This window comes from Manis pentadactyla, chromosome 5 (assembly GCF_030020395.1).
Source record: "Manis pentadactyla isolate mManPen7 chromosome 5, mManPen7.hap1, whole genome shotgun sequence".
NCBI lineage: Eukaryota > Metazoa > Chordata > Mammalia > Pholidota > Manidae > Manis > Manis pentadactyla.
The window spans coordinates 61,295,212-61,439,390 of record NC_080023.1 but is presented as its reverse complement, the minus strand read 5'-3'; the positions used below and the strand labels follow the sequence as shown (position 1 = coordinate 61,439,390).

The 144,179-nt window shown below is 42.7% G+C and overlaps 1 protein-coding gene across 2 annotated transcripts; it reads right to left on the bottom strand.

Moving 5' to 3' along the window:
- Nucleotides 1–38,453: 38,453 nt before the first annotated feature.
- PARM1 (prostate androgen-regulated mucin-like protein 1) lies at nt 38,454–135,375 on the bottom strand. Of its 2 annotated transcripts, XM_036927505.2 has the most exons (4): nt 135,076–135,375; nt 72,336–73,226; nt 52,950–53,028; nt 38,454–42,268 (listed from the first exon to the last, which is right to left on the bottom strand). In XM_036927505.2, exons 1-4 carry the CDS (start codon nt 135,116–135,118, stop codon nt 42,184–42,186), a joined length of 1,098 nt encoding a protein of 365 aa, XP_036783400.2. In that variant the 5' UTR covers nt 135,119–135,375; the 3' UTR covers nt 38,454–42,183. The 2 variants fall into 2 exon arrangements, with proteins under 2 accessions (XP_036783400.2, XP_036783399.2); XM_036927504.2 differs by lacking the exon at nt 52,950–53,028.
- Between the last annotated feature and the right edge of the window lie 8,804 nt (nt 135,376–144,179).

Sequence of the window (144,179 nt, the reverse complement as noted above, 5' to 3'; positions counted from 1 at the left end):
GCGCACAAGAAACAGTTGGCGGTGTTGAGGGTGTGGTTGAGAAAGATGGTAGTGTCTTGAATGAGCTGTAACCAAGAGTAGGAGAAATTAGAAGAGGGGCCGGGATAGGAAGATGAAGAGGCGCCGTCAAATGTTTGAATGTCCGATATCTGATGCAACTTGAGAGATCTGGGAATGAGAAGGAACATACTCTCAAGAGATATGAAGGGTACCATGGGGGGTCGAGGACCCCCCATAGTAAACTGAGGCTGTGACTCTGGCGGCCCATCGAGGGTCCCAGGGATCAGGGATTGATAAGGAGAATGAGCTGTTGGGATATTTTATGAAACGGTTGGAGGAGTAATACGTGGGTACCAAGAGTCACCCATGTAGTGAATGGCGCAAGACCAGTAGGGACATCCCCCATAGGTGTCTGGCCACTGCCTGCATGAGGCTTGTTTTTGGTCGGAGAGGAAGCAGAGGTAGGGAGTGAAAAGGGGGCTGCTAGTGAACACTTCGGTGGAGGGAGGAAAGTGAAGGTACAAAGGCTCGGAGCAGCCTTTTAGAGGGCAGTGGTTTTTGTTTGATGCTGTGTGTAAGTCTGTCTGACCTTGAATTGCCATACAAAGGAGGCTGAGGTGACAGGTAAGACGATAGAAATGAGGAACGAGAGCGAGAGAGCAGTAAAGGAAGAAAAGGTCATGATTTGGGTATGGATGGCAAAGGGGGTGAACGAGAGATGCGGAGTTTCAAGGGATCAGAGGGATGAAGTGTGGAAGAGTAGACAGCGTCTTGGGCTGTATCCGAAGGACTCTGGGTTGGGTCTTGGGTGTCCAGAGGAGGTGGGTCCTGGGTGTTTGGTTTCAACCTGGAGATATGAATCCAAGGGGTGACAGAGTTATCAGGCAGTGAGAGCTTAGTGGCCGAGGGGGTGCAGAGAATGACTGGGTGTGGGCCTTCCCATTTTGGGGTGAGAGGGGGCTTATTTTCTGGAGGCTTATAAAACACTAGTTGACTGGGTCATAAGACAGGAGGGTTTTGGGAAGCGGATGGATCTGGGAGGAGCCAATCCTCATATTTCCATAATTCGGTGCAGAGGAGAAAGAGTAGCAGAAGGGCCATGTTGGGAGGAATTGGTCCTTTGTGGGGAGGGAGCCCTGGGGGTAAAATTGGGTGGCTGTACGTGATCTCAAAGGGTGACAAGAAGGAAGGTTCTTTTGGGAGGGCCCGAATGCGGAGTAGAGCTAAGGGAAGTAAGTGAACCCAGTCAAGGAGTAATTCTAGAGATAGTTTGGTCAGGATGTCTTTTAGAGTCCTATTGGCTCTTTCTACTTTTCCCGAAGCCTGTGGTCGATAAGGACAGTGTAGATGCCAGGGGAGTGAGAGCGACTTGGAGAGGTTCTGAATGATTTGGGCAGTGAACTCAGGGCCATTATCTGATTGGAGGGAAGTGGGCATCCCGAACCTAGGAAAGATCTGGGTGAGAAGGATAGAGGCAACCGCGGAAGCTTGTTTGTTAGTGGTGGGGAAAGCTTCGACCCATCCTGAAAATGTATCTACCAACACGAGTAGGTATCTGGTACGCCATATGGGGGGCATGTTAGTGAAGTCTATTTACCAATCTGTGGCGGGGACATTACCCCTTGCTTGATGAGCCAGGAAGGGTCGGGCCTTGAGGGGGGTATTAGGGTTAGTGCGTTGGCAGATGGTGCACCTGCGGGTGATTTGGTTAAGTAGGGTTTTGTCTTCAGGAGAGAGAGAGAAAAAGGATTGTAAAAAATGGATCAAGGATTGGGGGCTAGGATGGAACAGATCGTGTAAGAAGCAGAAGAGGGACTCTTTGTCCTGGGAACAGAGGGTGTCTTGTGATAAGGCTAAAACCGCAAGGGCAGACAGATCATTGTCTGGTGCGTCTTCTGATAAGGCAACCGACCGGGCTACTCTGTCAGCTTTGTTATTACCCCTTGTAATGGGGGAGTCATCCTTTTGATGTGATTTGCAGTGGACTATGCCCAGTCGGTGTGGGAGTTGTAAAGCCTCTATAAGTTTGGTAATTAAGGCTGAATTAGTGATGGAATTTCCTTTTGTGGTAAGGAGGCCTCGTTCTTTCCATACTGCCGCATGGGACAAGAGAATGTGGAATACGTGTTTGGAATCAGTGTACAGTATGAGAGACGTGTCCCAGGCTAGAGTGCAAGCTCTGGTGGCTGCAATGAGTTTGGCCTGTTGATTGGTTGTACTGTGGGTAGGGCTTGTGCTTCGATGACATCTTTGAGGGAGACTACTGCATATCCTGCATAGTGGGTGCCCTCATGTTTCAAGGAGGACCCATCAGTAAACCAGATGAGGTCGGAGTGTGAGAGGGCTCCTTTGGAGATCGTGGAGTGGCACGGAAGGAAGTTGTGAAGGGCTTCCAGGCAATCATGCGAGGGAGTATGAGGAGAGTAGGGTAGAGGAAGAAGAGTGGCCAGATTCAGGGGTGGGCAGGGGAGGAAAGAAATGTCTGGATTTTGGAGGAAAGAGGACAGTAAGGTCAGGAGTCTGGAGGGAGAGAGAGTCTGTAAAATTTTGTAGGTTAAGAGGTCTTTTAGGTGATGTGGGGACAGAATGGTAAGGGGTGCCCCGAATGTCAGTTTATGAGCTTCCTTCTGCAAGAGCTGTCCAGCGGCTAATGCCCATAGGCAGGGGGCCCATCCCCGAACTTTGGGGTCTAATTGCTTGGAAAGATAAGCTGCTGGGGCAAAGGATGGGCCATAATATTGGCCTAGGACTCCTAGAGCTTGACTGGACCTCTCGTGAATGTATAATGAGAAGGGCTTCAACAAGTCAGGAAGATGGAGAGCTGGGGCTTCCACAAGGGCTTGACGGAGCTTAATGAAGGAGTGTCGGGGTGAGGAGGATAATGGTTCTTCAGGGGGGCCCTTACTGAGGTCGTATAGGGGTCTTGCCAACAGGGAGAAGTTAGGGATCCACGCTCTAAAATACCCAGCCAGTCCTAGAAAGGAAAGGATTTCTGTCTTGGTTTTGGGAACGGGCAGGTCAGAGAGGAGTCATTTTCTGTCCAAGGTAATGGACTTTCTTTGTTGAGATAGAAGGAATCCGAGGTAAGTGACAGAAGGGGAAGAGATTTGAGCCTTGACAGGGGATACCTGGTAATGTCTGGAAGCTAGAAGGTTAAGTAGGGAGGCAGTGTCAAGTTGAGACTGTTCCCACAAGGGACTGTGGAGTAGAAGATCGTCCACGTATTGTAATAAGGTGGACTTGGAGTGATCATCATGAAACTTTTTGAGGTCCTGAGCTAGGACCTGTCCAAAAATATGGGGACTATCTCAGAAACCTTGTGGCGAAACTGTCCAAGTGAGTTTTTCAGAATGTCTTGTGAATGGTACGTCCAGGTGAAGGTGAAAAAATCTTGGGAGGAGGGGTCCAGAGGGATAGAAAAAAATGCGTCCTTGAGATCTAGGACTGAGAAATGGGAGGCCGAGGCAGGGATCCGTGATAAAAGGGTGTATGGATTTGGAACTAAGGGATAGATAGGGACGATGGCCATGTTAATGAGGCGGAGATCTTGGACGAGGTGGAAAGATCCGTTGGTTTTTTTAACAGCTAATATGGGGGTATTAAATGGGGAATGAGTGGGTCTGAGGTAATTTTTGTTTAAAAGGTCCTGAATGATGGGTTGGAGGCCTATGAGGACCGAAGTGGTTAGGGGTTATTGGGCCTGACAGATATACTGAGAGGGATCACGTAATTTAATAGAGGCAGGAGGACATAGAGCCATGGAGGGACTTGTAATGTCCCAGACCTTGGGATCTACAGGGTGTATGAGGGTGAAACTAGAGCTTTCATCGGATAGAGGGGGGTCATTGGCTATGAGGGCCATCAGAAAGGGGGTACTGGGGGCTGTGAGAGTGGATATAGTTATGGAAACATGGAGGAGAGAAAGGATGTCCTGTCCTAGTAAAGGGATGGGACACTGGGGCATAACCAGGAAGTAGTGGGAAAAAGGTATGGGATTGTCCTGGACTGTGCATAAAATGGGAGGGGTTTTCAATGGGAAGATCTGTTTACCTCCTACCCTGACTATAGGAGTAACGGCTGGCGTGGTAGGGCCCCGGTATTCTTGCAAGACCGAGAAGGTGGCTCCTGTATCTAGGAGGAAGGAGATGGGGCGACTGTCTACTATTAAAGTAACCCTGGGCTCCTGTTTGGTGATGGAAATGGTCGGGTGAGAAGACCCCAGGCCCCGTCAATCCTCCTCCACCAGTCCCACTACGACAGGCTTAGGATGGGGGTTGTTCATCCAGTCTCCCCTTCAGGTGGTTGGGCAATCAGACCCCCAGTGGCCCTTTTTGTGGCATCTGGGTCATGGGGTGGTAGGAGGTCTGGGGGAGGGGCACGCCCTTGACCAATGTCCTTCTTTTCCACACTTGAAGCAAGCTCCTGGGGGGGGCTTGTTTGTGGAGGGGCGCCCAGGTTGTGGTTTTATCAGCTGCGCCAACATCTGAAAGTTGGCCTGATCAGCCTTTTGTTTACTGCGTTCTTTCTCCTCCTTCCAGTTATGGAAGACTTTAAAGGCCACTGTTAGGATCTCAGTCTGCGGGGTAGTGGGGCCCTGATCTAACTTTTTGAGTTTAGCTTTAATGTCGGGGTAGCTTTGAGCCAGGAAGTATGTCATAAGGACATGTCTCCCGTCAGGCGTTTCTGGGTCCAGGCTGGCATACTGTAATAGGGCTTGGGTGAGTTTATCTAGGAATTTGGAGGGAGTTTCTTCCTTTTTTTGAATTATGTCCTGGAGCTTTTGAAAATTGACTATTTTACAAGCTGCCTTTTTCAGACCTGCTGTTAAGCAGGAGGCGAAAATATCCCGAGAGCGGAGACCTACAGCGGTGTTATAATCCCAGTGCGGGTCTTGTTCAGGGACAGCGGTGGGGCCAGGGGGATAGGTGGGGTCAATCCTGTGGGTTTCGGTAGCGTGTGTTTGGGCGAAGTCCCAAACTCGTCTACGCTCTTCAGGAAGGAGGGTATTGGCCAGGAGCATGAAAATGTCATGATGTGTGAGGCTGTAAGACTGGAGGGTCCATTGAAACTCCCTGATATATGTCGTGGGATCAGTGGAAAAGGAACCAAGGCATTTTTCAAGTTGGGCTAAATCCCCTAAGGAGAAAGGGACGTGAACTCGCATGATGCCTTCGGGTCCTACCACCTCTTGGAGGGGGGCGATAATTTGGGGAGGCCCCTGGGATCGAGTCTGAGGGGTACTGAAGGGTTCTGGCTCAGTCTGTGGGGGAGAAACAGGTGATGAGGGCAAAGACGAAGGAGGCCCTGCAGGACCTAGTTAAAGGGGGGCTGAAAGGCTCAGGCTCAATCCGTGGGGGAGGGGCAGGTGAGGGGGGGCGAAGGTGGAGGAGGTGAGATGGGGGAGGAGATGGTGGGGGAGGAAGGGGAAAGGGCTGTTGTAGGATAAGAAGGGGAAGGGAGTGGGCGGAAGGCCTCTGCGGGGGAGGAGGTGGAGGCGGCGATGATGGCGGAAGAGGGTGGAGGGGTTGTAGGAGGGGGAGGGGCTGAAGGAGGAAGCCTGTATGGCGGAGGTTCGTCGGCTGGGTCAAAGGTAATCGAAGAGGGACTGGGAGTGTGTGGAGGGGAGGGAGGCAGCCTGCAGGCTAGGAGAACTCGGGGTGGGGAACAGGTGGTGCAGAGGCCGGGGTTTTGGGCTAGGGGGCAAAAAGCCTCAATATAGGGAATCTCCTTCCATTTTTTCAGTCACTGGCAGTAGTTAAAGAGTTTGCAAGTGATGTTAGGATCAAGAGTTCCCCCTGCAGGCCATTGGCTGTTATTGTCTAGGGGGTATGTCGGCCAATCTTGGGAGCAGTATTTACGGAGAAGTTTTGGTTTTATATCAGGCATCAGGGAGGGTGGCTAGATGCTTGAGCAGGCATTCAAGAGGTGAACTTTCAGGGAGGGATGAGGAGGCTCCCATGGCTAAAGGACAGAGAAGGAGACAAACAGGGGAAGACGAACGGGGATCCTCGGACTGGGAGCAGACCGCAAGGAGACAAAGGGCGTCCCCGATGATCCTTGGGGGTCTGCGGAAACTCGTATACGAGTCGGTTTCTTAGGAAGTGTGGGTCGTCACCCAGACTTCTCTAAGAAGGCAGAGTGCCGGAGTCCGAGGTACCTAGTACTAGGAGTTTTCGGCGGAAGGAATGGAAGGGGGGGGGAAGGAAGCGTTCTTATCCACAAAGGAGTCACCTCATTTATGGCTGTTGGAGGAGGGGCCTGAGGGTCTGCCGCAGCCGTGAAGGCCTAAGGCGGGGAGAGTTCCCTCCTCGTCCCCAAGCGTCAGGGCCTTGCCGGACGATCACGGTCAACGGCGCTGCGATAGCTCAGGGAAGAGCGGCCAGCTCCGGGGGAAAACTTACCCAAAGGCCAAAGAGGAGTGGTGAGTGTGAGGAGCCAGCGCCGGAAAAAGAGGACGAGGGCAAGCTGCTGCTGGTGTCGGGGGAAGACAGGGCCCAGTTGGGGTGTCCCGTCTCCCGGGTTTCAGCACCAAAATGAAAGGAAGGAGTGACACCCAGCAGCAATTCACCAGAGAATTCCGCTTTATTGGGGAAAAGTACTAGGTTATATAGGGAGGGACATAAGCTGATTGAGGTGTCACTTCAATGGGACTGGTGGCTATTGGCCAGGTGCTGGGATTGGGGGGTGGCGAGAGGTAATTGGGCCTCGGGTGGCGCCGGCAGGAACCGAAGACCTGGAAGAGAAGCAGGAAGTTCGCCATCTTACGGGTGGGGGCCCTTCAATTTGTATGTTCCAGTTCTCCTTTTATAGCAGGGAAAATCCTGAACTAATACTTTCCCTTTTTCTTTGTAAATTTCCCTGTAGTAATTGAAGGCCTTCTAAATTATTTGATTGACTAGATTGTATGCGAAATTGAGACCATTCTTTTCGAAAAATCGCCATTGCTTCATCGAAGTATTTGACAGCCTGGCTAAAGATTTTAATGATGAAGTCTGCTAGAAGGGGCATCCCCTCTAAAGTAATTTTCTCTCTCTCTCTTTTGTCTTGTATTCTTTGCTTTCCACCGTCCCACTTTGAGTCACTCTTTTGCACCAACTCCTCGATCAAGGAAGTTACAAAGTTAAATTTTGGGTGCATAGGTTATTTGAAGGCAGATTTTATGGCTATGAGGTTTCTCTTAGATCAGCTGGCCGCCCTTAGGGTCTTACCTTCCTTCGTTTTCCTGAGCAAATACCTAACATAATTTGAATTGCTTGCAACACAATGGGGAATAAACAGGCAAAGTTAACAAAACATGAAAATTTATAGGATAGCAGAGAGTGGAGAAACCCAAAATATGCTAAACTTAGCTACTAGAATTGAGAACCAGGCAAATTTCCTTAAATAGACAGCAGATTATTTTCTTCTTGGATTTCATGTCAGTGTGGTGTGGCTTCATCTCCCTTTCAGATCACCACTCATGTCTTTTGCTTTCTCTCAACTCTGCTTCTAATGTTGGTGTACTTATGATTCAGTCCTAGACCTTTTCAGTTTATTTTACACTTATTTTATTAGGAAATCTTATCCTCTAAAAATGTTTTACACATAATTTATATTCCAACACTTTTAACTTGTGTTCTCTCTCTAGCTTGGATCTTTCTCCTAAACTTAGATCCTTGTATACAACTGCCAACTTGATGGACCCACCCAGGCATCTCTCAAACTGAACACATTTGGAACTTGTTTAGCCCTCTTCACTGGCCCCTTTTGTCTGTGCTGTCTTGGTAAATGCTAACTCCATCCCCCTGGTGGTTCATGCTGGTAACCCAGGAGTCATTCTTTCTCTTTTAAAATAGTAATTTAAAGTTTATTCCAGCTATAATACAGGTTTCTCTTGGCATGCTTCAGAGCACATTACCAAGACATTCTGTTGAAGTTGTCCTTCTGATTTATGAATCTGTGCAATTTCTGGCACTAGGGCATCATCTGAGTTTGGACCAGAGAGAAATGATAAAATGGGTGGAATAACTTTAAAAATGGTTACAGTGCAAGACCACTGTATTTCTAAGAAATGCTCTCATTATTATTTAATGTTTGGGTAATAAATTAGAATCATTAGTACTTAAATTTTTCAATATTATTTAAAGTTTAATATTATGTTAATATTTGGATGATGAATTCTCATTGTAAAGGCAACTGTCAAAAGAATATACATTGAGGAGGGCTGTCACCAGGGTGTGTAGTTGTGGCTTGCCATCCGGTCAGAGGCTGAGTGGTTAAGTCCCTGGTTAGTGGTTTGGGTACCATGATCTATGCTTCTTCTGTTTTCCACTCTCTCAGTGTGGATGTCGGGGCGAACTCCAGGGTGGTAGGGAGAGGCTGTCCTTTCACCTCACACTATCTTTGCTGAACACAAGTGCTAAATGGATGGCAGGCTGGAGGGGAGGATGGGTGGAGGGGTGGATCTGGGGTGAGGGCAGAGGAGGAGGAGTGAAAATCTTCATGTACTGGGAGTCATCCAACATCTGCTACCCCCTCAGCCCACTCTCCACATCCGGCCACTGTGTAGCCTGGCAAACTAAAACTCAAGCCCATCAATCTTCTCCTCTCCACCAGCCACGCTTACTCCCCCAACCATGTGGTAGCCATCTATTACGGCAGATGCAATAGAACTTCCCTCTTTCAAAATTCTCACCCACCTGGAATCCATTCCCTAAACTGCAGCCAAAGTCAGCATTTAAAAAACATAAAATAAACTGTGTCTTTTCCCTTCTTAAAACATTTTGATGGTTTTTCACTGAACGTATGATACAGTCCAAAATTCTTAATGTGTCCTGCAAAGCACTGTCTGACCTGACAGCTTCCTTGACGCCTTTACCACGACTCTTTCTCCCACCCTTTTCTCTCCAGCCACGTTTTCACCAACACGCGCAGGGCCTGCGCACCGCTGCGAGAGGCCACGCTGCTCTCCGCCAGGATGCTCCTCCCCTATTTTCTGCGGGGCTTATCAACTCCTCCTGCTCCTCCTCCTGCAGGTCTAGGCTGAAATGTCACCTCCTCAGAGGGACAGTTCCTAAATTTATTGATCTCATTTGGCATCTCTGTTATATTCTCACATAATACTTTTCCTTATAATGCTTACCAAAATTTGCAATTCATATTTATTTATGTAATAACTGTCTCGCTTCCAGCCAGTGGCACCAGAGGCAGGAGCAGTATCTACTTTTTTTTCATTAGCACACATCTAGCATGCGGTAGGTTGGCAATAAATATTTGTTGTAATAAAGGTAATATAAATTTAATTGTAAATTTAAAAATATGTATTTTTCTGGAAAATCTAACTTTTGGGGGGGCCTAATTTTCTTTGAAGAATTTATCACATAAATCCTCATAAAAAAGACATTATTAGGTAGTACAACACTGCATTCAATTAGGATTTTTAAAAGATATGAAAATATTCATTAAATCGATATTAAGCATTTAATATTGGCTTTTTTAAAGAAAAAATACTTGTGTAACTGGTAACTTGAAAAGGCAGGACTCTTGGGATATGTTCAAAAACTGTATTTCCCATTGTCTGTTTAAAATATATTCAGTGGAGGAAGTGTTTTGTGCCCTAGTTTACTTTTATGTAATAATAATAAAAATAATAAAAAATAATTGCACAACCACAACCTCAGTTTGAATTCAGGAATAAAGATATACTGTTCCAATGATACAAACTCAGAACTTGATTTAAAGTTAAAGTGCGTGACTCCCTTTGCTGATAGTTCCTTCTTCAGGCAGGATTTATCCCAGATATTTATCCCTCTTTTTTCTTTTTTTGGTTAGACCACTTAAGTTCCACTTTCTCAGCAAACTTCAATTATGCAATACAGTGTTATCAACTACCATCACCATGTTTTACCTTATCCTCAGAATTTGTTCATTTTATCGTTTAGAATTTATACCCTTTTACCAAACTCTCCCTGTTTTGCCTACCCCTCAGCCCTTGGCAACCTCTTGTCTACTCTCTGTTTTAATGAGTTTTACTGTTTTTTTTTTTTTTTTTTAAAGATTCTACATGTAAGTGATGCTATGCAGTATTTGTCTTTCTCAGCCTGGCTTATTTAACTTAGCATGATGCCCTCAAGGCCCATCCATAATGTTGCAAATGTAACAATTTCCTTCTTTCTTATGGCTGAGTAATATTCAATTTCATATATATGTATACACACACATACACATACACATATATATGCACACACATATACATCTTTATTTTTCCATCATGAGTGAGCAGTAGGTTGTTTCTGTATTTGGCTTCTGTGAATAATGCTGCAGTGAATATGGGAGTGCAGATTATGTCTTCCATACCCTGTTTTCATTTCCTTTGGATTTATACCCAGAAATGGGATTGCTGGATCATATGATAGTTCTATTTTTAATTTTTTGAGCAATCTCTATACATAGTGGCCGCACCAATTTATATTTACATCAAAAGTACAAAAGGATTTTATTTTCTCCATATCCTCACCAACATTTATTGCTTGTCATTTTGATGATTATCATTCTAATAAGTATGATGTGATATCTCATTGTGATTTTGATTCACATTTCCCTGATAATTAATGATGTTAAATACCTTTTCATGTACCTGTTGACTATCCATATGTCTTCTTTGGAAAAATGTCCAGTTCAATTCCTCTGCCCATTTTTTAATCAGATTGTTTTTGTTCTTTTAAGTTGTATGAGTTCTTTATGTATTTTGCATTTTAACCCCTTTTCAAACATGATTTGCAAATATTTTCTCCCATTCTAAGTTGCTTTTTCATTTTATTGGTGGTGTCCTTTGCTGTGCAGAAGCTTTTCAGTTTGATGGAGCCCCACTTGTTTATTTTTGCTTTTGTTTTTGGTGTTAAATAAAAAAAAAAATCATTGAAAAGGCCAGTGTCAAGGAGCTGACTATGTTTTCTTTTAGGAGTTATATCATTTCAAGTCTTAAATTTAAGTCTTTAATCCATTTTGAGCTGTTTTTTGGTGTATGGGGTAAGATGTCAGTGCAGAATCATTCTTTTGCTTGTGACTGTCCAGTTTTATTTTTTTGGTTTATTGTTTACTGAAGAGATTATCCTTTCCTCATTGTATATTTTAGGCTCCTATATAAAAAATTATTTGACCATATGTACATGGGTTTCTTTCTGGCTTCTCTACTCTGTTCCATTGATTTATGTGGCTGTTCTTATGCCAATACCATACTGTTTTGCTTGTTACAGGTTTTTAATATAGAGTGAAATCCGGAAATATGATGACTCCAGCTCTGTTCTTCTTTCTCAAGATTAATTTGGCTGTTGGGGTTCTTTTGTGGTTCCATGCAAACTTTAGCCTTGTTTATTCTAATCCTATGAAAAATGCCATTGGAATATTTTGATTGAATACATTGAATTTGAAGATTGCTTCAGATAGCATGGACATTTTAATAGTAATTCTTTTAATCCATCAGCACAGAATATCTTTCCATTTATTTATGTCATCTTTAATTTCTTTCTCAATGTCTTATAGTTTTCAGAATGCAAGTCTTTCACCTCCTTGGTGAAAAATACCTAGATTTATTCCTAGGTATTTTATTACTTTTGAGGAGTTATAAATGGGATTGTTCTCTTAATTTTTCTTTCTAATAGTTTATTTACATATCTCAAAATCCTATCAAATTCTGAAGTCATCTGGATGGGGATTATAGACTCTAAGCTAACTTGAAGATTAATAATAATATGACCTAAATCTAGGAAATGTAGGTTATGTGGTTCTCCTTTAAATTTTTGGTACTCTTGATATCATGAGAATAAATAGGACCCTTCCTATCAGTATAAAAAACAAGGATCTAGTCCTGTCCAAGGTTGATGTCCTTTGCTCCTTAGGAAACTTCAGCAAATTAAGAAGACAATGCCTTTTCTCCCCTATTATTTGGAATGACACCCTTGCTTCCTTACTGGGTATGCTGGATATTCTCTTAGTCGTCTCTGTTTACTCCTTTCTCCACCCTCCCCTGTGCTCTAGGAGGTTGGTATGTATCAACTGGATCAACCAGACCCCCTTTCTTCCAAAAGTTCAGGGGGTGCCAGAGGACATAGAGGCAAATATTAAATTCCATGTCCCCCCCACCTTTCCAGGCTTCAGGCTGGTAGTGTCTGAGTTTCCCTACCAAGGCCATAGTTCCTGTCGGGTGACTGTCCAGTAACTACAGGTGATACTGCATAACCAGTTAGGTATGTCATTCAACCTCTTGCTAACCCTGTGGTTTCCAGCATACTTTTGTCAATAATTCCTTAACTAAACTCTTTTTCTATACCCTGTTTGAATGTGCCATCCATATCCTGTCAGCACACTAATGGATTATATTAATGAGCCAGGAGGGGTCCCAGAAATGAATTTTGAAAATAGGCTCCTGGGATTGAGAGTCTGACTTATTTGATGAATATCTGAATAATTATTTTTTCCTGTGAGAAATAGGACATTGGTAATCCACAGTTTGTGGTACCTTTATGATTCCTCAAAGTATCACTAGTAACAGCATATGATGTAGTACAGATGGAGACCAAGTTATCCTCTTTTCCCACCACTATTTATTGAATAACTCAATCTTTCTTTACTGATTGAAATTGTCTCCTTTACTGTAGACTAATTTTTTTCATATACCGAGGTCTGTTGCTGGGCTACTTATTTTGTACCATTCATTTGGTTAAGTCTCACATGATCACTTTATTTTATTGATCCTCTGTGTGAGTCAAGGATAAAACATTGATTAGTAATAATAATAACTTCCATTTTGATAGTGTTTATTCTGTACCAGGCACTATTCTAAATACTTTATATATATTAACTCATTTTGCCTTCACAACAACTCTGTGAGTGGAAGCTGTTACTATCTATGTTGTGCAGATGGAAAATGAGTCACAGAGAAGTTAACTGACTAGATCATTTCCCACAATCAGAAAGCAGAAGATCTGATACTTGAACCTAGAAAGTCTGAATTTAGAGTCTGTATTCCTAACCACCTTGATAACACTATCTCTAACCATGAGACTGAGGGCATTTCTTTTGGGGACTAAAAGGATATAGTCTGGGTACACTGCTCCTGATGATCTAAATTAATCAGATAGAATTTAAATAACCTAGAAAAATTGATAGTTACTACATCTCCAAGACTGTCTCTTTTAATTATGTGTTTCTCAAGTAACCTAGTTACTGTCAGACTTCATCTGCATCAGACTAGCAAATCAAGTCTAAAACATTTTATACCTTCCCATCTTCCCTGCTGTTCATATTACTGAGTTAGCCAAATAAATTCAATTTTTTTTCTACTGCTGGTTTCTCACAAATTGTGACTGGCATCTGTGTATTTATAAAGGTTCTAGTGGATTTCTAGACTCTCATTGTGTCATTTAAACAGATCACAGATTGCACTGATAAATGCCATAATGAGACATGATAAACACAGTCCATTTTGACTAGGTAAAATTCCCTTCAATTTACCAGTCTACAGAACAAGGATTAGAAAAACTGACTCATAGTGTTGGGGTGAATATTATAAGATAATGTGTGAGCAATTAATAGTGCCTGGCATGTGGTGGGCAATCAAGTAATCTTTGTAGGATTTGAATCATTATGGGCCATGGTTATTCTAGGGCTCAGACTAAAGGCAGAGAGATGCAGAGAGATATTTATTCATTGAGCATTTTCCATAGTCCAGGCACTATGCTTGCTGGTTTACGTGCATATAGCATGATGTTGTAGAAGTAATTTGTAAGATGATTTCCCAGTGTAATACAGACATGACATTAAGGTCCAATATTATGTGGTACCTTGACATTTGGTGAAATCAATAAGGCAAGGGGAGACCCTCAAATATCCTAATCATAAGTTTCCCTCCCACTCTACTCCAGCAGGTAAGGTACTCAAGCCAAACAAACCTCCTTCTCATCAAACAGGCCAGGTATAGTTCCCACTTGTCCCTGAGTGGCAGGTTTTGGTTCCCTGCCAGTTCACAGGATTATTCAAACAAGCCAACAGCATACTCCTGTGGGAAATGGGGGTGCCTCACCCTCCTGATACTTCAAAGCTTACCCCACACAGCCCCTGGTTGTTCACTCTGTTCCTGAGTACAACCCCCATGTGGCCTGTGAGGCATGTGGTGTCCTCTCTGCCTCCAGAATGTGAGTATATGTAACTAATACACTCCTGTGATCTCATCTGTCCAGTGTGGGTTTGTGAGTTGGCCATCCCCATAGACCCAGAGTGAGAATTCCCTTGTTTACTAACATGGTGAACTGGAGGTGGTCAAATAATCTTGAAGAAACTGAACTGAATGGGTCTCACTGAATATCCTCAATCATTCCTTCTGAAAATTTAACATGGAGACCAATTGCTTGGAGATCTTTTTAAAATGTACATTCTGACTTAGTAGGTCTGGAGTGGTCTTGAGTGGGGCCTGAGATTTTGCATTCCTAACAAGCCTCTAGGATATGCAACTGTCCCCCAGACCACTCATGGAATAGCAAGGCCCTAAGGGACACAGAATCCAGGTCAGAGAGACCTGGACTGCTTTCTGTGCCATTCATCAGGATCTTCCATTCATCTAAGAACTGGCACATTAAGGAATGACTGATAGTACCTTCCAGGATCTGGGGCACTCAGCCTGAGGGATTGTAAAATGACCAGGAGCTCTGTAAGATGCTAAGATGGGACAACCCACAGGTACCAGAAGAAGGTGCTAAGAGGTCAAATAACCAGTGATGCCAGGGTTCTTGTTTGCAGAGTCGAAGAATGAACTTAGCAAACACCCAAAGTAGGAGAGCCAGGGAGACTTTTATTGAGAGATACAGTGAGAGGACAGACAGAACCCCTGGCATAAGCCAGGAGGGGACAAGAGAGCCCATGGTGGTGCGTTGTCTAGGAGTTTTTAGGCAGTTGAGGATATTTGAGAATGTGAAAAAAGTGTGGACTTGCTAAGTGGTCCCTGAATATTAAAAATTAACTTAACATAAGGAATTTCCTGCCTTGATTTCTCTCTGGGATACCAGCGCCTTGGTCTGGGAGCATATCAAAATGCCGCCTGCCCAGCTCCCAAGGTGGGTTGAGGTATTGTCTGTTTGCTAAAGAGTAAGTTAAGAATCTTACTTGTTAAACTTCCTGGGTGTTAAAATGCAATCTTATCTTTAAGGTGGCATCCTTCCTGCCTTTTACTATGTTGTTTACAACTGGGTGTGCATGCTAAATTAGTTGCCCAATTTGCAAATCACTTCATCAGATCTGAAGGAGGAAAGACAGCACATAGGCCTGGGCCTTTTAGCATACTAAAGTGAATCTTACACATTATTACAAATGACTAGCATAATAAAAACATGCACTACTCTTCTTTTTCTGGGGAATATTAACTGATCTCACTGACGAATGATCCTAGAGCTTAATGTTTAACACAGAGTTTTGGTAGGAGGTTTCCTTATGTTAGGGTTCGGGACTCCGGGGCTTCTCCAGAGAACAAGTCACGCAGGCACGGAGATGTAAATCCAAGCAAGGTCTTTATTCAGCCAGCTAGCTGGGGCCGACAGCACCTCCCCTGACATGCAGGTGAGTCCGAGCTGTCGACCCCCAAGGAACTTTAGGTATAGATTATATAGGATTTCCACAGCCATTACACCAACGCCCATACATCACCACAACCAATGAAGTTAAAACACACCCCATGCTTTAACCAATAAAGTTGAAACGGGGACCTGCCGCTTGCCTGACCTTTGCACGAGCATCGCTTGCCTGACCTTTGCACGAGCATCCCTTAACGTTTTGTCACGAGTTTCGTCCCCACGAGTTTCATCCCCCTTAGGGTATGGAAACTGGGTGGCTCTCACTCTAGTGTGTTTCCTGCATTCCTTTACACCTTACATGTAGTTACGTTGCTCTGACTGCAAATATCCTGCCTTGCTTTTTCCAGAGACCTTCACCCTACTCTGTCTAAGCCCATGGTCCCTATCTCATGAGGACACCCACAGACAGCTGGGAGAAAACATACTCACCAGGCTCTGTCTTGCTCTAGCTACTCTGATCAAATATATCCTACTTTTAAAAAGGTTATATTGGTCTCCATAAAGCTTATCGTTGGACTTTGTAGGATTAAAGAACCTCCTTATTTCTATTAGTTATTTATAAGGTTCACTGGTAAAATGTCTGACTCAGGGGAGGGTAAGAGAGACAGGATTTCTTGCATAGTGCTCTAACCACAGCAAGCCAGATACTTCTCATTGAGAAGGACAGGAGGAAAAGGAGAGAAGCTGAAGGAGAAGGGCTGAATGAAATCAAATCATGTTTTCTCCAGGAAGCCTGACCTCAGTGAAAATCCAAAAGCAGAGGCCCCAGAGGAATCCTGCTCCCAGGAGACAGTGCGTATTAGATTGGCCTTAAGCCTAGCAGAGGGGCCTTGATGCTAATTTCTCTTGACCTTCTCCTGTGATTCTAGTCAGTCAAGCCTTCATTTGTTAAGATTGCTTTAATTATGTGCATAATGGCTCATTATTTTTTATAAAGGAAGCAGCAAAGGAAGCAATTATGCAAATGAATGCGGTTGTTTTCACTGAGGAGTGGGGGGCTAATTGGGCGTTGGCATAAAAATACCCTTGCCAAGCATAATACCCAAAAGAATCTCACTAATCTCTATCTCTGAGATCTCTTTAAGCACATCAGTACCTACAAGATAGATTTAATGTCCAAGAACAAAGATAATACACGGGAAGAACTCACCTAAGGCCAGGGTCTTTGATCAAAACAACCAATCTTCCTTGCCAGGGTTGAAGGTTTTTCTAAATTATCCAAGATTGAGCTTCTCCAAGCAGCATTTCCACTTTAGTTTGGTCTTTGCTTGTCAAACCAAAAGGATTTGTGGCTTTGGATCTGTTAGAGGCTCTAACAAAGCCAGCCTAAGTCATTCCATTTTGAAAGAAGCTAAGAAGTTCCCTCCATGTTGCCTTCTAACCAAACCTTTCTGAATTTCATGAATTTCCGTGGAGATATACCCCCTGCCCTCACCATACATGAGGGTATTCCATTCTCAAGGCAGTTTGGAACACACAGCCTCCTTGGTGTCAACAAGTCTGCCCTCCAGCCATTTATTAACTGTTGATTCTGTACCTAGTTTCCTCCTGTAAGTCTGGGGAAAGGAAATCCTGGGGCAAAATACCTCTAAAAAGTAAAATCAGTCAAAGGGAGAAATAAAGTTTAAAACCCATTTATTGCTCACGAACTGCAGTCCCAGGTCGTCTTTCTTCTCTGCTCCAGCAGCAACCACACCGGCCCTCCCTCTCACCTCTTAGGTACAGATAAGCCCTCTGTTGCCCAGGTAATCACCCATTGATATGGAGATGAACTTCTCCACCCCTGAGGAAAGGTGCAAATGCACTAAAGCCATACTTCTTTCCACCTCTGAATGCCTATTGATATGCAGATATACTAAAGCCAGGAGAGATATTCTGGAAATGTTTCAATTTTACCCACAATCCACCCTTCCAGAAATCTTGCCTTACAATTTACTTGATCCCCCTCTTCCGACCAATCTAGTAACATGCAATAGCAACAGCAATAAAATCTTGAATATCCTCAAGCCCGAGGATTCAGCCTATGCAGATTAAGTAAATGTACTTTACAGCACAATCTCTCACTAAGCACAAAATACATTTCTACACCTGTTTACTCATTCCTAACAATCATGCTAGATTGCTCACAAAACTTTCACCAAATATTAGACAAAGTCACGCCTCTCTTCAAACATTATTTCTTGACAACAGCAACACAATCATAATTCTCAAGCCAGAGAATTCAGCCAGGTTCAAAGTCCCTTGCAGATTAAATCCAAAGCTTGTCCATTCCAGCCATCATGCGGCAGCTGCAGCCAGGGGGCTCATCCAGGACACAAAGACCGTAGAAGCAAATAACCATGTTTGTCAGGGGCCAATTTGCTGTTATTACAGGAATACACAGAAGGCCAGCTTCCAGGCCTTTTCCCCAAGGTGCCATAAGAGTCAGCCATTGCTGATCCATGTGTTGAAATGTCCAGGGCCACGTCCATTTTACTCCTAATTGCTGCACCCATCCTTGCAACACATGTCCAATAAAGTGGGTACCTCGATCACTCTCAGTAACTGGCGACTGACCATAGGCTGCAGAGAGATGCTCTAGGCCCCTCTTGGTGGTTTGCTGATCTGCACAACGTGCAGGGCACTCCTTCTGGGCTCAGCTGACTTCTTCAAAGGTGAAAGGCAAGCCCCACCGAGGAGCCCACATTGTTTTTTGAGGTGTCTATGTCATGCCACTCCATGGCCTTTGGGTCCAGTCTCGCACCCACCCCGTGATGGGATAGGAGGTTATTACCTTGGTCGGAGCTGTTCCGGCGATGGGCTCTGTAGCCAGCAAGGCGTGGTACACAGCAGCCAGTTGCTTCTCTATCAAGGTGACCTGGACCTCTGCTCCTTTCCATGGTTGTGGCCAGGCTCCGGCCGGCAGCAAGAGCAGCAGCAGTGGCAGAAGCAGTAGCCTTAGGCTCGGGCCACGGGCCAGGGTCGGCGTGGCCAGCAGCGGTGGTGGCTCCTCCACGACCACACGAGTGTACACACATGTCCTTCAGCACGAGCGCTGCTTCTCCCCATCATTTCTAGGGGCAGCCCTCCCAAAGGTCGCATCCATTATGACATATTTCAGGTTCACAGGAATCCTGCCAATACTACGCCAATTGTAAGTCCGGAGAAAGGAAATCCTGGGGCAAAATACCTCTAAAAACTAAAATCAGTCAAAGGGAGAAATAAAGTTTAAAACCCGTTTATTGCTCACAAACTGCAGTCCCAGGCAGTCTTTCTTCTCTGCTCCAGCAGCCACAACACGGACCCTCCCCCTCACCTCTCAGGTACAGATAAGCCCCCTGTTGCCCAGGTAATCACCCATTGATATGGAGATGAACTTCTCCACCCCTGAGGAAAGATACAAATGCACTAAAGCCATACTTCTTTCCACCTCTGAATGCCTATTGATATGCAGATATACTAAAGCCAGGAGAGATATTCTGGAAATATTTCAATTTTACCTACACCTCCTGTTTCCTTGAAGTTCCTCTTTAAAATGCTCTTGCTCTGAAAGGTACATCACTTATCACAGGTGCCTCCTTTCAGCCTTACTATGGGTAAAATTACAATATTTCCAGAATCTCTTGCCTGGCCTTAGTGCATCTCCATATCTGTAGGTGTTTCCAAGGAGTGGAGAAAAGTAGTTCATCTCCATGTCAATAGGTGATTACAAGGGTGGGTGGGAGGGAGGGCAAATATGGACCAGAGAGGTCTGGTGGAGTCCCTTTCTGCAGCCTGGTGGCAAGAGACATGGGCGAGCAGAAGTAGATGACTGCTTCTGGCAATAAATGGGTTTCTTCCACTTTATTTCTCCCTTTGACTGATTTCAGCTCCAAAGGTTATTTGCTCTGGGCTGGGAACATATTTTCCCCTGGAGTTACACTTACATATTCCAATATTCTTTGATAGTTTATCTTTTACTTACAATGGATTGATTCCATCCCCCCACCCCCACCACCTCCATATCTCCATGTAAATCCTAATTCTGATTTATTAGATTAGATCAAGAATAGATGTCATATGCTTCCATGCTACCATGTATTTCTCCCTTAGGGCATTTATAACATTTGAAATTAATTGCTGCCATAAAATGACCTAAGCTAACTTGGTCACTTAAAACTTTTACACGTCCAGAACTCAGAACCAGCAGGGATAAGCACACTGAAGATAAGTGCCCAAATGGATTCTGCACAACAAACATCAAGCAGGCACAAAAACCTTCATACAGTCTCCTCTGTAAACTCAATGTAATCCTAGCTCTCTGTCTTTTCATGCACTCAAACAAGCTCTTAATTAAAGCGCTCATTTGAGGCAAAAGTGGAAGTGGAATTCTAGCAGCAAGATTCAGCTAGATTTCTAATCAGTATCAAGTACGTCCTAAATGGTAGGATGTGGGGCCAGAAGAAATACCCAGGCTTAGGATATCATTTCAAAAGGTAGAAGACTATTAGGTTTGCTAGATTTCTATAGTTGTTTGTGTAAGGATTGTAGTGCCTATACAGTATTTTTAGTCATTCCGTACACCTGGAAGATCATTTATTTCAGAGGAAAAAAGAAAAATCATTTCCAAGGTCCATTATACTAAGTAACAAATCTGCTGCTGATGAAATATTAAGATAACTGCAGCCTTATGGCAGCTGTCCCTGGAGTGTGGATTTTGATTAGAGTCTCATATGCAGACTAACCACACCTGAAGTGTGTATTTCTGATTAGGGTAGTTCATTTATTTACCAACCATCCCTAGATATAAATTAAAATGCCCACCTGTATACCACACAGTCTGTGAAGTAATTTAAAGTAAATCGCAGCCAAGATAGCAGTTGCTAAATTTATAGGTTAACGTCTGGTTTACTTACTGGAATGTAAGCTCTATGGATGGGGAAGTGATGTAATAGACAGAGTCTGTACAGTTCCAGACGCAGAGCCAGTGTCAGTAAGTGTTGTTGGAGTAAATGGAGATTACCTGCCAGCCTCTCCCTCTTCCTTCCCAATTTTGCCTTTTTACTTATTTTCTTCTATCTCCTTCCCTCCATCCCTCCCAACCTCCCATTCTTCCTTTTTGTCTCTCTTGTTATCTCCGCCCACAGCCTTTTTCTTTTTATTTATGTGGAAAAGTCATGTGGCCTTTTCTGAATTTTAGCTAAATATTCTGCCTTTGGAGAACTGGAGTATTTGAAGACTTGCTTTATCTTGATTTAGTTGCTTTGAGGCTTTATACTTTCTTTGTTTCTTAATCTGTAAAAGGAGGATAGCAATAGTGCCTATCTTAGAGGGTTGTGAGGATTTGTGGAGTATTCCCAGCATGCTTAATTCTCTCCCTGCCCACCTGCTTCCTATTTAGCCCTAGCCCCCATTTCACTAATTATTAGATTAATTTACTTAGCCATTATGTCATTCATTTCTTTCTGTAACTGGCCATGAGAAGGAGAAATGTAGCCAATCTTCTTTGCTAGGTATGTTTTCCCTTGTGTGAAGTGGGTGGGCCAGGAGATGGCAGGCCAAGGAGAAGTGCTATGCTCCTCTCCTCTTTCTTTCCTATCTGGGATCTCTTAGACAAGCCAGGCAATTGCTTTCAGCTTGCATTTTCCTATCTGCAAGAGGGAGTTATGATGCCAATCTCACACAGATGTCATGAGGATAAAATGAGATTAGTATCTAAAGACAGTTGTCCTGGATGGATGCTCAACAAATGTTAATGGAATTGAATGATCCTTTCTAGCCAGTTGTAACATCAGGGTTCAGCCAGGAAGCTGGCCACTCTGAGCTATGTATAAAGGATTTATTATAGTAATTAGGCCCTATACAGCTGTGGGAGGCTGGCCAAGTGAAGGTCTGATGGGGGAGTTGGAAGATCACGAGATACCAACCCATCAACCTGGAAGCCAGACACATCCAGTTGCCACAGTAAGACCAGAGGAAGCTGATGGACAGGCCTGGGGGAACTACGGCCTGTCTGCATCCAGCTATGCATCTGCTGATGAACCTGGGATCTCTGTTAAACAAGAGGCTGAGCAGTCAGGAAGAGGAGCGTGACCTTGAGTGAATGAGAGTGACAACAGTGTGGAACCCGCTGGTGCCTGCATGTGTCTGTCACCCACACGCAAGCTTGATGACAGTAGAGAAGCTGCTGCTTCATTTCCACCTTTCAAATCTTATGCTAGTTCCAATTCTGACCAACTTGAACTCTGTCTGATATACAAGTATAAGAATCTGAGATATATTAATGATACAAAAAAAGAATCTGAGAAGTATAGTTTCAGCTTACCAAGTTGACCTAAAAAAAAACCATACCAATATTTTCCATTTTACAGCTCTTTTTGTCTCTTATTTAAATTATCTTCTCTTTTTAAATTATCTTTTCTTTTTAAAGCAGTCACCCTTTAACCATGCTCCTCAGTTGGAGTTATATAAAATAATATGCTAAAGGAGTTAGACCTTCTACTTTGTATTGGAAATGCAATGTCACAGAAGAGAATTTTAAATGTACTCAGACAGTATTTTCTTTACAAATGGGAAAGGGAGATTTTATTGATTATAATTTGAGTTTAAATTTCAATTACACACTAGCAATGACCATATCCAGAATCTTCATAGTTTATTCATTTGTGTATTTGTCTCCTCCCACTAGATTTTAAATTTCATTTTCTATGTTGCCATCTCTTTTCTGAACCTCTTGGGACTGTGGCATGAGACTGGGCTTGTTCATACCTGTGCTTCTATATCTCCAGTGGGCCCAGAATGCTCAGAGTAAAGACTAAATAAGTACCATCTCTGATTTATTGAGTAAATATAAGCATTAATTTTCTTGAGTACTTAAGGTTAGTTAGGTCCTTAAAATTTTCTTAGTAACATTTGCTTCCCTTATGAGGCTAAAAGCACAACTGTGAGGCTGCTTATTCCAGGAGTCCAGTGTAGCTGAAAGCATTGGTCATCTTCCTTGTTAAGCGATGGGGATGGAAAAATGAATAAGATGCTGGCACTGACTCAGGGGATTTAAAATCTAGTGCAGCCAGGGGACAGGGAACAAAAAAGTTTAGCTAACTTTGCGAGCGAGGTACTCTGGAGGAAAACCTGGCCAGGTCTTGCGGAGGAGATGGCAGAGACCGGGCAAGCAAACCAGAGCAGGTGTCTGCAGTTGTCAGCCCTTCTAAGATTTGCATGAGCAGAGAAAGTGGGCAGGGTGTTTATTCCCAGTATAGAAAATTTAAATAGATCTGAACATTTAATTAATCCCTGGTTGAGTGAACTGAGAAGTTTTATTCTTACTTTAATAAACTGAAATCTGACAAGAATGGATATAGAAGATGGAGAGCAAACAGACTAGAATGAATTTGTGATTGCAGAAGGTAAATTGTTTGGGATAGTTTATTTTTAACAACTCCATTTGTCCTTTTAGCACTTTGCACACTTAGCACATTTATCTGCCTAGCACCGGGGCTCTCAGGGACTTGATGCTCTCCCCGGCCTCTACCCTTACTTGAATGCCATACCTTGGCTCACAGGACTCTCTTTCCCCATTAGACCTTGTCTGTCTTTGTCTTACTCCTTTGAGGCTCTGTTTATTGGACTACCTCTTTACTCAGACACTCGCTAACATCATTCAAATACTTGAATTTGCACAGCTCCTTAAAGTTTGCTAAGGCTTTTCAGTATATTGTATCATTTGATCAATTTAGGAGAATGGATAAATTAATTAATCCTTTTAGGTAACATATTGATATGTTAACAGGGAGCTACTGGAAATAGTACTGTATTCTCCAAAACAGCTTAGATTTGCATAGCTTTTTATACTTTGTAAAGTGTTTTCCCATCTGTTATTGAATGGCTTAAGCATAGTGGGAATTGGGCACTGGGGAGACATCTGAAGGCAGAGGGGCCTTTGGGGTCAGGTCCACCACACTGTGCAACCCCAGGGGGAACCTCTACTACTGCTGACCCTGGGAATGGCAGCCCTGTAGCTGGACAGAGCGCTGCCTGGGAGCAGCTGGTCAGAGCAGCTCTGTTTGCGGTCCCCAGCACATTGCCCTGCTTCCTCTGCTCCTGCAGGGAAGACAGCTTACACCTGGGAGGGGGCTGGGGAAGGAGTCCTAGCCCTGCCCTCCATGCGGGAATAACTAAAGGAAGGATACCCTCCTTCCGCAAGCCCAGGGGCAGTCAGAGAACTATGCCAGTCAGAGAACTATGCTAGCCAATTTTCTCTGAATGCTCACAGTAAACCTTCTTGCAGTTATGTTTAGAGCAGAGGCCAGAGAGATTATAAAACCAAATAAAGCACAGCAGGATTTGTTTCGTTTTAACATACAATCCCTCTTTTAGGCAGCTGTCATTATAGCTCAGTTACTATGCTCATGTTGCCAAGGACCTGCAGACAGGCTGCTGTGATTTTCAGTTTCCTGATGAATTCAGAAGGTTTTAGAAATGGTTGGAGTGCTGTACACTGGCTGTCAGAGCCTCTTCTGGTCAGTCTTTACACCAAAGTAGTGTTTTCAGGGCTCCTTGGTTCTGCTGCTATAAACTCGCTCTCTCACTGTGACAGTTCTACTTTAGGGGCCCAGGAGATTTGAAAGGACTCTGAGACTATTGGTTATCCCAACAGTTTATCTAGAAGTCCTCAGAAAGTGTGGCAGTTTTACAATGAACATTTTGTCCATATTTATTTCACATATCTACAAGGTAAGACTAATTACAGGCTTCAGAGAAATTTTGTTACATTCCTAACAAACCAAAACATTCTGAAAGTATTACTGTGTCCAAAGGCCGTGTGGATCAGCTGGCCCCCCTAGCATTAGGGTCACCTTCATTTCTGTGTTTGTGTCAGGTGTGAGTTTCAAAAAGTTGGAAATCACTTCTCCACATGCAGACAAATTTTGTTCCAGACTACACAGTTGCCAAAAATAGATGGCAAAAGCAATACTTCTTTAAATATTTAGGCATTTGCTCCTTCCCACACCTGTCGTTGCTCAGGTAGGGTATGTTGAGGCATGTGACCTATTCTTATTCTTGGCTGGAAGCAAGGACACCCAGAGAGATACTGTGATATGTGTGAGCAGCCCTGAGGGGCTGGTAACAAATGAATGCACAAGTAGCAGCTGTTCTTCAGAAATACTGAAGTGGAAGCTGCCCATAAAGCTGCTTTATTTGAGGGTGGTTTTGAAAGTTTGAAGGGATGAGGGTCTCTGGGCTGTAAGAGCCTAGCCTGCAGTCCCGGCTGCCATAGCCTTGGCTGGGATGGAGATTTTTCCTACCTGTCCTCTCTGTCCACAACTGTTTCCTTTGAACTGTACACTAACATTTAATTCCTGCCAAAACTTAACAAGTGGGTTTTACTTAGTATTATAGATTAAAAATTATGTTCATGTTTTCTTAGCCAGTGATTTATGATCAATACCTTAATGTCTTTCTTTGTCACCATCATCGGTAGCCCTCAGATGTGAAGTTGTATATTGCACACATGTGTATCACTTTTTGTTCTCACACCAATGACCTTTCACTTTACAGTTGTCATGCTCATTAGCTCTCAGTCCATCTCATATCAACACTGGATGTGAGGCCATAACAAATTATTGTGCACAGAAAATCTAGCAAGTTGAGTATTTTTTCCCAAACCCTCTCTACCATGGTCATTTTATTTGGTGTTATTGTTTATTTGTTATTCTTGATTTTGGCTGTGGCATGATATATGGATTATTATCAAAATGATTTACAGGCTTAAAAGGATTTATCAAAGTATAAATATAATGGTAACACTAGTCATGGCAATATTTAACCAGAATATACAAACAGACCTTGTCAATATAGCATGTGAATATAATGAGCATACCCTGAATTTCCACCAACTGGGACAAGAAAATCCATGGGAATAATGATTTTGCACAAAAAAAAGAAAAAGATATTATTAGAAGGCATACAATACATATCTGAAATTTGGTGGTTACTGGATTGACAAGTTAATTTTCCTAGTAGTGTATTATCCATTGAAAAACATCATCAAATAGAGGCATGAAGACATTGTAGCTTTTGCATCTTTTTAAAACAAAGTATAATAATATATCTATTAGGAATAATGTCAGCTGCATTTAAGAAATTAACCACAAAATAACAGTGGCTTGAACAGAGAGAGATTAATTTCTCTTTCTCAAAAAAGTCTGGAGGCACTGCAGTCTAGGATTGGTATAGTAGTGTCATCAGAGTCCTTGGGTCTTCCCTTTTTATTCCACAATTTTAGTGTGTGGCTTCTGTTCTTAACCATTACTTCATGGTCAAAGGTGGCTGCTGGAGTTCCAGACATCACAATCCTATTCTAGCCAGCAAGAAGAAGTAAGGATAGGCACACCCATTCCCTTTCAAGGAGACTTCCCAGAAGTCCTACACAAACACATCTATTTATATTCCACTGACCAGAACTTAGTCACATGGCTATCCTAGCTGCAAGTGAGGTGGGCAGGTTGCCCTCTAACAGCATTGTGTGCATCTAAAAGTTGAAGTCTGATACTAAGGAGGAAGGGGAGAATGAATATTGTATAGCAGTTTCTTCTACAAATGACACTCAAAGCAAACTAACCAGTTTTCCAGTAATAAGCACAAACTGATGTTTTCTAGAGCATAGTACCAATAAATTTTTTTGTTAAAGGCAAAGAAGAGACCAAAATGGAAGAAGAATCATTTCATGTAGTACTACTCATGACAAAAATGAGTATTCAGCACACAAGTCACATGAATCTTGTAAAAAATTATTTACAAAGTGAATGATCAATATCACATTTGAGGGTTGTGGTACAATTCTGTTATTGAAGTGGTTTTGTTGTGTATTGCCCAGTATTTATGCAATATAACATAAAGGGGCAGTCACCGTTCCTAGTGCATAATTATAGTAAAGATTTTGCTGTGCAGTTCTATAAAGCCACTGATTTCAGAGTTTTAAGTATTGCCTAACATTTGTCTTATTATGTATGAGAGAAAATTGCTTGACAATATTTTGTTCTATTTACTCCTGAAAACGCATGATACAGGAGGTTTTTGTTGACTAGTTCATAGATAATACTGTAAGTCATGATGTAGATAGGTAAACATGCATTGAAATTAGTTCTGCAGGAAAACCAGCCATGACTATAGTGAATAAAGACGGTTCCACTAAAATGTGAATCACTCACTGTTTTATATTCACATGGGAAAGTTGGCAGTGAATAGGCCAAAGGTTTTAATTTTAGAAGAGTGAGAGCTGTAAGTACAAATAGTGGCTACTTATTGCATTCTGTTCAGTGTATTCTGAAAAACGTTGGACAGCAAGTCCAATCTTCTGCTGGCAGGTATGATGCAGCTGGGGGCATGTGGTGCTGGTGTGACTGTTAAACATTTCCCTGCTGTGAACTGGGATGGTATATAGCCCACACCCTGACTTTGTGAGACCCTAACCAGAGAATCCAGTTGAGTCTGCCTGGTGTTCTAACCTATAGGACTGTGAGGTAATATATGGGGATTGTCTTAAGCTGTTATATTTGTGGTAATTTTTTGTGCAAAACAGCAAATTAATACCAATTAGGACAATGTGTGTGGCACATAAGTCCTAAGAAGATTCAGGGGCCACACCCTCAGTGCAGGTTCTAGTCTAATGGTCTGATGCACACTGGAACATTCTCTCCAATTAGGGGCAGATTATTGCATCTTGCATTTCCCACTGCCAGGAAAGAACATGATACCTGATAGGCATTTTTTATTTCTGGGGGCACCACAGTGGGACTATTGATTGAACCCATTTATGGGTGACACATCAGATTGCCACCTATTTGTGGGTCTCAGAGGAGAAAAGGGATCTGCAGTAGGTCCAGGCTGACAGACCTTCCACGCTAGGTTTGACACCTAGTCCAAACATGGGTTTGCCTTTTGTGCTGGGGGGGCCCTGGCCAGCACTACTAACCAAGGGCTTAGAAAGAGTTTGATCCATAAACATGGGCTCCCACATGAAATTGCATTTGACCAAGAGGGCCATTATATAGGAAAGGTGGTGGGCAGTGGGCACATGGCATGATGTCCATGGTCCTATCACATGCACCACCACTCAGACTGATGAGCTGAAAGCACTGGGATGGTCTGTTGAAGGTCCAGCCGAGGTGCCGTCTTGGAGACGCATGCAGCTGGAATGCTGTCCTCTAAGATACAGTATATACCCTAAATCATTAAGTATTAGACGGTGCTGTGTTTTCAAGATAGAGAAGGCATGAATCCAGGAAGCAGGAGGAGAAAATAGCCATAACCCTGCTTCCCATCAGCCCAGTGGCCCTTTTACGGAATTTGTACTTACATTCTTGCAACTCTGGATTCTGACATTTTATAGTCTTGGTTCTTAGAGGGGTAACAAGTCAGAGAAGTAACACAGATCCTATGAAAGTAATAAATAGGATTAAGCTCATGCTTATTGCTCCAAAGATCTTGTCCCAAGAGACCAGCATGCAAGGACAGTCGTCACCATACTGACCGGAATAACTGACCCTGACCATCAGGCAGAGGTACAGGTGCTGGTACCCCATAGGGGCGGCTAAGTATACATTTGGCACTCAGGTGGTGCTCTTGGGAACCATTTGTCCAATTTTGAGGGTAAATGTGGCAGCACCACAGCCTGGGAAGGTCATGGTGACCAGGGGCCCTTGGCCACTCTGGTCCAGCACTGGTTGGGGGCAAAGAGTCTGTAGGGAGGGTGGTGGCAGACATGTGGGGTGAGTGTCTGTTGCTGCCTCAGGACCCAGTATGCTGGCAGGGGTGGTAGCTTCCCTCATGAGCCTTTTTCTTTTAAGATCCCCTCAGGAAAAGAAACCAAACAGAACACTGGAGGAGATTCTCCTAGAATTTACTGTATTGAACAAATGGATCCAACCCGGGCAGGCAGTTGTCTGCAGAGGGGCCCGCGGTGTCTCCCTGTGAATTGGGTCCTTCACTCCCCCATCTGGTGGGGGTGTTGTTGGTAGGTCATTCTCAGCTGAGTTCCCTTTCCGGGACTTTCTATAGGCTGGAGAGAGCTGCCTTGCCCAAAGTTCTGCACAGGGGAGCATGCAATTAACATCCCAATTTGAGACGGCTCTGAAGGATCCCTTCAGCGCCAGCCCTCCCAAGCATTCCCGAGACTGTGGTGTAGTGGTGTTGCAATTCCGATTCACCCACTGCTCAGTTCTGTTTCCTTCCTTCCCTCTCAGGGGCTGATCCCCAAATCACCCCCCAATAAAGCTCTTGCACACAGATCTCTTTCTGGGAGTATGGTTCTCATGTTTCTGACCTGCGACAGTTTTGTACCAAATTGTATCCCACTAGAAATATATAAAATTTATCATATTGAATAATAGAATTCCTGGTATTGGATACCTTGGTTTTTTAAAGCTGGGGTTTATTTTTTGTTGCCTAAATTTTTTATGCAAAATGGTACACTAGCTTTATTTAGAATTCTAAAAATCACTACCAAGGCTGAAAATATTCTTGCGTGTTTATTTGTAGAATGTGGAATGTTGGCATGGATATTGCTGAACTTGCTTTTTGTGTGTCACCAAGACCAGGGGCATCTCTCCTTCACCCTTTCTTCTTCTTTCACATGGTGCGCAAGGGGAGATTTTGAAGTCCTCTGGACCTGTGGACCATCAGATAAGACACTATTCTGTCTTCCAATCTCCCGCATTCCTAGAAAGGCTAGTTCATTACATTGGGCTGGATATGTGTTAAGTATAAATAGCTTTTTTATTAATTAACTGTAAACATACCTCATGACTTCTCTTTGTTTGCTTAAGCTTTTCAAGCTTGTGACTTCAACTTTTCCAAGTATGAGCTATTTTCTCTGGATGCAGGACTACATATTTCCAGACTACATATGCAGACACAGCACTCAGCATCCATGGCCCTGTGTTAGGGTTCTCTTCAAAATTACAAAAACTTCAGCTTTTAGCTGACTTCATTAGGAAGGATTAAACAAACTTAAGGATATTGGGAAGCCTTTTCAAAAGTCAGAAATAATTTCAATAGCCCTCCAAACTGCTATTGACATTTTAAAACTTGATTATGCAAAGAACTTGTCTCTGGAACATGGAATTACCTACTGCCGAAAATAAACTAGGCCCAGAATCTTTTTCTAGCTCTGATAGAAGTGATGTTAGTAGCATTAGTTATGAGACCAGAATCCCCATTTTGAGCAAAGACATCATGTGTGATTAATAGAATGTTTGGAAACCACCCGACTTAGGATAGCTTCACTGCAGAAGTTCAATCTTTATAGGCTTATCATAAATAGCACTTTAACCACAATGGACAAACTTTGTATTTATGCCTATCTAACAGCTGAAGCTGTTGTGCTTTTAGAATAGATTTAAGTCAATGCAAATAATTAGTGATAAGACAACCTGGTGTGCTGATTTAAAAGGTGAAAAAAACTTTTGATGAAATAAATTCATTATTGGTTAAAGAGCATGCTCCTGAATAAGCTATAAATTCTTGGAATATCAACAAAGTAGTGATTGTTACTTCTTAAAACACATAAGAACAGAGCTTGGGAGAGCATCAAAAAGAGAATGTGAATGGAGTAAAGGATGGTTTAGTCATTCAGAAAGATAATTAGCTGACAAATTTCAGATTTCAGGGTAAACTGAAGGGGCTGATACAAACACATGGAAGGCTTCTCTGGAGAAGCTAGCTGAAGTCTCCAGATATGAAGATTACTGTTCAAGATAGGTCATGTTTTGAAAAGGGAGCAGATTGTAAGAGAAGTCACCTTTGAAACCCGTCCCTTAGTACTGAGCATTCATGGAAAATTTTGCCCCAAGTGAAGTAAATATTGAATATTTCTAGGGTTCCAAGAGCATTGAAAACTGGTGATTCTGATTATTAAGGAACTTCCCAGGAAATGAAGGCATTTTCAATCCACATTTTACTGGACTCACATTTTCGGAAACTGAACAATTAGCCTATGCCCACCCCATTGCCCAGATATTTTCAAATGTAGATTTATATTATGTTTTACATATTAAATACATGTTTTTCAAAGTGTATTTCCAAAGTGAGAGGTTTTTCTTTTCATGGTTGGTATTTGGCATTTTAATTATCTGAAATGGGTTTTCAGGAACAAAACTCTAATTCAGAGTTGACTATGGGACTCTTAGCTGTCATCCAGAAACTTTATTGCAAATCATGTGTCAATGATATTTGCATCTCTAATTCTGGTTTGTTATTCCTCCTGAGAATGGAAAGGAAAAGAAGAGATGGGGGTTAATGTTACCAAGCACTATGTATAACGGATCTAATTTAGTCTTTATAAACACCATTGCCAACTAAGTATCATCATCTATTTTTTAAAGCGAGTACCCGAGACTGAGGGAGATTAAACCATGCTCCCAGGATCTTCAAAGTTAGTAATTGTACAACTGAGACTGAACTGCAAGTTTTTTTCATATGCTGCTTCTGCCAATAATCTATCCTATGAGAAGATAAATATATGGCAAAAAATTATTAATTTGAAAGTAAGCATTGTGACTTTTATTTTTTTAATCCCTGTGTGCCTAGTTCAGTGCTGGGCACACAGCAGATGACCAATAGGGGTAGGTGAGGAAATGGATAAAGCATGACATTTACAACTGTAGCAGCCAGGCCCCAGAGCCAACCCGCTGGGCTCAATCCCTGGATTCATCACCACTGACCCAGTATGTACCCTTGGGCAAGACAGTTTCCTCATCTGGTAAGATGGGGATAATAATACCTATCTTCTAGGGTGGTTGTGAGTATTAATTGAGTTGATGCCAGTAAATCACTTAGAACAGTGTCTGGTACATAATGTAAGTTCTCAGTGAATATAAATTTTTATTGTGATTGGTCAGATACTATCACATTGTAGCTGTGTGAACTTGGGTAAGCCTGAGTTTCCTCGTCTGTCAAATATGGAAAAATAATTTATCTTGCATGGGTATTTTGTTTAGCAAGCATACACTTTTACAGTCTTTGCTCTGCAGCTGTTAATTCATTTAACTTTCATAGCCACCTAATGAGGCAGGTGCCATTCTGATCTCCATTTTACAGATGAAGACACTGAGGAACTGAGAGGTTATTTTCTTTTCAAGGTAAATACAACTGGTAATTTGATGAATTGAGATTCAACCCAGACACTGTACCTCCAGAGTCTGGGTTTGTAATGACTACTCCATGTTACAGATACAGTGAAATAATCTTTGTAAATCATCTATCCAGTTCCTGACACATAGCAGGGGCTTTAGTAGATGTCAGCTCTTCTCCCATCTCTTCAATAAACATCTTTTGAAAGTCTTGTGGAATGCAAAATGATATGAATTTATCAGCTGGCCTACCTGCTTTCCTAAAATGTCCAAGTGTGGGTAACAGCAGCACCTGTGTGCTCTCTGGGGGAGCCTGGAAATATGTGCACACACCTCTCTCTGATGAGGCTCATCTTGGATCATCCTTCCTGCTGACATGCTGGAGTTCCAGGAGGTGGGACATCACCACGCACTCGTGTGTGTGCTGGGGCATCCTGGACATTAGCTGTCAATTTGACCATTGGGAGCAGAACAGCTGGAGGGCAGAGCTGATGTTTCTAGTGACTGAGAGCCAGTGATGGAGGTAAGGCAGCCAAGGAGTGGCCTCTGATGGCAGTGCACACTCCCCACACTGTTCCTTGATGAGGATGTTGTAAGCATTTTAGGCAGGACAGTTCTGTGCTCTGTGGGACTAATCTGAGACAATCAACTTGGATTATTTCACACATTGCAGGATTTGTGGCATCCTTGACTTCTAGATACGAAATGCCTGTCACTCCACTAGTCATGGCAAGAACTAAAAACCCAAACACATACTGCCCTGGGGTGAGAGGTGGTGTTATTATCCTTACCGAGTACTGCTCTCTGGCAGGTCCTTGGGTTTGCCTGGAATTATGAGTAGTAAGCTGCTTTTTATATTGCCTTGCTGCTCAAAGACAGGCGACAGCAGGAACCGCTAGAATCAGCACCACCTGGGAGCTTATTACAAATGCAGAACCTCAGGCCCCACCCCCACCTATGAATCAGAAGCTGCACTTTAACAAGATCCCCGGTGATTTGCATATACATGAAAGTTTGAGAAGCAGCATCATATTAGAACATGGACTTTGGAGTAAGAAGGTGTAGGGTTGAAACTGAGACTGCCTCTTCCTGGCTGTATTCCACTGGAAGGTTGTTTAACCTTTCTGTGCCTTCATTTCCTGGTCTTGAAAAATATCTCAATACCTCCTGATGGTGTAGGCACATAACAAGTGCTCAATAAACGTCATTTCCCTTCTCCCCTTCTCCCTTCCATCAGAGAACACAGGAAAGCCAGTGTAGCTCTTTGGCGATCATTAGGAAATTATTACCATAGGATATTGTGGCAAGTTGAAGCGATGATTTTCTCTTTTTCCCCTTCTGTCTCTGCCCCTCTGTCCCTCTGTCTCTCTCTCCCCTCTCTCTTCACTCTTCTGTTTTCTACCTGCAGCTAGAGACACAGTGTGTTTGTTTATTTTATTTGAAATTTTTGCTTACCATGTTCTAACTGGGGCATCACTGGGCATGACAAGCACTGGTAGAGAGGGCTGTGCTGGGTGTGGCCAGGGTGGGGAGAAGCCAGCAGCCCTGGTTCAAATGGGTCACCTCAGAGAAACAAATTAAATTTCCAAAATAAAATATGAAATTGATGGCAAAGGAGGAATCTGCAAAGGAACAGCCCAGGGGGTAAGTTCAAGTCCAGGAAGTTGATTAGGCAGACAGAGGGGGACAGGATGAGAGAGACGGCTGGGAATAAGGAAGATGGAAATAAACTTGTCAGGAGACCTTCAGCTCTTTCACTACATCCTCCTCTGTGTTTCCAGTTTGGCCTGCACATTACTCTGCCAGGCACCCATTACTCAGAAGCACAGGTTTGACTATTTTATTATTAGATTAAAAGCATTCTGAGGGTGAACATTATCTTAAGGATCGTTATGTTACACTTATTTTTACATCTAGAATGTATAAATGAATATACATTCGTTTATATTTTGTGAATGATGAATGAATGAATGAAATATGTATTCCCAATGCTACATTTCCATCACAGTCCATTCCTTAGGGGAATCCATGGAGCCTCTAACACAGTAAATAGTGAGGTGCTCCATGAACAAATGCATCCCTCAGTGGCAGCAGCCTGGATTTCCTGCTGGCTCCCCTCTTTTCATAGCTAGTGTCTTAAGGCTAGAGAAAGAACTGAGTGGAAAGGGTCGAAAGCTGGCAGAATCCTAGCCTACCAGTTCACCTTGCTCATGGCTTTGCCTATGGTTGGATTGAGAGCCTGTTAACTTTCTAGGGAACCAGCTGCTTCACTTTCCAGGGGATCATGGAGGCTAGAGAAGGATGATTTTCTTTCTTTACTGAAGAGTCACCTATCAGCTCAATGGGATAGCTCAGGATGTCAGTCCCCAGGAAGCTAGCTCAGGGATTTACTCAAATTGGTGGGAGCATTGAAACTGGCTTATGGGAGACATAAAATCCAGCCTTTCCACTCGAGAAGCAGAGGCCAACAGCCAGGCAATGCTGGGAACCCTTGGAAGAGGACAAATAAGGGCCTCCCGGCTGTACCCCCATGAGTAGGGCTGCTCGTCAGAAATTGATGTTCAGGAGGAGACAGCACAACCCCTCAAATAGCCCCTGAACCTCAGCACCTGAGAGAACTGCCACTGGGGAGTGCTCATCCTGTACCAGTAACTGGATCTCATCTCCTATCAGAGCTTGTTATCACAGCTCAGAAAAACCATTTGCAGCCTGGAGTTCCCCCATAGGAGGAAAGGGATGGGGGCATTGGTGGGATGTGGGGGGAGGAATGGCCTGGCACTTCAGTGTTGAAAGTGAGTAAGTTTATTAAGTTCTGGCTCTCTGATGAATGCATCGTGCTCCTCCGAGGACCCCAAGCAGAGATGGGGGAGCTGGGAGGAGTTGGTGGGTGGAGAGAGTGTGGAATGACCCAGGGCTCTGCATGCAGTGAGCTAAATGCTGAGAGTGGCTTTGAACCCCTTCTCTATTTTCTCCTATTTGCTGGGGGTCAGAGAGAGGGCTGGCAGGGTGGGGGAGGAGAGAGGAAAGATCAATGGAAGTAGGGATGGAAGAGCATATTTGGTACATTATATGCAGTGTGAGCTACTCTTTCTTTTGTTCATTTGTTTGCTCTTTAAAAATTTTAAATGGTGGAAGTAGTATCCAGTTCAGCAGCTCCCTCTCTTTTCCAGCCCCCAAGTTTTACTCACTTTTGATGGAAGGTTTGAGTCACTCTGCCATGTAAAGAACTATGACCAGATGAGATGTTGGCTAAGGGTAAAAGGAAGGTGCAAAGGCTAGTGGGAGAAAGTTATAGACACTAACACGGTCCCATGACCTGTGGCACAAAGGGGATCTCTTGTGACTATGCGTATCTCTTCCTTGCTTTATCTGTGTATAGGTATACATATCAGTGCCTTTTTTCTCCTCCATCGCTCCTCCATCTAATATAAAGTAGTTAACTGTAATTTGACATTTAAGTCATAGGATATCAAAGGAAGATTTAATCCGGACTAAGTGAATATTCCCAGAACTAAGGTGACATATGGGACACTGTCTTTCTAGGGGAAAGGTGACTTGTGTAAGGGATGGTTTTGTCGTTTTAGAGAGAATGTGATGTTGCTATTGCCCTTTTGGGAAGTTCTCATCTGGGTTGAGAGGCATGCACTGTGCTCATTTGTTTATTTTCAGCTCAGCATCAATGCCACCCTTTTCTAAGCTCTCCTTTGCGATGCAGATGAGAAGCCAGGACCCATGTTTCTTGCAGTCTTCTTTCCTGTGCAGCTCTGGCTGGAGCTTGACCCTGTGAGGTTCTCAGGTGAGATGAGGAAGACGGAGAAGGCAAAGTCGTTCTCCAGACACCACGCCGTCAGGTGTGGAGGTAGCTGTGCTTCTCTGGGAGCTCGGGAGTACCCCGCCTCCCTGCTGCAGTCTGAGGGGGTGGCAGCTTCCTGGAGACCCCAGAATTTCAGGAGTTACCTGCCAGTGGGTCCCCTACTCTTTTCTCTTCGTGCTCTCACAAAATTTGTGTAAGACTTTCAGATTGCAGTATATATTCCAGGAATACATGATAAAGTGTTTTTCTTTTTCCCTGAGAAAGTGGTTACAGGGCATGGGATGGAGCGGGCCTTTGCCTCTCACACCACCTGACAACACTTGGCTTCTGACTGACCTGAAATTTTCAACCAGCAGGGCTTGCTGCTGTGAATTCTGTCCGAGTGCCAAGGGAGACGTGGTGAGTGTGGAAACAAGACAGTGGTCTGGACTGTCTCACTGCAGCTGCCATGTGGGTCTGGTGGCAAGGGATGGGTCAGTCTGGAGTCCCCTCCTGTTGAGCTGGTGGCTGTCAGGTGGGTGACCTTGGCTGGAAGTGCCAGAAGCTGGAGACAGTGGCCTGGGAGTGGGCCCCTTTGGCTTCCCTCTAAACCTTCCTGCAGGCAGGGACCTTGCGTCTGTGGTGGGTGTCCTGCCTCAGCCTCAGGTTGTCCCACCTTGGGGTCAGACACAGATGGGTCTGTCTGATGGCTGGCCGAGGAGATGTGCCAGGAATCTCTGGCACAGTGAGGGCTCTGGGGAAGTGGTCAAGAACGTGGACTCTGGAGGCCCACTGTTGGCATCTGAATTCTGCCCCACCACTTACTAGCTGCCTGACCTTGGACAAGTTCCTACACTTTTGGCCCTTAGTTTTCTCATCTGTACAATGGTGAATCCACATAAAGTGCTTAGAATAACATCTGGCTCACAGTAAGTGTTTAGATGAGAACAAGCTATCATTGTTATTAGGACACTGGGGAAAGACAAGTGAGGGTGCTGATGGAGCATTAAGGCAAGAGGGGTGATTCTCAGTGATTCTGAGGCAGCACCCTAGTGTAGGCCACTGTGGACTTGCCCCTGACTCCTGTGGAGAGAAGAGGTCAAGTGGAAATGAAGGGAGAGGTTTTCCCTAGAACTCTGGGTGACAGTGGGGGCCTGTGTTGCTGCCTATCAGAATGGGCGGAGGGGAGAGGCAATATTCCCTTTGGCAGAGAACAGCCCAGCAGGGCAGCAGGAGTCAGCAGAAAGGTGACAGTGCCTGGCAGGTGTGCTTGGGAGCTGACTGGGCTTTCTCTGGGCTTCCTGCCAGATACCCTTGAAGTTGTCCAAAATAGCTGAGGGAGACTTTGCAAGGGTGGATGGTCTCATTTTAGAGGAGGTGTGGAAGTCTTAAGAGCTGGGTTATACTTACATCAGATACTAGTCTCTTGGGTGGGAAATGATCAAGGACTCTGGTGAGGAATGGATCTGGTTAGAATACCACCTCTGCCACTTACTAAACTGTAAATCTTTGGAGAGCAGGGGACACCTTATTCATTATGGAATACAAAGAGGGATTCAGCATGCATGAATGAATTTAGTACCCTGGAACCTCAGTTTCCCCATCTGTAAGGTAGACAGAGCGTAATGACCACTGAAACTGACACAGGATTACATTAGACAATGTCCACAGGTGTGCAAAGTCCCTAATGAAATTACGTTCCTTCTTTTTTACTGTAAATATTCAGTATCTTGCTCAATATCAAAACAATGTATTTGTTGATTTAAACTGATTTATGCTCTTTTAGTGTAGTAAATGTAGTCCATTCTACATCTGCCAAAGATGAGATCCATTTAGGGGAAATCATACCTCTTACAATTTTCCCCCCAGTTTGATCAGTGCTTTTCAACCATCATTTCTGACTCAATGCTTTCTGACAAAAATCAAAATATGATGATCTAATGGTGAGCATTGTTGGATTTTAGGAGAGTAAAAGATTGTAGATAGGTTACTAAATAATTGAAGCATTATGATCTGACTTGGAAAAGCTATAATATAGGAAAAATACTGATTTGGACTCCAATATACGTAATATGTAAACTACTTATTATTATTTAATATAATAATATAATTTAATACATTGTTTAACTACTATTATTAACTGACACATTATTATTAGGCTTTTTCTTCCTCTACATGTTTAAAGTGCCCCATCTTGGTCGGGCAAGCTTGGTGTAATGGAGTTGTTACCTGCTTTCATGCCTATGACAGCTCCATAAGAAATGGCTGAGCATCCATGGGAAGGGGCCTGTTTTACATCTGGCCCTCTTTCTCCAGCTTGGCTCTTCCCTGTCAGTCTTCCATGCTGTGCCCCTGGCAGCCACGTACCTAAACTTTTACTGAATCTGTCCTTCAGTTTAAATCTATCATCAAATCAACTTGCTCTAGTTTACAGGTGGTTCCAGTCCTCTCCTATGTTGCAGAACATATAGGCTTTGTTGCTGCCGTTTGCTTCAGAATTGGCATAATCTTTGGTTAGCTTCTGGGGGCTGAAGTGGCATTATGGATGATTGAAGTTGCTTGCTATTTAACTGTCAGAGAAGGATGGGCAGGCTGAACTTAAGTTTTTGAAAGAACAAAGCAAGTATCAAATGTACTGCTAATGCCAATATGCCTTAATATGATTTGATTAAGTATCACCACCTATTGATTGACTCAGTGTTTATGTTTACATCTGTTTGATAAGGCATGCTGTTAAGAGTAAAGTTAAGAGGTAAAATTGTAGCTTGGAAAGTTTCTCCATCAGAAAGTTTCTACATTCTTCAATTCTGTTTCAAGATCAGAGAGACCATCCTCCTCTGCAGAAAAAATTATTTATTGATGTGGGATAAATTATTTTGAAGAACAAGCCAGGGCTACTTAATGAGAGTACTTTTGAGCATATCAGCTGAATGGTCCGAAAAACAAAAGATATCAAAAAGTGAATCACCACTATCAGATGCAAGCTTTCAACATTTTAATCGATATAACTATAATTAGTATACAATATGTCTTACAACAAATGTAGATACAGTGACATCAAATATCAGAGAAGTTGCACATCTTTCCATCTTTAAACGATGTCAGCTAACTCACTGCAAGGAGACGGCCTGGCACTGTTCTCTTGGTTAGCACTACTACCAATATCAACTAGCACTTTAAAATCAAAGTTGCAATGGTACATTCATTTGCCAAAAAGAAGTTAAAGGCAAAGAAGGTGAATCAATGTGCAAATCAATGTGGCCCAGTTGCAAAATTCATTTCCAGGATGCAAGGGACTGAACCACACATCCTTGAAAACAAGATGAAGGGCAAAAAGATGACATCAAACCAAAGTCAACTCCACAAAAAACTCACACTTCAGGATGGTCAAGGCCAAAGGTCAACTGCTGGCAGTAACCACACTGTGTTACTTTAACCTCCTGGACCCTAACTCAGTAGTCTGTGAGACCTGTGTCCTGGGTCATCTTTTCATTTGGAGATGGAAACCATCCCCCATGGTCCCAGGCAGGTTAACCTGCAGTCAGCCGTCAGCCTCACGGGGGGTAGCCTGGAGCTGTAACAGCTGTCTGATGTGGCTGCAATACAGCTATTGTTTTATAGAGTTTAGTAAAAACAACACAGCACTGTAACAACAAACAAGAAATTAAGATCACGTATGTATCTATGTAATACTTAAAACATTGATAAATATTTCTCTCCAGAAATTGAAAACACTGTAGACATTATTTTTATTAGTCCTCACAACACATTTGTGAGGTAGTGTGGGGTGAGAGCTGATGAAAGCATCATCCCCATGTAAGAAATGAAGACACAAATGTCCAGGGATGGCAGGAGATGTTCTCAGGGCCACAGGAGAAGAAAACAAGGTTGAATCTCACTCTTTCATCATTTGCAGTCTGTGATCTAGAAGAGGCCGCTTGCCTCCCTCCTGCTCTGACATCCCCTCTAGCATGTCATGACTAGGCCTATCCCTGATGGCATATGCTTGTCTTTTATACACTGGAGCCTTTTCCTTTGGGTAGATGTGAACAGACTCTCTCCCTGAGGTAAAGGATGTCAGTAGTAAGCATATATTTCAGGGGTGTGTGTATTTTAAGCAACATTTGTTGAATAGTTGTTAAAATATTTTGGCCAACTCAAAAACAGAAAAATGCACTTGGCAAAATAAGGTTCAGCCCTTAGGTCTTTCATACTAACATAACAAGAAATATTAGAGATTTTACGGGCAGCTGTCACCTCCACCTTAGGTCCAGGTCCCTCTCTCTGCTGTAAGGATTTGGAAGTGAAGAAGAGCAACAAACCCATCAAATGCTCCTGGACAACTGCAGTCTTTGGTGAGGAAAGATGCTTGCCAGGTTTTAGAACTGGTCAGGAGTTCCTGGGAAGAAGCTGGTCCGTCTGACCCTCTATTTATGACGGAAGCAACATCCAGAAGAGCACCTCTCCAAAGGTGTTTCATGGACATTTTGTCAAATGTTTGTAGTTGGGGGAGGGAAAAAATATGTGGACTGTCCTGTTCTTATTGAATTGTCCTTCGCCGTACTGAGACTTTAGAAAGGGGGTCAGGGTAGAGAACAGGTCCAAGCATGGCCAGAGGGGGCACCCTTGGTCACTCCTGGACATTTTTCTGAGAATGTTCACTCTGTTTTTGTTTTTAATAATCAGAATTCCTGGAAGCCTACTTTTCTCATTACACTCCTGTTGTAAAATACCACTGGGGGTTTCTCATTCTCCTTTGGTGCCTAAGGAGCCTAGGAATAATTTCTTTTCAGAGTGTGCGATAGCAGGTTGTGGAAAGTGGCACGGATTCTAGTGTCTCTGACACCAGAGAGGATTAAAGCAGCGTGGCCACCGTGGTTTTCATGTCAGTGCCTCGCTGGGCTGCAGTGAGTGACAGAGTAAGCCAACAGTCAAATTTCTGGAAACTAAACAGACTCATGGCAGCGGGTCCACATTTAATAAATAAAAATCGATACAGTTTCAAGTTCTTTATGACATTGCATGACTATATAATGCGTTTTGAAACAGGACCCAATGTATGTTTTCTACCCCATAAAGTCAGAACAAAAGACCCTGGTTAATGTTACAGGAGGACAGAGTTTTAGCCACGAACCAACCTACCTGGAAAGCACAGAGAAATGAAAAGGCAATCACACATTGCCCCAAACAACCCATTGACTGACAAACTGAATACTTTTTAGACCAAATGTTACATCATTTCCTTTAAAAATTAAAAATATTTCTAATCTGGGAGGTCTTGTTTTGTCACAATGGGCATCGCAATCAATCAGGGTTTCTCAAACCCAGCACTCCTGGTATTTTGGGCCAGATGATTCCTTGCTGTGGGCTCTCCTGTGCCTTGTGGGATGTTCACTGCACCCATGGTCTCTACCTGCCAATAACACCTCCCAGTGGTGACAATCAAAAATACCACCAGACTTCCAAATGTTTCCTGGGGGAAGCAAAATTGCCCACTGGCTGAGAACCACTGCAATAAATGGATGCCTGCAAAGGTGATCAGTTCTCTCTCAAAATTTGTGATGATGAGTTTTAAGACTATATCAGGAGGGTTCATTTCTTAAAGGGCAGAATTAGTACAGTAAGTGTATGGGAAGAATAATAGATTAATCATGGTGTCTGTTTCCTGTGCAGATGCCTCAATGAGCAATTGCAGACAGACAAGTCCAATTTTTTTTTAAACAGGTTACAGCCATTAGCCAACAGATAGCAAGGCAGTGAACTAGCTGCTCTGTGGTTATGAAGGAAGGATTCTATGGGCTCCTCCAAGCAGTGGATGTCTCTGACAGTTACTGAGGGCTGACTCCCACGTTCCCTAATGAGGTGCTCAGTGTATATCAGCCCCTCCCCACCACGCCCACTGTACACTCACTCCACACGCCTCTCTCTTGCTCTTCCATAACTAAACTCATCTCCTAGCCTTCTCCCATGGGACCACAGCTCCACTGAAACCTTGTGGCTGGGATCCCTGCTGCAGCTGACTAGAAAGGGCATCCTTAGCAGAGATGGGTAGAGGCAAGCTGCGATCTGACAGCAACATGCTACTTGGCCCCTTGGCCTGCTAGCCTCCTCCAGGCACTGTCTGGTTTCCTCTTTCATTAATTAGGCAGCTGAGAAGCTGGGATCCAGCTTGTAGAGCCACAGGTATCCTGTCAGACACAACCAGATAAACAGAGATTTTAAAAAGGAATCTGAGAAACCCCTGCTTCCATGCCTTCAGGATGAAATCTTTCCATGGCTCATTTCCTTTCCCCTCATTGAGATTTTATGTAATTTCCTAAAAAAAAGTTTAAGAAATATCACGAACAAAAAGTTGCCCTGAAAGTAGCCCCCGATTAAACAACCGTATCCCTCTTCTCCGTCCTTGGTGTGGGTCCTGTGGTGGGTACAGGGCCTCCCCCTTGGTGGTTGGGCCTGGCCGGCTCCAGTTGGCCCCTTTCAGCTGCAAATCAGCCTTACTCACCTTTAAATAATGGTTCTTCTTTGGACCAGAAAGGGGAAGTTGTAGCAGCCAGCAGAGAGGGAGGAAAACAAAACAACCATACCAACAAAACAGGGCTTAAGATTGTCCCTTGATGCGCATCAGGTTCTTGTTATTAATTCTAGTGTATAAGCACTTATAAATAAGGAACAGTTATTCCTTATCCCAGGCCACGTTCCTTTGTTAGGAGTCATCATACAGAGGATTGTTGTAGTTTCCCCAGGACCCGTAGTCGTGGTCATCCAAAAGCCTTCCATAGGACGAATGCCTGGTGGGAAGGACAGGAGGATCATGGTTACTTGGAGAAGTTGCTCAACTGAGCACAGATGAGGCCCTTGCAGGCTGAACCGGGAGGCTTACAAGGCCTGAAAGAGGGAAGACATGATTCTTCCACAAGGACAGCCTCTTGGCTACAGACCCAGCAATGGTGGAGGCCCCAGTCTACAAACACCCTTGAGTTGTGACTGATGAGTGGTGCCTTCCACTGAGATCAGCTGGATCTTTGTCTCACTCCTTGACCTTCAGAGCTAGAGAAGGAAGGGGCCCCATTTCCACAGTTACTTAATGAGAAGTAAGGGGTAAGGGAAGGTTGCATTCCTGGCATTTTGACTTAGATCCTGGACTTAATTTTCCCAGAAATATTAATGACACAGCCACACCCATGCTGGCACTCACCACCCCTCCTGACATTTACATAGTGTTTTGCAATCTACAAAGTGCTTCTGTGTTCTGTTTTCACTTGGTCCCAAAATAAAACCATGGGGCACATATTGTTTATCCTTATTTCTCTGACAAGGAGAAAATGGGGCTCAGAGGTGTTAACTGACATGCCAAAGCCATCCATTTGAGCTGTGAGTCAAATCCCACCTCCTGGGTCTAAATCCCAGAGTCGGATTAGGACCTTAATTCAATGGCAATATTAGGTTAAACAGGCTTTGGTGGGTCATTCTAGGTACCTGTCCCACAATTAATATTATTTCTATAAGAAATTGAGATCAGAGAGTTATCACTCCTCTGTTCAAACTTTGAATGGCTCCCCGTCTCATTCAGAGTAAAAGCCAAAAAAGTAATGCATTATTGTGGTTTGCAAAGTCCTATAGGATCTGACCCCTGTTACTTAGTTCTGAGCATATCAGCAATTGTTCCAGTCCCTCCTGCTCCCTTTGTTCCAACTGGCCTCCTGGCTCTTGTCCTTCATTCCAGCCACACTCTTGCCTCAGGGACTTTGCACTTACTGTTCCCGCAGCTTGGAACAACTGTCCTCCAGATCTCTGCATGTCACATTCCCTAATCTCCATCGAATCTTTGCATGAATGTCTCCTCCTCATGAGGCCTTTCTTAAGAACTCCATTTAACTTACCACTCCCACCCCCAGCACCCTGGTTTAATTGTTTGCAGTACTCAAAATCTTCTAACATGCTACTTAATTGATTTGTTTGTCATGACCTCTTTCTCCTGTCTAAACTGTAGTATTGCTCTATCTCCAGCACCTAGAAGAATTATCTAGTACATACTAAGTCTTCAATAAATGTGGAAGGAAGAGTGACTGGAAGAAAAAGTCCTGAAACAGCCAGTCTGTTCCCAAGTTGGGAGCTTCCCACAGAGGATTATAGTCATTCTAAGACTAAAATTAATGACAGGGTTGTAAGAACATCACAAAATAAGCATTTGGTGGCTCTGAGGTCCACACTAGAATGTGAATTATTGCACCTTGCCACTGGAAATCATGTCTGCTATATATAGTACAGATAAACATGCCTGTGGCCCCTTCCCCCATTTTTTTCTCATCTAGATATGAAAATGAAGCAAAATGAAAATACAATCTGAGAGGCACAAAAAGGATTTACTATACTTACATCTGTTGCTAAAATAATTGCTGTAGCTCTTCTGAAGCTTACGTATGCCAGGTATGTGAAAAGAGATGATCTGTTGCAAATAACTAGGCCCCTGCTATGTTGAGATGCTTAGCCTTCCAAATTCTGATTCTGTCCTGCAGGTTGGCTCAGCTGAGCAGTCTATACACTTGGAAACACGAGGACGTTCCATAATACACTTTGTTTTTCCTAACAGACCACATTCACCTCTGTGGATGTGAGAAGGAAAGACTCCACATGTAACTCACGCCTGGTCTCCTGACGGACAGGAGCAGGGGAGGCCGTGTTTGGTAGATGAGGTCACTTGGCCATCTCTTGCCAACACTCCCCCACACTGAACACCTTTAATTCCAATCAAATCCTTTAACGGGATGGTTGAGAAATGGACGCTGTAGACTGACCAAGTAAAAACTCGGTAATTACAAGACTGGAGCCAGGCCTGCATTTCAGCGTGACTTATTATTGCAGTTCTGGCCAGCATCTACCTGATAATCGTGTTCCTTTATTGATAGGGCACTCCCTCCTCACCTTCGAGGAGTAACTGAACTTCTCACAGAGTTTTTATATCAAATTATTTTATTTCCATAAATATCAGTTGGGTCAAGAGATGTATGTCCTTAAATATATTTTTAAAACCCTGTTTCTTCATCTATAAAATGGAGAGGCTTAAAAACAATTGCATTAGAGTTGTTAGGAGGATTACATGAGGTAATGCATATAAAAGGCCTGGCACACAGTAGATGCACAATAAAGGCGGGCCAACATTGCTTTTGAATTTTTATTATAATGAAACTTACACAAGCACATGGCAAGTCTGCAAATAGTAAAAAAGGGCACGGAGAGAAAAGCAAGCCTCTTTCCCTCCAGGAACTCCTGAGACTACACCCCAGGCATAGTTATAACACCAGCTTTTTATATTACTGTTATTTGGACATTTGAAAACTATTATGCTGAAGTGGGGTCAGAAGATTAAAAATGTTCTGGTCTTCAGGTTTTACTGCTTATAGTTATTTTAGGGAGACTATTTGATTAGAGCTGTACCTGAATCTGCCGTATTATAAGAGACATCTATTACACAAACACTGGTAAGATAAAGGACAAAAACAGATCTTTAATTTTCCTTTGCCTTCTTATTTGAATGAACAGTGAGTTGAACAAAATACTGATAAATGAGGAAAGTGAAGCAAGAGCTATATCTAAGCCATATTTGGGAATGTACAGAACCCGTAGGGCTTAATATATTAATGAGCCTAAACAAGAAGAATGGGGTGTATTGGGATTCAAGCCAGGTTTGGATAAACCCAAAAATACTGTAGAAAGAGTAAGACAAATACATGTGTGTGTATGTGTGTGAAATATGAGTAGAATAATTAATGGGCATTGAAAACTATCTCTCTAGGTCAGAACTTCTTAAATGATGGTACATTTTTGATGGAAATGGGAGGTTTTCAGATTGGCATTTGTGGAGTTCAAAAGGTCAAAAAACTCCCACTCCCAGGATTAGGAAAGTGGGGCACAGGAATCTGAATGAGCTTGTCCTCGTGGTACAATGGTAGAGCTGGTACTAACACCTAGTCTCCTGGCTCCGTATTGCAACACTGCTTCATCTAATTTCAGTGTGAATAGCAGTCAGTCTGAATGACATCACTGTCAGGTCACAGCAGTCTCGTTCAGTCAATTTCTTCATAAAGACTGGTACCCATGCAGCACAGTGAAGCTCCTATTTGCTCGGCCTTGGGTCCTTTTTGACGGTAAACCTCCTGGGGGCAGACTACCTCTTACTTTTATTTTCTGAACTTCTAGTATGTAGCTTTTGATGCAATGATCTGTCTAAATAAATATGATAGTAACTGCTGACATCCAGTATATATGGAGTTTGCTTGGTCGTTAATGGCTGGGATTAGTATGGCCCATGACAGTTCATTGTGCCATATAACTATGGCAAAGTGAAAATATCTTAGTACAGAACACAAAGGGCCAAGTCACCATTTTGACCTTAAATATAAGAAGAGGAAAGAGAATTACACACTCATGCAATGATGTGGCTTTAAAGCACTCAGCACAGTGCTTACAGTCCCTGGTAATCAAGGGCACTGTGCTTACTGTCAATGCTGTTCTACTGTATTGCACTATTTAGTGAGCAGAAAGCAGAACTCGAGGGGGACAAAATGGAGAATGATTTATGTTAAGCCCTGGCCTCATTGCTTCCTTCTCCCGTGGCTTTGCTCTAATAGGAAGCAGCCCCCTACTCCCTCCCTCCCTAACTGTTGGTGACAACTCATATATGTGATGGTGACATCTGTGGGTTGAGTCATTGTCCAAAACTGTAAACTTGTCTTTGAAAATGAATGAGGTATTTTACTGTCCTTGTTTTGGAACAAACTTATTTTATAAGGGTCTCTTTTATAAGGATCAACCCCATTCTCCATCAGGTCTCCAACTTTGTTTATCACTGCACCTCCCAAAGTCCTTTCCTCTTCAGGCAAGCAAGTCTTGTCATTTAATCATTAGTACTTATGTGCTTAGAAGGCAGGATATAAAGATGAATAAGATATAGCTTAGTGCTGGGGAAACATAGCTGAACTGGCAGCTCATTAGTCATTAGTCATTAAGTTCTATACTCTTATCATCCATTAGCAGAGCCGGTTTGGTGCTGTCACTGTCTCCTTTGTTTCCATTGGTGGCTTTCTTTCTCTGATTGTCATTTCCGGCCAGCCTCTTTCATTTAATTATTCACTGAAATCTGGCCATCTATCAGGACCTATTCTGGGGGTGGGGAATGCTTCAGTGAACCAAACAGACCAGAATCCCTGTCTTAAGGGAGCTTCCATTCGAGGGGCTCAGACCCAATACATAAGAGGTGAATAACAATAGGGTGTACGGTAATACATGCAATGGAGGAAAATAAAGCAAGGCAGGGGAATGAGGAGTGCAGATGTGAGGTGGGGACTGTGATTTTGAATATGGTGATCAGAAAAGGGCTCCCTAAGGTGACATTTGGGCAGACCTGTAAAGGAGCAGTGGGCTGAGCCATGTGGAGGCCTGAGAAATACCCTACAGACAGAACAAGTGCAGAGGCTCTGAGTCAGGAGTGAGCAACACATCTGTGTGGTAGCTATTGAACTCTATGGTTTTTTTCAAAACAAACTTTGATTTTAGGTTTATAGAAATACTGCAGACAGTACAAAGAATTTCCTTTTGCTCCTCACCTAGCATCCCTTGATGTTAACATCTTACATAACAGGGCACATTCATCAAAACTAAGAAATTAACATTGCCAGCCACAGTTTTGAAGCTAAGAAGAGTGTGACCATTAGGGCTGAATTTATTTGTCTATAGTAGCAAGCGGCAGAATGAGGATCATAATGTAGGAATCCTATCAGTTCTGCCTTCTTTCCACCAAAATTCTAATGATAGAAACATTGCAAACATTCATTTTTAAAGTGCTCTTTCCATTGTCTGGGTTTCTTTTAAAAAGCAGCTGCGTTCAAAGTTATCTTTAAACAATCCCCTTTACTTAGAAGGGGAAGATAAAATTTGTTTATTTAAAATTATTTGTGAATATCATACTGGCAGACACTTGTCACAGAGAAGCCTGCGCCTTGGCACACTGGGACACAAATCCCTTTGTGAACAAATTTAGAGGCATGAGGTAACCAGTAAAAATCTATAGCTCAAGAGATTCCCATGGCTTCCCTTTCTCTAAACCTCATTTCTTTTGATTTGGAATAATCGATATAGCTGCTGCACCCTAAATTTTCCTACCCCAAATCATTCCCTCAGCCAACAAATGTTTATCATACAATGATTCAGGTACTGCCAGGGGATTTATATCCTCCTAGTGGAGGAGACTGGCCAGAGAACACAACGATTCCAGTACCAGGCAGTGAGTGGTACAAAGGGGGTATGTGTGGAGGGGGTGGGGAGGAGGCTTCTCAGACAGAGTCTATTCTGAGCTACACAACTTGGAATTAGCCAGATAAAAGAGAAGTGAACCAAACACTGGGACAGAGGGGCAGCGTGTTCAAAGTAACAAAGGCATGAAAGAGCAGGGCATATATCTGGGAAACTAGAGCAGAATGTGTGTGGGGGTGTTGGGAGATCAGAGGGGGGCAGTGTTACTCAGGGTTTGGTCCTCAGACTAGCATCACTGGCATCACCTGTAAGCTGGTGAGAAGTGCCAGTGCACGGGCCCCATGCTGACATTCTGAATCAGAATCTAGGGGGATGAGACCCAGGAAACTGTTTTTAATAAGCTCACCTGTTGATTTTCATGCATTTTAAAGTTTGAGAACTACTAGATAACATATCAGTTAGACCTACAGAACGCCAAAAGCTGATCTGAAAATGTCAACCTGCTGATGACAAATTCTAAAAGATCTTAGACTTTACAGCTGACTGGGCCTACTCTTTAAACCTAACAACCAGAAGGAATCCAATTGTATAAAAAATATTCACTGGAAGACTTAAAGTAAAACAGGTGACTTCTAACAAGATGCCTTAAGAGCCAGGCTCCGTTGTGTCTATAAATCAAAATATATTTTTGTGATGTGAACAGCTCATGTTGTCTCTCTGGGTGACCAGCACACCTAATTATAGCAGCATCCACGTTGCTGGCAATAGCAGATACGGTCTCCTGTGTAGGAGATTATCTTGTGGCAGAACAGTTTTGAGCCAATTTAAACAAAATAAAACCAACATACCTCATTCGTCAATCATCACTAATTAAAGATACCCTTCTGCAAGAGGCAGGCAGGGCCTTTACTTTCCTTTAAAGTCGCAAATAAGCCCTGGAATAAAGACTGCTCAGAGATCATTTCTATTTATGAATGTATAACATGGATGCACCTTCCCAAGTATTTAGAAAAAGCACCATTAAAACTGCCAGAATGGAACATGGAAGTCTTCCCATCAATGCATACTTAGAAAACTGAGCTCCCTTCTCCTTTGAGTCCCCAAATGCCAACTCACTGGGACTGCTGGTGGCTCCATTTTACTAAGCGCCCAAGTAGTAAGCACTGTTTTATACCAACAGTTACAGCAAGGACAATAGATGGCCCTAAACATGGCCCTCATCCTGTGCCTGGCGCTGAATGTGTATCTGTATCATAAATTAATCCTCATAACAATCCTAACTTAGGTATTAGTATGATAGTTCCATTTTGAAAATGAAGACACTGAGCACAGAGTGATTAATGAACTTGTCCTAAAGTCATGTTCCTGACCACCATGCTATATGGTCTCTCTGAGTAATGCTCTACACTCATGACTTCATCTTCAGGTGTTCCTGGCTCTATTTTTGCAGATGCAGAAATTAAAGATCAGGGAGATTACAATTTGTCCAAGGCCCAAAACATAAGTAGAAGGGTCAGTACTGGACCTGTCGGCAGAGAGCACATTTCTCCCCCCACACTTCATTCTGCTGGCTACCACAGGGGACTGATAGAGAAAAGCCCCGAAGGTTCAGGGATCCTCATTTTTATAAGCTGCATCCCCAAGTGGCTTATATTATGGAAAGATGTGATTCTTCAGGCAGGGGGTAGTGTGACAAAACTGGGGGTCATGGTTCCTTAAAGAACAGGAGTGTGAAATCAGATGGCTAGTGAGTTTACTGATGCCTTCGGCAGGAATTATAAGTGGGGAAAAGGTGAAACTACTGAGGCGCTGTTAGCTGAGCTTGTAAGGCATGCCCTGTTTCTGGTTGTGAGGCTGCCCTACAAGCCGACTCTTCTTTTGCCTTTGCTGGGACATTGACTGGGCCAGGGCGATAGCCCGTGGTTTCAGGCCAGAAGCTAATGGTTCCCTCATGTGCTTTGATTTCAGTCACTTGCTTCTCCAGCCGATTGAACTAAAAGACCACAGACAACAGTCCTCTTGTCATGTTATTATTCTCAGAAATCTGGGACAATAGGAGTGGAATAAATTTCCAACCAAGCCAAAACCCAACCTTAAGTAAACACACACACACACACACACACACACACACACACACAGGTCAATTAAGCCAAATGTATTTTTGATGAATGACTAGTGGGGCTTTCCAAGAATCTGGCAAAATAACACGTTACGGGTTTTAGCAAAGCCTTAAGATGCATGAAAGTTATTAAACCCCTTATGTTATCATTTTGCTGAGATAATTATTAGAGCAGCAGATAGGGGCTTTCCTTAGGGAGTTTCTAAACAGTCTGATCACTTTATCCATACTTAACTTTGTAGTGTAAAAGATAAATAACCTTACACTTATACCACTGAAGGCCTTTCTACATTTGCGAGAGAGGACCTATATGCAGGGGAGAAACAATGACTAATTTAATTATTTGCTGAATTTATCTAGTGTTGAGAATGCCTGGAGAAAACATACTTTAAGTTTTAAAAATAAAATGTTCTATAATTATAATCAGCATTCTTTAGAATGAATTTTAGTTGTCCAAAATTCTGCTAGCAAAATTCTCCAAATACTGAAAGTTCTGTGATGTCCAGGCTGGGCCTCCTCACCGATATAACCCCAGTGCTTAGAAGAGTGCCTGGCACATGATTATGTTCAGTAGCTACCAAGATCCTGTCCTATGGGGGTTCCTTCTAGTTGACTACTTTGATAATGATGGTGGCAGTGCTAAACCAGCACTGTCCATTAATCCTTTCAAGAATGCTACCAACTAGTTAACATATACAGGCCTTATTTTATAGGAGAGGGAAGTGATTATTAGTGAAGCTCCAAAACATGTTCAGGTCACACTAGAGCCTGCTAGAAAGTGGTAGAGCCAGGATTAAGGTCTCTCTGCTTCTAGAGGCTGAATCCTTGATCACTATTCTAGACTGCCTGTCTATAGTCAGCAGTATGTCTGAGATGGTAAACTTAAATTCTTGCCCAGAGTCATGAGGAAGAGGCCTTAGGTTATTTCAACATCATTTATTGCAAGTGTGTAGCAAGAGGTAAGTGTTTCTGTTTTGCTCTACATTCCAGGTGTATTTTTGGTGACATAGCCCTTCAGAGACTCACCATTGGTGATTCCAAAACCACTCTGAAGTTTCTCTAAGTTCCCTTTGTGCCCACTCCTACCTCTGCACAAAGAGAACTGTTACAAATTAGGAAGGAGGTTCCCAGACTAGTTCATAACATTCAGTTTAAGGCATAATTAAAGACAGTGTATCTGCAGTGATAAAGTAGTAATAAACCAGATGGAAAAAAGTACCATTCAGTAAGATATATTTAATATATTTCATAAAATATTTTTCATATAAGCCACTCAAGGAAATATAGACTTCATGTATAGAAAGATTTTTCTAAATTACAAAGGAGACAAGGATGCTTCTATAAGGGCTTGTAGACACAGGTAACACTAGGCCTTTAATTCCAATTTCTCTTTGAAATCTAGCTTTCCTGCTCTTACGCCTTAGATATGAATGATGTTACAAGGTACTCTCATACTTGACACCACCATTAGATTGATGTGTGCACACTTAGAACAGAAGATGGAGGGAGAGAAAAGGGAAAGAGGAAGAGAGAGTTGACTATGGGTGTCCATCTGGGCTGAGGTGACCAGAGGAGAGGTGAGAGGGCAGCAAAGGGGATGTGAGCATAGAGATATAAAATTAAACATGTGAACTCCATGTGGGGAACCAGGGTGGGAGGGAAGAACAGGGCGTGACTTCTTGAGGAAGTACAGCTGCGGGAAAGAGAAGCAAATCGAGAGTGTACACGTGTGTGCACCACAGTGCCTCTGTGACTATTCTTATGTTCACTTGTTCACTTGTTCAATTAATGGAGCGTCTTCTCTGTGCCCAGCACAGTGCTCACTGATAAAGTCTGAGTTCTCATAGAGCTTACATTTTTGAGAGGAAAAGAGACAATAAACAAGCAAACATATATTACACCAAAAAAAGTAACAGTGGTAAGAATCAGGATAAAAGTACTTGGGGCACTAAGAAAATAAATAACAGGGACACCACCGGAAGGGAGGTCTTCCAGAGTGTATGATAAGTAAGGCTCGTGTGAGGAACAGTTGGAGAAAAGCATTTCAGAGAGAGGGACCAACCAGAGCCACGGGCCTGGAAGAGAAAAAGAACCTGGTATGTTCTGAGAATTGGACAGAAAGCCAGTGTGACTGCAGCCCAATGGTTAAGACAGGGAGAGATGTGATAAGCAAGGAGAGGGAGCAGGGGCTGGCCCATGAATGACCTTGAGGGCCAAGCTGAGGGGTCAGAAGCTAATGCCAAGTGCACGGGGAAGCCACCATAGAGAATGTGCTGGAGGTCAGGGGATGGCTGTGCTCATCTTGATGGCACATGTCCTTCTATCCCTTCTTTCAGGCACTGCACAGCCTGGCAAATAAGACTGCCACTTGCCATTTGGCATCTTACCTGTGAGGACACAGTGTGAGTAATGTGGTTTTGAGTTTTTGGATTTCACAGAGCAGCAGACAATAAAAGTAGGGGCTTCCCAGAATAGTGAAGCTTCCTATTTGGCTAAGGAAAGTAAAAACTCAGCTACGATCTGTGATCACCTTCATTTCATAAAAGAAAAGATATTCTAAAACCAAAAACTTAAGGACATAATCTCAAGGGAAAAACACCAATTTCATAGAAAATGCTACACTTTCCTTCTATTTTCAACCTCTGCTTTAGAGCCAGTCGAAACGTCCTCCTTACAGGCTGGTACATATCCACATATCAGTGTTCAGAAAATCAGCATTTAGGACTCACTGAGTTCACCTCTGTCCCCATTTCATAGTACAGAAATGAGGCACTGAGGTCAGGAGGCGTGCAGCTCTCTCAGGGCGATGACATGAATTAAGGCAGAGCACCAAAGCCTCAGCGTCCTGGCGCCAGGATCACCCTCAGTCCATTATGTCATCATGCTGCATGTTTTAGCTTATTTCTTCTGCGTTGCCAAGGGTCAGATCCTGTACCATCTATTCCTGTCTGGTGTGGAGCATTCTGGTGGTTTCACGCCCCTGCCAATATTTCTGAGAGCTAAGATACTTATCAGGAAACAGGCACTCAGCAAAACACCTCTGAGCCTGGAGCCTGACAAAATGGAATCCTCTTCTTCATAAAGAATAAAGTGCATCTCACCTGATCTTCAGATACGCTGCAGCTCCGAACACCAACAGCACAACAGCAATGACTGTCACCGTAATGGCGGCGATGCTGCCTGAAGGAGGGAAGCGCAGGGAGGAGGATGAAGTACTCCTTTCAGATCAGTCTGCACACAGGTCAGGGTGAAAATGACACCTAGCAGCTTAATTCTGTTACCAAAACACTGCTCACGCTAGGTGAGGTTTGCTGTAAACATAAGGTCAAGTCTGGTACGTAACACTAGTTTTTGCTTGTAGAAATAACCAGGTGTAATTATAAAGTAATGCGAATGTTTTATTTGCAGTTTGAAATCTGGTTCTTAACTGGCAGTTAAAAAAAAGAAACAAACCTTTGAGCATGTAGCCTTGTAAGAATAACCATATTGCTTCCAAAGATGACTACTTTGAAGCACAACACTCTTTTTGTGTGAACTCTGGACTAATAATGTATACACTTGAGTTTTATTTCACCTTAGAAATGCCAAGAATCAATTGGGCTCTTGTCCTCTAACGGTACATGTGACTTTTTGGCACTAAACCCAGTGTTAGGGATGTCATTTACTTTTTCAGGCCACTGGAAAATTATTTACAATTTCAACAAATGAGTTTAAACATACTGGAACATTCTTAAACACATTGGAAGGAGCATCAGAAATCTGGAGTCTGACTACATGGATTCAAGTGTGGTTCTACCATTACTAGGAGTGTGACCAAAGGGCTGTTTACTTAACTCTGCTGACTCATACACCTCTCCCCTGCAGTGAGGGAGAAAGAGGTGCTGCTCTACCCTCTCACACAACTTTACGAGAATTAAATGAGATGCCATGTGCACCAAGCTAAAGCCCTACCCAGAATGTCCCCTCCTGCCCGTCTCTTATGTACTAGATCTCAAAGGTGAGGGACCTGCCTCACACTCCTGCTGGCTGTAATTTCTAAAGGAGAGCTGAGGTGGTCCATCGCTCGCATTGAGGCTGGGACTCCAGTTTGATGTCTGCACAGATCAACCATATTCCTTCAGAGCTGCCACGCTTCTGGACCCAGACGTGTGCATCTCCTTGCTTCTGGAATCCTTTAGAGCCAGGTTAGGATAACTATCAGTGTAATTCTCTTCTTCTTATTACAGTAAAGCCATAATTATGGCACTGAGTGCTCAAATGTGCAGACTGGATCAAGCTGAGGTCAGTTCCCCTTATGGAAAACTTCCACTTCCACGTTGAAAGGCTGCACTTAGCTTCTTGGCCTCCAAACCGTGCTGAGATTGGAACAACGCAAAGTTCGCTGAAGACTCTTAACAGCGCTGTTAAGAGCTTGTGAAATGAGGATTATTACTGCTAGGTAAGGGGGTGAGGGTACTTCAAGATTCAAAAAGATACAGTGATTGCAGTTAGGAGAAGTTTTAAAAACTGACCTTTACATTTAATATCCCCCTTTCAAAAAAATGGGTGAAGAGAAAGAGAGTAGTTGGTTTCTCTGGAAGAGTTCTTTCTTGCCCCAGGATAGTTTAATATAGGAAAGTGTAGGTTTGACCTTTCTCAAAGTTTGTTGCCTAATTTGAGGCCGTTGAATTTCCTCCAACTCTGTGATTTACTGGATATATTTATATACTATCACTTTCTAAAGATAAATCAGGCAGTTCTCCAACTTAAGTGCTGTTCTTCTTTTTTTTTTTTTTTAAATGGCAATTGATAGAGTGACCTGCTTCCCCTCTGTGTGGCTGGGGGCTGTCAGCAGTCCAAGTAACCCCAGTCTTCAAATGGGGCTCTTGAGGTCATCCTTCCTTGCTCACAGAGGGTAGCCCCCGTGACCAGAGCTGGAATTAGCAGGTGATTTTGCACTTGATGTGGTGACAACTGAGTGCGGCTGGGCAAAGGGGCACTCCTGAGGGTTAGTACCCCCCAGTAAAGGCCAAAAGGTGTGAGGTGAAACAGATGGTGCTTAAATATGGAGACCACTTTATTAACTGTTTTGCCACCCACTGGCTTTCCTCAGGGGGTGCCAGGCCCAGGCGCCAGGGTTCCCCAAAGGTGCAGCCTGAATCAGGCCCTGCGCCCAGGAGGTCTTGGGTCTTGAGTGTGCTGTGCTCTCCCTCCCCGCCAGCTGCTGCCTTCCGAAGCAGTGCGAACCTCACCCTGGGAAGTTCCACAGCTCAGGGCTCACTGTTTAAGCATCTGAGGGGCTGCTAAGCCAATGTTAGCACAACTTAATATGGTAACTGAAAAGGCTTGATTTCCTCCTTGTGAAACACATGTCATTTCCCCTTGAGTTCTGCTTCAACTGGAATTCCCCTTCTCCTCCTCCTCTCTCTTTTCTCAAGGCGGGGCAGGGAGGGGGAAGTGGGGAAGGTGTGGCTGGGGCAGGGGAAGCTCTGGCCTATGGGGAAGGTACAGACACTGGTGGGCGGTGCACTGAGAGTGCGGGATGGAAGGTGGGTGGTGTTTCAGTTCTGCGCTGGGATCTGTGAGTTACAGACTGAGTCATGCTATAAAGCCCTGGAGCCAGAAGAAATTAAGAGAGAATTGGAGTAAATTTATGTATATATTTTATAAGCTGAGATACAAGAATATTCCACTGTGCTAGCATATTCCACTCTGCCAACATGTACTGTCTGACCAGAGGGTTGCTGAAGATGCATGAGCCAAAACCTCCTTGAATGCTGGGTCTCTCCAAAGGCTGACATTTCTCAGGGTGCCATTTCACCACTTTCAGAACAACTCAGAACAAAAATAAACAGGCTGAACAATAACCATAGCTACATTTGCAGGTGGCCACCTTGGGCTGGCACTGTGGCAAGAAACTTAGAGCAATCGTCTCATTTAATTCTCCTTGTGAGACGAGTGGAATTATTCCCATTTTACAGATGAGAAAGATCAGGGTCAGAGACATTAAGAACTTGATTAAGGTTTTACAGTCTGATAAATAATTAAACTAACATTTGAAACCAGGACTGTTTCATGACAGGTTTTGTATTTTCAGTCATTAATATACTGGTTACTTCCTTTGGCCCTTTTCTCCTACTCTTTCTTCATGACCTAACTAAATATCCACCTTTCTGTGAAGCTTTCCTGACACCCCCAAGCAAATTACAGTGCTGTGTATTCTGAGCTTTTTTTGTCTGCTTCTTTCAAACTGTTGTGTTGATGGGCTTCCCCAGGCAGATTCTAATCACATTCACCTTGCATCTCTTCCCTCTGCTTTCCATATCTTAGTGCTAGGCAGTCTCTATCCCATACTGGGTACTTTACTCATTTATTTAATGTTGAGTGAATAAATGTAATATTGGTAAGTCAAAAAATAGAAAGAGATCATTGACAGTTTTTGAGCCTAGTTGCTGTGCTGAGAATGTTCCCAGGCAGCAGGCTCTCCACCTGCCCATTTTGGAATCCCCTGCTTCAGGTCTTACCTGAGTATCTACTCCTATGACTACAGTTACGGTCCAGCCACTGCAGCATATGCTTGCGGGTCCCCAAGGACCACTGAGCTGGAAGAGAGTGATTTTGGGAGGAACTGTATGAACAGTGTCTGAATACCCATGAAGTAGCCTGAGCAAACTCCCAGAAGGCCTTGCTCCTGCTCAGACCTGGGCTCTGCCTGAGAAAGGAGGCTGCCCTGTGGGGATCACTTGACCCACTCTGACTCTGTTCTGTGCCCTGTACTTTCCTGGAATACACTGTGGCACCATTTTAAGGGGTCCTCCTCCCCACACCAGTCTCCCAGGCCAGCCATGCCCCCTCTCTTTACCACGGTCCTACTGGTCCTTCCCGGACACACGGAGTCCTCCCCACTCAGAAGGGACTGTGCTCCTGCCCACACTCCTGCCCCTCTCCCTGCTGCCCTGCCACACACTTGACCTAAAGGGCCCTCTTGTCTTTCCCAGGCCTAGCGATATTTCCACACATCAAATGTTCCTCTGGGGACTCTTCTCATTGAGGGATTTTATTTTCTCCCCACTTTAAACATGACAGAAACCTTTCATTTGACCTTGGCAGGATGCTTGCCAAGCATATCCAAAATGAGAATATTAGGATGTGATGGAGTAAACCTCAACAGTCCCTGAAAGAAAGAGCTCCCCCCCACTCTTTAAAAACATTACTGCACCGAGAGCTGGGGGCAGAGAAGGTGATGGTGGCAAGTTCCAGGGGTGGCAAAAAGGGGGGTGTCCTGCTGAGCACATGAGCCCCTGTGCCCACTTCCCTTCTCCTCAGAAGTCCAGCTTATTTAGAATGCACCTGTGAGAACTGCAACCAGTCCCTGAGTATGTGTGTGCGTGTCTGATCTCTTTTGAGAAGTCTTTAACTAACCTCTTGACTATTTTTCAATATTCCTGCTCTTTTCTTTCCTCTTCCTGGTCCACAGAGTAGGTAAGAAATGGAGAGGAGGAGCAGGTGGCCACATGAGAGTGTGTGGTGGCCCCCTCAGTCAAGGTCACCAAGAGGAAAGGAACATTTTGCCTCAAAGGAATTATTTCTCTTTAAAAGCATGTGGCTGTGCATGTGCTGGAGGAGGGAAGGGGTGATAACTGGGCTTGAAGCCTCGACCTCTGTGTGTGCCCAGACCTCTGCTTATTACGCTAGGAAAAGGCTCTTCCATCTTCACAGCAGTGTGAAAATGACAGCAGTGATAATAATAATAATAAACAACAATAATAAAAATATCAGCAATGACACTTTCTTATTCCTCTGGGCCAGTGACTATTCTATAAACTTCATTCATTCCAATTTATGTAATCCTTATGGGAATTCTGTAAGGTAGGTGTCCTAACTGTGTCCACTTTGCATATGCGGAAAACAAGGCACAAGGAAACTGAGGGCCCAGAGCCACTTGGTGGGTAACTGGGCGAGCTGGGTGCAAGCGCAGGTTCCAGAGTCCGCGCTGTTAGCCGGGGGCTCTCTGGCCACCCGGGCCCTCGGGACAGATGAGAGGCAGCTCGTGGGTAAGACCTGAAGCCCTGGGATGCTCTCTGTCTGCTTTCTGTCAGCTACTCGGGAATCAGGCTTGAGTGGGGGCTGTGTGGTGGTTTGGGTCCTCTCGTAGGTCCTGGTGAAGGTGGGTCAAAGCTCAATAATTCACATTAATCGGGAGGGGAATTAGTAAGAACAGACAACTGTCACGGAATGTGACCTACTAATGTCCATGTACTGGTTTCTGGCATGTGCGCTGGTCCACAAACTGCTGAGATGTGCAGTGTGGTATGGCCTGCGAGCCAGGAGGGGATCAGAAGGGGAACTACAGTGCGCCTGGGGGGCTGTTTATGAGTGTGCGTAAGTGGTGATATGGGGGAGCAAAAGTGAAAAAGAAAATCTCAGTTTTTGAATACTGTTATCTAGGTGGATCCTAATTTAACAATTATTAAAAGTTGCTTTGACTTCTGGCCTTGAATTCAGCTTGGTTTCATTCCCTTTTACCTCCCACTCTACACCCCCCACCACCCACCCCCAGGGGAAGCTGAACTTATCTCCCTCTGACCCCAAATCAATCTCACAAGCTTCTGAACAGGCTCCTCTAGACCTAGGACGATGCAAGGGGCAGGCAAGCAGCAGGAAGGGCACTGAGCTTTCACCTCCCAGTTGCAGAGAGAAGGACAAGCCCAGGAACCACACCCGGGGAGTGCAGCATTGGGTGGATGGGGGGCAGGTAGGTAAGGTGGGAGGTAGGTGCTACCTCTAACTAGCAGAGGGTGGGCGTGGGTCTCTATAAAAGCTGGAGTAACACTGGAAGAGGTGGGAATGAAGCAGTTCTCTGAAGGATGGGCAGGACCTGAACAGACAGAGATGAAGCTTTGAGGTGGGAACCTGCGAGAAGGGGAACAGACACCTAACATTTCCAAGCTTGAAGGGTTAGCTCTGAGCCTGCAGACAGAAGCAGGTCAACAGGTGTCCCTATCTAAAAAGTGGGACGATTCCTGTCCTCTGTACTTCATGGGGTTGTTGGGAGGATCAAAGGAGATGAAGAGCTTTGTAGATTAGCACAAATGAAGGGGACTGTCCAAAGCTTTGTGTAGCCTAGTCCTTCTCCCCACTGCCCCATACCCCCAAATCTTTAAATCACTCTATTACTGCCTAGTCATTTCTTCACACAGAGTGGCAGAGGTAAACTTCATAAAAATTGGTCAAATATTACCACAACTGGAATATACTTCACCTTGTGTTTATACTCTTACCTAAATGGTATTCAGGGGCAGCCTTGGGATTGAAACTTTGGGGCGGGATCTCCAATATCTATCCTTCTCCACTTCCTGTAATCAGAAGACCTCCTGTGGGGACTGGTTTACTTTTATCTACAGGCATTTTACCTACTTAGGTAGCATATAAAAATGTACACTAGAAATCTTCATCTCCGTTAGGTAAATGATTTGCACTTGCCCGGGCAGGCGCTAGCTTCCCCTGCTCCAGTCCTCCCTCATGCGGGTGTGCGAGCTGTATTAGGGATGCAGGGAACACAGGTGTGCAATGAAGGTAACCCAGAGCCCACAAGCCCGCACAGCCCCGGGGTCCTGTGGTCTTAAACTTACTCCATTTCATTTCCAATTATAATCTTTCCCAACACAGATGAAGTAGCTTTCCCACCTGGATTTGTTATAACTGCCCCTTTAGGTCGCCTGACCCCAGCTCTCCTTTGATACCTGGTAATGGGAACTAGACAGGACTTCTAAGAATAGCAAACAGTGCCTCTCATCCCCTTTCCCCACAGTATCAGGACAAAAGATCACCACGCAGCAGCTTCCAGTCCAGGTCAGGGAGCCCTCCTCTCATTCAGTTGACCTAAAGGCCTCCCTAGACCAAAAGGAGTCCACAGGAAATAAGAATTCCTCCTGAAACGTGGGTGATCTCTCCATCTGAATGATACTAACAGAATCTCCTTAAAGACTGCTCTTTGAGGCTTAAAAACAGTTCTCAGGGTACATCTGCAGTATAGTGCCAGGAACAGTAATAAAAGCATGAAGAAAAACAATCCTGGCCATAAAAGTCATAGCAACCATCCTTTACTGTGGCTGCCAGGCACTGAGCTGGGCAGAGCTGGGTGGTATTTCCTTTGGAGTTCAGAAAATACAGGCTCTACGTATTTTTCTTAAAAAGCCTGCTTAACTGGTTAGTGGGCAGAAAAGGGTTTCAACCTTTAAGGCTGGATTCCCCAAACTCTTGCCTTTCTGCTTTGAGTCAGAAGACCTGGCACGGAGACTGGCTTTGTAAATGCACTAGCTGGATAGTCTTGGGCAAGTCACTGTGCCTCCCTCCCTCCACAGCCGCATTTGTGTCTCTATGTCTACTGTACAACAGGGTATCTACTCAATCATTCACACAGCCGACCGGTATTGTTTAGTATGTGCTCAACTTTGATGAAGCACTTGTTTCCTTTCACAGTGTATTTAAAATTAAATAGTGTATTTAAAATTTTTTGTCCACCAAGAAGTGCAATACAAGGGTCTCATTCAAGTTCTGCATGCCTGTTACCCATAAAAGCTCTAGAGGCAGAAAGGAAACTTGAAGCCAGAGATTTGAGCCTATCTGGGTATTAGAAATGACTACAGATCTCAAGTTCAAGTTTTGCTTCCAGCAAGGTCATGACCAATGAAATAACATAATGTTATTGCTGAAGGGAAATTCTAAGAAGGTTCATTGAATCTAACCCCTTCCTTTACAGATGATAAAATGGCAGGTTATAGAAATTAAGAAATCAGATTCCATTAGTGGCAGAGCTGGACTAGATACGTTTTAATTCTTGGTTTGCATTCTTTAAAATTCTCTACCGCTTGGTCTCATCCCACATAAAAGCCTTAAAGCGCTGGTAATTGAGGCAATAATTAAGGACAAGATCCAAGCCTCTTCTTCAGGGCAATGTTTCCAAAATTCAAACACCCCCATACCACTGTCATGTTTTTGCCATGTCCATATGACCTATACTATTACGTTCTTAATATATGTCTTTAAATCAAGTCACTATTTTTCCTTTAGACACTTACTACAGATTAGCCTCATTTGGAATCACAAATTCAATGCACTACTTTATTCTTTTTTCAAATTCACATTAAAGCACAGTTTTCATTAGAATAACAAAGCTTCATCATCCTGCATACTACCCATGTGGGGACCACGCCTTTGGGAACACTGCTCCCAGGAGCACCAGATTCACTGCAGGGCTGGGAGATGAGATGCTGAGCTGGGGGTGAACCAGCTGCCCTCAGAGCCCCTGGGAGAGGCGGAAGGACAGAGGGCAGAGTCAGGACCAGCAGCTCCCGGGTCAGCACCTGCCAGCACCCTAGTGACTGTGGCAGCTTCATGACTATTGCTCGATGGAGCCTGAAACTGGAGGAGAAAGGGCACAACTGTCTTGACTCCCTCCCTCCCAGGAGTACAGTGCAGACCTGAACAAGGCCTCCACTGCTAGGCTCACGACACTAAATCCTGTGCTGGCCCCTTTCCATGCTGCATGTCAGTTTCCGCCCTTCACGTATGTCTCCTTCGGGACAGATTCTCAGTGTCTGGTACTGTAAGCCTATCATAACTGTTTAAAAATTATATAATGAATATACTTTGGCCTGGGCTAAAAGAACCGTACCTTGGCATGGGTGGGAATCTCAGTAGCAATCAGCTCTACCCCAGGCCTCCTGGGGGATGGGGAGGGGGGAACACGGTTAGAGATGTCTGGAGAATAATTGTGAAAAAAAAAGAACAGAGAATCCTCTCTATTGTTTGTCCTGGATGAGAAGAACTCTCCTTTTCTTCTTTTAAAAATTCTGATCTGTAAGTGTGAGTGGGCCAGCAATATCACACTGGGTCATATAATTCCTTGCCTGGAGGGCAGATATTTTTTCAGGAGTCAAGTCATAGAGAGAAAAATAAATCCCTAAATCTCTCTGCTATCTGAGTATCCTTAATGCAATTAACATAGAAATTATCAGAAGACTTCACTGGGGTTTCTCTAGTTCTGGACGGGTTGTAATGCAGTGTGCAGGAGGAGGTATGTGTGGGCAATCTCAGCTCCTGAGTCACCTCTTTGTGAATTACACAGAGGGGCCAATCCTGGATTGTGGGAAGTGCATCTTGCTCAAGAGCTGTCATTTATCTCCATTAACACTGCAAGAGAAGGTTTTTATTGTCATTGTTACCTCCTCCTCTATCTCTTTGATATTTCAATAATGAAAATTATTGAGGTATGACTATGGATAAAACAATACTGAGGGGGAAAAGTTGGCATATGCCCTTTGTGACACTCATCCAGTCAGCAGGTGAAGGCTGAGATTCTTTCAGGGTTCACCAGCCTTCCCAAGTAAGACCTTACACACTGGTATTTTCTTGGTTCAGATGACATAAGCAAAAAGGAAGGGAGGAACGTCTCAGAGTCCGAGACAATCCAAGCTTCTGTTTGCCCAGCAGTAGGCAAGTCTATCACTTTTATTATGGAATATAGGTGGGGTACCTGTCCCAACACCTTGGCCAATGGCAAGGACCTATGTATGATTACTGGAGCCCAAGAACTCAGGGATCTCTGCGGAATCATTATTTAATTTAGACTTTCCTCCACATAATTACTCATCAAGGCCAGATGGAAACCAGCTTTTGGATACTGTATTTTACCAAGTTTTAATTTCTCCCAGACTCGGGCCCCCAAGGTTTTAGAGTTAAAAACTTTGGAAAGAAAATAATTTCCAATCTTGGATTCTAGTTAAGGGAAGCGTACATCCCTTAGCTCTTAAGAATCTGCTCTCATGGGTAAGGGGGGTCCAGGCAAAATCCTAGCTCTGCTTTTGTATCCTCTCTCCTCCCAGCTAGAATTCTCTAGAAGTTTGCACCCTTTTTAAGCCTTTCCTTTGGATTTCCCAAGTTTTATGAAAGCATTACTATTTCAAATCTGAATATAGGTATTTTTCTCTCACACTTTTTGCGTTATCCCTTTCTGTATTGTTTGATAGGCAGGTGCTTAAATGGATCTTTATTACCTAATATTTACAGTATATAGCCCTTCTGGGAGTCTTAAACTGTTTTTCAAGTTAAGAAAATCAAAGTTTAGAAGGGTCAAATTCTTGTTGGTATCCAACCTGAGAATTAGGGACTCCACTGTAATAATAGCTAACATTTCTTTCTGTGTAAGTGGCACTTTATATACATGTCTCATTTAAACACACTAATAATCTTGTAAGGCAAGTGCAGTCCTATTATTACCCCCATTTTATAGATGAGGAAAATGTGACACCCAGTGATGGACACACTAGCCAAGCCTCACATCTAGCCAGGGGCACTGGTGAGATCAGAATCAGGCAGGCTGGTGCCAAAGTTTGAACTATTAGCACATTCTTATCCTTCTAGAGCCTGGCTTTGAAATGACCCCATAATTTCTCTAAACAGAAATATTGTGAAGTGTTTTTGATGGTGAAGTATTTTTGATGGCCCACTTCCACGGACTACTGAGATTTATGACTTGAACCTAAGTTCACTTTCATTTTTTGAGCCCGGGGTCCACCCTGCAGGCTGTGAATCTGATAGTACAAGCAAACTACTGTTAAATAAAATGCTATCTCTTACTAGCAAGTACTTTTCCTTCCTAGGACCTGAGAAACAAGGCATTTGGAGGACAATATCAATTTAGTATCCATTATGTGTTCTCTTAGTACAACATTCCTGACTCGGCACTCGGGGATGGGATATTCAGATGCTTTTCTGATCCAGACATGGATTGGTGGTGATCTGGTCTCACTTTCCTGTTAACTATTTTGTAACTAAAACGACATGATTTTTTGAGCCAGATGATGGAATCAGGTATACTCCAATCAGTTTCTCCAGTGAGCCAGCAAAGCACAGCTTCCTTAATAATATCAGTTGTGCTTTTTGGCTGAATCCCACTTTCTCAGTGAAGCATTTCTAACATCACTTTAGTCATACATGACTGGTGAATGTGTTTGAAATAGATCAAAAGAAAGTGTTCCATGGTGACAGAAACTCTCCCAGTGTAATGAAAAGTGACAATTGAGACAATTAAAATACCCTTTTAATTTTTTAATGATTAGTTTTAGTGCTACCAGATAACAGAAATGATAGTGAACTGGTTTTATTACCTTGACATATATTTTTCAGAGGTATTTTGGAAATATTTCAAAACTAGATTCATATTTAGGTAGGAAAATTAAACCGAAGGAGAAATATAGATAGGAGAGATAACTCAGAGTAATTTTTATCCTAAAACCGGATGGTTGGAGCTCCTTCCTTGGGGTTAACAATCTTAAAGGTTTAGCTTAAATGTAAAGAATTGGGCACAAAATAAAAAATGTGAACGAGGGTTCATAATAATCTATATCCTTGCCAGTCCTGAAGTCCAAAGGTGGGCACCAACATGGTGGGAAAAGAGAGATGTTGTGGGGGTGGGCAGAGATTCCCCAGGGCAGCAGAGAGCCCTTTAGATGGTCTGTAATGGTGATGGTGTATTCGAGGGGTAGCTTTGTGTGCATGGGTGTGAACTGAATGTTTGTGCCCACCCTGCCCAATTTAACCCGTAAGTGATTAGCTGACTAACCCCCCCCAGCATAGGGCCTTTGGGGTGATTAGGTCATGAGGGTGGCACGCTCATGAATGGGATTAGTCTCTTATAAAGGAGGCCCCAGAGAGCTCCCTTGCCCCTCCCTCCATGTGCAGACACAGTGAGAAGACAGCTGGGTATGAACCAGGAACTGAAGCCCCACCCGCACCAATTCTGCTGGTGAGTTGATCTTGGACTTCTAGTCTCCAGAACTGTGATAAATAAATGTTTGTTGTTTGAGCCACCCGGTCTGTTTTAAAGCAGACCAAATAGTTATGACCATAGGTGAAGGTGTTTAATTTTTCTTCATTCTCAATTCAAAGGTCAGGATTTATGAGGTGAAGAAAATATGTGTATTTATTCTCTAAAGCCTAATGTTTGTCATTAAGCGTCATGCATTTACTCATTCACCAAACATTACTTGAGGACCTACACTGAGCCAGACACTGTTAGGTGCTGGGAACATACTTGTGAGCTCAAATACAGATGAGGCCCCACCTTTATGTACCCGGAAAAGCAGTGTAAGCAATGAACAAAGAACCACCCCAGGAAATGTATAATCACACACTGTGAAAAGAGATACAACTGAATTGTGACAGTTTGTACCTGGGAGACCAGAGCTGGACTAGGGGCTTCCCACAGAGACTTCCTGAACAGGTGATGTCTGAGCTGAGACCTGAGGAATGAGTTAGAATTAATCTGGTGAAGGAATGTGTTGTGGGTTCCTGGTAAATAAGGCACCAGATGAGAAAAGGCCCTGTGTCAAGAGGGAGACCAGCAGGTTCATGGACCTGAGAGACAGCTGGTGTGGGAAGTGCAGAGTGAGGGGCGGGGAGGATGAGGCAGGGATTGCAGGCAGAGCCCCACCATGCATGGCCCTGTGGGTTTACGGATTCTATTCTGAGAGCCTGGGGCACCCTGGAGGGACTATAGTGCTGGTGGTAATGAGATTATGTGTGACCCGATCAGATTGGTGTTGAATTGTCACTCTGGCTGCTGTGTGAATGCACAAGGTGGGAAGACTGGTGCAGGGGAGCATAGGAAGGGGCCAGTTAGGAGGCTATCAAGGTGAGATTTTGGAATCTTTGACATGACGGTGGGAGTGGAAGGAAGTGGATGAATTTAGGAGCTACTAAAATTACAGAATTTGGTGATTGAATTATCGTGGGGGTGTAAATTATTCACAGGGAGTAAAGGAGAGCGAATAGAAAAGGGAACAAAACAGGACAGAATTTTATTACTGTCAGAGGCCAAGCCTGGGCATGTACAATGACCTGATAGTCATAAACTGAGCCTAAAATAGATATAATACTCTTTAGGAGCATTGCTTCCTGATATATTCTGGGCATTCCAAAAGAATCTGATAGCAAATGTTTAACATTCTTTTAGATGATCTTCTCTCACCTACGTGTTTTTATTCAATCATCATTTTCCCCTTGAACATATTTTTAATATATCATCTAAATATGATGGTCATTAACTTACTACAATGCACATTTTTTATTTCTAAAGTTTTTCTATGTATACTTAAAAAAATTATTCTTCCATCTTTTCTAGGAGTTCATTCTTTTTTCAAATCTATGTTCATGCTAAGAGTTAATCATGAATAAGGAGATGGCATGTAGAGCTAAAAGTTCTGTGCAGGTATGGATGTAGAGAAATCTAGATGTCTATGCCTGCTAAGTGCTCTTATTTAAGGGTATTTATTAGCACAGTTCATACTGAATAAATACTGGGGCTCAGACTAGTAATTTAAAGTTCAAAGGTCTTCACCAATTTTCATAATCACATGTCCTTCTCTTTGTAATGGAAAGTATAGGATGGCATAAGACCAGTGGGTCCTTAGATTTTTATAGACAAAAGAGAATATCTACTTTGCAAGAAGCAGAGTGACTATAATTTTAAAGTTTGCATACACAAGAACTGTGATGTGTGAATACAACTTGGTGTGCAATGTCAGTTAGTCCCTCATGAGTCTGCTGAACACTGAATTGTGCCCAGCACCATTCTATTTAGTTCAGGGAGTAAGAACAGACTGTAGTCATAGTTTGCACCCTTGAAGAGCTTTGGTTTAGTAACACAAGATGACCTAAATTTAACACATTTCTCTTTCTAACTTTAAAAACAAAGCAAAAACTGAAAAACAAAAATCAAAACTTGTTTCTTCTGCCTAGCCACTTCCAGAGGCCTGGTACCACCACTCGCTTCTCCTTATTCAGCTGGGAGAGCTGGCCATTGACAGCATCTCATGTAGCTCATTTCCACAGTGGCTCTGGAGGCTGCCGGTCCTCTCCCAGTTTTTCATTCCCACAAACTCAGGTGAGATGGATGTAGTGGAAGGACACTTGACTTAGAGTCGGTCAGGAGAACTGAACTGGAATCTTGGCCCGTTCACTCAAGTGAGATCTTGTGTAAGTCACTTAACCACTTTGCTCTTCTTTTGTCATTGGTAGAACAGATACTGTCAAGCTCACCTCACTGGAATGTTCTGAAGATTAGGCAAGGGGCTTCTCTGTGTTAGTTGCTAGTCCCGTTCTTGGAATGTGTACATTCTCAGTAAGCCGCATATGAATACAAATCTAATTTCTTTTGCATAGGACAACTGTAATAAACACCTACAAATCTTATTGTTTGTAAGCAAACAATTGCCTCTGTTGTATGATTTATAGCTAAGAGCCCTTACAGTCAGAGTGTGAAGTGACATGAGCTGTCAGAGGCCACAGCAAACAAGAAACACCGTAGCAACTGGTCCAAGTGTTTTCAGGCCTGATCTCCCCACAACTCACCATATATACTCCTGCCAGTTGAATATTCTTAAGACTATGATTCTCAGACTATGATTAGACTATTGTATTCCCCTGATAAAAAGCCTTTGGTGACTATTAATGGCCTAGCAAGTAAGTAAATCTGCTTAGCGTCCTCTAACATTTATCCTGAAATCTTTCTTCCTGCTTCTGCAGTTTCCCCAGACCATCTGGGACCCACCAAACCAGGTTATGTGCTACGTGGTGAACCCCACAAGGGAAGTGGCTGTCTCTGTCATGGCCATATCCTCGGTACTTAGCCAGATGCCTGACTTTTAGTAAAGGCCCAGGAAAAATTTGCTGAAGATGGTGGGCATTCTTGGTTATGATATAACAGCAACAAAAATAATAGCAACAATAGCAAAAATGGTAATAATGATGATGACGATGATGACAGTAAATCATAGCAAAATACCAGTCATAGGTAGCAATTGAGCCATTGTTTAATAGCCAGCATGCTATACATTTCTTATCTCAGCTAAACATTAGAACAACCTAGTCATGTGGATACTATCCTTAACCCATCTTACTGATGTGATGACCCAGGCTCAGAAGGATTGAATAGCTTCCCTGGTATTGGTTGGTTGACACTTTCATTCATTTATTCAACAAGTTTTACTGAGTGTCTACCATGTGTCAGGGGCTACCTGTGTTCCAGGGGCCAGGGATGTACCTACATCTTCCTCTTTGTGAACAAAGTCTTTGCTTTCATGGAGTTGACAGTCTAGTCAGCTAAAACAGAAAACAGACACCCACTGACCATAGGTGAAATGAAATCAGAAAGTGGTAGTTGATCAAAAGGAAAATAGTGTAAGGTAGAGGGATCAACAGTGATGGGGTTACTGTTTCAGATTGGGGTAAAGGCTCACTGAGATGACCGTTAAACAAATCTTGACTGATGGAAAGGAGTGAGCCATTAAAGGTCTGGAGGGAAATATGTCAGGCAGAGGGAACACTAAGTGCAGACACCCTAGGACAGGGGCGTCCTCAGTCTGTTCAAGAAACAGTAAGATCGCCAGTGTGACTGCGGGTAAAGGTGGAAGAAGATGAGAGTAGAGAGGCTGTGAGGGGTGGGATGGTGCTGAGCATCGCAGGCAGGACACTGACTTGGGACTTGGCTTGGATTCAGAGGGGAGGCAACTGGAGTGTTATAGCTGGTGCTGGGCACAGTGTCCCAGTTTAAAAGGCTCTCAGGCAAGGGTGTCATGGGTAGTGCGATGGATTACAGGCACAGTGAAATAATGCATGTGAGACATGACAGAGGGGTGGGAGCAGGTGGGTTTCTGACGGCTGCATGTGGAGTATGTGAGAAAGGAGTTGAGGATTAGCCGCAGGTCTCTGGCCTGCGGAGTCAGAAGCAGAGGAATAGTGGGAGAGGAGCAGACTGAGGGCTGAGCAAATCAGTAGCTCACCCTATACACAGTGACTGTGAGATGCCTGTGAGCCACCACGTGGACAGTATGAATTAGCTGACCGCTGGATAGACGTGTCTTTAGTTCAGTGAAACAAAAACAGGGGCAGAATTTTATATCTCAGAGTTACCAGCATATGCATGGCATTGTAAGTCATGGGACGGGATGAGGGATGAGATCATCCCAGGAATGCGGAGGGAAGAGGAGAGCATGGGCGTGGAGAGTCAGGGTGGGGTGGGGAGGAGAGGAGGGCAGTACAGCCCGGGTGCTCCAGGGTAGGACGATGAAGGGGTGAGGTAAGGCCACAGACACTGAGAATGAGTGGTCAGCCTGGCTGGGGGAGCACCAGGGGAGATATGTCCTGGAGGACAAGTGGTCACAGTGCTTTCAAGGTGAGGGCAGCAACCATTCCTGTCAAACACTGCTGGTAGGTTGGGTCAAGCCAGGCCACAGGAGTAACCCCTAGGCTGGGTGATGAGGAGGTTATCACCTCAGCAAGAGCACTTTGAGAGGTGGACCCTGAACCCAGGCATGTGCAGCATGAGTTACTTTGCCTCTGGTTCCCTACCTGTGCACACAAGTGCCTGCTTCTTCCTTGCGGTGTGTCTCCTGAGGCCCAACTTCCTCTCCTACCACTTAGCTTCAGTGCTCCCTCCATTCCGGAACCTTCCCCAATCCTCCTAGTCATTTGACTGCCAGGGCATGCACCTTGCTTTTAAAGTACTCATTGGTGACTATGTCTAGGTATTTGTTGAATGGATGAGTCCTTGGATTAACAGAACTATGCTATGTGAACTTCCACAGAATAAGACAAAATGCTAAAAAATAGTGTGGTATTATTTCTATTATTTCTGCCATTCTTAGGGTGGCCTACGAATCTCTCAAGAACATGCCCAAATAGCGAGCTGAGAGCAGGGTGTCACGGGAAGCTGCCTGGCCGCTAGGCTGAGGAAGGAGCAGGGCAGCCACACTGGGCACTGAAAGAAGACTCAGCTGTGGTGTGCAGGCTCTGGGCTCTGGGCCCAGCTCTGCTGCTAGCCAGTGTGACCTTGAACGAGGCACCCTGACTTCTGGGACATAATTTCTTCACCTTTGAAATGAACAGATTGTATTACATCTGCTCAAAGATCCTTCCACCCACTTCAGTTCATTTTCATATTAGAAACTACCAAATGGTATTAATAAGAGTCACTTGTGCCTCTCTCTCTACTTCAGCTATAAAATCTCCAAGGACAAGTCTTCTACTTCTCTGCATCAAGCACAAGTCCTGGTAGATGCAGAATAATCTTTTCTGATGTAGTGAAGCATAAGGAACAGATCCTCTTTGGTCTATGAGATGTACACTGGCCCGTGCTCAGGGACCTAACCAACCATACCCCCATCTTCTCTAGTCATTCCCTCAGTCTTTCATTAATTTACTCTGGAGTGACTCCCGAGTGCCACCTCCCTAGAACCGTTAAGGTTCATGATCCAGCCGTCACTAATTTTGTGACCTTTGTACCTCTGGACCCTGCTGGTTTAGGATTAAGGAAATGAAGACATTTGGTCTAAATCACAAGCCAAAATATTGTAACAAGACTGTCTTGGATAATCTAGCCCATGAGATTAGGGCATTTGTAGAAACGAGTAGGGTGTGTGTGTGTAAAATCATGAAGATTCTTGCATGCCAGGAATGTTACTCCACCCTGCCTGAAGTATCTTTGCAGAGGGGAGAAAATGTGAAATCAGTTAGAAAACTGGAGAAGCAGTACCACACAGGTGGTGATCAGGGCCTGAACTAGAAAAGAGAGAACAGATGGGGTCACTGGCTGCAAGCCTGTACTTCGGTGGCACCTGTGTTAGGGACAGTCCTTGAGACACCGAGTGAAGCAGCCGCTACTCTGCTGCAGGCACCTAGTCTATGCCAGAGATGGTATCTGCATTCTGGGAGCAGGGTAAGTTTCAGGCAGAAAGTGGGGGCATGGGCGTTGGGGTAGAGACAGAAAGCACACATCTAAATGCATTGCGATAAGTGCTGGCTGGAGGTATAAACAGGCTGCTAAGGGGATGGGGCTGTGCAGAGGAATCAGCATTTAATAGGGCTTTGCCAGATTTCTTCCTTTTGCCTCTCCATATCTGTTTTCTCCACCCTTCTCCACTTTGCTTTCTGACCAGCCCCTCGTGAGGCTGACCTGTAGGGACTGCATCAATGGGTTTCTTTGTCCTTGGCTTCTGGCTGGTATCGGAGGGAAGGGGGAGAGGGAGGGCAAGGGTTTATTTCTTTCACTCCCGGGAGGTTAGCCTCGGGTCAGTTGTGCCTCTCTGCTAGGAGTCCCTGCTCCTCTCAAGGAGGTCTGTTCTACGAGACCCTCTCCTGGGTTCTGGTGACCAGGCTCCCCTCCTACGCCCGACTCCTAGCAGTTCTATCATCGTGATCCCCTGTGGGTCTTCTACACCCTAGTGTAGTACAAATTAATTGCGTTTGTAATTAATTCCTTTATCTCAGTTTGATTGTATCTCTCTTCTTGGGACTCTCACTGAAATATTGGGCCTCTGAAATAAGAATCTGCAGTTCTTCCTGACTTTATCCCGGAGTAAGCTGTGAGTTCCTCCATGAGGAATCGCGTCCTGCTAATCTCAGCTCTCTCCCCCTACCTCACTGTCTAACAGGGTTTCCATTCTCACTGGTTGTTCACTAATTGCTTGTTAAAAGATGTTAATTTCTTCTCTTCACAGCTGTTCCTTTGACCTCAGCTGGTGATGCGTGGCTGGGTCCTGAAGAGTCAGTCCTCCCTTAGCCCACACCCTAGTCCTGCGTGGGGGGGGCGGGTACGGGGGAAGGCTATCGCTCCCCTGCCTGCTCTTCTCACCTTACTCTCTCAGTCTAGAGGCCAAATGGTCCCACGAAAGCCTTTTCCTGCCCAATAGTCTAAAGTTTATAGTCTTCGCATCGCCAGATGCATGTGACATCAGAAAAACCCTAAATCTTTCTCCACCATAATTTCCAAGATTGCAAAATCAAGATAAAAATAATACTAACTTTATAGGGTTGCTGGGAAAATAAAAACAAATATGATGTCCTGTAAAATTTATTGTCTTTCCCATGAAATGTATCAGTGACCATAAAGAATAAGCAAGTTCTCTACACCCCACCCTATTTCCCTTGACTGATATCCATGAGGCAAACACTTTATTAATACACTGAGCAAAAAAATAATGACACTGACATTTCCTGAGCACTTACTCCCTGCCAGGAACTACTTTATATGCCATCTCATTTAATTGCCATAAGAACCATGTATGATAGGGCCTATTTTATCCCCATTTACAGATGAGGAAAAATAGGGACACAGAGAGGTAAAGTAATTTGCCCATGGTCAGGAACCCAAGCTGAAACCTAGGAAGCTTGGCCATTGGTCCCTTTGCTTACACATTCATTTATCCTCCCTATGACATATGTGAAGACAAATCATAAAGACTGGCCACTATTAATGATACATCATGTAGAAATTAGTAAGTAACTGAAAATAAAGTTTACACTCTTGTGGAGATTCTTGTGAACTGTAATTCAGCTCAGGCATTGCACTCCAAAATTCAAACTTAATCAATCGCCTGTGGTTAACTGAGCTGCAATCTTAAGGTCCAGTGTGGTCAGCAGCACTAGTGTTCCAGAGCCAGACTCACCTGAGCTTAGCGCGTGCTCCACCCCCTGCATGATCATCCCTGGCGAGGTGGTGGTCTCGGGGTCTATCAGCATACACGTCACTTTGGCTGGCCCAGTTGCTTGGGATGTTGTCTCTGAGGGCCCGGGCTTGGTCGTGGCATGTGAAATGAGTGTGTGGCCAGAGTGGGGCGTCTCTGTTGGGAGCTCTGGTGTGGTTGGAACTCTTGTGGGCCTGGTACTGGTCTCAGTGGAGCTGTGGTTGGTGCTGACTGAGGCAGAAAAAACTTCTGGGAGTGCGGTTGATAAGGGTGGGGGTGATGGGGCTGGAGGCTGAGGGGAGGTGAGCGTGGGAGGCTCCGTGGAGGACTGTGACCCTGAAGCTGTGGGGAACTGTGACCCTGTAGTTGCAGGGGGCTGTGATCCTGTAGCCACAGGGGGCTGTGATCCTGTAGCCACAGGGGACTGTGACCCTGCAGTTCCAGGGGACTGTGACCCTGTAGTCACAGGGGACTGTGACCCTGTAGTTGCAGTGAGCTGTGACTCTGTAGCTGTGTGGGGTTGTGACCCTGTGGCCGGCACGCTGGCCTCCTGAGTGCCTGAGCTGTGTTCAGCGGGCGTGGGTGTTAAGGGGACCTCACTGCTTGTTGGTGAGGGATCTGTGTTTGCGCCTTTCCAGTGCAAGGTTGGGCTGGTGGTCTCCTGGTCTCGGGGCTCTACGGAGTCGTTCCTGGGTAGTGGGGACAGCTGGGCTGAAGCTGTGACCAGGGGTGTCGGCTTGCTGAGTGTGTCACTGGTAGTGGAGGCAGGATTGCCCTGTAGAGAGCTTGTCCAGCTGGTGGTCAGCGGGGTAATCGTTGCCGGAAGGGAAACAGGCAAGAGGGTTGATGTAGGCACGCTCTGTACCCTCAGTCCTGTGAAGAGCCAGGACAAAATTGGTTACTGTGTGGAAACCTGAGACAAGGCTGTTTTATAGCATTCCCACAGGCCTTTCTCATTTTGCATTGCACCTCCCCAGTTGTGAAGGTGACTTTTAAATATTTTCTTCCCACTAATTGCTCTCCCCTCCCTTTGTGGCTATTAGTAGGAAGCAGCCTGCAGGCTCAATGAGAACCACTAGTGGGTCAGTCAACACAAGTCCAGCCAATACATGGAGTGAACTAATCTTGTCTCCTGCTTGCTTAAAACCCTGCACATAAAAGGTGAGACTGTCTGGGGAACTGTGGGAATTTGTCTGGAGTGCTGTGGGGCCTGCTCCACAATGCCTGCTGGGATGTGTTGGGGTGGGGAAGGTGTGGTTAGTGGGAGCAGAGCTGGAGGAGCTCACTGATTGGCTGTTCCCCACTCCAGGGTTGTGAGTTCTGCATTTATACACAGGAATGGATGCAGGGGCCTTGCGCTTGCTGGCTGGGATTAGTGAAGGTGTAAGCACATTCCCTGTGGAGGAGGAAATGCAGGAGGTACTAGAACAAAAGCTGAGAGGAGAAATCTAAGGTTTGGGAATATTTTCTGAGACTGGAACGCAGTTCTTCCAAATTCTAGCCCAAGGTCTTTATGAGCCTATCATTTTGCAAAATGTTTTCCTCCATATTTTGTAAAATTTAGAATTAGTTTCCTTTCTTCCTTCCTCCTCCCTCCATTTACCCATTCAGTTTCATTCATTCATTCAACTATTTAATAAATGGTTTCTATGTGCTATTATTCTTCTATATACTGGGTCAATGATTGCACTTTTCACATAGAACATCTTTTGAATGCCTCCCCATGCCCCTTACCATTTCCCCACCAGCTTCTCCCCTAGTTATTTCCATTTCAGTGGATGGCACCCCCTTTCAACTCAGTAGCTCAGTTAAAAGCTGAGACATCATCCTTGAAGTGTCTCTTTCCCTACATGATGACTCCACCTTGAAAATGTATCTCGGTTGAAGCACTTTTGCCTGCTTCCCCCATGGCCTCTGTGCCCCCTGAGCCACCAGCCATCTACCCGGACAGCTGCTGCAGCCTCTTGATTGGTCTTTGGCTTGCAGACTCTCTCCCTTTCAGCCTACCATCCACAGGGTAGCTGTTATGATCTTGCTGGTAAATCAGATCATGTTCTTTAACTGACCAAAGCCCTCCCACTGGGGAGCAAGATCCCAAGCTAATCCCCTCCACTTCCCCGTGTTCTCCTCATCATTCTGGCCGGTCCCTACTCAAGGGCTGCCTCCTCCTCCAAGAAGCCTCCCAGACAGCCTAACTAAAATCGTCCCTCCTCCAGTCCCTCGCTTACTCTTTTTTTCCCCGGTATTATTAATATACACTTACAGGCAACCTCGCTTACTTTTATTTAAAAGGTCAAAATTGTTTTAATTGTTGAAATTTACATAACCTTTACTGTTGTACCCATTTTAAATGTACAGTTCAGTGGCACAAAGCACATTCACATTATTGTTCAATCATTACCACCATCCAGAACTTCTTCATCCTCCCAAAGTGAAACTCTGTCCCCATAAATGCTAACTCTCCATTCTTTCCTCTCCAGGCCCCTGGAAACCACTATTCTTTCTGTCTCTATGAATATGACCACTCTAGGTATCTCATACTAGAATCATACCGTATTTGTCCTTTGGTGATTAGTTTATCCACTTAGCATAATGTCATCATCCATGGTTCATCCATGTTGTCGCATGTGTCAGAATTTCTTTCCTTTTTAAGGTAAACAATATTCCATGGTATATACAGATCATATTTTGTTTACCCATTCATTCATTGATGGATTTCAGTGGGTGGCTTCCACCTTTTGGCTATTGTAAATAATGCCACTATGAATCCCAGAGTACAAATACCTGTTTGAGACCATGCCTTCAATCCTTTTGGGTGAATATCCAGAAGTGGAAGCGGTGGATCACATGGTAATTCTGTGTTTAGTTTTTTAAGGAACTACCGTATCCTTGGCTTCTTTTTGTTTTCCATAAAATAAACAATATAAAGTAGTTTTTTCCTGAAATTACATATTATTTATTCACTTATTTATTATCTCTCTTTTCTACTAGAATGTAAACTTCATGAGGGTACAGGGATCTGGTCTTATTCATTGCTGTTTCTCCCATGCATAGGACAATACCTAGGTCATACTGAGTGCTCAGTAAGTACTTGAGGAAGGAAGGAAAGAAGCACTTTGTTCGAAAATACTCCAGAATCTCTCTACTGTCTTGTATGTATCACTTAGCATGGCCATATCCATCATAGATGCTTCAGGGACAGCTTCCTACCTGGTGTTTTATGAGGGCAGGAACCTTGCTTAAAAAATCAACCTCACTATATAATCTTCAAGTATTTAACCCCTCCCCACCCCCCATACTCTGAGGAGATTTCCCTAGGGGCAGCAAAGAGGTGAGGGCCAACCATAATCAAGATTCATAAGGAATCAAACATGGGCTAGATTCCAGCACAGAGGAAAGGGAAAAGGATGTCTGGGGAGGCATCCATGTGCTTGGGATAAACAGCTTTAGTTCTCATTCTGCCTCTCAACAGGTTCAGTAGCTGATGGAAAGTGGTGCACAGACTCTATCCTAAAAGTACAGTTTTCACATTACTTAATTTAACATTTGGATTGTTAGTAATTGGTTTTATTTAAATGAATTGGTGAAGACCACAAACTATAAAAGAGGTGCTCTCCTAATCAACAGGAGGGCAGACATCCTAAATTAGGCCATGTAAGAGTCTTTGTTGCCCTGGTGGACTACTGGCATCTGTGATGTGTCAACAATTTCAGGATGAATACAGATCAACAGATTTTTGAAATATGGACAAAATAGCTGGGACAAATATTATTAAAATATTGGATCTTCATATGTGACCTCTGGAGCTTACTGGCTCTGCCTCCTGGTAGCTTGCATGGCTCATTAAAGATTGTGAGGCCAAAACCCAAAAAGGACAATGTTTACTGTTCACAGTATCACATAATAGATGGGCAGACAGAGGCAGAGAGAGCCTCAATCTGGTAGCCGAGTCAGAGTCTTTGGAAGCCTGGGATGAATGAGTAATAAGTCTCATACAAAGGAGGACTAATTCATTCATTCATACACGCAAGTTTTTATTAAGTAGCTTTTAGGCCTATGGCCTTGCACTCAGAGAGTTCACTATTCAGCAGAACAGAAAGGATACAACTTCCTGTAATACAATGTGGTAACTACTTAATGGAAGTAAAAGCAAATTGTAACGGGAACCCTGAGAAACATGTTCTGTATGGGTACCCTGGAATGTAAAAACATACAAATGTCATTTTCAAATGACATTTAGAAAAGTCACAGAAAAGATGACAGTTGAGTTGGTTCTGAAGGGACGAGAACACACAAAATGCCGCTTAAGGTGTGTGATGCCTAGGGTGACGCTCACATTCATTTCCAGTGGAGCTAAAGGCTGTGCCATGAAATCATTGTAATGCTGAAAATGACATGCTCCAGGAACTGGTTTTGTCACTGGAGGAATCTGTTTTCTTGTTTAACTCTGACTAATATACTTTTATAACTCCTACTCTACCTTCTTCCAAAGAGGACTGGAGGTGGGCATTCATTTCTCATGGCTACAAAATAAGTATCTATCTAAAGTGCTTTATCATCTAGTGTAGGCAATTCCTACCTCTAACAAAACAACAATGCAGGAAATGTGTGACAGCGCATTTGAACATGGCATGAAAAGCTGCTGCCTTGCCCTATTTCATGGTCCATCCCATATTGCTCTGACTGTGTGAGGTGAGTCTTCTTTCTGCATGAAGATATCCAAGGCTCAGCTGCTGTGACTGTCCTAGAGAATGCTCGATCTCATGGTCTGCTTCGAACAAAATAACCACAGACAGGGTAGCTTTAACCACAGAAACGTACTTCTCACAACTGGGGGCTGGGAAGTCTGAGCCAGGTGGGGGCCAATCAGTTTCTGGTGAACAGGTGCTCAGTGAATCTGGTGAATCAGTCTCTGTCCCTGGCTTATAGGTAGTAACCTTCTAGCTGTCCTCACACGGCCTTTCCTTCTGCATGCTCATGGAGAGACAGATGGAAAGCTCTCTGGTGTCTCTTTTCATAAAGGCACTGATCCCACTGTGAGGGCGCCACGCTCAAGACTTCATCTAATTCTAATTACTTCCCCAAGCCCCCATCTCCAAATAACCCCCAAAGCACATTGCAGGTTAGAGCTTCAGAATTCAGGATTACTGAGATAGTCAGAGGAAATACTATTTTTGCTTTCTCACACAGAGGACTTGTGTTTCTATAGGAACACCAAAGGGAATGAGTTAAACAGATAAGGATGTATACTTCCTCAGGGTTTCAGAAAATGTTTTAGACCTAGAGAGAGGTGAGTGATGAGTAAGTACAGCCCCTCACTTGATAAATAAGGGAATAGATACAATAAGGGGAGGTGATATAACTGAACTTACACAGCTTAGAGGAATCGGGCAGTGCTGCCTGCAAAGAATCGGTCAGGACAGAGTCCGAACTAGAGCTCCCACCCTTCGATCCCCTCCCGAGAGGCTGGTAGAATGTGCTGTGGCACTCACCTGGACAGAACAAGCAAGAGGAGCCCCCCTGCAGTGGGTGTCCGCAGAAGGTAACATAATGTAGTGCCCCGTACACCTTCCCACCCAATGGAGAGTCACTTTCCTTTGAATAAAAGAATTAGTTCTATTTCCTTGAGAAAATGGCAGAGTAAATAGAATGAAGACATTAAACCCATTACTCTCTAGAGGTGAATAAGCACTGTCCCAAGAGAGAGTGACACTGCCAGCAATGGTGTGCTCTGCCTGGGCAGTGACAGGCCCACGTGCCGGGAATGACAGGCTCATTAAAGGAAATCTCTTCACCTTGGCCCAAATGAGAGGTCTGGGGGTTTGATGGCCAAATAAATCTGAAATTCCTCCTTGTATGTTTACGAATGGCAGTCTTTCCTGAAGTCTGCTCAGGTTAAAGCTTTTATGTTGCAAGAACAGCTGACAGATTGTTGCTCAGAAGAAAAGCATATTCTTAGCTAGATAGGAAACTATTCATTTTCATGTATATTGTCCTTTATGGGGAGAGATCATAGTTTGTATTTCTGTGATATATGAAAGAACTGTGTCTGGCTTGATCCCTGGTTTCTTGCTTTGCTAGGAGGAAGGATTTGGGGGCTGACGGCTGGAACAGGCGGGTGAGTTCTCCCAGTGCCAAGAGGAGTTTCAGGATAGTCCAGGGTAGAGCCTGTGTACTGCCCATGTGCTCTCACCGCCTGGGCCAGCTGGGTGTAAGGAGCATCCTGCAGCCCTGGCAGCCAGTGGGCCACAGGGCCCTGCAATGTCACCTGTTCCTGGGTTGCAGGAGCAGGAGTCTGGCTCAGTGCCAGAGTCCCAGACAGCCTGATTACCTGTGCTGCTCCCCTGTTCTCTGCTTTGTCACACTCCCCACCCCAAACATGTCCTTTCCTGCCCTTGGCTTGTCAAGTACCTGAGAAAACATATGACAAAGTTTTGGCAAATTTGTTGAAACTTGATCAAAACACAGTCAAGGCCTCTCGTGTTGCTGCCAAGTCAGCCCGAGTGTTGCCTTTGCCTGTGGTCTCGGTGGATCGTGCCAGGCCTACCTGGCAGACACCCTGTGGCTGCCGAAGGTCTGCACTCTAAGTAATTGTTAACAGTTACTCCAAAGAGCCACCATCCTGAGCTTCTTAAAAGGCCAACTGGACCATGTCACTCCCCTTCGAGGATTGAGGGGAGGAAAGGGAGCTTGCACCACATTCTCCCTGCATTGGAAATAAAAGGTCAAATCCCCACTGAGGCCTGGAAGGCTCCATAATCCAACCCGTATGCCTCTTCAGCCTTGCTCCCAGCGTACCAGGTCCACAAACACACCCAGCTTTTTTTCCTTTATGCTATTCCTTCTGCTTAAACGGCTCTCCCTCTTTTCTCTGCCTGAGTTATTCCTATTCATCCTTTCAGTGTTAGCTTAAGGGCCTCTGCTGATTCTCCTGCTAAATCCATCCCCCATGCTCCCAAGCCCTTGTGTGCTCAGAGCGCCCTGCATATGAACTTCATGGCACTGAAGTTGGCATTTAACTATGTAGTTGCTTAGGGGAAGTTCTGTTTCATGCATACCCTCCCCTTCAGATCCAGAGGCTCACATGGAACAGAGGCTGTAGTGGGTTTGTTTGCCATGTATCTTCACTGCCTGGCCCACAGCAGGAATTCAAGCATCTCTCTCTCTCTGTTGAATGAATGAGCGAGCTGAGTGCTCTGTGGAGGACACTGTACTGAGCACTTCACATACATCACATCATTTAATCATGGTAAACACTATTCATAGATGATGACACAGAGGGTCAGAAAAGTCAAGTAACTCCCTTCAGGTCACACAGCTAGCACATGGCACAGTTGAAGTTTGTACCTGAAACTATCTGGCTCCAGGATAACCTTTTAACCACTCTCTTATATTATACTGGCAAATGAAAAGGTGCTTTTGAAATCTGGGGCCCATGTTTGTAAGGCAATCAATCACCGGCTTTCCTCTAGTAAATTCTCTAATGCAGGCCACTAGAGTGATCTTTAAAAAAATTACCTGAGCACATGAACCTTTTTCCTTTCTTAATCCTGTTACAGGCTCTCTAAATCCTGAACTCCTTGGCATAGCACGTAACACTACTATGATCTCCCAACCCCATTCCTAATGAGCCCTGGGATTTTAGCAATCTGAATCAAAGTGTTTCTGAAATATTCCCTGACTGTCTGCCTCCTGGCCCTTGCATCTGACTCCCCTCTCCTCATCCCAGTTCTAATTCTGGAGCCATACCTCCTCTATGAAGTAATCTCCAAGCTGACAGACCCTTCTCCTCTACGTGGCCATGGCACTTCATATAGACTTTAGTTGTAGCACAAGGTATTCTGAGCTGTAATTTATCTCCATGCTTGTCTCCCATCTGATCGGGAGCCCTAATAATAGGGACTGTAGCTTGTTTTTTGTGTCTAATGCCTGATACAGAGAAGGCTCTCAATAAATATTCATTGAGTAAAAACATGAATGTTCTACTCTGTGGGAAATAGAACTGTTTTCTGGTTTATACACTAGGTCACAATAGCAGAAATGCATCTTCCCTTTGGTTTGCCTGTAAGTTCTATAAAAACCACCAGCTAATATGAAATTTTGGATGGGTCCCTGAATAGACTTTTGCTATTTTTGCTTATTTCCACTTTCTCTGCATTGTATAGACCAGAGTCACCAGCTCTTGAAATGATGGCCATCATCAGCCCAAATACAGGCCAGTCTTACCAAGTGCACTGAATGGACCAAACTTCAGCAAGCATTTAAGAGAGAGGAAGAGAGTAAAGAAAATCTTAAAATTATAGAATATATATTAATATCAAAGCTAGGTCTCACTGTTCTTTAGGTTGAGCGAAGCCAGTGACTGGGACAGTCTATAAAATTCCCCATGTTGCCTTTGGTTGGGGCTGAGAAGGACACGCAACACTCCAGGAGGTTCACTGAACATCTGCAAAACCATTACTAATCACAGTCTGGCCTAACCATATGGTACTGGAAAGCTGTCATATGTCTAGACCGAATGTGCATACCCCAAAGCCATCGAACTGTGTTTAAGAGACACTTGTTTGAAGGAGAAAAGCCATTTTCTCCTGTTTTGTTTATGGAAATGAAATGTAATTCTAGTCCACAGTAAAGAAAAGCACTTTTGTTTTACAGCCACCAAATCAGAATCTGCAGACCTGGTGTATGACTCAATTTCTCCATCCATAAAATCAGGACTAATGATAGCACCAGGCATCCTGTGGGTGCTGTGAATGCTAATGAGAGAATAACATTTGTGAAGAATGTTATACTTCCTGGAGAAAAAAATACATCTTTTTCTTTCTTTTCCCCAGGAGCAGCATCTGTCTTTGTCAGTCACATGCCCCTGTGCCCCAATCCCTGTGAACTCCCTAACTTTAGGTTGTGGGGGTGCAGTGGCTGTGGTAGTTGGCCTCAGGAGCAAGGAGGCCAATAGATAGCTGAAATTCTGAAGGTACCACATTGGGCTTCCCAGGGTGGGGCAGTGGGAAGAACAATAGAAAATGTAGGGGTGCAACTACCTTTTCTTTAGCTGCTTTGTGGTGGAAGGTGGACATAGAGGCCTCAGCGGGTAATGAGATAGATAAATAAGAGGACCTAACACTTCCTTTGTGTAGCAGGGAGTTCTCTGAACAAAAATGTTAGATTCTCTGGCACTTACCTTCCATAGGCCCAGCCCCAACATTTGTGGGGCCTAGGGCAAGGGTACACAGAAAGGCCCACACAGAGAATGTCTGTGTGACTCTTACAAATTAAGACACATTTGTGGTGTAGCCTGTGCTCTATCCAGGGCCCTGCAGCCCACTGCCAGCAGATCCCCCTGGTGACCTGGAGACTAATGGGATCAGGGATCTGCTGGGGTGGTACGGGCCAAAGCTCCCACCCCAGGATGGACACTGACCTAGACATCTTCCCAGGCAGCTCTGGTGGGCAGGACCCTTCCCCATGCTTCACTTTTCTGGAAGAATTTTTCAAGCATTTCTAAGCAGAGAGGAGAGAGGGAGCGCAGATAGCATTTCTACTGATTTTTGGTGACCAGCTTTAAACAACGGCAGCCACGTCTCTGATGACTCAGAGCTAAGACTGTGGCTCTCTGCTCCCTGCCCTCTGTGGTGCGCTGTGTGCTCACTGGCCACACCTCTGGCCCAGGACCCAGTTCAGCTCCCCTGTCCCTCTCCTGATTGCTCCATCAGTTACTGTAATTTCAAAGAAATTTCTCATGGGATTGAAAAGGAATAAAAGACTGTGTTTGGGTACTTGTAAAATGCCTGGTCGCAGGGTGGCATACCCTTCCTTCCACTTTACCTTCTCCAGGCCCAAATCATAGTCACTTCTCATATCCTGCTGCCCTGGCAACTATGAGAGCTTAAGAAAGCCCATAATATCAGCCTGTGTTGACTCTGAACCTCTTCCTTCAGAGGATCTTTTCTTTAGGCTTGGAATTGCTTACATGGCTAGGGCGGCCCAGGTGCAGATGCACCATCGCCTTCTCAGCCTAAACACACTTGTCATTTCTTCCCCACTCTGGCCCCGCTCAGCTGAGTACAGTGTCCACAGCTCCTAATTCCACAGAGAGCTGCAGATCATAAGGTGGTCAGCTCCATGGCAACTGGCCTTTGGAAGGACAGTTCCCAGGGCCATCCCTGGCATTCTTATTGGTGAATCAGTAAGCAATTTGACTAATCACAGGATAACACCCATGAAATGCAGTCGGATGTTCTATTCCTGTTTGCCTCACCAAGTCCACCACTGATCACCCAGGGGTCAGGCAAGAGGGCAGGAATAGCTCCAGGGCAAGCTCATCTCCACGACTGGGAAAATGACTCAGAGGAAGTGTCATCTGACGTGGAGAGGGCAGCCGGGGCTTTCTGAGAGAAGACGAATAATCCATTACATGGTGGGCCCCCTTCCTCTTTCGGCCACTACTTTTTTTCTGAGTTTCTCTCAAAGATGCCTGTCATCACGAAAGGGTGTGCTTCATGGCTTCTATTTTTAAAAAAAAATTATGTATTTTTAATACAGAAATATAACTTACATAAAGTAAAATGCATACATCTAAAGTGCACAAATCAGTGTTTTTTTACACGTGTACATACCTGCATAGCCACCACTCAGCTCAAGACAGAGAACCTTTCTAGCATCCCAGAAAGTCCCCTCCTGCCCTCTCATAGACATAACCTTCCAAAGGTAACTTATTCTGACTTTCACCACTACAGATGAGTTTTGCCTGTTTTTGAACTTCACATAAATGTAATCACAGGCATAAGTGTACACTCTTTATGTCTGGGTTCTTTCACTCACTGTGAGACTCTCTGGTGGTGGTGTATATGTTAATAACTCATCATTTTTCATTGCTGGATAGTTTTCAATTGTATGAATATACAATTTATTATCCATTCTACCAGTGGTAGGCATTTGGGCTATTTCCAGTTTAGGGCAATTATAAGTGAGGCTGTTTGCTTTATAGCTTTTCAGTTAACACTTTTCTAATGCTTACTGAATTGAATTAAAAGCCAAATTCTGGGTACTTTGTAAGTAATAAGTCACTTAATCTTCACAATAAATGTAGGGCAAATATCATCATCATCCCCATTTTACAAGTGAGCAAACTGAGGCAGAAAGAGTTTGAGTAACTTTCCAAGACATAAACTAGAAAGTAGTACAGCTTAGATTTAAACTCTAGGACTTGCCTTCTTAACCATTTTGTAGATAGCTGCCTGCTATGGTTAAAGCTGTAAGCTGAACCATTCATTTGCTGCATGACCCTGAGCAAGCCATTAGTTACTTAATTATAGTCTTCTCACCCTGCAAACTGGGGATGACAACAGTACTATTCATAGAACTATTTTTGACAATTAAATAAATAATCCACATAAGGCAGACAGTGTTGTTTGACTAACCCAATAGCCATTCCTGATCCCTTGTTGCCTGCCTCCCTATAGAGGCTTTAAAAGCTGAATGCTCATTCCTGGCCTCCTATACAGCTAGTGGTTCTATGAGCCCAGTTCTGCACAATGAGATTGATTTGACATAGGTTAAGGGGCTTCTGGAAAAATTTTGCTTCCTTCTCAAAGGTATATGTAAGAAAGGGACATTCTCTGGGGCCTACTCTTCTCCCCTACTTTTCTTTAATGCAGATGTGATGTCTGGCACAGTGGCAGCCATTTTGTTAAGCCAACGATGAGAGTCAGCCCACTAGGGATGATGAAGTGAAAAAGAAAGAGTCTTTCTCCTTGATGATACTGTTGATCTTGAAAGCCAGGATTGGGATGGCCTGTCTCCAGACTTCCTGTTAAAAAACAATAAATGCCTTTTGAGGATTAAGGCATGGTTGGTCAGGTTTTCCATTACTTGTAATATAGATGACAGACCATGTAATAGAGCTTATCACAATACCTGGCACAAAGTAAGAACTCAGTAAATATTAGGCTATTATGTTGACCTCTGTGTAATTGGAAGCTGGGCCCAAATGCCTTCACTTTCTTTAATCTGCTAATGATTTTCAAAGCACTATCAGAGGGAGACTATAACCCCTCGTGGCATGAGCTGTGAGGCTCAGGACGGAGTGCTGACATCCTGAGTGCAGCAGGACCTGTCAGAATCCGAGACTTCATATAGATGATACCTATGGAAACTGAGCTGCCTCACACACCCACAGATGTACACATCAGAAAGGGAAAGACACAAAACATCTATATGTGATTTTTATTTTTCCACCTTATTAAAAAGTGTTCACAAATTCCTGGGGCAGTTTTCACCACTAGTTTTGATATGACATGCACAAGACTGAGTGGCTTCAGTAGGCTGGGGAAGGGGAGAAAATAGCACTCAAAACAATCAGGGTCCTGCACCTTCTTATTAGCAGGCAAGCTACCCTGCTTTGATCAGTGCAATGAAGTATAAGAACACACTCACTACAATGGCATCCTACTATTATTTAAAAGTGTTAAGCATCACTTAGCAATTGGCGTTTTAAAAATTTGATTACATTTTTGCTTATTTAGGTTTAATGTAAGAAATATTGAGTGCCTGTTATGACCAAGACTACCAGGCATCTAAGCGATATGGAGAAGGGCATACTGGAAGAGATAGAAATTTTGTATTTCATATAGCCTTTCCACTGGCTGCCATAACTCAGCTCTGTTTTTCCCTGGCACAGTTCTCAGAGGCATCCCAGGCTGATGCAACCTGGCATTCTTATTGGTGAATTAGTAGACAATTTGACTAATCACAGGATAACACCCATGAAATACAATTGGATCTTGTCTGCAGAAATGTTCCTTGTAACGAACCAAATCAGTTGAAATCAATATGAAGAAACATGCTTTATGTAAGAGATGTTGGTAATGAATTTTAATCAAATACTTCCAGTGATAAAGGGAACTGACTGAAGGAATTCCATGGTGAATCCTCATTTAATAAGATTAATTGCCTCCTAAGTTGTCACCCATGTAATGAAGTGTTCTGCTTTTTAATTTGCCTAAAAATCCGGACTCTTACGCTCTCGTTCCCTAACACATTTAGTACTTCAGAAAGTAGCAGCTTGTTCTCCTTACTCACAGAGTTTGCATCTCTGCTTAAAATAACACAAAGCACTACTTGGGTACACACAGCCACATAAACACCATCTGCGGGGGTTCATTTGTTAACCAACCTCCGACGGTTGCTGCCCTCAGGATCCCTGCAGCATGGCCACCTCTGCTGAGAAGTGTCAGCAGTGCCAACTGGAGGTGCCCCGGCACTGTTCTTGGAGTTCAGCATATTCTTATGGAAATCTTTGGTATCCATTGAAATACTACTTTGCAGCCATTGCTGACAGATGCTATTAAACACATCAATCTGGAAAGACAGAGTCTGGCAATGTGGACTAACTTGGGTAAACCGCAGAAGCTCTAAAAAAACTGGTAACTCAGCTTGGAGAATAATTTTGCTTTTGGTATATTTACTTAGAATAAATTTATAAGTGTTGCTGCTTAGAAAAAAGTTATTCAGAAAGTAGCTCATTCTATACCTTATGAACCACTTAAAAAATATATTTCTATGTTCCCTCTGGCAATGCTAGGATTCTACAGTGATACTCTCAATGCACACATGCTTAATTTGAGCCAGAGGCATTCTACCACATGGCTTTATTTTAAAAGTAATTCCCAAGTCTAAATATCCAGCCTGTTTTCTCTCTTGCAATCCAGTCCTTCATCTCCAAATGTCTTTTGTGCTTTGCAGTCAAAGTCAGTAAGTCTAACAACTGTTTAATCTTTTCCCATCAAACCAGTTCTTCTGGGCTTCCCTTGTTTCTGTTATCATCTTTCCCCTTAACCATGTTCCTTTTGTTTTTAAATAAAAATAAAATATATTTAAGGGGTACAACATGGTGACTTGATATGTAAATACACAGTGAAATGATTATTACAGTCAAAATAATTAACATACCATCCTCTCACATAGTTATCATTTGTGCATGTGTGTAATGAGAGTGCCTGAAATCTACTCTCAGCAAATTTCCAGTATTCAATACAGTATTACTGACTATAGTCACCATGCTCTACATTATATCTCTAGACTTACTCATCCTGTGTAATTTCCTTTGACCAACATCTCCCCATTTCCCATGTCTGGTTTATTTTACTAGCATGATGTCCTCCAGGTTCACCCATGTTATTGCAAATGGTAGGATCTCTTTCTTTTTTTTTCAGGCTATTATAATATTCCATTATATATGTGTCTATTATATATATTCTCATATATATCTATATGTTATATATTACATATATCACAATTTCTTTATCCATACACCCAAGACACACAGCTCACAAGGGCCCAAGCTAGGTTTTACCCCAGTAATTATTGCAGTAATCCTTGAGGTATTTTTGTGAGGAGGATCTTAGTCCTGTAGATATGGAGTCTGGAGTCTGCTAAGGGAAGCCCTTTGTTTGCACTGTGGTGAAATATTAAGCTACACAAGAATACACACATGCATACACACACACACACTTTAAAATGATTCATCAGAAACGAAGAATGTTTTCTGCCCAGCCAACATACGAATTCCTTATCTATCTGGCCAGAAGGAAATGAGTGGGTCATTCTTTAGGCCCCAGGACAGATGCCCATGTGTCCTTGGGCAGGGTTATCTGCCAGCCGGGCTCCTGGCTCTGGTCTAGAGGCTGCTTTTAGCATGACCGATTCACAGCTCACCGTAAAAACACTTATCAACTTGTTAGTGAGGTCTCTGCAGGCTGAAGCAGAAGCACTTCATCTTGGTATGGCTATGGAGCTGTAATTGCATTTGTAAGTCTTCATCCAGAAAATCCGCCTTTTCCTAAGTCCTTATCAAATAATGATATATAGAAAAGCCAAAATTATTCTTTGCAAGATCAGGAATAGCATTTCTTCTTGCTGTGTAATTGAATTAAGAGCATTTCAGCTTTGGCTTCTCTCTCTGAATCCACCCTCTCATTCACAACCTAAGCAAGTGACAGCAGAATAAAAAGATAGAAGCAAGCTTTCTGAACCATACAGAGAAAATTAATTCTCCTGTGTATGATCATACACACAACCTAGAGAGGAATATACCTGGTAATAATTTTTATTTTGTTTTCGCTGTAATAAAGCCACAATCAGTCTAGGTAAATACTACAGAGCAAAGGGACAAAAGCAAAATTCTCTTTTAAAAAAGAGGTTAAATCTTAAAAAGTGGTAAAATTAGAAGTCTGAATCTCCAGTCTCACAAATAAGCCCTGATTCCATCACTCCAGATGAACACAGGACATTTCTTCTTGGAAGACATTTTACAGTATCATCAAATTCAACAGGTCCCAATCTGAACTGAGTGATTTCAAAACAATTCTCCTAAATGCTCCCTTGATGCTGCAGTGGTGTTAGTTAGTTTTAATGTATTAGAAGAAACTTTGATTTCTTTCTCACTTATTTTATATCCTGTCAAACTCAACCTCATTTATCCTTCAACTAAAAACATTTTTTAGAGCCATGATGTATTAAGTACTATGCCAAGTGTTAGGGATAAAATAATGAACAAGGTCATTGCCTCCACAGAGCTTAATATTCAGTGGAGTGAGCCAATTATTAAGCAGGAAGTTAGAACACTGTGTAATTAATGATGGTACATGGTGCTGTCCAGGTACATGAAGGGGGTCCTGGGACACATGTGGGTCAGGGTGCTGGAACAGACTTTCTCAGGGAAGTGACCTTTCATGTTGGATGTGAGGGATGAGTAAAAGTTAGTCTATGAAGAACAGGGAGGGTGGAAAGAAGGGTGAAGAGTGTTTTAAACTGAAAGGGCATCATGTACAAAATCCCAGGAATAACAGAGCATGATATCTTATGTCTGGAACCTAGAATGCAAAGTGTTCCAGGACCAGATCATGTAGGGCCTTATAAGGCACGTCTGACTTTTGGACTTCATCCTGATGACCCAGAACAGCTTTAAGCTTTTGGAAGATCACTCTGGTGAGGGTAGAGAACTGACTGGAGGCTGGCAAGTCTGGAGCCAGGGAAAGTAGCCAGGGGCTGTTTCAGAGAAGAGAAGCCTCTGTCCAGTAGTAGCTGTGGAGAGGGAGAGAAGGGAAGGCACTTAGGATCCCTCTTGGACTGAGCTCCTTTAATGTCACTGTGCTCGTGGGACCTTAGCAGAGTGAATACCTGAAGGCCTGCAGAGAATATAAGGAACTCTGGAGCCAGACTGCCCTGTTCAAACCCTGCCCCTGGTTCTCACTGGCTCTGTAAGCATGGGCAAATTATTTAATTATTTCTTGGCTCCTCGTTTTTCTTGAATGTATGTCCCTTCCCTTCTCCCAAAATAGCATAAATCCTGTAGTAAATATACAACAAATGCAGAGTTAATACTTGTAAGCCCTTAGAATAGTGCCAGGCACATAAGAGCAATAAATAATAATTATGATTAGCTATGTTTGATATTGTATTGTTATTTCCTTGATTCACAGTGTTACCACACCTTAACTCATCTACCCTGTGATGTCATTTTCAATGACCTTCCCACCTCATTCTTCCCTTGCCTAATTCTGCTCTGCACATGGCTTCTTGATTAACCTTCAGGACATCTCTCTCTCATCATGTCACTCCACTTTTCCAGATCTCATAAGCCTCCCAATTAAGTCCAAATTCCTTAATCTACCAATTAAAATCTGTCTTTAATCTGGTTTTATTTATTCTTCTCAAGGCTTATTTCCCATTATAGTTGTACCCCATGGTATGCCCTTTTGGTTTATAAGAATTGAAATTTGCAAAATGTTCATACAATATCTGCTTTGGCTGATGATGATGAATTTATTCATGTTTATGAGAACCACATTAGATGGTGTGTACCTCCCAGATAGCTGAGTGCCAGGAAACAAGGGCCCCTATGAGGGTCATCTTTCCAGTGGTGAAGTATTCCCAGTGTTTCGGGTTTGCAAGTCTATAGTAGTGACAATTTATGCATCACCTGCATTGCTTTTATTGATTTCTTTTGTGTTCTGTTGCCTAAGAAAAGGACAGTAAAGTTTTACATGTATGGTATGCAACAGCCATAAATGAACTGAACAAACAGGCATTCTGTCTTATCACAAAGTGAGTAATGAAGGGAAACCGTCTTGGAAGGCCATGCTGTGTCAACTAATGTCATTTACTGAAGTGATAGTGTCCACTTTAAGGGGATCTGGTGTTGTTTTAGTATAAGTGGCTTAATTTTAGGGCTCAGGAAGCATCAAAATCTCTTGAAATTAATAGTAATTATATTTTAGACTGATGGGAATTTGCCTTATGAAGTTTTCAGGAAGAAATTACCCTTGAAAGATTGAGGAAGACTGATTTCTTCAAAGCCATACTGTGCTCAGTGTTGGGTGTTGGTTTGTTCTTCCCCTTCCCACACGGTGCCAGTTCCTGCTTCTTGGCCTTGCTGGGACTCTGCCCTCTGCCTTAGCTCCCTCCCCACTTTCTTTTGCCATTTTCCCAAAGTCTGGCTCTGCTGCTAGGTCCTCTCTGAAGTCTTTTGTAATGACTACAACCCACATTGACTTTTCCCTTCTCTAAATGTTTATTGTCTTTTCCTTATTCTTTTACTGAGAATATAATGTATAATTAGTGTACAATAAACAGCTCATATTTAAAGTGTACAAAACTTTGTTATGAGATTTTGATGTAGGATACTCCTATGAGACCACCACCACGGTCAAGAGAATGAACCCCCAAAGTTTCCTTGTGCTCCTTTGTGTTCCCTCCCTTCTTAACACACCCACTGATCCCAACCCCTGCTCTGCTTTCTGTCACCAAAAATAAAAAAATCGTCACACATTTCACTTCTTCATTTGCTATAATATTGTTTTTGCCTTGAGTACACAATAATTCTGCAAAAAGATGTAAAAAATAAGGGGAAAAGTATTTTATATTTATCTCCATATATATTCTATTTCCTTTCTCTTGGTGTATCGGTTATATATTGCTCATAACAAGTTACCCCCAAATTGAGTAGTTTAAAACAACATGTATTATCCCACAGTTTCTGTGGGTCAGGAATTAGGGAGCAGCTTAGCTGGGTCCTCTGTCCTCAGAGAGGGGCAAACAAGGTGTCTAGAGCTTCAATTCAGCTCAAGACTCAACCTGGGAAGTATCTTCTAAATTCATTCATGTGGTGATTGGCAGGAACAAGGACCTGCTGAAATTTCAGACTGAAGGCTTCAATTTTTCCCTGGCTATTGGCCAGGGGTCACCCTCAGTTCTTTGTCACATGGGCTTCTCTACACTGCAGCACACAACGTGATAGATAGATTGCTTCATTTGAGTAGGTGAGCGAAAAGAAACAGAGAGAGAGTGTGAGCAAGACAGAAGTCACCGTCATTTATAGCCGAATTTTGGAAGTGACATCGCAGCACTCTTGCTGTATTCCATTCACAAGAAGGAAGTCTCTAGGACTATCTCACACACAGGGAAGAAGATTATACCAGTAAGTGGGGATCACTGGGAGCCATTTTAGAACGTAATTACTATGTATTTTTTGAGTACATATGTCATGAAGTGTACAATACAATGTTATCATTTTTATATTAAAATGACAGTTTCTGGAGCTCTACATTCTTTTGTTTATATCCAGATTTCCATCTGGAACCATTTTCCTTCTGCCTGAAGGATTTCCTTTAACATTTCTTACATTGCTTGTCTGTTGATAGCACATCTTTCACTTCTGTATGTCTAAAGAAACCTTTACTTTGTTTCTGAAAGTGATTTTTGCTGGGTACAGAATTATAGATTGATTTTTTTGATAATTCTAGATCTAGTATTATTTTCTTTTAGTACTCTAAAGCTACTGCTTCCTCTCTTTGACTTGCATTGCTTCCTATGAGAAGTCAGCTGTAATTTTTATCTTTGTTATTTATTAATTGTGTTTTTCTTTTTCCCTGGATGCTTTAAATATTCTCTCTTTTTCATCAGTCTTAAACAATTTGATTAAGAAGTGACATGATACAGTTTTCTTCATGTTTCTTTTGTTTGTCATTTGTGGAATTCCTGGATTTCTAAGTTTATGGTTTTCATCAAACTTGGAAAAATTTGATCCATAAAGTCTTCAAATATTTTTTTCTGAACTCCTCATTCTCTCCAGGGACATGTATTTTAGAACATCTGAAGTTGTCCCACAACTCATTGCTGCTTTTTTTATTTATTTTTTCTTTTACTCACTCTTGTTTTGGAAAATTTTTATTGCTTATCTTCAAATTTACTTATTTATCTTATGCCATTCTCTAGGTTCTGTTAGTCCCATTCAGTGTATTTTTCATATTAGATATTGTCATTTTCTTCTCTATAGGTTTGATTTGGCTTTAAAAAATTTTCCACTTCTTTCTTTAAAATGCTCATTTTTCCCTCTATCTTCATGAACATATTGAATTTATTAAAATTATTTTAATGTTCTTTTCTATTAATTCTATCATTTGTATCATTTCTACGTCTGGATCTATTGATTATTCTTTCTCCTCATTATGAGCTGTATCTATCTTACTGCTTCTTTACAAGCCTGGTAATTTTTGATGACATGTTAGAGAGCGTATCTTTTTATGTTGTTGGGTTTAAAATTTTTTTTCTGTTATTTTAACTTTTTGAACTTTCTTCTTGGACATGGTTAAATTATTTGAAATCATTTGATCCTTTCACAACTTGCATTTAAGTTTCATTAGGTGGGACCACAGCAGCCCTAGAGGGGTTAATTCAGCCCCTCTACTTAGGCAAAACCTGATGCCCCATGTATTATGAGGTTTATTTTCTGGCTACTGGGAATATGAATTATTTCCAGTCTTGAATGAATACTAGGACTTTTTCTGTCAAATCCTTTTTGATGGTTCTTTCCTTACCTCAGGAAGTTTCCACATAAGCATGCATTAATCAGAAATCAGCTTAGGAGTTTGAAGAAACCCTCTTCAGGTTCTTGAGTTCTCTCTGTGTGTAGTTCTGACACTGCCTTGGGAATTCCAGCTGCTTTGTCCTCCCTAAATTTCTCAACTCTTGACTCTTCAACTTGTGGATATTGTCTGGCTCTGTCTAAGTTCTTTTTCTCTGAACCCCTGCCTGGTAACTCTATCCAGGTGTCAAGCTGAGGCAATTGTAGGGCTCACATTATTTGTTTCCTTTCTCTTAGAGATTACTGCATGCTGTCCAATATTGGAAAACCACTGATTCATCTGCTTGTTGTCCAGTGCCAGAAAGCCACTGATTCATATATTTTATTTTGTCTGTTTTGTTTTTGTTTTTTAAAAGTTGTTTAAAGTAGAAAGTTAGATCTTGTCTCTGTTACTCTGTCATGTTCAGAAGTGGAAATCTGTTCCATATGTCTCAGTAACCTATTACACAGTTTACCCCTCCAAATTTTCATGTATCCAATATGTCTGTGAAAGTGCTCCTGGAGGACAGAACTCATACCATCTGACTTCTTTTGTACTTGGCACATGTTAAACAATGCATGTTTCTCTGTTGGAAGGTTGACTGTGAAGTATCTCTCCTTTGCTTCCATAATAGTTCATCCTTCTCTCATCTCTGTCTTCATATTTAGTTCCTCTTTCCACTCTATAAATATAGGAATACCCCTCACAACATCATCCAGCCTGATGGTGTCAGCTGTTATCTTTGTCAAATACTGAGCAGCAGCTTTACAACCCCAGAGGGCCTCAAGGCGGAATTTGAGCCAAATGTGTAAAGGTGAATAGAGGAAAAAAACTGCCATTTGGTAAAACTAGTCTGATTTTCCTAATTACTATGTGTAGTTGACACCCATTATTTTGGCTGTTTTGCTAAGCTCTTACTCTCTGCTGTGATTTTCAGTGTCTAACTAATTTAGCTGGTATCAACTTGTGACTTTCCACGACTTTCCCTGGGTAGTCCTAAGGTCCTGTCTCTTGCATTATAGACAGAGCCTGAGGTCCATTTGCTGTTTCTGTTACTGTTCCTGCATATCTAAGTTCCATCTCTGGCTATATCTGTGCTGTGCTGAGGCTAACAGTCATCTGGAATTGCTCATTCATGCCTATTTATACTGCAGTTGCAAAATTCTTCCTCCTTCCAGCTGGAAAAACTGGTTTTGTAGATGAAGGTATCAATGAAATTACTGTCACATAGGTGAAAGTCATTCCCTTAAAGACCTTGCTTGCTTGAATTAAAAACCTTGTTAATGGATGTGCTGCACATTTCCATGCTGGTACTCTGCTCACCTCAATTCCAGAATACCCAAAATTCAACTTCTTATCTTCCCTGCCTTTCTGACCCTTCCCTCATGTCCCCATTTTCATTAATGGTTACCTTAATCTCCTAATTAGTAAGCTTGAAGCTCAGGAGTCATCTTTAACACCTTGGGATCTTACTATTTTCTCACACAATCTGCTTTCTAGTCCCAACAGTTTTACATTTACGATGTCTCCTGTATATTATGGATTGTCATCCTGCAATATTTCTCTTATTCACTTTTTTCTCTATATTCCCATTACCACTCCCTTGCTGCAAGACCTTGTCCCTGATGGCCCCATTTCTAGTATCCCCAATCCATCCCAAAAGCCTTTCCAGGTAAATCCTCTTTTAAAGTTGCAACAACATCCCCTCCAGCATGGCAGGCTCCTTCCTCAATGATTCTGGCTTATGCTACCTTTGTAATCTTGGCTATTGTGCCTCACCCCACACCTATCATCTCCAGCCAAACTGTACTTCTATCTTCTCTTGGAATTTTCTCAGGCCCATTTACATCCGTTTAAGCCTATGTATATGACCTTTAATGTCCAGCACACATGCCAACACCTTTATGTCACTTTCTCCAAGATTCTAGCCAGAAATAATAGCCATATGTGTATGCTTAGAATGTTGCTTGGCATGTAGTAGGCACACAATCAGTAACTGATGAATGAATGGACTCTCATATGTTTCCATAACATTCTGTACTTGTTGAATAGCACTTTTATCATCCTGCCTTGATACACCAATTAGTTAATTAATTCAACAAGACCTCATTATATACAAGATTCCATACTGTAGAGTTAACTGAATAATGACCGTTGCTCCCATGGCAGTGTGAATATCTTCTGTATATATGGAGCGTCTCTCTCATGGCAGCGTGAATGTGTCCCCTGCATACATGGTGACCCCACCTCACAGAGCAGTGTGAATGTGTCCACTGCATGTATGACTGTTTCTCCGCCAGTGACGTTTGCAAAGGAACAGACCATACCTTATTCCTTCTGGCATCACTCATGAGGCCTAGTACAAGACCTTAAGTTACACACAGTAAAGGCTAAATTGAGCAAAAATGGATTCTTTTCTGAAATAAACACAGCTCACACAAGAGTCAGGTCGCTGACAGACTGTTTATGTCTCAAATAATCGAGAGGACAAAAGTCATTTAATAACCCTGGAAGAAGTAGATGCTGATTGACTTCTTTTTATTTGACTTTAATCCCTTTCAGACACAACAGCATTCTGTCCTAACTGATCAGCTGTAAGAGAATACCACAAGCAACACAAAATCTCTCAAACTTAGTTTCTTCAATGGTAGCCAAGCTGACTGGCAGACTTAAAATTTCATCTGCTGACCTTGACAAAACCTGGCTTAAGTAACACCTCAAATATTTAAATTTTTAGTATACAAAATGGATACTCAGTTTAGCTATTATTTCAAACTAAAATGGAGTCTTTACAAGTAAGTAATTTCCCTTCATGATCCTCATATATACCATTTAAAATAGGCCCTAATATAATAACTGTTTGCACATAGGACTATTAGAATATTTACTATCAGGTGTAACTATGAATATTTATAGTGGATATAACAGTGTTATAAAAAAAAAGTGCTATGTCTCCTCTCTTCTGAGAGCAGTGGAATGGGCCTCCATGGCCACACCCAATCACTGTGGTCCTGTCCTTCAACCACACCTGACTGGACTGCAGAGTAAATACTTGACACAGGCTGGACCAATCAGATCCCTTCCTCCAGGAATTAACTGTATTTGGGACTGAGACAGTAGGTAGTCTGTCAGAACTAATGTTTAAATTGGGAGGGTATCTTCTCATGTGCATAAAGAAGAGGAAGCCAGTATGTAGATGAAAAAAATGAAGCAAACGTGAAAAAGAAGCACAAATAATATTGAGCATTTAGTAGTGTCGAGTACTATCTTATTTAATTTTCATAAAACTCAAGAGTTTGCAGTCAAGATAATGAGGCAAAGAGAGATTAATGGATGTGAATACAGAGCAGGGAAGTGAATACGGCAATCCGATTCCAGAACCCAGCTTCTTGACATGACATTGTACTGCCCTGGGGCAGCGGAGTGGGGTGAGGGACCCTGAGGCTTCAGGGAGCAGAGCTGACTGGCTTCCTCAATAAGTGACTTCCTGGTCTTGCCTGACACTTGTTGGAACTTTCTGCCCTTAGATATTATAAGGAAAACAGTTTATTTCATTAAAATCTTCCCCCTTTCCTTTAAGAATTGCAAAGGTTTCTGTTATCTGCAATCCAGAAGACACATACACTCGCCCTGCTCCCACCACTTACACGTGGCGTCAGACCTCACTGTCACTGAAGCTCCCATGCATATGCTCACATTCCCATTTCCAGCAAACTCCTCTGCTGTTAGTGCTAGTTTCTCTGCAGAGGCAACACACATGCTCTGCTTCTGCACTACACACACTATACATACAAATCAGTTACTTGTTTGTGAAATGTAAAGAATAATGCCAAGGGTTTTGGAAGATGTCTAGGACTTTGTCTAATTGATGGGCCTAGTTAAATGATGAGGAAATATTTTATTGTGCACAGTTATTCATAATATCTGCAATCAGTGCTTTTAGTGTAATTAGGCAGTTTGAACATTAGCTGGAGAAGGGTAATTAAATCTGTTTTCCCTTTCATACTGCAAAGGAAATCTTTAAAAACAGCGGGGAAAGGTAAAACCTAGCCAAATCCACTTTTTACCAGGGAAGATTTTGGCAACTTTTGCTGGCATCCGCAAGTGTGTAAATCTTCAAACGGGTTATGCCTGGCAGGTCCTATGCATTGTAAAAAAATGCCATCTCTCAGCATTACTGTTATTAAAGGAAGAAGGCAAAACAATGAACTATTTTATCAGGTATATAATTTAAGTCTAGTCCTGGTGGTTCTCGGCTTCCTCCTGAATGAAGTGAGGCAACTGCATGCTGTTCAGGCTTGGCGTTCAGACAGATCAGGGTTCAATCACTGCTTACTATCTCTGAGCTATGCAACCTTGGGCAAGTTAATTTGACCTTGACAGAGTTGCTTTGTTACTTTCCTTTCTCTGAGCCTCAGTTTCTTCATCTGTAAAATGGGAGATTAACAGTATTTACTTCTATTTCTGCAGGATCATGGTGGGGATTAAACAGACAATCCGTTGTCAGGAAAGGCAGTGTGAGGTGGGCGCATGCTCTGGGAGCTTCCTGGCTGAATCTGCCAGACTACAAGGCTGGAACGTTCCCTGACACGGAGGCATTTCTGTAGTAGTCTCATAGCAAGTTAAGTAAGTCAGAGTGACTACCATCTGACTACGAGGTCCCAGGGCCGCCCGGCTTGTTCACTGCCTGCTGCGGAAGGTGCCGAGCCCTCGGTACTGGACCGCTCGGCTGCAGCACAACAGCCTCGGCATGCCGGGCGGGATGTAGTGGCAGAGGCCCCCGCATTACCGAGTGACGCTCCTGCCCTTTGCTGTGCTGTAAGTAACAGCTGTCTTGCTCAAATCTACTGAGTCTCACTGTCTGCTTTCCGCAACTATGGAGGCTTGGCAGGCCAGTCTCCCTGCTTGCTTACTCATGTCCTTTGGATCCTTCTTGGAGTCAGGTTACCTATTGCCATCCTCTATGACAGGTGTTGGCAAACTTTTACTCTACAGGCCAGATAGTAAATATTTTAGGCTTTGGGGACACAGATGGTCTCTATGGCATATTCTTCTTTGTGTATTTTTTTTCTTTAATAACCTTTCAAAAATATAAAAACCATTTTTAATTCACAAGTTGAACAAAAATAGGTTGAAGACTAGATAAGACTCCCACTCTTATGAGGCTGGAGTTCATAAAACACTTAAAAACAGTATGTACTAGATAAATGAAAACTTCTTACATGTCATGCTTTTTGTCAGCCTTTAAACCTCAGGAAACCTTGTTAGTACTCAAAATAATGTTCCCAAACAATGGAAAACTTTCTGGTACACATATAACACACAGTGACTAGTTCTTTCCACTCCTGCAAGTGAGTTCTGCCTCTCTGGTAACCACATAGTTCTTTATGTCAGGCTTCCCAGTCCAGCCCAATAAAAGGTTACAGGTATGCATGTAGACACTAAACCCTTGAATCCTGCAGCCTTCGGGGCAGCTGGGCAACTGGCATTGGGCACGCTCCTGTTTACCCCAGTGTGCTGTGCAAATGTTTTCATTCTCTATGTGTGCCAAGGCATGACAAAGGTTGTTAAGCTCACTTCAAGTCATTAGGTTGTTTCATAGAGTACAATGTTGGTGTGTAATATAAGGAGATTTTACGTTTTCAAACTACTATTTTCAACTAGAGTATGGGAGGTGTGGAACTCAGAGGGGGGTTACAGGTTCCTTTACTGATCCCAGGTCACTGCAGAATGGTTTCTCCAGCAGGACAGGAGATGATAATTAGTCATACTAGCTGGTTAACTCTCAATGGTTCAAACAACCTCTGAGGAGCAAAAGGAACTAAAGCAGAAAGGAAGGGACATAAGGAATAAAGATAAGATGGGTCCTGGCAGATTGTTGAACTGGAAGGTGAGGTGTTAAGGGAAAAGGGAAGCCAGAGGGAAGTCAACATTCAGTGTCCACAAATTTCCGGGCACCAGTTCTAGTTAAAAAGGCAAACTTTCCAGGGCTAAACCTAAGAAAAAAAGAAGAGAGCAAAAGTAGTAGAAGTAAGTAAAGGGGAGGGAAGGAGGAGGAGTCTGAAGGTAAAGAGCTGTGGACTGCAGGGCTGTGGAGTGGAGTAAAAGCACTACAGGTGGTTTAAATCAGGTCTAGTCAGGGCAACCAGCAGAGCCAGTTTCCAGGACAGGACTGGTGTCTAACGGCTGGGCCACCTGAGCATCCCACAGCTGTGTCCCTGGAACTCTGGAGCAATACCTATGTCACCCAGAGATGCAAGAAGGATGCACAGTGGATTTTGTTTTTCTGAGTCAGCAAAGTATACATCTCAGGAAGAGTTCCCTCAAAACACAGTTCTGAGTTAAGATTTCAAAAACTCCCTCCATAGAGAATTAGTTTTCTGAAAAACCTCATTCCCAGACTATATTCAGTAACGGGAGCCCCACTCGATGACGACGCTCACAGCATGTGAGGGGAGTGCAGGTCAGCACACCAGATGGACTGTCTCGGTCCTGAACCGGATCTGGCTCCTCCAGTCTGCCCTCTGAGTACGAGATTCTGCACTGTCACTGTAGAAACATTACAGTACTGTTCCATGGAGCGCTTCTTTTTATGATGTTGGGGGTGAGGTAGGGCTGGGGGATCTAATTTGTTTCCTCACTGTGAAGTGTTAATGGCCAAGTAGGGAAAGAACATGAGACTAACAAGTGCACTTTATGGGATCAGAGGCCAGAACCCTCTGAATAGTGAGCTAATTGACTCAAACGGTGATAATGATTTGATCTACAAAAAGAATTAGAACTAACCTGTTCATGTCTTGGAATAATGGCAACCTAATTTATTCATATTATTGGGGAAATTGCTTAGAATTTTATTCTTTTAAAGCTTGACTGAACTTTTCAGAAAATGTTCCTGAAGGAAGTGTTTCTGAAAGTTATCTTGGAAATGGAGAGCCATTGCCTCTGGACTAAATTCACATTTACCAATAGTGGCTGAGTTTCAAACTTTAATCCCAGGTATCAGTGACTTTATATACACTCATGCCCTAACACTGGACAGTGGTGATCTTTGGGTGATTGGAAGAGGAAGTTGTTATTTTATTTTAAAGTTTGCTTGTCTGAATTTTCTAATTTTCTATAATACATATATATTGCAACTATGGTAATGCAAGGCTCATTAAAAAACAAAAGAAAGAAAATTATACCCAAGCAATGATGAAAACCAGTTTTATGCATTCTTCTAACTATATTAATCTAATTAATGGAATGAATGAAGTCAAAGGTGACTCAGTACAAGCATTTACAAACTTCTCTGGTCTATAGATGCCTGTGCAACATCTGGGAGGTGTTAAAACCTCATAAGGGACAGTCCTTCCCTTGTGTTCACATGATGCTTATGTCTTTTGACTACCCCATTCTCATAAAGTGGATCAAAGAAATTGAGATCACTGAACTGCTGCCGGTTGGAGCTTCACATTCTGCGTTTTTGTTTTATTTTACTTAACAGAAACAAAAACAAAGTCATAATCTAGCATGACTGAGAAATGCAACTCTCATTAGCCACTTTGTTGGTTATGTCCAGAGCTCATTTAACTCTAAGCTACAGATGCTTTTTCAAAAGAACAATGCATCAGAATTGAATGCATCCAACAGAGGCTGTCATCCTTCAAAAACTGGGTGCCATGGTCTACGTGGTCTACCTTTTCAGACACTGCACTGACATTCAAAGGCTGGGGGAAGGGGAAATGTGCACATTGTCCCTTGAGGGAAGTGTGATGGTAGCATCAGCTCTCAAGGCAGGGCAGTGCTTTGTAGAGTCTTGCTGACATGGTGGAGCGAGGTGGTAGGGCAGGGGTAGTGTCCAGTGTGGTCCCTGAAAGTCACCCAAATATTGAGAGGTCACAGTAATGTTTGTCTCCACGTTCACCTTTATCTCCTGTGGTTGTAACCACCTCCACATTCTGTGCCAATGAACCAGAATGGGGAATGAAAAAGTCCTGGCAGGCTAGTACGGCCAGTAAAAACCTTATATGTCTCATGTCTCCTGAGCTTGAATGAACAGAACCATATTGGCATAAACATGAAAATCTAAAAAACTGGAAAAGTCCTCTCTTTGAAGCTATTCTATAAATCTTCACTAAGATAAGCTAGTCCATACTTCGAGCATATCTTTGCTAGGTCAGGAGAGAGCTGGGGGATGCAGCACCTGAAACCCGAGGGCAGTGGCCTGGGTTTCACCTCCGGAACTCATGCCAGGAGACAGGAGACAGCCAGAATCTGCAGAGCATGGACATTGGTGGGTTTCCCACATCATGGCAGGAGGGTCCCAGGGGATGATTGGAGGTTACCCAGCCCCTCACTGCAGGGCTTTGTCTCCAACTTGTACTCCCTTCCAGGATTCTGATGGGAGTAGGCAGATGAGGAGACCTGACCCTCATAGGAGGCCATATCCCCAGATCGTCCCCTGCACTGTCACTAACACTGGAGAAGCGCCTTGGCTCTTTTCAGGATGGTGAGAATTTTATGGGGAAACATAAGTATTTTATATGCTGAGATTATTTTTTCTTTTAGACTCTTAAAAAATCTGTTCGTATTTATGGAAAAAAATGTTATTCTCTTCCATGTGTATTCTCCAGCATTGCCTAAATGGCATTTAAAAATTTCCTATTTCAAGTTTGTTATACACAATGTGTACCACTGTGAACACATCCAGATTTTACACTTTGCTTATTGAGAAACAAAAGCAATATAAAATTCAAGCAAACAGAAGTATTGAATAAGTCTTCCAAAAGCATTTTGAAAATGGGGAAGGGGTACATTTAAATACCTACTACATAATGGGGATTATAGTAGGTACATTTGTATATTATTTTGTTTAATCTTAAGAATAACACTGTGAGGTATTATTATCTCATTATTTACAGATGAGAAAAATGAGGCTCAGAGAAACAGAGATCCCATAGCAGATAAGGGGCAAAGCCAATGTTTTCAGTTGCTGGCTGTTTGAAAGTAAAGTTCATGCCTTCCCTATTGCACTGTACCAGCTTCCAGACATCCCTCAACCCTCCTGTGCAGACACTGTAAACTCATTTCATCTCACTGCCTGGAAACACAGAGGTATCGTTAAGATGACATCATCAATGACTCAGTATTTAAAATGAGATTATCTGGAGAACATGGACAGTCACCTGTTAATAGGCTCAGATTGTGTCTGTTACTTCCTTAGGGTCAGAGCTGCTCAGTGTAAGGAAATCGTGGAGTACCACTCTGTGTTTACCAGAAGAGTTTTCACAAGTGTGTTAAGTGAAAGATAAGCCCCCCAAATATAACTCTTGATTCCAAGAAGCTATTTACAGCAGAATGTCAGAGCTTGCATAATGCTCCTGCAGAGCTACACTAAAAGAATGCTGAGAACGTTCAGGTTCAGCTGTGGGTGTTTGAAGAAGCAAAGATTTCAGAAGGGTTTGAACTTGGATTTGTGCTTCTTTCTGAGGTTATCTTACTTTTGTGAAATATACAAATACACAACTCAGTGCTAAACAGGGACAGGTAGGGGGTTTCTGAAAGAAACAGGGAGGTTTCAAAATGAAGTGGATGAATGTGATTGAAAAGGAAGTGTTTGTCACAGCCATTTTTTTTTAACATTGTAAAAAACAAAATACAATAGATCTAATGTTTAGGGCAAAAGGCAGGGATCCTAACAGTGGAACAAAATCTTGTGGATGACCAGGAGACTCCCGAGTCTTGTGGCACTACCTCCGGCCCGTTCCCTCTGTCCCTACAGTTCCTCAGGAAGATGGTGGAGGCAGCGTTTCTCCTCCAGACATGACTCAGGAATTTCAGTGTTTCCAACCCTTGGCCTGCTCAGGGACAGCGACACACAAGGTGCCAATACCCCTGCTCACCCTTGCACACCGTAGCCAGGTCTCCACTACCTGTGACCTCAAGGAGCTATACGTGAATAAAGAAGTATCTGTGGCATAAGAAATCTGTGGATAAGAAATCCTTATGCTGGTGGCTGTCCTCTGGTCCTGATAGGCACTGGCACCACCCAGCTAATTGGTGCTTCAGGAAGAATGTGTTCCAATACCTCAGATGTCTCAGAAACCTTGAGGACTTTCTCCTGGAAAAACAAGTGTAGACTGGTCCGGGAGAAAGTTAGGATCAGGGGTAAGGTCATCAGGAAGTTAAGCCAGCTCATGAATCCTGCCAGTTGTATGAACAACTCAGGAAAGCAGCACTCAGAGCTTCACAGCCGCCTCACCCACCCAGCCCAGAACCATGACTATTCCATCAGGCCAAAAACAGTGATTATCAGATGTTCTGTTATTTTGTGTACCACTGAGAGAGAGAGGCAAAATGCTGCCAATGAACTAGGATAGGCCATTGATTGTGAGTCACATCCAGGTTCGGAGATGGTAAATAGAAAGATAAAAACAAGTAGGTGGCTTAGAATAGATGAGCTGTAGTAAGCCCCTTGCCCCAGAGGCTCAGGACTCAGCCCTCAGGTGTCACTCTTGCTCTCCACTGGACTACTGAGCTTCACTTCACAGACGAGAAACCTGGAACCTGGAGGGTGGGTGGCTCACATCACTGAGCTAATAAGCACACGCAGGACTCCAACTAGACCTGTGAGTCCTCCACTCCCACAGCTCTGTGGCCTCTCACTTCAAGGGCCTGAGCTCCTGCTTTGGAAACAGAACTAAATTCGGCTACAGAACACTGGCCTCCTGATCAGGTTTTGCTTGTGATAATATCAAAATTTAATTTCTGCCCTGAACATAGGGAGGCAGGTTGGAAGCCGCCTGGGTAGACGTTTGCCAATGGGGAAGACAGTGCCTCTGGATTTAAAACATGCTCAGGAAAATCTGTAGAGCAGGTAATCCACATGCCTGGCCCTTGAAGAGCTACTTCCGGCAGCTAAATCTGATATTGTACTCAATCTAGTCTTAGTGGAATGTGGGAGAGGGGTGAGAATGATTTGATTTCCCACAGGCTTAGCCCATTCCTCCACCCGAAAGCTGACACGCTAAGATTCCTCCACAATCCTGTGCCACCACGTGAGTGGTGGAAGCTTGCCCTGCTTGTCACCGTATGCTCTGGTGGCTGACCTGTGAACTCTCCAGGTCACCCAGAATCCTGGTGGCCCAGAACCCCTCAGACTTGAGAAGAGGGACAGCCCCCTCTGCAGTATCTCCTCTGGACAGGCTGGCATCAAAGCATAAATTAGGCTTAGAAGAGAATGATCTGGAATGTCTCATCTGCCCGGTGCCCAAGGAACCCCAGATACTGTGTCTCCTGTCCACATACTGTTACTTCCAGGTTTAGCTTAGGGAGACATGGCCTATAACTCCCATGTGGGGACAAGCTTGTTTTAACTCTGAGCATTCCAAGACCAGGATTACAGGTGAGTGGACATAATGCTCGCTCCCACCCCCAGCCCCATGCTGGTCATCTGGCTGTGGATTGCCTAGGTTTCCTATGCCAATGTCAGTGACTTAGACCATAAAAAAAGGTTGCGTCCAGATTTACTTGGCCCCTGTTGGGAGCCCTGGGAGTTCAGACTGTAGATTTCGAGATGAGAAAGCAGTGCACTATGACCCCAAGAAGAGTGGGAAACAAAACCCCTGGCTGCTTGCCCCCTGGCCAGTCTCTTGTTGCCCACGGCCTGATAGCAAGGTATCGAGGAAGCCCCAGAGAGGAGCAGCCAGCTGCTCTATGGGGCAGAAACAGTGCCATCACCTTCTCACGAGGCATTCAGTTCCATCACGCCACCCCCCCCGGGGCCTTTCGCCTTTCTTTTGTTCCCTGCCTCAGGAAGAAAGGAAATGCTCTCAGAGCTGTGCCTTCAGACCAGTTGCTTGAGAAAATACATCATTCCTCATGGGACTGACTGTTGTCACAAGCAAGATGGGCACATTAGCTCTTGGGGGGGAAATGTGAGGCCATCTGGCCCTTGTCTTCCTTGGGCTTTTGAGGACTGCTGTGTGAGCCTGGAAGGCAAGACGCACATGCTCACACTGGATAAAATGGGGGTGGTGACTGCATTCAGATTTGGTGTCTGCACATCAGCAACCTGGATAATTTGACAGTGTGGGTGCTGCGCTCTCTGCCAATATTTAAGTCCCTTGTAAGGAGGAGTTTAGGTTTGTGCTTTCCTTCCAAATGCCTACAAACCCTCTTTACGCTATCTAACACAGCCAGAGGGCTCCTGGGCCCCCAACACAAGGGGCCTGTGGGCTTGACTCCCTGGGAGCACTCCTGAAGGTGAGGCAGGGCAGCAGGATGGCGTCCCTCACCCTCTCCCTGGTCACCAGGGAGGTCAGTGCATACACACTTGGCTACCTGAACATACTTGGCTTCTACCTGCAAGGAGAAGCTGGCAGCCAAAACACGTTTACTACGTACCTATTCAGTCCAGCCTGGTTCACTGTCTGGAAGGTTATTTCTGTTTGTGAACATGAAAAGCTTTGGCAAACTAGCTCATAATATGCTATTGTCTTTCACAGTATTTTTTTTCTTCTTTAACAAAGAAGTATTTTTACAACTGTGGTTTTCACTCCTGAGTTGTACATTCAAACCATGTGGTGATGTTACAAAATTACCAACATCCAAGCTCTGTCCCCAGAGTTTCAGGTGGAAATGCTGTGGTTTGAGGCAGCGACACTGGAGACAAGAGTGACAAACCTCAAGACATTAATCATGTAGTTGTAGACATTTCAACTCCTCATTGTTCAGCATTTCTTAAATATGGGAAAGCACCACTACTCCCAGAATGAGCAGAAACCAAATATCCTTATTTGTCTCTATTTCTAGTATATGAGTTTGACATCCCCCCAAACTTATTATGCTTGGTTTAATTCAGTCCAGTGAAATTACAGCATGCTATCTTTGAGTAATGGGGAGATAGAAGTAAATGATCAAAAGGAAAAGTTCCTTCCTTTGTTCTAAAAAAAAAAAGGGTGCAAAATTGGCAAAAGAATGCTCAATAGACAACTGATCCTAAACTGCCTTTCCTCTCTGCAGTCAGCAGGACCACATCAGGTTTCAGAATTAATTACTGTTTCAGTTAGTTTAAATGCCAGTATTATTTCCCCTTCCTTTTTATTCCTCTATGCACATTGACAAATAATCAGGATATGACATGTGAAAATTTCAAATCTCATTTCTAGTTGAGATGGTACAGAATTCAGGAAGCATAAAAGTCTCCTTTCAGAATACAGCACTCACATAAAGGGTGAGGCATAACACCAGAATAAATCGACTTTCTTATTTCCTGACCTGTAAAAACTTAATTATATAGACCTGATGCTTTAGTAATCTGATTTCCAAATGATGCAATGTTCTTTTACTTAATTTTTCTTGAGACAAATGCTCTAATTTTATTTGTAGCATTTGGGGGAAAGTAAAGTTCAGCATCTATTTTTCTGATATATTTAGAGCTATTTTCCTCTGCTTTCTAGGAGACAAAATAAACAGAAATGGGATCAAATTCTATAAATACATTATGGTTGGCTTGTCCTTAAATATCATAAATTGCTGGAAAGAAATGAAGTCATAGATATATATTAATTTTATTTTGAAATCTGGCTAGGAGATGGCTTTAAAATTGAAGAGTTTTGAAAGAAGGACAATGAAAGGAGGGGGAAAAACCCTATGAAGACTTCAGAAATAATGACACACCTATGATTTCCTTGCCAGCCTCTTCAAAAACATCAGAATTCTGTGTTTGCTGCTCTATTTCCTGGGCTGGTGGGATGCTTAAAACCCACCGAAATGTTGGGGTATTAGCTGACAATCTGTCAGTATATTGCTTAATAATGGCTACATTTTGCCCTGTATTCTAGCCACTATTTCACCTTCTCTGTATATTAAAATATCCCTTAAGGAAAAACTACAAGTTAAATAACAGCTGAACAAAACGACCTTACAGAGAGACGTGGATTTGGTTAGATTTTATGACCTTCTTTCATGTCTTTTTAGAATTTATTTAACGAGTTGAGAGGGTCAGTTATGTTAGTTTATGAAATTTTTTTGGGGTACTGAAAACCCCCCAAAAAAAGGAACAACTTTGAACTTAAGTTTTCACCAGCTCAGCCCATGTGCCAGTGTCAACCTCCATTGTCTCTCCCCAGCAAGCTCTGTCCTCTACAGCTCCCCAGGACACAGTCTGTCTCCCTACAGACACCCTTGACATCTGATCACCTTGGATACCTGACCAAGTTTGTCTCCACAGCCAAAGCTAGATGGAGAAATGGGGCTATCGTGAAGTAATTTTAGGTTGGAATATGGGCCAAAACCCCAACCTGGTTCTGTCTGAAACTGCCTGGCTGTCCTCATTTCATCACTCAGCTTTACTTGGAGAGACACTGCTCCAGGACGTATCCAAAATGACAAGTGACCATGAGTAATGCAAAGTGGAGACTGATTTTATCAACTCTGCAAAGCCTTGCATGCCTGGGTATGTTAATGCAAATGAATGTGCTGGCCTGGTAGAGGGAAGAAGCCCCCCTGTACTTCATCCTCTTGACCGAAAGTGGCAGATTTAATGGGATTGTGTTTGCACTATGTGTGACGTTCTCCCATCTGCGTAAGGATCTTTGGAAAAGGACTTCTGCTCAGGGAGATTCTAGGTACTAAACCATCTGCAAAATTACATGCCAAACGCTCAAAGCTTGCTGTCTTGAGACCAAAAAGCCAATCAATGTGGGAGGAAATTGGCTCATTCAACACCAGCCTGGTAGTGCCAGTGGCCAAGATCCCGTTGCTGTATATGAAATCACAGGTGGGATCTGCTCCCAGGCTGCAACATGCCAACATTACAGACACAACCAAATCATCTGGATAGGAGTGAAGCAAGGTGAGTTCTGGTAGTATGGGTATGATTCAAACTGGCATCAGGTGGTATTAGTATGACTGCTGATCATAAACATTTTCCTTGATCAAACTTCAGTCAGGTGCCTTTGAATTCTCTTCTCAAATAGGCCTCAACTCGGGGTCCCTCCTTCCCATCTCCATCCTGTCTTTGGCCTGCTTTGTCCAGTCTTAGCAAGAATCCTGCTAAGTCAGTTTAGTGAGAATCCCCTCACCTTTGACATCTGCTCACCTTGGATACCTGACCAAGTCCCTCATTCCTCACCTTGATGTATAATTCCTTGGCCTACCTTCAGCAAGAGTCGTGTTAGGGCAGTTTAGCAAGCATCCCCTACCCTGATGTCTCCTCTTAGAGATTTTCCGCCCATTCACCTCCTACCCTGCTCCTTGGCTCTAAATCCCCCTTTGTCCTTGCTGTACTCAGAGTTGAGCCTAATCTCTCTCCCCTATTGCGGTAGTCTTCAAAAAAAGTCTTCTTTACCACTTACAACTGTCAGAATCATTTTTTTCTTTAACAGTAATGACTGTACTACAGTAGGAGCCAAAGTTCAAGGCATTTGGTGAAAACAAACGTCACTGCTTAGCAGGGAGCTTAAGTTTTCCATTTTGTGATTACTTTGTTTAAATAAACTTAAAAAAGAAATTTTACTCATTTATTTTCCCTGATTCCCCTATAAGAACATACTCTGACTATTTTAGCTTTCAGGCTTTATCTTTAAATAAACTGTTTATTTTGGAATAATTTTAGGTTGAGAGCAAACATTGGCTATTTTAGTTATGAGACTTTACCTTTAAATAAAGTGTTTATTTTGGACTAATGTTAGAGTTACAGAAAAATTGCAGAAATTGTACAGAGAGCTGCTACATACCCCTTGTCCAGTTTCCTCCATGGCTAAAATTTTACTTTTGTCAAAATTAAGAAATCATCATTGGAATATTACTATTAATTAAAAGTTTAAATTTAATTGAAATTATTATGAATTAGATTTTACTCAGATTTCATCAGTTTTTCCATTAATGACTTCTTTCTATACCAGCAGCTAATCCAAGTACCACATTGCATTCAATTCTCATGTCTCCTTAGTGTCCTCTGGTGTATGACAGTCTCTCAGCCTTCCTTGTTTTCATCACCTTGACATTCTTGTGGAACATGGGTCAAGTGTTCGTATACTGTCCCCCATCCTGAGTTGGTCTGGTGTTTTTCTCATTAGACTGGGGTCATGGGGTTTTGGAATGCATACCACCAAATGACCTGTCCTATTTATTGCATGATCATGTTTTTGTAGTTATTTTGATTGTTCTGAATATTGCAAATATGGCAGCTTTTGCTCGTTAACTTTAAAGCAAGACTCTTCATAGTCCATTGCTATGGAAAGGGAAACCCACTACCAAAGGATTTGTGAGGAATTTTACTGAAGACTTGATGGCGGAAGGCAGGGAGGCTAAGGAGGAGAAAGTTCCAGGGCACAAATTAATGAAAATCCCCACTAGCATCCATGTTCCCTCTTCTTACACAGGCAGGTCAGCCCATGTGGCAGCCTCTGGAATCTCCCAACTCCAATTCAACCCCCAACTTGCTTCTTATGCATCTGTACACCCACTGGTTCAGCAAAGGCCCTTCTGAAGACCCATCTGCACAAAGTCCCCTAGGGGTAATCAATGAGAAATCATTTTTTCAATCACAAATAATTGTTTCTTTCACACGAAAGAAAGGTCATTAAAATCTTTTCTACCCACAATCCATCAGGTGAGAAATGACTTCAACATAACATCTACCCATGCAAGATGAGCAGGAGAAAGAGTTCTGGCGCTGGTATCTGGGGGTGGGTGAGTAGGAGCTTATTTGCCTACATAGTCAATATTGGCTTTCTTCACAGTTGTGTTTACAAGGCAATTGCAAATTTACTCATTGCTCTGCTTTAGGTGCCAGCCACTCCCCATCTCTATGTTCCAAATAGTCTTCAGGCGAGGCTACCCCAAACCTCCCAGAGAAGTGGAAACTAACTTAGAGGTCTCAGGAGGACAGGTCATTCATTCATTCCCTCACTCTACAGTTTTTCTGTGTGTTTAGCTGCTAAATCAGATAGCCCCTAACTATAATACAGCTTTTCTTTTGTTTCTTTATGTTTTAGTTTAACAGATATTTTATAAGTTCCCACAAAGTGTCTGGGACTGGACTAGGCCTTAGGGACAGGGTAGTAAATAAAAGAGATGCAATTCCTACCATCATTGAATCTGTAGTCAATGGAGGTAGGTAATAAATAATCATAAAAATAAACTATCATTTCAAGCTATGACAAGAATCATAACAAAAACATCAGGGAAGGATGCAATGAGACCTACTTTGTGTGTTTGTGTGCGAGTGTGTGTGTGTAATTTTCAGTGTGTGGGGAGAAGCTGGTTTAGTTTTTGAGAGTAGGGGTGAAGGAATGCTTCTCTGAGGGAGAAACATTTGTAGGAGACCTGAAGGATGAGTACGAGTTGCTAAGCTGACTATTCAGGCTGAAAGGAGGGCCTGCTGAAATGTTCTAGGAACTGCAGAAGACAGTGTGTCTGGAGCAAAGAGACCTGTATGACCTCTGCAATCATGCAGGGCCAGGTTAAGACCATGTCCAAGACCGTGAATGCTGTCCTGCATGCGGGGTGCAATAGGAAGTGCTCAGGAGGGCAGGAGTTAAGTGCCTCCTTCACTCTGCAGAACAGCACTGTGTGAACTGAATAAACACTGACTGAGCTGTCCCTACCTCCCTTAGATATCCACCCTGCTCCTTCCACACCCACACCCATGTCTCAGGAAAGAGGAGAACAGGCAGCACACGTCAAGGTCAGCTCCTGATCCCACGGGCCATTCCTAACGAGGGTCTGCTACAGATAAAGGTTGAGTTCTAGCCCCCTCAGAAGGAAAGAGCTGTCTTTGCAGATCGGGTACCATGATAGTCCCTTCACCATATCTGCCTCTGAGTTCAAGGATAGCTATCTACACTAGTTGCTGCAAAGATTTATGTCTGCACCTGATCATTCCTCCTTAGCCAATGACCCTGCTAAGTGGCTCAGTCACCTCAGTTTGCCAGTGATAAAGAATTTGGGCTCATGTTTTGTAAACAGTATAAGAAGGACTGTATTTTTGTTGACACTCTGGGTTAAGAACCAGGCAAAGTAACAACATAGGATAGCATAACAACAATAAGAAGGTACTAGTTGTGAAAACAGTAGCACTGAGCATTTTGTACTAAATGAGCTGCTGCCAATAAATAATGTTGCATTAGCATTCATCACAACCAGGGACTAAAATGTTTGCCTGTCAGTTATGGATGACTGGGGATCTCCTGGGTGCAGCATGTGTATTAGAAGCAAAAGAAGAAATGTTCATGGTGGGAGGAGAGGTGGGTGAAAGGGATATCAGACCCATGAGGCTTGGGTAATAGGAACTCTCCCATGTGAAAAGGATGACCCAGCCACAGCTCATGATAGTAAGAGCCTTGCCCAGGGAGCCAGGTGACTTGCTGGATTCTAGCGCTGAGTCCCTAATTATCTGTTTGGCCCTGGGCAAGTCAGTTTCCCTCTCTGAGCCTCCATTTCCCTATTTGTAAAATGGTGGTGGGGTAGGGGGTGAGAAAAGTTTGTAGTAACCCCTAAGGTCTCTGACAGTGTACACATTTTATGATTCCATGACTCTAGACCTTCACTATCTCATATAGTAACCACTAGCCACATATGGCCTTTTAAATTAAATAAAATGCAGTTTCTCATTTGCACTAGTCACCTTTCAAATGCTCAGTAGCCCGATGCAGCTAGTGGCTAGTGAACTGCATGATACAGAAAAAGAAGATTCCCAACGCCACAGAAAGTTTAATTGGACAGCCCTATCCTAAACCTTTTTATTTAAAAGAGACCCTTGAGAATTCTAATGTGAACACTAGTCTTGTTTTAATTTATTGATTTTATTATAAAATTATCTGTTGCTACTATGGATACTACTAAGAGTTGACATTTATTGAGAACTACTATTGCTAGAATTATGCTAAAGGCTATTATGATTTAATCCTCACAACAATCCTTAGAGATAGGTATTATTATTTTCCCTATTTTATAAATGAGGAGAACAAGATTCAGAGTGACTATGTGAGTTGTTTAGAGCCACATCCTAGAAGTAGCAGAGCTAGAAATTGAGCTCACTGACTGTCATAATCCAGAGCCCCAGGTATTTCTTCCTAGCCCCAGTCCTCCTTATGGCCATACCTCGTGGATTCCTCACAATTCCCCTGTTGTAGACACAGGGCCTTTGTACATGCTTTGTCTAGCATTCTCTCCCTCTCCTCCTTTCCCTTTCTTGGCAACTTCCTATTTATCCTTTTAAACTAACTCAAATATCCTTTTCCCATCAGGCAAAATAGTTACCGTGTCTGCTTTGGGTTTGCACTATACTCCTCTCATGCCTCAAACACAGGGCCTACCAGGCTGTGTTACAGTATCTGTTTGCAAGTCTGGTCTCCCACCAGACTTTGGTGCATTCAAAAAGATGCACCAATTATTTTTGGGTGTCCCCAGTTCAAAAAAGGTGTCAATGTTTGCTAGAATTGTGCTAAGGGCTATTTTGAAATATACGAATTAAATAAATATATGAATGAAAATAGCAAAATATCGTTCTAAGATTAAGAGTCACCATCTTTTCCAACCACTTCAGCTTATCTAGATGCTTTCCATTTTACCTGGAACTTGCAGTTTAGATGCATTTATTATCTGCAAGCAGAGGGCACCAGGCCTTCAGGCAGGGTGCAAAGTTAAAAACATACATGCATACATATATAATCATTATTTTGGAGACAAGTAATTCTTCCCAAGTCTCTCTGCAAGCAGGCTGTCATTTACAGGCCAGGAACTGCCACTTCCTACTAATTTTGGTGAAGTTCTGTTTGTATTTTCCACCATGTACCAAGCCTGGCAAGTACACTGGGCTACCTGCCTATGGAGACAAAGTCCCCTCAGAAATACACAGGCTTATCAGGGTGCAGCTTGACTGTTGTCTTGCTTTGGCCCCTCCCCAAAGCAACAGGACTGCTGCTGCTTTATGTAGAATGTTAAAGTTACTCACTTGGGCCTTGGTGCATGGATATTAAGATCCCTGGTAACTTCCTACATTCTCCCTAGGGACAGAACAGCACTAGGCTACTCCCTGCCCTGCAGTTCTTCACCTCAGATAAATACAAAAGTACAAAGACATATTCCTGCCTTCTTTGTCCTCTAAAGTCATACAGGCACCTCTATTTAGAGTCATCTTTTTACTTCTGCATTTTAAAAAGAGCTGAGTAGGGTCCAACTCTAAAAAACAAACAAAAAAAAAACCCAAAATAAAACAAAAACCTAACAAACCAAATCAGGACATTACCAGAACTAAGTGTAGGAAGATAATACAATTTATTGAAAACCTCCTGTGATTCAGGACTACTCTGGGTAAATTAATCTCTTATAATCTAATAACTCTCAAAGTTAAATTGAATGATCATATTTTACAGATGGAGACATTGAAGCTCAGAAAAGAAGTGCTGAATAACTGAAAAAGCATGGGTTTGATGGCAGAGAGATCTGGGTTCAAATTACTGTGCCACTAGCTCTGTGGCTCTGGACAAATTATTGGACCTCATCAAGTGTCTATTTTCTCATTTGGAAGTAGCAACTAGTAGTACAACCTTCTAGGGCTATCGTAGAGTCGGGATAAGAAAATGTCTGTTTAGTGCCTAACATGATAGTTGGCACCTTATTTCATTTAATATTAGTTCCCTTGTCTACTAAATGGCAGAGTTAGAATTCAAAAGCAGAGTCACGGGCCCCTAACCCAAATTCTTTGTAAATCTGGAAGGAGAATTTTTGTTTGAGCTGCTCTTCTTTCACATGGTGATAAAATCAAACTAGCTGAACTTGAGTGGTTCTTTCCTTCGTACTGGCAAAATACTCTCTACATTATATACTTATGACCAGTTGTAAATCTTTTAGAAATCAAAATCAAAATACACAAATTGTGCATCTCCCAGGGCATTATATTGTGTCTTCAGCAGAGCCTCATCATAAAAATTTCTGCCAGCCACTTAATGTCATAGAACTGCTTAGGAAAAAGTTTCAATACTGTCAAAAGACAATACATTAATTTTGGGTTTCAGTTCATAGGAAATTTGCAAAAAGCCAGTAAGACACAGGAAGCAACACTTGCCCTTCTTGTCATAAATTTATCTTGTATTCTTGTTTTGAAGTAGGCTATGTATTCTTCTGGGAAGAAAAATAATGCAAGTCTACAAAAAAAGTTTTTGTAAAATGTTGTAGGTTGCATTTATAACAGGGAAGATTTCAGTCTTAGTAGTTTTTCTTACTGGACAGAGACCTATTTGTCTTTTGCTTAGTATGGAGGAAGATTCTGAACTTCCAAAACAGTTTTCAAATCTAGACTTCAGGGAATACACTATTGATCTTTCCACGGAATTTCTTTTGCAGACAGCTCCCTCTCCAAAGCACAAGTCTATGCAAACGGCCTCACCTGATAACATATTTCCCAGCCTCTGACCCCTTCCTTACTCCCAATGCCCTATGAACAGCTGTGCCCTATGAACAGGAGCAAAATTGAGTCAAGAGCAGCACTGAGTTCTTCAACGAGTGGCTTGGTATATTTTCACCTCACTTCTATGAGTCTCAATTTTTCTCATCCCTATAATGGGGGTACTAGCTGGCTGCCAAGAGCTTGTGAGGACTGAGTCTCATTTTGTATCTGAAAGCTCTGGGAAACCACAAGGTGCTGTTCAAATGTTTTTATTATAATTTAAGGAGCATGGATGAAAACCTGTAGGGTCAAGGTAGTATTTAAATTTCTTAATTGAAATTAGTACTTGCCACTAGTGTGATTAATTTTGGTTCAGTTTTTTGTGGGACCTAGAGTTTGGAGACCTTAACTAATACAAGTAGCTTCCAAAATATTAAGCTATGTGCATTTACTCTACACCATGGACTCTAATGGAAAAAAATACAAGACCAGGAAGTCAAAATACCCATGACTGATTTCCAGGGCTTTCACTGACCTCAGTGACACATCTCTGAGCCATTCTGATGACCACCTCCCCATCCCATTTCCTTATCCATTGCTTGAAAGGACAATCTCTGCCTTGTGGAGGATCTGAGGGTGAGATGAATCTATGCAAGAGGAGTCTGGATGCTGGAAGCCGCAGCCAGAATAACCTTGAGCCAGTCCTACTGTTAGTATAAGGACACCCTCCAGCACCAGACCATCTTGAGGAGCCTTGTGAATTTCAAAGAAAGAATAAATCATTTAACAGTCAAATCAATCACAGAATGAATGTTGGATGTTTCTAACTCAATGGGAATCCAGAGTTCAAGTGCCGGGTGCAGTCTGGATCTTTTCCCAAAGGAAAAATGGCATCTAAGTACATATGTGCAATGTTGGACATGATTTTAGGTATTTTGTGTACTTCCTGGTGCTCATTTATGGATGATCTAAGTTGTGGTAGACCTCAAGTCAACAATGTTTCTGATCATGAAGTACAGATACTAAAACTCATCTCACTTAATACTCTTAATTTAACAGATGACAAATGGAGACAGAGAGCTTACCAGTGACCTTGCCACCAATGTAAAATACAGTTTTTTTTTTCCACTTTCAAAAACTGACAACCCACATTATATAGAGAAAGGTCAGTTATTTGGAATATATTATTTACCTTAACATTTAATTCATCATCTCTGTTAAATCAAGAGAACCTTATGCTTATCTTATCCATTTTCCATATCATAGATTGAATTGATACCTTGAAATGATGCCACCAAGCAAGAAAGCACAGGTTGAATTAATCCAATGTCCCATTTAAAGCCAAACTGCTAATGCTTTTAGAGTGATACTTTATCCACCAGGGCTTATTTTGATCTGTTAATCGGGTTTCCCGAATTCACACAGTCCCTAGCTAATTGCCCATGTTCTGCTAGATTCCTTACCAAAAAGAAAAATCAAGTGTTGCTTAAGTCTGATGATAACAGAAGTGCATTTTTATAAAAATAAAATGCACAAACAAAACAATTTGGACACTTATGGGTGCAGGTCATGAGGGCCACTGTTCCCTTCATGGATGGGGATTTGGAGCCAGCAACTTCCTGTCATCATCACCAAAGGAAATTGCTTTCCTTCAGGTATGAAGGGACTGGCTCATGATTTTTGAAAATAATACTAGAAGAGGCCATCAGTGTTCACCAGCGAAAAAAAAATGTGCAGATAAAACCACTGAGTTTACAGCAAGGTCCATCTACACATTTCTAGCTGTGCAAGTCCAAAACAGAAGCATTTTTTTTTGTCAGCCATTGTGAGCCAAACACAGCTCAAATTTTGGTCGTTAAAAATTTTGCAGTCAGTGCTCAGCAAAGAACACAGGTCCTCTTTCAAATCCCAGCTGCTATTTATTGTCGGTGAAGTTTGACCAAAATAGGCACAGCTTAAAGAAGATAAATGAGGTCACTTTGGCTAGCAAACTTGGTGAAGTATCAACTGGCATATGTCCATGAACCTTGTCTTTCTAGTTCAGGTTTTCTGTGCCTTCCTAGAAACCTGACCCTGATTAAGTCAAAGAGAAACTGGATCTTTTCCCTAGAACTCTTGTCCCTTCACACATCATCTCAGAAGGCTTTTGGATTTTTCTGGGTAGTTCTTGCTTAAGAATGATCTCTTCCCACCAATTTTAAAAAGAATTTATTATGGGTACCGAGCCTTAGGACTTCGGGGTGTATTCCAGATCTGCTCTTGCTTTTGCCTTAAGTGCCATGTAGTCTTAAGCAGCAGCCATCCCACTTTAGGAGAGGAGGTTGTGAGGTGGCCAGATCAGTCACGGTAGAGTTGGTAGCCTCCAAACTGACCAGCTTGGCTTGCCGAGGGAGACAAGCTGTTTCACCAGACGTGACCCACTTTCCTTCCTCTTCCTGTCAGGCCCTCCAGGGCTGGAGCCCCGGCATGCTCATCTGCTTTCTTCAGGCTGATGTCTCTGGAGAGGCCAGGATATTCTCAAATGTCAGTGAGGGGGGGAGGATCACTTTTCAAACTTTAATGTTTCTTGTCACTTCTTTCATTCTGGGAGAATTATCATAAAGTATGATCTTCCATGGAAAACTCTGGTCATCCCAAGCATGTGCCCCAAATCAGATATATGAGCTGGTTGACCGGCTCACCCCTTATATAACCTCAGATTTCCTGATAAACTCCTTTAATCTTAATTGTTTCAGAAAAAAATTCAAAACTTCTGAAGCTCTTTACTCCTAGTCTCCTGGGCACCAAAGTTGGGTCCCAGGCTGTCTTACCACATGTTCTCTTATTTTGTAACTTTTTATCTCAGCAGGAACTCAGTTTTCATCAAGGATCTTTATTTATAGTGTCCAAGCTTTAAAAATTTTTATTCCTTTAACAATAACCCAAATCAATAAAGGCTCTGGACAGTAGGCCTCTCACTTTTCTTAGAATATTTCTCCTGCCAATATAAGCAAAACTATCTAAGTACATAAATATCCTATAAATGAAATTACATTTTTCCCATGGGAAAGATTTTTAAATGTTGATTTTTAACTCTTATTTATAAGGAAAACTATGATTCTCAAAAATATCAAATAGGTAGCTATAGAACCAAATAAGTTTTCTACCTAATTAGTATTCTAGTTACTGATCAGAAGGCATGGATATGTATGATTATGGTTGTTAAATATATAGAATATCCTGTTTATTTTGGGGGAGGAAGAGTTGAATTCTAGATACTACAGAAAACATATGAATCTATTGAATTTTAATTTTCCCTGAAAAATACATTCTTTCTAGGTTACTTAGTCTCTCCCTTTTTAAATTCTTCTAATTATTTTATTAAGGAAGGAAGCAGGTAAGAAAGGAGGGAAACACACACCCCACTCATACCTATACATACATTCCACACACCCACGTTTCACACTGGCAGACAAATCTACTGTTCTCTAATGTCATAATTTCTACATTTTTCCATGACCTGTGACCTCCTATGTCCCACATCCAATGACACATTACATAGAACAGAGGAAAAGATATCTTTTTTAGGGAGGGGATCATGCCCTCCCTGCACACAGAAAATAGGCATCAAATTTACAGACAATGAGTTACACTAAAAAGAGCAGAGGCCATTTTCATCTCCTGTAACTTTTTGCTTTATAATTCTTTTCCTGACTGTACCTCAGGCACAGTGTTGAAAACAAGATAGTATTAAATATGGCAGAGAAGAGATGAAACAGTGCCCTATCTTAATAGTCACAATGTCTGTGAGGTACTACTGCTATTCAGCGGGCATACCAGGAATGCTGTCTCCACATGTCACATCCCCTCCAAATGCCCACCGCACTCTAGTTGAGAAACACCTGATTTAAACAGTCTCAACCAGTCTTCTACCATCAAGAACAATAAATAAGTAGGTAAATAAGTAAACAAAAATCCTTGGGTGACAGCAGCTGCTATCTTGAATAAAAGTAACTTATAATTGATGAAGTTATACCTGCCTCCATGCAGGGGGGTCTTTCATGAACATGGCTTAGAAGTGAAAACATGGCTGGTACAGGTTGAATTGTGTGTCCTCAGAAAGCTATGCTGGAGCCCTAAACCCTAGTACCTGTGAATGTGACCTAATTTGGAAGTCTGGTCTTGGCAGATGTAATCACATGAAGATGAGTTATTAGTGAATTAAAGTGTACCCTAATCCAACATGACAGGATGACTGGAGTTCCTGTAAGAAGGGACTCTGGACACAGAGAGATTCCGAAGGATGAAGGTCCTGTGAAGATGGGGGCAGAGACTGGAGTCAGTACCTCAATAAGCCAAGGAATGCTGGGGGACTAGCAGAAGCTGGGAGAATGAAGGATGGGTCTTTCCCCCTAGGCTTTGGAAGGAACAGGGCCCTGGTGAAACCTTGATTTGAAACTTCTAGCTTCCAGAACAGTGAGAGAATAAATTTCTATTGTTTTAAGCCATCCAAATGGGTGGTAATTTGTTTTGACAGTCCTATCAAACTAAGACAATAGCTAATCTATATTTATCTCAAACTTGGCAGGTTGGCATAGTTCATAGTTGCAAGCAGTTCTCAGCAATTTGTGGGGAGTAATGTCTGGGGATGGCACATTTACTGGCAGTCTCTGCTGCTTGGTAACTGAGAAGACAGGAGATGGTTTTCCCTTTCTACCCAGGAGGGCACACTTCCTTTTATATACCTCTGCCTGTGGATCCTTTAAAAAACAATTTTTACTGGATTTACTTATAGAGAAGAAAATTTTATTTCATAAAGATGGGTGGGTAAAGGTGGTAGCCAAAGGTAGCAAGCTTGAAAAGCAATTATAATTCTGTTCCAAATGTCACATGCTAATGTATGACAGCATGAAGCAGTCTAACTGGATCTCCTCACCTTTCTGTGCTTCCCTGGAGCTTTTTGGTGTCCTGTGTATTTGTGGTATCTCTCCCCATGCCTCTCCTTATCTGGGTGGCGTGTCAGCTCCCAGGCTACTTTCCAGTATCAAAACATATTTGTCCCATAGGCTGCTCCCTCAAGGCTCCAGGCTTTTCTACATGCCAGTGCATGGCAATAGGTACATAACTTTCAGCTACTCTAAACTCATGTGTTAAACTTCTCTTAGAGACCATAAAGTCTTTAAATCACAACTCTGAAGGTCAGGCATGCTGGTGAACAATGATGAAGGGGCTTTGGAGTCTTTGAAGTCCAGGGACTTGTATTCTTATAGAGTGAGATTTTTACATGAGATTTGTAGTGTAAGTTCAGCCACCAGCGAGCTGTGAGACCTTGGGGTCCACATCTTGGAGCCTCAGTTTCCTCAGTTCAATTTGACATATAGAGCCCCCACTGTGGGGTGTGCATCCCCATGTGGGAAGGAGGGATCTGAGACTAAGGCAGGATCCCTGCTCTCCAAAGGCTGGAAGTCTAATGGGACTAACAGAGCAAACAACTGCAGGGGAAACTTAAGCCTGCAGGATGAAAAGGATTTGGGTTGGCAGAGAATGGAGAAGTATGGCATTCTAGAATGAGGAACTGGCACAGGCAAAGGTCCGAAGGTATATGGGAGGTGTGTCCATCCTGGGGAATACTTTCCAAACAAGAATGACCCATTTGCTTCTCTAACCTTCACACCATGATTACCTGCACCTCCTGTCTCTTTGTTCTGCTTCTAGTTCAGATTTTAAGCTATTTGCTAAGGGGTATGGACCTGTAATATAATATTACTTTATGTCAGTTCCTTCCCAGAACCTGCCTTGCCTTACGTCAGTGATGTCCTGTAAACCTTTCTGAGGTTATTTGCTTTTCTGTAAGAAATGGGGAGTTCTGGAAGATTCTCTTTCAAAACTTTTTATAATGGAAAAAATTAATCACCTACAAGATGAGAGAGAGGAATATAATGAACCCCTATGCTCCCTTTGCTCTGTTTCAAGAATTATTAACTCACAATCATTTTTTTCCTATAACCTCACCCCCCCAACCTATTTTTCCATCTGATATTATTTTGAAGCAAATCCTAGGCATAAGAGTATTTCATATGTAAATATAACAGTATGTATCTCTAACTGATAAGGATGTTTGTTGAAAACATAAGGGCTATATTATTATCATGCTGAAAATAATAATACCTTAATATCATCATATATCTAGTCAATGACTAAGTTCACAATTATCTCATAAATTTCATCATTTATTTTTACAGGTTTGCTTCAACTCAGGATCCAAATAAGGTCCACAGTGGTGACTAGTTGCTATATCTTGTAAGTCTCTTTTAAATCTGTAAACCCTGCCCCACCCCCATCTTTCTCTCAGTCTCCTTTTTCCTCACAATATATTTATTGAAGAAAGCAGGTTATTTGTCCTGTATGGTTTTCCATAGTCCAGAGTTTGCAGATTTCATTCCTGTGGTGTTAGTTTACATCTTCCTCAGTCCTTTGTACTTCCTGTGTCTTGTTGGATGTGGAGGCTTGACCGGATGTAGATTTCTTTCAGTGTGGCAACAGTTTCATAGGAGATGGTGAATTCTGCCATTAGGAGACCTAGTACCTGGTTGTGTCCCACTTGATGATGTTGGCAGCCACTGAGGATCATGGCAAGGTTCACTTACTCTTTAGGGCACACGAGAGGGTGCTGTTTACTGCTACCATGCTGTCTTCATTTATTAGCTGGATGGCTAGATGGAGAGAGAGTCATCCCATAATCTAAATTTTGGTCACTCAGTGGTATACCTCTTAAAATGAAGGTAAAATAAGGTAAATCAAACAATTGATAAATAAAGAATATTTACTTATTTGTATTTATTATTTTTCAACATAACATGTTGATTTATTAGCATCCTCCAGTGGAGATTAATGAAGTTTTGTGTAACCATTGTTTTGTTCTGGTGTCATTATGAACTAATGAGTTTAAACAATGCGATTCAATCCATTGCAGGTATCCTTACTGATACTCAAGGTCTTCTGTCTTTGGCCAGTGGGAGCCTCACTAAGTGGTTCTGAGTCTTTTTGACAGGAGCCTGTTGGAAAGCTCATCTTGTACATTTCCTAACCCAGACCTGGAATTAGTCACTTCTCCAAGGAACTTTCATTCCTTTTGGTGCGAATGGAATTTGATAAAAACAATCTGAGCAGTTGGAAGACTCTTAAGCAGTTCTGGGTCTGTGTCTTCTTACTTTGGAGGAGAATGAGTCCTAGGAGTGGCAAGAGACTGCGAGAAGAGAAAGGGTGGCCAGTGACCATGTAGGAGTCACTGTGACAGGCTAGGAAGAGATGATAAGGTTCTTAACCAAGGCTGTAGCTGTTGGGATGGGGAAGAGCATCAGGGTCAGGAGAAATCACAGAGGCTAAATTTACACAAGAGGACTTATCAACTGACTTGGCAGTTAAAGGCACTTCAGTAGAAACTGAGGTGGATAAAAGATAACTGACTAGGGTTCCAAGCATAAATCTATCACTTATCAACACCTACAATCTCATTACTTAACTTCTGAGACTCAATGAATGGGACTAGTACTGCTTGACTCATAAGGTTGTTGGGAGGATTAGATGAAGTTGCAGGTGAATGAACATAGTATAATGTGTGACACCTACTGCTACTAACAATGAAAAATGTGACCCCCCCACCAAAACATGTTTTATCTATAATATGAAGGGGTTGGCCCAGATCACACCAGAGCCTCTTCCAGTCCTATCACTCTTGCCCTCTCTCTAGTCACACCTCCGTTGTTCTCTGATGATGGCGTGGAGTATTCAAAATGGATCCTCCAGCTGTTGCCTAAACAACATTTTATTGATTACTTCATTGGAAAGATGTTTTAACAAAGCTAACATTGCCAAAAGAAAAACAAATTTTATGTTCTTCTGAGGGTTATTTTTCTTATTTGATATCTAGGTTGACAAATTTCATTTTAGAAAAACTTAGAATAATGTTTTAATTAAAAATTGCTCCCAAAAGTGGAAAATGCTGAAGATATTAAAAACTAACAAAGTACCTTAAATACTGATTAGTTAAGTCAGAGTCTCTTAAAATACTGTCCAAAGTAGTTGTCCTGATCAGTGATTTTATGCAACAGTCTGGTTTTAGAAAATATAATATTACTTTATGTCTTTCCCAGAACCTGCCCTGCCTTATGTCAGTAATACCCTGTAAACCTTTCTGAGGTTATTTGCTTTTTTTTGAAGGCTCTGTTAGAAGGACTTTTGAATCAAGATTTTGAGGACAGAAATAGCCATCTAACAGTTACTATAGCCACATAAACCTTTGATAAAGGGGGATTAAAATATTGATACTGTCTTTATTTCTTTAATTGTAAATGCAAAACAAACTGTTAAAAAATTCAAGCAAAAGAAAAAAAGCATAAAAAGTGAAACTGACTCAAAGCTTACTTATCAGAGATAACCACTGTAACCTTCTAAATCCAGGCACATGCTTTAAATATTTTATTACAATGTATATTTTATTCTGTAGCTTGCTTTTTCAATATATTGTGATACATAGTTGCAATATATTAGTTCAATATATTATAATCATTTTATGGGTCAGTACACAAATGAACCATCACATTCTTTTAAGCAGTTGCTTGGTTTTGCCCAGTTAAATAAACATTGAATATATGCTAGTTTATTTAACTAGATAGTTAGACATTTACATTGTTTCCAATATTAATATTTAAAAAAATTCCTAACCAAAACAAACAAACAAGACTCTGAATCAGATCTGGACAGGTGGATACATTCTGGTCAATTTCTGTTGTATAGTTTTCATAACAAAAGAAAAAATCAGTGCTTGTGTGCAGCTTTTAAAAATTGTTATAAAACAAGAGACAACGTTCACTGACACTCAATTTTTTTTTTTTAACAAAATCTTAGCTGTAAAATCTCAAAAGCATATCTCCTATTTCTGATAACTCTCCAAACTAGAACTCTATTCTCAGGCATGCAGTAATTTCCCCACCTTCAGCAGCCACACTTGCCTTAGAGATTTTGGGTATCAATCCTTCTCTTGTGAATGTGTGTTCCTTTTCCTTCCAGTGAGAAAGACTTAGGCCCTGCTTTTCATTCCAATAAGGGAGCGCAGTATCTCCCCTGGAGGAGAGGTGGGGGAAGGGTTGCCTGTTCTCCAGAGTCACCCCACAACACATTCTGTGGGTCCCCCAGCTCAGGGTCTGGGTCACTCTCCTTTCCAGTCCTCTGTTTACAGCAAATGCGACCGTATTCAAGGCTGAGTGCCTTCCCACCTCAAGAATTGGCAAATGGACCTCACTGAGCAAGCAAGGCACATGTTATTAATATAAAGTGTCATCTTTTCCCTTCTTTAGTTGGTTTATAGAGTGTTCTTCAGGTTGATACAATCACATATTTTACCATTACCCTTCAGGCTTCAAGATGAGAATGTTGCTATTTTTTAAGTTTATGTCCCTTTTGGCAGCTGCTAGATAACTAAACATTTCTATTTAAGCTAGAAGGTACCATGAGTGTCTGCTGGATGATGAAGCTGGGGAATATGCCAGCCTGGGTGATTTTCGCACCAGCCATGTCATGGGGAGTCGGCCCTGCAGGGCTGGTAACAGGTGTTCGCAGGATACAGGTTTGACTGTAGTGGGGACTTCATAGCACTTCTATCTATGGTTTGAACTAAAACACAATTCATATTTCAGAATCACCAGGGAAGGCAGAATGCAGAGTCTATAAGGCCAAGAAAACCCTCTGCTCTTCAGTTTATTAGTGACTAATTCATACCCTCAAAACTCAGCATCTGAATTTACTTAACTTTCTCAAACTGGGAAATTGCCAGTCAAGCTTCCCTTAGACTCAGATCACTTTTCATCGTCAGGCTATTTTAGTTATTCAGAAAATTCTAAAAAATATTCTAATAGTGGAAGTAGCTGTATCTTCTCTAGCTGAGCTTAAAAGTGACATTTTCTTAATTGGCCAGAGAGTTTAAGAAGTCCAGCTATTGTAAAGTGATATCCATGGCAAAATAAAAAAAAGGCTTATCTTTTAAAAAGAAGTGTTCTATATGTGCATAGCTAAAAAAAAAAAGCTGATTTTAAAGTTTAGCTTTTGTGTCCCTCAATAAAAACTTTTATTTTTAAAGGTGATTTGGAAACACTAGACATAAACACCTGATAGTAAGCAAGTTTGCGACTGCCTCATTTTTGTATGATCTGAGGTAAAATTTGAATTCAGTCTTCATTTTGCCAGCCCTCAGAAATGCATTTTAATCTTCAGTTCAACAACTGTATTTTGATTACCCATTGAGTGTCCACAGTATTTAGTACTGGGGATACCACAGTAAACAAGGAGACAGAATCCCAGGGGGGTTGGGAGGGAGTAAGGGATGGAGAGCGAGAGCATCGGAGCAAAAGCAAAAGTAAGATAAGGGCACTGGGAATGTGGCGTTGGTCTGCGGAAATGGCTGCAGTTTTAAACTGCTGGTCTGGGTAAGTCTCACTGACAAGGTGACATCTGAGCAAAGGTTTTAGGGAGGTGAGGGAATTAGCCACGTGGATATCTGGAGAAGGTATGTTCCAGGCAGAGGCACCAGTCACTGCAGCAGGAAGCCAGTGTGGAAGGTGTCAGGGAGCAAAGGAGTAGAGGCCCAGGGTCAAGAAGGAAGGGGCGGCAGCCCAGAGAGGCCTTGACAGTCACTTTAGGAGTTGGGGATTTGCCCAGTGCAGTGGGAAGCCATGGCAGCCCCCCAACGTGGAGCGACGGTGTCATCTGATACATTTCCACAGGACCAGCTGTCGCCATGCAGAGACCAGACCTTCGGAGGCGCGGGGTGGAAGCTGGTAGGCTGGGAGGAGGCCGCCGCAGTATTCCCGGGGAAAGGTGATAGTGGCTCACACCAGTGCGAGAGCAATAGGGTGGCACAAAGGGTTGGAATTCTGTATCTATTTTAAAGGTAGGGCAAACATTTTCTTGAAGGATTGGGTGAGGAGTGTTGAGAGAAAGAGAGACTCAAAGATGACTCATGATTTTCAGCCTGAGCCACTAGAAAGTTGGAGTTGTCGTTGAGATGGGGACGGCTTTGGTGAAGCCTCTGTGGGGAGGGACGTCCAGGAGATCAGATTTTGGAGGCTTGAGTTTGAGACGACTGTTCCTTATTCAACTATCGATCTTCTTCTGACCAATTGAAATTCATCATCCTCAAACACTGTTAAGTTCCATGAAGGTAGATTTTTGTCATTTTGTTCAGTGCCATATCTTCAGAGCATTGGACTTAGATTAGTGTATCTAAGTTCTCAATTAAAAATTAATTGAACAAATATTTGCTAAGCACTCAGTATGTGTCTTGCTCTGTTCTACATGCTGGGGACACAGCAGGGACAAAACAGCTAAAATTCCTGCTCTCAAGCATCTGTAATTTAGTACTGGGAGGCAGACAACCAAATGAAGTGAAATAAAATAAATCTTCTATCTGTTGGAGTACCTGCTTAAGAAACATTTGCTGAGTGTTTACTCACATAGCACTCGAGGTACCTTATCATAACACCACGAGGGAGGAAACAGAGCCTGCTGCTGGCATTCGGTGCCAGCCTGCCTACACCGAAGCCCCTTCTAACACGCCATGTTGCTTCTCATACGAAGTAACACAAACCCCATTTTCACCTGATAAATATCAGGGCTGGGTTTCTCTGCATAAGCTTTTAAAGGAGAGTGTGCTCAAAACTGGACTCTTTTTGAAGTACAGTTCTAGGAATGCTGCCTGGAAGGGAGCACCCCCAGGATACCCAGCTCTCCTTAATGGATGCACACCTGGAAGCTGAATTCCCCTTGACATCTCAGGGTGTTTTCTCATTCATCTTCCCTTCACCATGATGAAGGTACCGTAATTACCTGCCAACAGGGTCTATTGCATTGTTTCATCTGAAAGGGTCAATTTACAACCTTTCACAAAAATAAAAAAACACACTGAAATTGGCTCTATGTTCATATAAACTGAGGAGGAATCTCTTATCCCTTCACCTAAAAATGAACACTGATGAATTTTCCATTTCTAGCAGCAGTGTCAATGTGGTGGTTTGGTCTTTAGTAGTTCTAAATAATTTCAATTACACCCCCCACAGCCCCCCCACACCCCCAGCCATCTGGTCTTCTCAGTCTCATGCAGCAGACACCCCTGCCTCTCCCATGTATCCTATGCAGAAATTCCAAAACAGCCACTGCCCCTTCCTATTCTCTATTTCTTAGCCATGTTCCCCACATAATGTGACATCACACTTCCTTACCCCCAACATTTCCTAGAATATAACTGATGAATGATCATTTATCCTCAAAAACTGGTAGTTGTTTCATATGCTCAGACCTGCCTGAACAGCTCTTTGAAAGGAGAACTCCAGGGCTCTCTCCTCTTGAGTGCCTGTCTCCATCAACATTGTCATTTTTACCAGGGTTCCCTGTTGTTGGGTGATGGCCTTACTCGCCTTGCCATTGCCTCTCATGTGGCAGATCCATCAACGGCAACAATTCCCATGACCAGCACCTTGGTGGTGATTGGCCAGTACCTTGCTTCCTTCTCCAGGCCAAAAAAGAGGTGTTCAGTCCACCAGATTTCTTTAGGACTCTCTATTAAAAAAAATATTGAGACTCCCTCATGTTATAATTCTGAAATGTACTGAAATTCTCTCATAATATGACACATTACATTAACTCAATAGAATGACTGGAGTCTAGTTTTTTATTGAAGTATAGCTGATAGACAATCTTATATTGGCTTCAAGTATACAACACAGTGGTTCAGCAGTTACCCATATTATTAAATCCTCACCCCCACTAGTGTTGTTACTATCTGTCAACACAGGAAGATGTTACAGAATCATTGGCTATATTCTCCATGCTGTACTACCATCCCTGAGACCAACTTACATTATAATTGAGATTTTTGTGTCCCTTTATCTCCCTCACCCTTCCCACCCACCCACCCCAGCCCCTCCTCCATGGTAACCACCTGTCACTTCTCAGTGTCTATGAGTCTACTGCTATTTTGTTCGTTTTATTTTTATATTTCACAAATAAGTGAAATCATATGGTATTTGTCTTTCTCTGCCTGGCTTATTTCAGTTAGCATGATACCCTCTAGATCCATCCATGTTGTTGCAAATGGCAGGACTTCTTTTTTTATGGCTGAATAATATTCCACTGTCACAATAATGTCCATTGTGATGATTGCATCACATCATCTTTATCCATTCATTTATTGATGGGCACTTAGGTTGCTTCCATCACTTGGCTATTGTAAATAATGTGGCAATAAACATAGGGGTGCATATATCTTTTTGAATCAGGAATTTTGTTTTCTTCAGGTAAACCCCTAGAAGTAGAATTACTGGGTCATATGGTATTTCTATTTTTAGATTTTTAAGGAACCTCTGTACTGCTTTCCACAGTGGCTGTACCAATTGGTGACATTCCCACCGACAGTGTAGGAGGGCTCCCATTTCTCCACTTCCTTGCCAACACTTGTTATTTCTTATCTTTTTAATGGTGGCCATTCTATCTGGTGTGAGGTTGTATCTCATTGCGGTTTGATTTGTATTTCCCTGATGATTAGCGATGTGGAGCATCTTTTCATGTGCCTGTTGGCCATCTACATTTCTTCTTTGGAAAACAGTTTGTTCAGGTACTCCACTCATTTTTTAATTGGGTTATTTGTTTTTCTGGTGTTGTCATATGAGTTCTTTATATATTTTACATGTCAACCCCTTATTGGATCGATCATTTATAAATATATTCTCCCATACTGTAGGTTGTTTTTTGTTCTGTTAATGGTGTCCTTTCCTATACAGAAGCTTTTTAGTTTGATGTAGTCCCACTTACTCAGTTTTGATTTTGTTTCCTTGCCCAAGGAGATGTGTCCAGAAAAAAATTGCTCATTCTTATGTTCAAGAGATTTTTGCCTATGTTTTCATCTAAGAGTTTTATGGTTTTTGTCTTATATTTAGGTCTTTGATCCATTTTGAATTTACTTTTGTGTGTGGAGTTAAACAGTAATCCAGTTTTATTCTCTTGTATGTAGCTGTCCAGTTTTCCCAACACCAGTTATTGAAGGGACTGGAGTGACTAGAGTCTTAAACATTTCCCTAAACACATGTAGATAATACATTATAGCTTCTACATAGTGAAGAAAGAGAGCATCCTTTTATCCTTGCAATAATTGTTATTGTTCTTCCTAAGGAATCCAAATTATAGTACAAAACAAGAATCATATAACGTGGAGTGTTTAATTATCAGAAAAATGTTCATTGCCAGTATAATGGTATCTGTCTGTAGTCTATCTGTGGGACCATGAAAGCTTTTCTAACAGAAAATGAAAAGATTTCATAAGGGGCAGACCACACTGGTAACAATCCATCATGGATACAAGCAGTGGGTGAATAAACTCCATCAGTAATGCAGTTATGATTTTGGACTACATAAAGCTGGCAAGAATATCATAATTTAAAAGGTAACATATTTTAATAACCCCTTATAAGGAAATACAATGTGTTCTCCAATCAGTGGGATGTCTGAATGATAGCTTTAAGTTTATAATCATGGCCAGAAAAAAAAAAAATCAAACAAAGAAAACCTTCTCTCCTCCAATTTTCATGTTCATCACCTGTAATAGAGTTCCCATGTCCTTATTTCCTCCCTAAAGGAAAAGAAAATCATGTGTCAGAATTTGGACTGTAAGTGGAAGATATTATCATCAAAGTTGTATTCTACCATTCATCTTATTTTGTACTGAATAGACATGTTTTCTAATATCACACCTGGTAACTTCCCAAAGTTTTTTTTTCCACTTAGCAGTTACCACTTCACAGATTTTCTCTTAGGTATAAAAGGTGCAAATTTCCAGCACTGCCCAATTGCTTAAAGGATTTTTAAAAATCTGCCTTAAAATTCTGTCAAATATGCAGCTTTTGGCTCTAGGCAGCCACAGCTTTCAAGTGATACCAATGAACCTATCCTGCAGGAATTATGAAACCTTATTTAATTAATATTTGTGAGATGTATTAAGATCCTGGCACAGAAGAGAGCCTTGAAATCGAAAGCTATTCTATAGCTGGATTCTAGAAGGCTTCTAGTTCCAGCTCCTAGGCAAGAACATTGCTACCATTAAAATATACTATTTTTCAAAAAGGAAAGGTCACAAGGGGGCCAGGTAATGTGGCCATAGGGAGACTATAGAAATTCCAGTTGTTCAGAAACATACAATAATGCACAGCTGATGGATATACCATCAGATTCAAAATGTTTCATTGAGGAGCTGCCTCTGAATCCTAATCCTTGTAGTTGTTATCCCAGATAGAGCGGCTCTGAAATCTCCCTGTCCTCCCATGAACAGATTGTTACTAATGAAATGGAGGCAGGGCAACTTAAACTGGGTGAGGCAGTGTTCAAAATAAAGCTAGTACTATATCAAACCCATTGCATAGATGAACTACAGATGGAGGTCCAAAGGTAGGGTTTCTAGATAAAACACAGAATGTCCAGTTAAGTTTGAATTCAAGATAAACATCAAAGAAGTATTTCATTTATGTGTGTCCCAAGTACAGTGTGGGACATACTTAGAATTCACTGTTTATTTGAAATTCAAGCTGGACTGGGCACCCTGTATTTTAAGTTGTCAACCTGGCAACACTAGCCAAAGGTAAATGAACACAGCTTATTCTCAGCTGATATTATACTACCCTGCATCAATGAAAAATACAGATGGAAAGAATTATATAATTGTCTATTTTCTTTTATTACTTATGAAATGCCAACAGTATCAGGGTTTATCAATGACACTAAAACAGGTGAAAGAAATGGGCTATATGCTGGTGCAAAGGATTATAATGAACATTTAAAGATCCACACATCAGAAAATCTTGATGTTACAGCAATCCCTGTCATTGAAATAATTTAAGCTGTGAGTAAAAAAAGTCATGCCATGAACTGCATACACAAATCAATCTTATTTTATAGTCACCCTGCTTTCAGAGTAACCAGATGATAACCTATTTGCCCTGCATTTCCATGTAAAAAGCAATCATTGCACAAGGCACATGCTCACTATTTGCCTGCTTCTTTTTAGAATTGTTGCTGTCTTCTAAATGAAACATTAATTTTTTCAAGTAATTGTTTCATTCATTATCTTATTAGCAAAGCAAATATCTGATTCCTAAACTAACATATGTAATTTCAATAACAGATACTTCCAAAAGGAAGTAAACTGTTGTAAATGCTATGGCAAGATTCCTTTCATTTGGGTGTTAAGACAGCCAATCCGTGTTGAAAATATTTTTTTTTTAAATGTACCTTTCCATTGTTTCCTGTAGATGCTGTACCCACTGCCCCAGGGAAATACTTGGCCAATGAAATTTCCTTATAAAAACATAAGCACAATTACACCAGGCCCAAATGCTCAAGTTAAATTAAAGATCTGGCCAGTATCGATGACTCTGGGTTCTGGAGAAAGGCATTCTGGATCATTCAGACACCATGAGCTGCCTTCTCCTAAATTGTCTGACCTGAATTATCCAAAGTTTGTGGCTCTGGAAACCTGACCTAAGATTTAGCTGAGTTCAGCTTTTGAAACACATCCATTTGCAAAAGACTTTGTGGAAGAAATGAAGTCCTTGGTGAGATTTTACTACTATTTTTTACTGAGCATTTTTTGGACTGTTTTGCTAAATCTGAGGTGGGATGTTATCAACCTTTTCAAATTAGGCATTTAGTAGGCTCAGCTGAATATCTCTTACTTTTCACATTAGGGTTCTCCAGAACAGCTGGCCCTGGGCTGGAATATTAATTAGATCTTTGATTTACATAGTCCAAGAGCAAACATACAAACTCTGTTTTTTGAGAGGATGACCTAATCGGTACCAAATAGAGTAAACTTATTAATAAGAATAATAGCAACAATAATAGCTAACACTTACTGAGAACTAACTATGTCCCAGGAACTATAGGTATAGTCAGTCATTTAACACTTTCAAGAACCTTATGAGGTTTTATTCCCCTGTTTTGTAGATAAGAAAACTCAGAGTGGTTAAGTTACTTGCCCTAAATTACATAATTAGTAAGTAGTAAAACTTAGCTTTGTGTCTAGGTAGTTTGGCAGCAGAATCTACGTGTTCACCACTTTGCGACACTTTCTCAGTACATGTATCAATTAGCAATGAAGAGCTTCCATCTACTCAGATCAGGCTTCAAGTGAAGGAGGTGTCACTTCTTTGACTGTGACACATACTTCTGGGAAACAGGAGGTAACCACACTAACGGAGTACAAATAACCCTTCCATCCCCACTCTAAGCCAACCATAAGCAATCTGGCTGTTTCTGAAGTGTGTGTGTGCATTTTGGTTTATTTTTCATATGCTCATGATATGGTGTATATGATAAGGCTTTAATTGCATATGAGAAGGTCCTGACTTATATTAGGACCTGCAGTTAGAACAGAGCTATAAATGTGGAGGGCAGGGTCTTTCTGCAAGGATAAGGACATTCTGGATGTTAGTCACCTGGAGAAGAGCTATCTGACAGGCCCAGAACACAAATGGGATATCTAGTTGGTGGCCTACTAGAATTTAGTTCTCCTGGTCTTGAACACCAAGGGGGCAATGAGTCAGCCTGGGTAATGGGTAGAGAGCAGAGACAGGGCAGAGCCCTGGGCAGGGAAAGTAGGATCCTGGGGTTTGGGACTCTCTTACCTATGCTTGTTTTCCTTTTGTCCTCCTTGAGATCTGGAAAAGACTTTTGAAAGTTTCAGTATATCTCAGATGTCTCAGTGAGGGAGTTTTAAAGTAAAATGGGCCATAGAACATAAGATGGCCTCAATGATGATGGTGAGAGTGAAGGAAGAGGCTCCAGAGGGTATGAGGGAAGGAAGGACAATGGAAGCTCACTGTGGCCTGACATCCTCCCTCCCTTCTCCGTTTTGCCACCAAACCTTGAAGGTTCTGGGTTGTATTTTAATTTGGAGGCAGTACTCCTGTACAGACATAAGAGGTGTTTGGGAATGGTTTGTAAAAAAGCTGTGCTAGTTTTCTACCACAATCAAAAGACAGTCCTAATCCAAAGACAGTCCAATGATTCTCTCTTCCTCTTTTAAAAATACAAGTGAATATGGGAATGTAAACTAGTTCAACCATTGTGGAAAGCAGTATGGAGGTTCCTCAAAAAACTCAAAATAGAAATACCATTTGACCTAGGAATTCCACTCCTAGGAATTTACCCTAAGAATGCAGGATCCCAGTTTCAAACAGGCATATGCACCCCTGTGTTTATTGCAGCACTATTTACAATAGCCAAAAAATGGAAGCAACCAAAGTGTCCATCAGTAGATGAATGGATAAAGAAGATGTGGTACATATACACAATGGGATATTATTCAGCCAAAAGAAGAAAACAAATCCTACCATTTGCAACAACATGGATGGAGCTAGAGGGTATCATGCCCAGTGAAATAAGCCAGGTGGAGAAAAACAAGTACCAAATGATGTCACTCATCTGTGGAGCATAAGAACAAAGCAAAAACTGAAGGAACAAAACAGCAGCAGACTCACAGAACCCAAGAATGGACTAACAGTTGCCAAAGGGAAAGGGACTGGGGTGGGGGGAGGGGGGGAGGTAGAAGGGGAATAAGGGGTATTATGATTAGCACACATAATGTAGGGGCGGGCACTCGGAAGGCAGTATAGCACAGGGAAGACAAGTAGTGACTCTATAGCATCTTACTATGCTGATGGACAGTGACTATAATGGGGTATGTGGTGGGGACTTGATAATGGGGGGAATCTAGTAACCACAATGTTGCTCATGTAATTGTATATTAATGATACCAAAATAAAAAATAAAATACAAGTGAATAAATATCCATTATACAGGCTGGAGGAAATGCTATGTATATATTGAGAGAATTTATTAAACTAAAAAAAATCTGCCTGCCAAAGTCATTTCTGGCTCAAGAAAGTATCACCTTGTAAGTTGTACAGAAATTTTCCTGAAGCCTCTAAAACTGGAGGGATAAAAATAAAGAAAGAAAAAAAAAGGAAGGAAGAAAAATAAGAGAAGACAAAAAATGGAGAAAGAAAAAAGGAAGGAAGGAAAAGAAGGGAGAGAAGGAGAGGAGGAGAGAGGGAGAGAGAGGGAGAAAGAGAAAGAGAGAGAGAGAGAGAGAGAGAGAGAGAGAGAGAGAGAGAGAGAGAGAGAGAGAGAGAGAGAGAGAGAGAGAGAGAGAGAGAGAGAGAGAGAGAGAGAGAGAGAGAGGAAGGGAAGGAAGGAAGGAAGGGAGGAAAGGAAGAAAAAGAGAAAAGAAAAGAAAAAAACTGCTTGGTGAAACTAGAGCTTTGCCAAGGGAGCGCTGGATGAGTCACTTAAATATGCATGCAACTTTCACTTCAAGAACCCTTACAGCTCTCTCCTTTCCTAACACATCTATTTTTTTTCTAAAAAAAAATATTTAGAACACCCTACTTTGGGATTCAAAGAATCTCATGCGTATTTATGCCACAATTTGTATTACTTGCCTAACAACTGACTGCAAGTAGCCTAACAACACACTGACCCCCTAAAGAGAATTCTACAAGGCACAAACATCAGAGAAGGATGAAGCTTCATCACTGTCTATTAGGGAGATGTACATTGAAACATAACTGTCTTCTGGGGTCCGGGGAGCCCCAGAACTGGGAGGCTGTGATCTTCTTGGCGCTGACCTGTGACATACATGTGCAGGGATCTGGGCGAGGCTGTTCCGCGGGCCGCCACCCCCCAACACCAGCGGTGGACAAGGGCTGTATTCCTGCTTCCGGAATACAGGCTAAAACTGGCCAAGAAAAATGTCTTGAGCTCTTTAGGAAAAAAAAATACAATACAGTGCCTAGGAGTGCTAATCCGGGTTTTGCCAACTGCCATAGCTGTAAAAAAATAAAAATAAGAAAGACAAGCCACGGAATAAAATTAGCAAACCTACCTACTGGCTCTACTGGCTGCTTCAAGGTGCTCTGAGCCTCGAGCCTCAGGAAAAGATTTCTGGTGAGGAGGAAGTAAAGGCACTTTCCACGTCATTTCGTAAACATCTCTTGCTGGGAGGCTCAATTGCCACAGTAGGCAATCCAGGGGTTTGGGAGGCATCTGTTACACCTGCTGGGACGCGGGCGCTCCAAGCCCTGCCCCAGGTTGCGCCGCAGAAGCAGCGCTAGAGTGCTCGGGAACCGTCTGCCGACAAGTCTCCGAACCGTGGTAGATACCAGAGCGAAAAGAGATCTCTCTGGCGTTCAGCAAGCAGAGGAAAACACGCTGTAGCCTCAAGTGGGGAAACTTTTCCTCAGAACTGTATTATCCTTCGAGAGGCGCCAGGAAACCCTAGCTTCTTTACAAGAGATTGTAACTTGTGTCCACGATTACAGAAACCCAAGTAACTCAGGAGAAAAAAACCACACACATTACACGCAGGGTCGAAGAGGCTTGTGCTACGTGGTTTAGGAATATTCTTATCTAAACAGGCCAGTGTCCGAGCAGCCGGGGGCTTCCTTTTCCAATGGTGCTTTATCCATAGTCTATAGTTGTCCTTTGTCGGGCTGCAATTCTGGGTACCCCAACTCCAGACTCAAAGCGTTGTTGTGAATCTCCCCCTCTTCTCCACCCACTCATGAGGAGTTCAGTCCTGCTCCCCTCCCCTCCGCCCCATTCGGGAGGCCGCTGCAGTCGGTGGTCTAGCGACCTAGGACGCGCGCGGGGGATCCGTCCCGAGGCGGGATATGTGTGTGCGTGGGGATGGGGGGGAACCGGGATGCTACTTTAGCCAAGTTAATAGTTTCTGCCCCCTCATGCATTGTCGAAAGACTGTAGGCCACTGGGTAGAACTGCAAACCCCCAGCGGTGATAGCAAGCTTGAGCCGGGGCCGGGCAGCTGCCTGCGGGGCTGTTAGTGCCGCATCCAAGCGTAATTAGGAAGGGACGCCCGAGACCGGAGACCTCCAAGTCTCGGGCAACGCACAGCAGCCGGTCAGGCGCGCAGCCGCTGCTTAAAGCCTTCCCAGATGCGATTTCTTTCCCCTCCGTTTCTCCCGCTTTTTTCATCCCTCCCTGGACCCAACCGCGTCGAGAAACCTAGTGCCCGGACGACTTTGGCAGGGTATGCTTGGAGACCTGAGAAGTCTCCATTCGCAGCCAGTGTCGCCCACCCGATGTTCGAACGCGTCGCGCAGCCACCTGTTCCACAAAGAACCACAAAACCCGGAGTCTGACGGGCGCGGGCTGCCTGTCACCCCCTCGCTCCCTTACAGCCTAGGATCTCCAAAGGCGCATCTCACCCCAAACCCCAGGGCGCACACTTTGCGCAAACCCGGAGACTCGCACCACTCCGACCACCCAAGCGCGGCGACTTACTTCCCGGTCTTCAGCCCCTACAGCGCCCGGCCCCTCCGGGAGGACGACCCCCCCAAAATACCTGCCGTGAAGATGCAGAGAGCGAAGAGAGTCTTGCAGACCATGGTACCCTGCTGCTCGGGGCCGAGACAGGCGCGGGCGGCGGGGAGTTGGCGGGGACTGAGCGAGCGCACCGGGCGCGGACGGCTCCTCCTGATCCCGGCTGGCTGAGGTGGCAGTCGGCGGGCGCGAGCGACGAAGGCAGGCGAACGCGGCGCGACTCCTTCAGTGGCGTGTCCTCCAGCGCCCGGCGCGCTTCTGCGCCATCCCAGCCGCGCGAGCCCGGGGCCGCCTCCGCCGCCGCGCCGGCCGCCGTCAAACCCCTCCCGCCGTCAAACCCCTCCCACCCGGCCCCGCGGCGAAGACGAGGCCACCCCGGCCTGCCTTTTCCCGGAGCTCAGGTCCCGGGTGCCCTGGCCCAGGGCGGCCTCTGCTGGACAGTCAGGGCGCCAGATCCGAGTTTTGACTGGGTTCAGTAAACGTTTGGCGCGTCTGGCACTGTGCTGGGAATGAAGGGGATGCAAGGAAGAGTAAGTAGATCTCTGCCCTCAGGAATTTATCTCAGCTTTTCTTACATGAGCTTACAACCTTTAAACAAGTGAGCATACACCATATTAAACGTCACCTCAAAGAGCCAAGACCCCACCATTGTAAGAGAGCACACACATTTCATTACAAGTACCAGAACTTTTTCCTTGATTTCTCCACATATTCCTGTAAACCCTCACGCACCCCACTGCACTTCCGGGTGCCTGAGCCAGGCTGTCTGCTATTCCATTCAGCTTCTTACTAGAAGAAATCGTACGTCAGGTAGCAGTGATTGTGGGATAACTATGAGTCAGGAACTGTACCAGATGTTGTATCACGACTCCTTCTAACAATCCTATGATGTAAGAATTATTTCATTTTACAGATAAGAAAACTAAGGCACAGGGAAGATAAGTAATGTACTCAAGGTCAAATAGCTGGTAAGTCCTGGACCGCATAATTGAATAGTTTGCGCACCAGGGCCCTAGTAATACAGACGGACATTGCCTGAGTGATTACTGTGGGCAGACCAACTGTGCTGTATAGGATTTAACCAAGTCAAGTTCCCACAACAATCCTTTGAGGTGGTCACCGTTATCTTTATTTTCAGGGGAGGAAATGGAAGCAGCTAAATATTTGCCCAAGGTCGCACACTTAGGTGATGGTCCAGGTAAGTTGCCTACCTTGGCACCAAGAGTCATATGTCCTTTTCAAAGCCTAAAGTTTTTGTATGTTCACACAGATCAAAGCTGTCATTTCATGTAATCCTCTCCACCACTTTAGACTTGTTTATTTCTCATACCTTTATCAGACTAGATGCCAGATCATCTCCCAATATCTATGTTCTTTTAAGTCTGGTGGTCCTCTATTCACTAGATCTGGGAAGTAGCAGGAGTTGATGAACCTTCCTAGAGAACTGATTTTGTCAGGACCATTAGCAGTGCTGGAGAACAGTTTTCTTTTTCTGTGACTTCTTTCTCATATACCAGAGCCTCAGGTTTTATTTTCTCACTCTTTGGGGACCTCGTTGCTTTAATCTGTGGTGATGTCAATTTATCTGCCTGACCTCACCATTACCACTTGTAGAACCAGTCATGCTTCCACCACCATATGAAACTGGGCTCATAGTTTTTGTCTTGGTAAATTTACTGATTCTTGTTCTAATGAAAAGTAAAAGATACTACAACCAAGGGCTCATACCCCTGGCCAGAGAAACTGCAACTTCGATTTTTTAAACAATTTCTCTGAATGCTTCTGACCTTGAGGTCTTTCTCCCTTGTAGTGTAATTGTGATTGAGGAATTTCTGCATTTGTTGTTGTAATTGTCCTGGGGGCAGGGACTACACACAGGGAATTTTGCAGGTACGTTCTGTAAGGCACTGGTGCCCTTAAATAAAATTATTTAAGTAAATGACTCTGACAGAAATAAAGGTTTTTCCCACTTCACATAAAAAATTATTCAATTGAAATTCGGCAACACTTTAATGGAGTCCCTTTGTAGAGCAAAGCATGTATGACTCTGTGATATCAAAAAATGGTGACCCCCCACATGCAAATCAGTTAAAATTTCCAAAGCTTTTCATTGTACACAGAATAGAGTAAAAAATAATTTCTTTAACTAAAATCATTCATTTTTATTAATAATTAAAACTTTCAGTTAGTTAATTTAGTAAAAACATACTTGATCACATACTATGTGCCAGACCTTATTCTAGACTATGGGAATACAACAGGTTGTAATAGTCAGGGTAAGCTGGGTTATGCTGCTGTGTGATAAACCACCCCAAAGTCTCGGAGGCTTAAGCAAAAGTGGTTTATTTCTTGCTTATCAATGTCTACTGGGGACCCAGTTTACCCTCCAAAGTAGGTATCTTTTATGTCAGGACTCATTGTTATATTCTCACATCCAAATCTGCTGCCACACTGTCACTGAAATAGGGAAAAAGAGGAGTGGGGAGTTACGTCTTCCACTCAGAAGTGACACTTCTCACATTTCATGGGTTAAAGCAAGTCAGCAGCCATTCTCAGCTCCAAGAAGGCAAGGAAGCACAACATTCTCATGTGCCCAGGTGGCAAGGAGAACTGGAGAGTGGGCAGCAGTTGTGATGTGTGCCACAGTGGCGAGTTGCCCCCTGCCATTAGGAAGTTTAGATTCTAGTAGGGGGGAGTCAAACATTGAATGAACTGTCACAAAAAATTATGCCGTAATTTATTATATTAGAGTGGTGGGAGGTGTGAGAAATGGGGAAACTGTTAAGAAAATCTTTTGTGTGTAAGTTGAATAAAAAGTTATTAAAAATATATGCAGTAATTAATGTTAAATGCTAAAAATGACAATACCCGGTAACATTTATTGAGCTTCTGCTGTGTGTTAGGAATTGTCCCAAGTGTTTTATGTAATCTGTTTAAATCTTACATTCCGTAGGGTTATCCCAATTTTACAAATAAACAAACTGAGAGAGCTAAAGTGTGTTTAAATATGAAGGAAACCAAAGTATGTTGTGAGATATTGTAGAGGGGGACTTGCACTCTTCAGTGGGGTCAGGCATGCAATTTGCATGTAACCTTTTAAAGTCACACCTTATAACAAAAGTCAGTTTCTTCATAGCATTCTCTTGGTTCATTAATAATGCTCCACTGGGATAAAATCTAAGCTAAATCTTCCTTTCACTGACTTTCACTCTTCTTTGATCACTCTTAAAATGAATTTCTAGGGTTGTAGACTTCCAACATCTTATAAAAAATTGCCCTTGGTTGACCTGGTTTTCGATATCCTGAATTTATTGTAATTTATAGGTGATGTCAAATAATATCTTGGAAAATACAGAAGTGTTGGCTTTAGCCTCTTGGATTCATCATGTCCTAGGAGAGACAGAATAACTTGGTTGGGAGAGCTGGGTGAAGCAGTATGTGCAGTGGTAGGAGCGTGGGTTCTGATGTCAACCGTAGTGCTCCTGAAGGCTGCGTTCTCATCTACCCTCTACCACCTACCGAGTGACTCTAATTACTTGGCATTTTTGTGCCTCAGTTTCCTGCTAGCATTCTTGGGAAAATGGAATGGATTATATATGTGAAGGCTTGGCATGTTCTAAGTGCCAATAAATGTTAGCTATTATTAGAGCCAAAACTTTGGGGGTACATGCAAAAAAATATTTTCGATTCTGCGGTATGAGAAGAAAACATAAACTCTTGTTGCAGCTATTTCTTCATACACACAGTTATGTGACTTGCATTTTGCCCCCAGGAACTCTGCTCTTACCACAACTGAGCTGTAGGGGAAAGCTCTCAACTTTCTCTGACATCTCCCTCACTACTTCACCCCCTTCCCCACAGGCAGAAATGCAGCAGTTCTTAAGCTGGGATAGTCTTTTTTTTTTTTGGTACCATTTATGTACAATTACATGAGCAACATTATGGTTACTAGACTTCCCCCATTATCAAGTTCCCACCACATACTCCATTACAGCCGCTTTCCATCAGTGTAGTAAGATGCTATAGAATCACTACTTGTCTTCTCTGTGTTGTATTGCCTTGCCCATGCCCCTCCCCGCTTCTACATTATGTGTGCTAATCATAATGCCCCTTTTTCCCCCTTATCCCTCCCTTCCCACCCATCCTCCCCAGTCCCTTTCCCTTTGATAACTGTTAGTCCATTCTTGGGTTCTGTGAGTCTGTTGCTGTTTTGTTCCTTCAGTTTTTTCTTTGTTCTTATATTCCACAGATGAGTGAAATCATTTGATACTTGTCTTTCTCCACCTAAGCCTGGGATAGATTTTGCCTTGTTTTCATTTCTCTTCTCAAGTTGCATGGCAAAAATGTCTCTGTCAGTTCGCTACGCTGTCGCACATCATTTTGCTTTTCTCTTCTTAACTCTGATATCCTCTTTTTTAATATTCATGGCAAAAAAGATTAAAAGCAGTTATGCAACATGTGCCAAAGGGTAAATGTGGAACTTTGCCAAGAAATATTTGCTTGAACATGAGCAATTTTAAAAGGGCATGATGCAAAATGATTATTTCCATGATTTAAATAAAATTGTTTGAAGCTGCATGAACTCTTCGAGGACACTAAACCACATGTCACTAACTTTTATTTTAATTAAGGAAGAAGCCCTTAAAATATTTTGGAAAGGAAGAAATTGGCTTCTTGGAAGTGATGCACATAATGAAACCTCTGTTTTAAGACTGAAACTTGATTGAGTTGCTACTATTGATCTGTGTTGTCCAATAGAAGTAAAATAGAAGTCAGATATGTCACTTAAGAAATTTCTACAATTCACATTTTTAAAAAAAGGGAAAAGACACAGTTGAAATTAATTAAATTAATTAAATAATTAAAGCACGTTTAAATCTTTGTGGGTTTAAAAAATGTTTACCCACTACAGAAACATTTAGCAACTCCTAAGACATTTTAGGGATTCCTTTTCACATACGTAATCACTAAAGATATTGGCTGAGGTGATGATTAGATTCTTTGCAACACTAATTACTCAAAGAACTTCAGTTCAGTCCACTTCTCTGCTCTGCACACGAAAGTCTTTATTCCAATGTAGGACTGAATTTCTTTGATTCTTAACATGGTTGTAAATCCTTGGAACTTGACAGACCTTTCCTGTACCTTTATTTGGCAGAACCATTCATTCCACTCTTAAAGCTGTAAAAATGACATCCAGTTGAATCCTGGGAATCTCATGTCTTTGGGTAACTATTCGATTACAAATTTTAAAGTCTTTCTATTGTAAAGTTCTTGTGTATCAAAGTTCTGAGGTATCAAACCACAGAAACTGATGCTAGCTGACAAGCAATAAATACATATATTTGAAGGATATTGGTAGCTCAAAATTGAAGGAAAATTTTGACAGCAGGCCTTAGGAGCCAGACATCTTACAGAGTAGCAGAAACTAAAGGATTCTTTCTTTAGCTAGGCCCTGCAAAAGCTTCAAGATTAATCTCAATCCATTTTCAATCAACACTATCCACACAAGATTCAAAGTCTTAGGTGAATGAGCTAACTGGTCTAGTTTGTGTCAAGTGCTACCACTTGTCAAGCAGGTTCCCAAAGGAAAACAAGTAAAAATCTGAAACTAAGAAAGCTAAGGATGATGGCTCTCCAGTCTTCTGGAATAGAAACTCTTTGGATAGCTCTGATTCCTTTCACATCAGTGAAAACAGTCCCTTTTGGGGAACCACTGGAATGCCAGGAATAATGTAAACCTAATCTCAGTATTTAACCAATCTTGATGTTATTACCATCCTAAACAGAACTCATGCTAGAAAGCAGATGTGTAGCAGTATAACTTTGCTACTAAAATTGCTACCAGATCACTTAATCCTTAAGTTAGTAATAAGTCACTTGTCTGGAGGGAAAATAAAGCCACAGAAAGTATTAGGTCAGCCTAGTTGACCTTGTGCCTTTGGCTGAAGAGCATAATACATCTGCTTCCTGCAGCAGAGAAAGTGTGACAGGTCATCAGTGGTGACTTTAACTGCTTCATCACTGTGTCAGCAACCTTTGGGTGGGAGCATATTGATTACTTGGGATAGCAGAAATAGTCATCATAGTAGCCACCACCACTGAATCCACATCATCCACTTTTGGTGGTCAGCTCTGCACATTGAACTTACTAAATCAACATGACCTCACAATAGTATTATCCTTTCAAAATATGATTCTATTGGCGTTTGCACTAAAATATGAATCTGTTTCCCTCTAGTACATCCAAGTTGAGATTATGATCTTCAATAAGTTTGTTTTGGCTGTTATTTGCAATATTGTTTTCTGTTTATTCCACTTGACTTTGGGTATACATTTGCTATTATTTAAGTAATTTTGTACTTATAAACCATCCAAAGAGATTAACTAGTAATTCTGTCTTTAGATGTGACAAGAGTTCACTAAATTCAATTAGAGAGCCTTGTATTATTTCTTCTCCTTGATGCTAATAAAAAAATATACTGAGCTCTAGCTTAAAGCCCAGTGCCATCCTATTTTAAATTATTTATACTTTCAAATATTATTGCAAAACTATTTCTGGGTATGCAGTCATGCTAGCTTAGTTTATAATACTGATAATTAAATAAGGGTAGGCTAGGCCATCAGAAGAGAACTTTGGCAGCCAAGGTAACATTGAAAAACACTTAGGCCATTTTTGCTTTTCATACAATTTTGACACACTATTAAGTAAAGCTATAACAACTACAATAGCTTCAAGGAAGCTGAAAAGAGCTTTGTGAACTTTACTCTTAATAATTCCACAGATCAATCTGAAGAAGACCTTATTAAGGCCATGATTTCACATGCACAATGCAGCAGAATGTTGTCTAATTAATGAGTAATATGCAGACCAGAGAATTTGGGCTCCTGTGTTTTTGGTTGGAGACAGGGGTGTTAGCTTGAATTTTCTGGACTGGCTGATTATGTTCATGCTAGTTGTATGGTAGCTGTCCACTGAAAATTTGGACTTTTTTTCACATTTGGTACTGACACTGGTAGGAGAGTACTCAGACAAGGACTCCATTTCTCAGCACCTCTTCCTTGCCTCAGATGTGGCAAATGATTAATTCTTGGGAGTTTGACCAGAAAAGATATATGTCCCTTCCAGGCTGGGACTTTTAAGAAGTAAGTGAGGTTCCCTTTCCCCTTCTGCTGCCCTCTCCTCCCTTGCGAAGATCGAAGGAGCCTGGATTCTAACTCACCATGGAGGAGACTCCCCCTCTTCCCAACTAGAAACCCTGTATTAAGTCATTAGGTGAGCAACCAACTTCTGTAGTATTAAGCCTTATGATGTTATCAAAGTGTTTTTTGTTATGAAAGCTATTTCTACCTGATTAATATAATATATTTAGCAGGAGACTCATGTGATTCTCTTCTTTAATTTGTCCTATTTATTGTCCATCTATATGTCATCTATCCATTTATTCAACAAATATTTATTGCTAGGACTTACACTAGGCAAGCAGTAATGAAAGCATAGGCAGGATCCTTTATTGTTTATACTATAAGGGGTTAATTCATTGGAATGCATGAGGGGAAGAAGTGGAAGAAGACAGCTAGTAAAAAGAAGTCCATCATAGGTGTGATAAGTGACAGAAGTATGGGGCTGCTAGGAGAGTATATATGCAGGGAAGCTCAAACAGTCTAGGGAGCCAGAAAGGCCTAAAGTGTATGTGACCCTTAAGTTTAAGTTAGAAATTTGGGTAGGAATGAATCAGAAAGCCTGGGAAGTAGGGAGTAGAAATGGGGAGCCTAGAGAGACAGCATTCTAAGCAAGGATACCATGTGTGAGAGCCTTTGGATTAAGGAAAATACATGGCATCTAGATTATGACTAGTATATTATTTTACTTATAGTATTCTTTAGTAGACAACCAAATAAAAGCACTGACATGTTCAAAGGTACTTGACATGATGGCTTTTAAAGTAAACATTGGTTTCAGTGCTGTTTCAAATATAAGCTAATGAGAATAGTAACTGGGGCCTGATTAGCATGTCTTTCTTCTTTAGGCTGCCCTGTTGCTGTGTCAGACTAGGAACAAGCCAGCTAATTATGAACAGAATTTTAGTAGCTATCCTTTGTTGGTATGGAAATGATGCATCTCTGATTCCCCAGCAGTATCTGTCTTTAAGTATTTTTTCTATTATTTTTTCCTTTAAATGCATCTCAAAATCAGAACCAAAATCAATCAGCCCATATTGATCCCACTTTATTATTTTTCTTCTTTCCCTTTTCCTCCTCCTCTTCTTCCTTTTCCTGAAAGACAGTTATTGTATTTCTTTGGGTGAAAGAAATACTTCTTGGGTAAAAGGAATACTTTACTGTAGGCAAAGCATATATTGAATTACTGTATAGTACATCTATAGGAACTCATGCAGAACAAGAAGCAATTAACAATGAACCAATGAAGCCCTTGTATCACCTAATATCTAGTGTCTAGGAAAACTGAATAATTTCTAACTAGAAATATTTACCATATCAAAAATGCCTGGGGAGATTCTCAAGAGTAGGGTGGTGGAAATCTTCTCCCAAAACCATATATATTTTGAAAATACAGCAAATGCAACTATTCCTAAAAGAGTGACTAGAAGATACAGTACACTAGCCAGGCTACACCTACATCTGTGAGAACTCAACATCTCATGACAGTGATAAGCTACAAAGCTGTGACCTGGCAGGACCCAAGCACTCCCCCCACTGCAGCTCACCGGTGGGAGGAAAAGAATCAGAGTGGGGAGGGAGTGGAAGCACAGGACTGCTAAATAACCAGCCCTAGTAATCTGCAGTGGGGACACAGACACACATTGCATGGTGTACTGGATATTAGAGGAACAGAAAAGCAAAATTGGAGACTAAGACTAGAACAGGTTCCCACAGCCACTGCTCTGAGACAAAAGAAAAGTGGGTTCTTTAAAATTCTTAAAGGGACAAGGTTTTAACAGGGGAACAAAATCGCCCTGGCACACTCAGCCCAGCAGGGAATCCTAAGGAACTTCAAGTGCCCTAACCCCCGGGTGGCAACACAGCTCCGAAGCACCTCATGGTGATAAGCAGCCTGCCATTCATTCACTGCCGCTGGCACTGCAAGCAAACTGGCAGACCAGC

Excerpts from the sequence above, each read along its gene's own strand:
- PARM1 (XM_036927504.2), bottom strand. The coding sequence starts at position 135,118 with ATGGTCTGCAAGACTCTCTTCGCTCTCTGCATCTTCACGGCAG. Across the intron at positions 73,227-135,075 it reads TCTCTGCATCTTCACGGCAG|GACTGAGGGTACAGAGCGTG; the intron begins GTATTTTGGGGG and ends GGCTCTTCACAG. Across the intron at positions 42,269-72,335 it reads GGAGCACGCGCTAAGCTCAG|GCATTCGTCCTATGGAAGGC; the intron begins GTGAGTCTGGCT and ends CCTTCCCACCAG.